The following is a 112,828-nucleotide window of genomic DNA, read 5'->3' on the forward strand; positions in this document are numbered from 1 at the left end:
ATTCAGAAAGACTGGCCCTTCTGAATAGGATCTCCGCTCCTCCCCCTGAGAGGGGCGGGAGCCCAAGTCCAGGTTGTGGACCTGGGTCTTTACTTTCCCCCTTTCCCACTGAAAGGCCAGCAGTTAGGCTGTGGTGTGGTCCAGTGTGGTCTGCCTCGCCCACAGCGAGTTTCCAGGAAAGATGGGGGTGGAGAGAGAGAGGGTGAGAGGGAGGGAGAGAGAGTAATGGGGGTCAATGGTTGGGAATTACCTCATGCCCCTACCCACCAGTCCAAGGAACAGCCACTAGCTTTCTGCCTCCAACCTGCAGGTGTTTGGAGCCAATGGGGGTATCTTCTCCCCCCCCAAAAGAACCCTACACCTGACCAATCAGGAATAACTATTAAGTCCACGAACAACAAGCCCTCCCGGAAGGCTTCTTGGAACATTTTCAGACCCTCCAACCGGAATCCGTCCCTTTCAGAAAAGCAGTATGCTTTCTAAGCGCGACGTGTCTACGCGGTTGCCTCCGGAACCCGGCTGCAGCCACACAGAGAGGAGGTCATCCGGGACCCCGCGGATGGGTTGGGGGATGTGTATCAGAAAACGAGAATCAAGTCTTCAAACCCTGATCCACGGGGCAGAACCTCAGAGTGCCTCCATTCTCTCCTTGACCCCCACCTCTTATTTCCAGCCCAAAGCGAAACCAGAACCCAACTCCAGGGGCAGTCCTTTCCCGAAGGAATGGAGTCGCAGCGGCGTGAGCAGAAGGGGCGGGGGAGGGAAGGCAGTGTACCTGGTCCATTCAGGTCCGTTCCTTTCTTCCTACATGTTAAGAAAAAACCAGGGGTGCGGCAGGGAGGGAGAACAAGAAAAAGAAAAACAGGGATGGCGGGGAATTCCCACCTTCTCCTCCGTCCTCCGTCGTCCCTACGCAATGATTTTCGATTCTTTGGTGCTTGGGCATAGTAGGGGAGAATTCTAATAATTAGTTACAGCAATAAATAAGGCAAAATGGAGTGTAAAAACAAACCTGACACTGCTTCCGAGGGTGTAACGGGATTTAGTTTGCCCTCCCCACCAGGGTTTTGTTTAATTTGTTTTGCCTGAATCGTCCAGTTTATGATTATACATCGAAGTCTTGGATTATTTGCGGAGGCCTCTTTCTTTTTGCCCCGGGTTGGTGGAAATATAGGAATAATTCTTTCTTGCGGTTTCAATCCAATGCGGGAGATTGTCTTTCTCCTCTTTTAATCCAAATTGGGGTGGGGGAGGGCGGATCCTCTCACTCCCTGTTTGTTAGTTCAGGGTTAATTTTCGCTTTAAGGCTGAGCCTCGGTGTCAGTCCCTATCTCCATATTCTCTCCACCCCAAACCCAGCAACTTAAAAAACAGAGGGGAGGGAGGACGCCGCTTTGTTCTTCCTCCAAAGGAGCCAAAAGGAAAGGGACAAGCCGCCTCGCTCCTGGATGATCATTTTAATTAAAATAGGGTGTTAATGATAATGCTGATGATAATGACGACCCCAGCATTAGCAACAACAACTGGCAAAACAAAATCCTTTCTTCCCAAGCTTTGGCAGCACGGACCCGGACCTGGCAGGCGTCACGACGCAACGGGCACCCGTACCCACGCACGAAGGGCGCTCACCCGGGAAGGGGGTCGAAAAATGCCCCCCCGACCATTCTGAGGGTCCCCACCCGAGGCGCAAACCCTGAAGGATGCGCCCATTGTCCTTTTAGGGCCTCTTCCCCAGACCCCGGCGGCCGCACCCGCGAAACTGACCAGAAATGGGCGAAGCCGGTGTGCGACACGAGCAGAAACCCAAGGCTACCGGCTCGAAGGCGCCGGCCTCGGCTAGCGCAGCTCAGCTTCGAGCCTGGAAGAGCCTGCTGCTCTCCAAGGAGACCCCAAACACCAAGGTACAAACTGGCCTCTGGACAGAACAGCGGCCAACCAGGCTCCGTCCGCCCATCCACGCCACCACTGGCTCCCGAGTACATCATAATTTGGAATAAAATGTGAAATCCCGATCCCCGCCCCCACGCCGCCGTCCCACCAGCTTCTGGATCTCCCCCTCGCCCTCGCTTCCCTCCCCCACTCCAGCGATTGCAAAAGCACCTCTAAAGGACACAGGCACACAACCCAATGTGGCCAGGACCACACACGACTCAACCCAATAGAAGGAAAACAAAGTAAGCACAACCCAGCACTGATCCACAAACCGGTATGGTCAGGCCTACACACCGTCCAACCCGACACAACGAAATCGGTCAAACAATCGCTCATGGACACACAACCCAACCACACACGCCCGACACAGCAACGAAACCATCCAAATACAATGGCAAAGGCTACATAGCCCAACTTAGAGCAGAACACGCAAAACCCCACGCCTGTAGAAAAGGCTGATAAGAATAATCATATGCAACGAAGAAAACGCAAAGAACTCATTGAAGGGTCCCAGTCTACACACCCAAACAGCGCAGACACCATCACACTCTGATACACAACCTATTGCCAAGAAGACCTCACTCCAAAACAGTCAACATTGCCACAGCTCGCATCCACGCATTCTCACAATCCCACCGCATGCACACAACCACGAAGAAGAAATGAAAACCAACCACCGTCTCGCGCATTTCTGTATATTGCGTAAGGAAAAAGGGGAAGGAAGGAAGAGAGTCTTCGAGGCGGGAGGGGCGGCGGCGGCAAGGGCGGGGGCGTCGTGGAAAATGCGCCCCATCGAAAGAAACCGAGTGGAAAAGAGCGAAGACCTCTTCTGCGGGCGAGGGGCGGGGGGCGAGGGGGACGGAGGGAGGAAACTGAGGCAGAATTTCCTGGGAGGCCGCAGGTTGCCTTTTGCGTAGAAAAGGCCAGAATGCTCACATTTTGCCGGTTCGGGGGGGACGCGTGTGGCCATTTTGAGGCCTGGTCCTTAGCAGCCGAGGCCCGGCCCCCTCGCCCGCCCCCTCCCCGCCCGGCGCTGCGCGACACCCGGGCTCCTCTACCGACACGGTCTAATCCCGCTCACGTTCGAGGCCTCGTTAGCATGGGCCGAGGCGCGCCGGGGCCGTGTGCGCCGCAGAGATAAGGCACTGCCGCGGGTCCGCCCGCCCCCGATAAGCGCCTCGGCCATTATGGGCCAAATGATTCATTTTAATTTGGCAATTTCACCGGAGGGAGTAGGGACGGGTTGCGCGGCGCTGGAACCGGCTCCGGAATCCGCTACCGAGAGAGGGGCGCGCTGTCTAGGACCAGGCGGGTCCAGCCCCTATTTGTGATTCTGAGGCCTCTCGGGAGCTTTAGCTTCCCACGATCTCATTCCCTTGGCCTTCCAGACACTTTTCCTCAGCGACTTTCACTCCAGCATTCTGTCCCTGCCTCTGAACCATCCCCTCCTAAACCTCTCCCCAGTATTCATTCATTCTTTCTCCAGGGTCCAAAAATAAAAACACCCGTTGCCGTCGCTTCCATTTGACTCATAGAGACCCTAAAGGACAGAGTAAAACTACCCCATAGGATTTCCAAGGAGAGGCTGATGGATTTGAACTGCCGAACTTTTTGTTAGCAGCCTGAACTCTTAACCACTGCGCCACTGGGCTTTCTCCAGTGTCCTAGACACCCGGATTTCAATGGAAAGTTCCCCTTATCCTAGAAGGCTCCCCAGCTTCTCCCTGACTACTGCCCTTCAGCCTTGGTCCTGTTCTTGTCTAAAATGGAGCCTGCTTGGCCCTAATATCCTGGACTGAGCTCAAACCTAAAGGGCTCTCTGGGAGGGTGGGGAGGGGGTCAGAAAGTTTAAAGCCTGGGAACACCTCTCCCCATAATATTTGTAACAAACATTGCTACTGAAGCACTGTTCTAAGGACCCTACAAACATTAACTCAACTAAGTTTCATAAACAGTCCTATGAGGTTGTTGCTATTATTATCCTCAATTTACAGATGAAAAAACTGATGCACAGAGAGTAAAAGTAACTTTCTCAATGTTTCATAGCTAGTTAGTGGTGGTGCCTTGTTTAGAAGCAAGCCTGGTACCAGAGTCCTTTCTGGAATGCCACTGATGAGGAGCAGCAGCCAGACCCTAGACTTGGGTTCAACTCATTGAAGGAACCAAGATCTGAACTGTGGGCTAGGAATCTGAGTTCAGTGAGGGGTGGGTGCCTGGGGCTCAGCCTATGGAGGGTATCTGGATTCATTTTTTCATGGTGGAATGGAAAAGAGCACAAAAATCAAACCTTACAAGTCACTTAGCTCTGAACCTCAATTTCCTCATTCGAAAAATGGGGAGATAATGCCTACTTCCACAGAGTTGTAAGGATTAAATAAAATGGCCCTTAAAATGTGGTGGTGGGAGGTGGTAATCTATGGAACTTCACCCAAGGACTGAGACAACATCCTAGGCACTCGTACGGGAGTTCCAGTTATCATTTTTGAGAAGGAAGTTAGGCACAGAAAGAAGTGGCTTGGCCAAAGTCCTCCAGTGATGCAGAGGAAAAGCCAGGTACTGAACCCAGGTGTCCAACTCCCAGCCCCAAACTCTACCCACCATGCCAGGCTGCTTTACCCTTCCAGCATCTCTAGTTTTGAACCTATTTGGAGTCTGAGAACCGGGGAAAGCCCCTAGTCTGGGTACAGACTGAGTCCTAGTCAAGGATTGAGCTCATAGTCTGCCCCTAGCCTGAGCCCTCACCCCTCTAGTCATCAGTCTCTGAGAAGGCATGGTTGGGTCTACAATCTGTCCCCTCTGATTCTCATATGCTCTCTGACAGAAGTCAGGATGCCGTATGTATAACTTTCACAGAACTCCACAGGAGAAGGGCAGCCTGTGTCCTAGGAAAAACAGTCTAATTCCTGGACTTGCCAGGAGGCCTCAGCTGGCCCAATCACACCAGCTACTCAGCAGGGACACAGAGGAGGGGCCTCTATGGTCTATTCATCCCCATTTCCCACTCTCTCCTCCAAGGCTCCAGTCCTGGCTGCCTGAATACTCCCAAGTCAAATTGCACTTTGCTTCCATTGTGTCTTAGCTTCTACTGGTCCTCCTACCTTACTTCCCTCCTCCTCTCACATGCAAAGCCCATCCATCCTTCGAGACCCAACCTTTCTGCCACTTTCTCACTGAAACCTTGCATCTCCCCAGTTGGATTTGTTGTTTCACTGCTGTGGTCCCCATTGCCTTTGCTTGGCTGCATCACTCAGTAGGAAGAGTGGGAATCACATAATTCTCCATTTGAAGTCCGGCTCTGCCACCCTTGGGCTGTAGAACCATTGAGCAAGTCATTTCTCATCTCCGAGCCCCTGTAAAATGGGATCAACTGTTCGCGTATCAGAAAACCTGACTGGGGAATACTTCCCTGAGAACATGATGTCTGGACTGAGATCTAAGAGTGGGACTTGGGGTGGGAGGTGCGGGTGTAGATAAAGCAAAAAGAGCCTTCTAGGTGGGCTAAGGGACCAGCTGACCCGCAGGTTGAAGCAGAAGGGCTGTAGGTTCATGAGAGCAACAAAGGAGTCCGGTATGTCTGGAGGAAACCTGGGAGCCATTTTAAGGGTTTTTTGAACCATTTCGTTTGGTTGGTTTGAAGGTGCAGCATCCTATACAGAATCAGATTTGCATTTTCAAAGAGCTCTTTGGCCGCAGTGTGGAGAAGGGATGTGTGTGGGTGGGGAGGATGCAGGGAGGCCAGTGTGGAAGTCAATGTAGTGGTCCAGGGGAGGGGTATTGGAGCTTGAACTGGGGTGCTGCCAGAAGAGACGGTGCAGAGGACAGGTGTTTGGCATGAACACTGGGTTTGTAAGGATTTGGTTTGGGGGTGAGGGAGAGGGCAGACCCCTGGGTCTCCAGCTAGATGTAGGTGTTAGCCCTGGAGATGGGGGGTCTGCAGGTCAATAGCATAGGAAGGGATTATCCATTTGGTTTTGAACTTCTTGAGTTTAGATGTCTTTGAGACATCTACAGACCTTTGGATTACTTTTCCAGGCATTAAATGACCTGCCTGGCCCCTCCAAGCAGGGATCTACCAAGTAAAATATCGCCTAGGGTAATTAGTGTTAAATTGCTGAGTGATCTCTCACAGCAGGCGATGGAAACTGTGATGGGCAATAAAAAAACCAAACCCTGGCCCTCCAGATGATTCAGACTCATAGCGACTAAAGAAACTGCTAATTAGCACCCTGCCTCAAGCAGCTCCCAGTTCATGCACGCGACGCCCAGGGCAAGGCGCCCTATCTGCCCCCACCCCCACTCCTAGTGAGGCCTCTGCTTCCGAGGGCTGCCGTGAAGGAATCCTGGCAGGTTGGCAGGTGGAAAGGCCTTTGTCAGCCCTACCATCTGTCTGCGGGAGGCGGAGAAAGTGGCCTTCACCACCCCCACCTCCAACACATACGCACCCGTGAAGCTCCAGATCCTAACACCGCCTGGCAGCGGCCCCTGACTTCGTCCCCCAAACCCTCCCCTGGTGCGGGGGGCTCTGACGTCTACACTCTCCCCCCTCCCTCATTTCCGACAGTCGGCAGAAAAAACGGAAACTGCGCACCAAGCGGGGCGCCGCCCGAAATAGCATCTGGTGCCTGTCGGTCAGCGCGTTGTCCGAATATCCCTGAGCGAGTGACGTGGTCCGGGGCCCCGCCAGGAAATGCCACCCCTCCTCCACCCGCCCCCAACTGGGCCTTAGTCGGGCAGGAAACCCGGAGCGCCTGGGGCGGGAGTGGCAAGGGGGGAGGGGAGGCTGGGACCCAGACTGGTAAGTCTGGAGTCTGGTCCTGGAGCGGCCAGAACCAGGAAGGCCAAGAGAACAGCCCAGCTAGGCTTTGGGCCTGAGGCCGTGGTCGCCATTCTCCAGCCTGCCCAGCGCCCTCTCCTGCTCCAGCAAGACTGGGTTCTCCTAAACTTCCAATCCAAGGCTTTTGACATGTTTCAAGTATTTTTGCCTACCCTGCCTCTAGGTATTAGACCATCTCAGGACTGCTGGTGGCATAGTGGTTAAGTGCTACAGCTGCTAACCAAGAGATGGGCAGTTCGAATCCGCCAGGCCCTCCTTGGAAACTCTATGGGGCAGTTCCAGTCTGTCCTTCCTATAGGGTCACTATGAGTCGGAATCGACTCGACAGCAGTGGGTTTTTGGGTTTTTTCTGATCTTTTGCCCTGAACTTGTCCTCTGGGGGGATGTGATGTGTGTTCACTCTGATGGGCAGCAAGGTTTATCCTCAATAAATGTATAGGGCAGTTACTAGGTCCCTGGAGGGCACAAACGGTTTGCACTGGACTAATAACCTGAAGGTTGATGGGTGGATCCCACCCAGCAACACCTTGGATGAAAGACCTGGAGATCTGCAGACCTGGTGATTGGCTTCCATAAAGTTGGTTGGTGTTGTTAGGGGCCATCCAGTCAGTTCTGACTCATTGTGACCGTATGTACAACAAAATGAAACACTGCCTGGTCCTGCAGCCATCCTCACAATCGTTATTATGCTTGACCCCATTGTTGCAGCCACTGTATCAATCCATTTCATTGAGGGTCTTCCTCTTTTCCAATGACCCTCTACTAAGCATGATGTCCTTCTCCAGGGACTGGTCCCTCCTGATAACATGTCCAAAGTATGTGAGATGAAGTCTCTCGTGGTCCATGCTTCCAGAGATTACAGCTAAGAAAACCCTGTGGAGTAGTTCTACCTTATAACATATGGTGTTAGCATGAATCTGAATTGACTCCATGGCAACAGGTATGTGCCAGGTACTGTCCTAAGTACTTTATAAATATAGATTCAGTTAATCCTTACAACAGCCCAATAAGGCAGGGACTATTATTATCTGCGTTTTGTAGGTACCCAACTGAGGCACAGACAGGTTGAGCAACTTGTGAAGAAGACCCAGTTGCTAAGTGGAGGAGCCAGGATTCCCACCTGGGGCAGTCTGGCTTCAGACTAGGATATTTCCAAGGCAATAGAACAAGTAGGAAGAGTCAGGCAGCCGTGAGTTTTGATCCCTGCTCCCTCATTTGCCAGTTGTATGATTCTGGTAAGTAACTTTACCTCTGAGTTTCCCTTTTCTCTTCCGTAGACCAAAAAACCAACCCGTTGCTGTGGAGTCAGTTCTGACTCATGGTGACCCCATGTGTTACAGAGTAGAACTGTTCCATAGGGTTTTCTTGGCTGTACTTTTAATAGAAGCAGATTGCCAGGCCCTTTCTTCCGTGGTGCCACTGGGTGGGTTCAAACCACCAATCTTTAGTAGTCAAGCACAAACCATTCGAGCCACCCCAAGGGGGATAATAGCAGTCCATACATCACAGAGCTCTTAGAAAGATTATTTTTAATGGTAAGGTCTCTGATTTGGGGAGCTGTCGTTGTTTCCCCATACTGCCCCATATAATCATTGTCTGCATTTCTGTCCCCCTCTCTTGCCCCGGAAAAACCCCTGCCCTATAAGTAAGCAGACCTGAGCCCAGAATTCCAAGCTTGAAAAGCAGAGAGAGTGATCCCCATTCCTCCAGCTGCAGCACTGCCATCTGAATCCTCAGGGACTTCACTCTCATTCAGTGGATCTCCAAGTGTGGTCCCTGAACCACCAGCATCACCTGGGAACTTGTTAGAAAAGCAAATTCTCAGATCTTATCCCAGGCCTACTAAATCAGAAACTCTAAGGATAAGGCCCAGCAATCTGTGTTTTAATAACTACCAGGTGATTTAAAATGCACACAAATATTTGAGAACCAAATTTTGCTCTCATTCAATACCCCCATCTGCAGCAAAGGCCAATGTGAAATAATGGAACTTATTAAGAAAGCACTGGGCCTTCTAACGTTTCAAAGTCAGTTCCCTTTCCGTAAGCCATGTTTCTTAGAGAAGCATCAAAAACCAGTTGCCGTCAAGTCGATTCTGACTCATGGCAGCCCCATATGTGTCAGATTTTTCAGAAGTAGATTGCCAGGCCTTTTTTCCCAGGTGCCTCTGGGTGGACTGAAAACTCCAGCCTTTTGGTTAACAGCTGATCATGTTAACTGCTTGCATCATACAGGGACTCCCTATAGAAGCATACGGAAGACTAAAGCTGCTTCCCAAACTTAGGGAATGGATAGTGCCTAACCTCATCTGTCCTCAAGAGCAGAGAACCCCAGACAGCTCCAGCATCAATGATTTTGCTCCCAGCACTGTTAAAAAAGGCGAGAACATGTGCTCAGCCACCAGCCCTCTGGCTAACAAAGAGCTACTGATGGTCACTCATACAGGGTCCTGGCCGTGTGTACAGGTAAATACATGTGGGTGGGACTCCTTGACCCCTGAAGGAGACTCTAGGTACTGAGCACCTGGTGTTTGTGCCTACATCACTCCATGCTTTGGCATCTGTTGTCATTTGATCCTCCACAGTACCCCTGCTGGGATGCTATTAGAGACATGGAATCAGGCTCAGCTCACCGAAAGTCACCCAGCTGGTATGACCCAAGCCTGCTTGGTACCACTTCTGCTGGTGTAATGATATATTTGTTATATTGGGAGAACTACTTCAAAATTTCAAGAACTTTAAATAGTATTGTGATATGTTCTGGCTAAAATTCTTTTCTAACCCTACAGAAGATAAACAAATAGCCCCAAATCTAATAAAAAGATGCTCCAATTTGCATCAGGGAGATACACATTAAAACCACAACAAGATACCTCAACGCACCCAACAAAATGGCCAAAATTAAAAAGACTGAAAATACCAGGTGTTTGTGAGGTTGTGGGACAACTGGAATTCAAGTACATTGTTGAAAGGAATGTAAAAATGATTTGACCACTTTGCAGAACTGTTCAGCAGCTTCCTATAAGCATATGCTTTATAAACAGCTACCTAAGAGAAAAATACATATCCACAAAAAGACTTGAACACAAATATTCAAAGCCACTTTATTCATAAGGATAAACTGTGGTACATCCGTGTCACAGGATACTACTCAGAAGTGAAAAAGAAACAAACTAAAGATACATGCACCAATATGGAATAATCTCAAAAACACAATGTTCTGTGAAAAAAGCCAGACACCAAAGATTATACACTGCATGATTCCATTTACATGAAACTCTAGAAAAACCAGCCAACTCAAACCAGTTGCCATTGAGTCGATTCCAACTCATGGTGACCTGCTGTGTGTCAGAGTAGAACTGTGTGCTTCATAGGGTTTTCAGTGGGTGACTTTCCAGAAGTAGATCGCCAAGACTTACTTCTGAGGTACCTCCAGGTGGATTGGAGCCTCCAACCTTTCAGTTAACGGCTGAAGCTGCATTCACTAGCCGTTTGCACCAGCCAGGGACTCTAGAAAAAGCAAAGCTAATCTGTAATGGCGGAAATCAAATGAGAGGCAGTGGTAGTGGGGAGACGACTGCAAAGAAGCACAAGAGAACTTTCTGGGTAACGGGAAGAGTTTATATCTTGACTGTGGTAGTGGTTACATGAGTTTTGCATTTTTAAAACTCAATAAATGGTAAACTTAAAATGGGCACATTTTGTAATATGTGAGTAGAGTTGATTACCCTGTCCAGGAAGCTTTCTCTGACCATGCTTTCCCCAACCTGCATTGGTATCTCCTCCTGTCACCCGTAACTGTCCCGATTAGCACACCCCAAAGTCCTAGATTACAGTCTAGCTCGTACTGCTCAAGGCCAGGCATGCAGGATATCCATCAATAAAGACCAGGGGACAGGAAAGCAACTGCATTGATAGTGTTTGGAAGAGTGACAGAGACATCTGCGAGAAAGTAGGGTCACTTCCTCCTCTGACCCTCAGTTTCCCCATTTGTAATAGGGATGGGGCGGGGGGAGCCACAGGATCTCTCTCTTCCTTTTATCTCTTATCATCTTCTTCACTCTGCCTCTCATCTCTATCTCAGCCTCTCTCTTTCTCTCTCTCCCTCTGAGCCTGCTCCTCTTTCCTGCCTCTGGCCCTGCCTCTTTGTCTCTGTCTTTAATCTGTCTTTCATCTTTGCCTCCTTCCTCATTTTTGGTCTCTGCTCAGTCAAAAGCTCAGTCAATTCCGCTGTCTCTCAGTTCCCCACAGGCATCTTGACTTTTTTTTTTGGCATATTTCTAACAAGTTGAACCTGTAGAAAGTCACAAGCTAGTCTGTCTGCTGTTTGGGGGGGTGGGAAGTGGGTCAATGAAAAGGAGGCTGGAAAGGGAAGGGGAGAGTTTCCGAAGGTCACGGTTAAAGGAGATACACAGGCTTAACGAAACGGAGACAGGGAAACTATCTCAGTAGACTCTGTCAGACGGTCCCGAGTCACTGTGGCAGGAGACCCTCTCGTCCACAAGCCCCAGGTCCTGTGTGCCCAGCCCTGAGTAAGAATTCAGTAGCTGATGGCCTTAAACAAGTTACATCATTTCTCTGTGCCTCAGTTTCCTCATCTGCAAGAATAGTGGTAAAAATAATACATGACTCCCAGGATTGTTGGAAAAATTACGAGACATATGTAAATAGTTTAGCACAGTGCCTCCCCATTGCCTTCGAGTTGATTTCAACTCATGGAGACCCTGTAAAACAGAGTAGAGCTGCCCCACGGGGTTTCCAAGGAGCAGATGGCGGATTCAAGCTGCCGACCTTTTGGTTAGCATCCGAATGCTTAACCACTGCACCAGCAGGGCTCCAGGACAGTGCCTAGTGTCATTTAATAAACAACAAAAAAATTTTTTTTTTTTGTAATTATGAACCTCTACTCCACTCCAGGCCCTGCATTCAGGCCTGGGGATACTAAGATGGAAGATACATCCCATTGTTGCAGCCACTGTGTCAATCCATCTCATTGAGGGTCTTCCTCTTTTTTGGCTGACCATCTATGTAACCAAGCATGATGTCATTCTCCAGGGACTGGTGTCTCCTGATAACGTATCCAAAGTACATGAGACGTAGTCTCGCCATCCCTGCTTCTAAGGAACATGCTAGCTGTACTTCTTCCAAGGCAGATTTGTTCATTCTGCTGGCTGTCCGTGATATATTCTTCACCAACACCAAAATTCAAAGGCATAGGTTAGGAAAACTGGGTTCTTTCCTAACTCTATTACTAAAGCTGTGTGTGTGACCTGACTTATTCACTAAAACAGGTGTTTGTTGAGCAGTCAGGGTGAGCCCGGTACTGGCGTCTGGAGGTATGAGAGGACTAAGAACTGGTCTGGGCTGGGGTTACCTCAGGGAAGCGAGTTTCATGTCTACTGAGAACCTAGTTGGGAAAACCGAATGGAATCACACATCTGAGCTCAGGTCTTTGGCAGCACGCTGTGTGGCTCTTTGCTTCTCCTGAGTTATTCCAAACATTCTCTTGTTTCCCAGGGGGGAGGAGGGTCAACATCAAGTAAATCTCCTCGAGGCAGACAGAGGGAGCCAAGAATTTTGGTTGCCCTGAGACTCCCAGCAGAGCTCTGGTGGTGTAGTGGTTAAGAACTCAGCTGCTAACCAAATGGTCAGCAATTCGAATCTGCCAGCTGCTCCTTGGAAACCCTGTGTGGCAGTTCTGCTCTGTCCTATAGGGTCACTATGAGTCAGAATTGACTTGACAGCAATGGGGATGTTCAGTAGAGCAGGTTTAAGTGGGTTATCAGGCAGGACTTTGGTAAAAAAAAAAAAAGTGTTAGGTGAATATAATTCTGTACCTAGGTGTTGTTGTGTGCATAAATGCATTTCTGCTATGACAGAGTCTAACGGTGCCTTCTCATTCTTAGTTACGCTCCCCAGAGTCTAGCATAAGGCCCCAGACAAAGCAGGGGGATCATCCATTCCACAGACCTTTTTCCATATCACTCTTCTCTGGGCAAGAGAATCAGACAAGGTCTGTTTGGGTTCTTCAAGTATCCTTTAAGTATCCCTTAAGTATCCCTCCAATATGGCACCAGCCATACTATCTTGGTGTCTGTGTACCCCCCTGAGGCCCTGGAAGACAGGCATCATGTCTGAAGCCCTGGCGGTACAGTGGTTAACTGTTTGGCTGCTAACCAAAAGGTCAGCAGTTTAAATTCACCAGCTGCTCCTTGGCAACCCTATGGGGCAGTTCTACTCTGTCCTATAGGGTTGCTATGAGTCGGAATCCACTTGACGACAATGGGTATATAACAGAAATAGGTAGGAGCACCACAAATGTAAGTTGGACAAATAAGACCGACAGAGACAGAAAGAACCCAGAGAAAGAAATTGAGGTAGAGAGAAACCACCCAGCAGGAATCTGGGCCATGAACTTAGAGGAAGCGGAACTGGCTAGCTCTCCTGGTCCTAGAAGCCAGCCACAGAGAAACGTGAAAGTGCATCCCGTCTGACCCCTGTGAGGAGAGATAAATGATTCCAGATTACACAGGCTATGAGTCGCAGCCCCTTCCTGAGGGGGCCCAGGAAATGCAGACCTTGGTGGGGGGTGGGGTGCTGAATTTCCCCTATCTCCACAGACACTGTCTGTGCTGGGTGGGGAGGGAGGGCAAGCAGGAGGCTTGGAGAGTCACAGCACAGGTAATTTGGGGGGTTTGGAGCAAGTCATTTATCAAGTGACTCAGCTGTGGTTCATGTACCCCTGCCTCTTCTAACCAGCATCTAAGATCTGGTATCATCTCATCAAGGTACGAACATGGACTTTAGGGAACTGAAGCCCATGATGACCTCAGCTCTCTGCTCCTGAGGGAGAAATAGGAGGAGAAAAAGGAGAAGGAGAAGCGAAGATTGCCTCCAAAGTCAGACAAGCCTAAGTTCAAATCCTGATTTAACTACTTACTTCACCTGTGTGACCTTAGCATATCACTTTCTCTCTGAGTCTCCATTTTCTCACAGGAATAATCCCAAATTTTTTTTTAACCTACAGGTTAAGACCATGCAGTCTGGAACCAGACTGCCAAGGTTTGAATTCTGGCTCCTTGTATTGGCTATGTGACCTTGGGCAAGTTACTTAACCTCTCTGTTCCTGTAAAATGGGAGATAATATTAGTATCTACCTCACAGAGTTGTTTTGAAGAATAAGTGAGTTAACAGATATAAAGTCTTAGACCAAAGTGCGGAACATAGCAGATGTGCTCAGTAAATATTCGCTGTTGTTCTTCACCGAGTTGTTGTGATGATTAGATGAGAAAGTATATGCAATAAATGGTGCTTTCACCTGTGAGCCTAATGGTCCATGATGCAGCAAGCAGACAGTGCTGGCTCGATAACAGGCAGTTTCCAGTCTTCAAAAAGACCTCTGGGAATAATCGCATCCTTCCCTCAGTCTTCCCCTCATTCCACTGTCCTGAACCAGGACTTTGCCATTCCTTGGGGGTCTTTTCTTCTGCTTTGGTCCCAATTCTCTGTGACTGTGTGTACTTCTATGAGAGTCTGCTTGTGAAGCCATGTGTTTGCTGCTCTTTACCTCGCAGGGTTACTGTGAGGTCTAAGTGAGATATCAAGCAGGACTTTGATAAGTGTTAGGTAAATAGATCCATACCTAGACATCCGTGAGTGCATAAATGAATTTCTACCATGGCAGCGTCTAACAGTGCCTACTCACTCATCGTTCTGCTCCCCAGAGTTTAGCATAAGGCCTCAGACAAAACATGGATATCATCCATCCCACAGACCTTTTCCATATCACTCTTCTCTGGACAAAGGCATCAAGGTCCCTGCTATTGCAGAGCTCCCAGCCATGGGCACATATTACTGACACACAAGCTGGCTGTAAAAAAAATCCTATAAAAGAGGACAAGAAGAGGACCAGAGAAAGGGCTGTGGAAGCTCAAAGGAGGGAGACATCACTTCCATGTGAGGATTCTGGGAAGGTTTCCTGTGGGACTGTGGGATCAGAAGGGGATACAGAGGGTTAGCTTTCAAGCTGGGTTTTGAAGGGTATACAGGGCTTCCAAGGACAAGGAGGGTTGGGAGGCAAAGGGAACAATGTGAGCAAAGGCAAGAGAGAAGGCTAGAAAATTTGTGTGTGAGTACACAGTTTCCCAAGGGCTTGGACTGCCTTTTCCTTTCTTTGTGGTAAGTCCAGGGTAATAGAGAGGGCCTGGATTTGATTGCTTGATACCTAACTTACTGATTCAAATGACGCATGATAGTATGGTCTGGCAGGCTGCAGTCTTGAGTCTCAATTCCAGGTCTGTGTTTATTAAGCTGCGTAAACTTGGGAAAGTCCCTTCCCTTCTTTGGATCCCAGTGTCTTCACTTGTAACATGAAGACTAAGTGATTTCTGAGGGCCCTGCAGCTCTGACATCCTTGGATTCCTGACGTCATCTTTTCCATTGTGTTTTTAATTAGGCCCTATAGCTCTCCTGGCCTCAGACCTCCTGTGAAGAGGCAGGACACAGGGCTCTCTCCAAATCCATCCTTTTCCTGGTGTTTAGACTCCAACCAGGAAGTGGGAAAACAGGATTTCCTCTGAGGATGTTCTCTGTGACCCAGACAGTCTCAGTTTGGGGAGGGGAGAGGAAGAGATATGGAGCATCACTCAGGCTTCTAAATCCTAAAGCGTCTTTTTGTGGGTTTTGTTTTTCACCCGTGCTAGACATTGAGCTCCTTAGAAACGGAATATGCAATTCAAGGCTGGAGAAAGACACGTTGGCACCCCTTCGAACAAATGTTATTACTCAACATTTTAGTGGGGAAAACTCAATTCCCCTTTTCTTTTTTAAATTATGAATTATTTTAAACATTATAAAAAGTAGGGAAATCTTTTCTCCACCTATGCTTGTGGAAATTTTTCAAAATTCTTCAAGGCCCAACTCCAGTGCTATCTCCTCCAGGAAGCCTTTCCCTCCTCTGGACTTGAAACCACTGCTTACACCCTCTTTCTGCATCATTACCTCATAAAATCACAGTATGTCAGAGATGCAAGGGGCTAACCCCCTCACCTCAAAAATTGGAAAATTGAAGCCTAGTGATATGAGGTGACTTGTCCAATGTCACAGAGTTTAGAGCATAGCGGCAATAAGAACCCAGTTCTTGCTGACTCCTAATTAGGTATTCTACTTGTGTGTTTTCTCTTTCCTATCTTTTGTTCTCTGTCCCAACTCCCCTCCTCCAATGCTATACCTATTCATATTTCCATGCTTTCAAATATGCTGTTTCCTCTATCAGAAATGCCTCGTCTCCCCTTTTCTTCCCTATTGATTTATGAAAAATGTCATCATCCCTCTGGAATGTTCTGAGAATAACCCTCCTCCCAGTTTCTTTTATAGTCTCACAGTATGTTATATAGTTTTATTATAAGTGCTTATTCTGAATGTATCGCCAATGTCTGTATGTCTCGCTCTCTCTCATTAGATTGAGTTTCTACAGGCTGGGTCTGTCTTGTACATCACCTCTTGCTCAGTATCTATCTCAGTACCTAGCAGAATCAACACTACAGTATATACCTGCTGAATGACCACGAGTAAAAGGTCCTGGCACCGGAAGAAAGAGTGGGAGGAGTGGGTGCTACTGGGCTAGATGCTATGGAGGTACCCTGGACTGGTAACCTGGTCATTAACTATAATGTATGACCTTGACCCAGTTATACCCTATTTGTGTCCATCTCATCATCTGTAAAAAGGGGTTAATTATACCTGTCATACCTACTTTAGTAGGGTTTTTGTTGTGAGGATTATGAGAGAAAATATGTGAGACAGTGCTTTGAAGAGTGTGATTGTCTGTAAACCTAAGACATTATTGTTCAATTTATTTAGCAGGCAGAAAGGCCTCTGGGTTCATCTAGGAGGCTAGGAAATCTTCTACCGTCATGAGTGATACCTAGAAAAACAAGGGCAGAGAGCGAACTTTTGTTTCTACAGGTTCCTGAAGCCCTGACACTGCAGAATCAGTACTAGCTTATCATGATATAAAATCATTGACGTGAACCCTTTAACATGAACGTAGCTGGGTAGGCGTACTTCATGACTTATTTCGGTAAAATAAATAGTAGCTTCTGGTCTTGGCTAAAGGGCAAGAGCACTCCTATCTGGACTGAAGAGAAGGTGGGGGCAGTTCGAAGGACACATGATGTAGTATTCGAAGACAACTTTGGCTTCCAACTTACAACATATTGGAGTTACGACGAACTGAACTTATGATTGTCCTTGTTTTTGGTTTTTATAGATCTTGTTAGTAATATGTACTACATACAATGTTGCAGCATGTAATTCGCTAGTGTTATCCTCAAATGTTCACTCACAGATGTTCGATTTTTAAAATACTGTCATATAGGTTTAGTTTCCTAAACTAAGTCAGAGGCTTCAGTTGCTTGAAAACATGGACCCAAACACCGATGGCTTTGCTAAAGTCAATAGGCAGATTCAGGAAGCAGTGAGATGTTACAGCAAAATGTATGAAGAAAAAAGAAAAGGACCGTACAGATAACTCTCACTAATTTTCTGACTGGAAATGCCATTCCCATTCCCATAGTCCAGATGATCCAGAACCTTCCATAAGTGAAGTTATTACTGCAACTGACAAAGTATTGTCCACCTCTTCTTCATCATTGAGGTAAATTTTTATGGTTTGTGTATTTTTTATGTATGTATTTATTAAAATATATCAGTAAGTTTATATATAATGTTTCCAGCCCCCAAAGACAAATAAAGATCAGATTTATAGACACTGATAATAAAAGTAAATAATAATGAAAACTAAAAAAAAAATGAGGTATTCAAATTACATCAGAAGTGAATTACAACAGAGTCATCTGACCAGAACCCCCTCGTAAGTCAGGGACTACCTGTATTTGAAATCATTCATTCAGCTCAAAGTCTATTTCTTGCAGGAAGCTTTTCCCAAATTCCTCAGGCCTCAGAGAAACTGTATTTCTCAGTGGTTTAATAAGAGCTTGAGCTCTGGAGTTATAGTTGAGTTTTAATCTTACTTGTGTAAGTTACTTCCCTAAGGCTGCTCCCTCATCTAAGAGGATAACAATCACCAAATGGTGAGCCAGGAGGCCCAGGTGAAATGCATATGAAGAGCTTAGCACAATGCCCTGTGAGTACATAGTAAATCCAAGATGGAAGTTACCACTATTACACTGTTCTGCCTCTTTGCAGCCTGGATCACTAATTTTGTCTTTTCATCATATACTGTCTCTTGTTGTTGTATGACTATTTCTACTATTTCCAGCTAGCAAAAGGCAAGGCTCATGTCTAACATGTCTACATCCTGCTTCTGTGGGGCTTAGCATAGGGAAGCAGGGTAAGGCAGAGGACAAGTGAGATTGGAGTAATCATTGATTTCAATTAACCAGCAACGGGTTTAAAAGTTGAGTGATGGGAAGTTTGATAAAGGCGGTTAATGGGCGAAGGGGGGGATGTTGTCAACCGGCCAGGACCCAGCTTAAGGGGGTTTGTTTCCCAGAAACTGGTAATAGAAGCACCATCTCCCTGTTCTATTTGAAGTAGCACCCATATATCTTACAAACAGTATGCTGTGGAACCGGATGAAAGAAAAAAGTTTAAGCGAAATGTCAGCTGGGACGCCAATATCTCCAAAATCTTTTAATCCAAATTTCCAGGACTACTGTTTTTTCTGAAGATGTCTAAAAGCTATCATACCCACTAATTTGCCAATTAACTTCCTAGAGTAAAACAGTCTTCTTATGCAACTTTCTAGAGTAGGCTTCAGTGGTGGGCTCTTCTTTCTGGATATTTAGTAGAAAGAGACATGTTTTTTTTTAATTAACCTGCAGTCTAAATTCAGTCCCTAAAACTTTTTAAACCTCTTACCAAACCAAAACTGAACCAAACCCAGTGCCATCGAGTCGATTCTGACTCATAGTGACCCTATAGGACAGAGTAGAACTGCCCGAGTTTCCAAGGAGCGCCTGGCCGATTCAAACTGCCGACCCTTTGGTTAGAAGCTGTAGCACTTAACCACTAAGCCACCAGGGTTTCCAACCTCTTACCAGGAGCCTTAAAATAGAAGTGTTAACAGACGTGATACAATTAGCTTTTTCCTAAAAAGCCTCAGGTTCAGTTTGTATTGTTCAGAGAGAGAGCTTCTTGTTTGGTGTGAAAATTGCAGGGTTCCCAATGGTAAAGACATAATTGATGAAGCTGTCAGTTAATTCACTAACATTCTTTTTTTTTTTTTTTTTAATAATGTGCAATACAAATTGTACCTACATTCGCTTCTAGGGTGAAACACTGAGGGTTAAATAGCACACTAGAAGTGGCTTTGACAATTCTGTTACTTAAAATTTTACTCCCTTGAAATGAGAATTCTGTACTTTCTGCACCATTTTTCTGTAATCCTAAAACTGTTCTAAAAAAGTCTATTTAAAAAGAAGGGGAAAAAAATTCATCTCTGCTTAAAGCCTGTAAGTAGATGTTTAAGCTATTTATTAAAATAACTGAAACCCCCAAATGATGACCATAGAAATACAGGGAAAGACAAAGAACCATCACCACTGCCATTTACATGTCTTAATTTTAATCTGAAAACAACATAGGGGAGGATGCAACAATTGGACCCTGGCTCCAGTGGTGGCAATAGTAGAAAGCCACTTCAGCTTGCTACCTATAAATGCTGCTTTTATCAGATTATTGCTTCAAAAAGCCATAGCTTGGTAGGAAAAGTATTTAGAGAGTGTCATGGATTGAATTGTGTCCCCTAAAATGTGTGTCAACTTGGCTAGTCCATGATTCCCATATTGGGAATTTTGTCATCTGATGTGATTTTCCTCTGTTAATGAGGCAGGACTCAATCTACAAGGTTAGGTTGTGGCTTCAGCCAATCCCTTTTAAGATATAAAGGAGAGATCTCATACCACCAAGAAAGCAGTGCAGGGAGCAGAACGTGGGTCCCTGTGCCTGAGAAGCTCCTAGATAAGGGGAAGATTGATGACAAGGACCCTTCCCCAGAGTCATCAGAGAAAGCCTTCCCATGGGGCTGGCCCCCTAAATTCAGACTTCTAGCCTCCCAGACTGTGAGAGAATAAATTCCTGTTTGTTAAAGCCATCCACTGGTGGTATTTCTTTTATAGCAGCACTGGATGACTAAGACGGAAAACCAAAGTCCATTTTCCAGTTTACTTATCAAACTTTGATATAAAGCAATGACATTCTAATTTAATTTTAGCAGAAAACCTTTATCTCTCAAGTGAATGGAGATTTTTCACTTACGTTCGGAAATAACAATTTAAAACTTAATTTTTAAAAAGTGGGGATAAAAGAACTATTGCTACATGTAACAACTTCGATGAGACTCAAGGGCATTATGCTGAGTGAAAAGACAATTAAAAAATTTACATATGGGGAGGCGGGGCCAAGATGGTGGAGTAGTCAAATGCTTCCGGTGAAACCTCTTACAACAAAGACCCGAAAAACAAGTGAAACAATTATGACAAGCTAGGAGCCCTGAACATCAAAGGCCAGGTTAAAAAACAGACTGAGTGGCAGGGAGAGGGAGGGAAGGTTCAAAAGCAGAGATGGGTTGCCAGAATTGAATTGCTGGGAACCTGCAGACCGCAGTTTCCTCAGGGAGAAACAGCCAGCCACACAGCCTACTCACACCTTCCAAACCAGAGAAGAAAGGCGCTCTCAGCAAAAGCTAAGTACTTGCGTGTATTTCACCACGCCCCCAGCCCCCAAGCCAGCTTTAGTGGCTGTCCATTTCCCTGGGCCTGAGAGGTCCTGCTGCATGTCCTGAGCCATTCTCCCAGCCTTGGAGAAGGAATAAATTCACAATTGGGGAAAAGATAACCTGCCAGCTCCACTAACCTGGGGAGCTCAGGACAGATGCAGCTCCTGTCCAGGCACAAACGGTCCATGGACTTTGAATACCCTTTCCTCCTGCATGGACCTGTGTGTGCCTGTTTCAGGAGAAACAGGCCCTTGTTGGCAGACTGCAACTGTTTCAGCTGTGCAGTGGAGAGTTGGGGGTTTGATGTTTGACACCACTTTGCGTATTAAACAGAGTGCTCACCTGCCCACATCAGGGGCCTAAGGGCTAGTGGCTCCACTCAGGTCACCCAGCCACCCATGACAGGGGTCCAAAAATAACTGGTACCTCCCAGTCCATATAACTAAAAGCTCTGAGTGCCCATGGTTTGTCTGCAGAACCCACCCACCTGGGCACCCTGGGGAATAGGGACATGCTTTCCTCACAGACACTTGGTGGATGGTTGTCAGCCCCCTGACTTGTTCAGAGCCTCACCCACTGCTGCAACCAGATACCAGTACCTGTACCAATCAACCCTGTCCCTCTAAGACTGTAGGACAGAGCCTGTACCATGCATTTGATGACCAACTACCTGGACACTAAGCTGAATTCAAACTAGAAAAGTAAATGGACTCCTAGGCTTATACACCTGATAACAACTCTAGCCATCTGGTGACAGGACGTTAGAGCTTCAAAGGTAAAAATAATCAAGCTATCTCACTCAAGCAACCTATTTGGACATATCAAAACTAAACAAAGCAAGAAGCTAGGATACACTAAGCAAACATAAAATAAACTAATACCTTACAGATGGCTCAGAGAAAACAGTCAATAGAAAATCATATAAAGAAGCAGACCCTGATTGCTTCAACAAGCACTCAAAAAAAAAAAAAAGAATCAAGAGATCTTCTGGAAGAAGGCACCCTCCTGGAATTACCAGATGCAGAATACTAAGGATTAATATACAGAACTCTTCAAAAATATCAGGAAGGAGATCAGGCAATGAGCAGAACACACAGATAAAGGAACACATAGATAAAACAGCTGAAGAAATTAAAAAGGTGATTCAAGAATACAGTGAAAAATTTAATGAGCTGCCAGAATCCACAGAGGGACAGCAATCAGAAATTCAGAAGATTAACAATAAAATTGCAGAATTAGACAACTTAACAGAAAGTCAGAGGAGCAGGGCTGAACAAGTAGAAGGCAGAATTGGTGAGACTGAAGATAAAGCACTTGACACCAATATATTTGAAGAAAAATCAGATAAAAGAATTTTAAAAAGTGAAGAAACCCTAAGAATCATGTGGGACTCTATCAAGAGAAATAACCTAGGAGTGATTGAAGCACCAGAACAGGGAGGGATAACAGAAAATAGAGAGAATTGTTGAAAATTTGTTGGCATAAAACTTCCCTGATACCGTGAAAGATGAGACGATATCTATCCAAGATGCTCATCGAACTCCACATAAGGTAGATCTTAAAAGTCACCAAGACATATTATAATCAAACTTGCCAAAACCAAAGCTAAAGAGAGAATTTTAAGAGCAGCTAGGGATAAACGAAAAGTCACCTACAAAGGAGACTCAATAAGAATAAGCTCAGATTACTAGGCAGGAACCACGCAGGCATGAAGGCAGTGGGATGACTTATATAAAGCACTGAAGGAAAAAAATTGCCAGCCAAGAATCATATATCCAGCAAAACTGTCTCTTAAATATGAAGGCAAAATTAGGATGTTTCCAGATAAGCAGAAGTTTATGGAATTCATAAAAACCAAACCCAAAATACAAGAAATACAAAAGGGAGTTCTCTGGTTAGAAAGTCAATACTATCAGATATCAACCCAAGACTAGAACAAAGGACAGTGCAATCAGATGTCAACCCAGATAAAAAAAAAATCTCAAAACAGGCAAACAGCGAAGTTATTATGTAAAAGAAGACAACATTAAAACAATAAAGAGGGACTAAGAAATGTAGTCATAAATCTTTCATATGGAGAGGAAGACAAAGTGATATAAAGAAATAAAAGTTAGGTTTAAACTTAGAAAAATAGGGGTAAATATTAAGGTAACCATAAAGGAGACTAACAATCCTACTCCAACCAAAAAACCAAACCCAGTGCCATGGAGTTGATTCTGACTCATACCAACCCTATAGGACAGAGTAGAACTGCCTGATAGAGTTTCCAAGGAGTGCCTGGCGGATTCGAACTGCTGACCTTTTGGTTCGCGGCCATAGCACTTAACCACTACAGCACCAGGGATTCCACAATCCTACTCATCAAAATAAAATACAAGAAAAAAATAGAGACTCAGCAGAAATAAAATCAACAACAATGAAAAAGAGGAAATGACAATATATAAACTACTCAGCACAAAGGATTAAGTGGGAAAAAGAAACTGTCAACAACACAAAAAAAGACATCAAAATGACACCACTAAACTCATACCTATCCATAATTACGCTGAACGTAAATAGACTAAAGACACCAATAAAGAGACAGGAAGTGGTGGAATGAATAAAAAACATGACCCATCTATATGCTGCCTACAAGAGACACACCTTAGACTTAGAGACAAAAACAAACTAAAACTCAAAGGATGGAAAAAAAATATATCAAGCAAACATCAATAAAAAAAGAGCAGGGGTGCCAATATTAATTTCTGACAAAATAGGCTTTAAAGTTAAATCCACCACAAAGGATAAGGAAGGACACTATATAATGATTAAAAGGACAATATATCAGGAGTATATAAGCATATTAAATATTTATGCACCCAATGACAGGGCTGCAAGATACATAAAACGAACTCAGCATTGAAAAGTGAGATAGACACTGTCACAATTATAGTAGGAGACTTCAACACACCACGTTTGGTGAAGGACAGGACATTCAGAAAGAAGCTCAATAAAGACACAGAAGATCTAAATACCACAATCAACCAACCTGACCTCATAGACATATACAGAACACTCCACCTAACAGCAGACAAATATATTTTCTTTCCAACACACATGGAACATTCTGTAGGAACGACCACATATTAGGTCATAAAGCAAGCCTTAGAAGAATCCAAAACACTGAAATATTACAAAGCATCTTCTCTGACTAAAGCCATAAAAGTAGAAATCAATAACAGAAAAAGCAGGGAAAAAAAATCAAACACTTGGAAACTGAACAATACCCTGCTCAAAAACGACTGGGCTATAAAAGACAACAAGGGTAGAATAAAGAAATTCATAGAATACAATGAGAATGAAAACACTTCCTATCAGAACCTTTGGGACACAGCAAAAGCAGTGCTCAGAGGTCAATTTATAGCAATAAATGCAGAGATACAAAAAGAAGAAAGGGCCAAAATCAAAGAATTTTCCCTACAACTTAGAACAAATAGAAAGGGAGCAACAAAAGAAACCCTCAGGCACCACAAGAAAGCAAATAATAAGAATTAAAGCAGAATTAAATGAAATAGAGAATAGAAAAACAATTGAAAGAATTAACAAGACCAAAAGCTGGTTCCTTAAAAAAAAAAAAATCAACAAAATTGATAAACCATTGGCCTAATTGACAAAAAAAAAAAAAAAAAACAATGGGAGAGGAAGCAAGTAACCTGAATAAGAAATGAGATGGTCGATACAACAGACCCAACTAAAATTAAAAGAATCATATCAGATTACTACAAAAAATCGTACTCTAACAAATTTGAAAACCTAGAAGAAATGATGAATTTCTAGAAACACACTACCTACCAAACTAACAGAAACAGAGGTAGAACAACTAAATAAACCCATAACAAGAGATTGAAAAGGTAATCAAAAAACTCCCAATAAAAAATAAAAGCCTTGGCCTAGATGGCTTCACAGCTGAGTTGTACCAAACTTTCAGAGAAGAGTTAACACCACTACTACTAAAGGTATTTCAGAGCATAGAGAAAGACAGAATACTCCCAAACTCATTCTATGAAGCCACCATATCCTTAATACCAAAACCAGGTAAAGACAACACAAAAAGAGAAAATTACAGACCTATATCCCTCATGAACTTAGATGCAAAAATCCTCAACAAAATTCTAGCCAATAGAATTCAACAACATATCAAAAAAATAATTCACCATGACCAAGTGGGATTCATACCAGGTATGCAGGGGTGGTTCAACATTAGAAAAACAATTCATGTAATCCACCACATAAATAAAACAAAAGACAAGAATCACATGATTTTATCAATTGATGCAGAAAAGGCATTTGACAAAGTTCAACACCCGTTCATGACAAAAACTCTCAGCAAAATAGGAATAGAAGGAAAATTCCTCAACATAATAAAGGACAGTTATACAAAGCCAATAGCCAACATCCTCCTAAATGGAGAGAGCATGAAAACATTCCCCTTGAGATCCAGAACCAGTCAAGGATGCTCTTTATCACTGCTCTTATTCAACATTGTGCTGGAAGCCCTAGTCAGAGCAATTCGGCTAGATAAAGAAATAAAGGGCATCCAGATTGGTAAGGAAGAAGTAAAAGTATCTCTATTTGCAGATGACGTGATCTTATACACAGAAAGCCCTAAGAAATCCTCCAGAAAACTGCTGAAACTAATAGAAGAGTTCAGCAGAGTATTGGGATACAAGATAAACATACCAAAATCAGTTGGATTCCTCTACACCAACAAAAAGAACATCAAAGAGGAAATCACCAAATCAATGCCATTTACAGTAGCCCCAAGAAGATAATATAACTTAGGAATCTTACCAGAGATGTAAAACACCTAATACAAAGAAAACTACAGTACACTTCTGCAAGAAACCAAAAGAGACCTACATTAAGTGGAAAGACATACCTTGCTTGTGGATAGGAAGACTTGACATTGTAAAAATGTCTATTCTACCAAAAGTGATCTATAGATTTAATGCAATTCCGATCCAAATTCCAATGACATTTTCTAATGAGATGGAGAAACAAATCACCAACTTCATATGGAAGGGAAAGAGGCCCTGGATAAGGAAAGCATTACTGAAAAAGAAGAACAAAGGGGGAGGACGCATTCGACCTGATTTTAGAACCTATTATACCGCCACAGTAGTCAAAAGAGTCTGCTGCTGGTACAACAGATACATAGACCAATGGACAAGAATTGAGAATTCAGACATAAATCCATGCACATATGAGCAGTTAATACTTGACAAAGGCCCCAAATCAGTTAAATGGGGAAAAGATAGTCTTTTTAACAAATGGTGCTAGCATAACTGGATATCCATCTGCAAAAAAAATAAAACAAGACCCATACCTCACTCCATGCACAAAAAAGAGCTCAAAATGGATCAAAGACCAAAATATAAAATCTAAAATGATAAAGATCATGGAAGAAAAAATTGGGACAATGTTAGGAGCCCTAATACATAGCATAAACAGTATACAAAACACTGTAAAGAATGTAGACGAAAAACTAGATAACTGGGAGCTCCTAAAAATCAAACACCTATGCTCATCCAAAGCCTTCACCAAGAGAGTAAAAAGATTACCTACAGACTGGGAAAAAGCTTTTGGCTATGACATTTCCAATCAGCGTCTGATCACTAAAATCTACATGATACTGCAAAAACTGAACCACAAAAAGACAAATAACCCAATTAAAAAACAGGCAAAGGATATGAACAGGCACTTCACTAAAGAAGACATTCAGGTAGCTAACAGATACACGAGGAAATGCTCAGGATCACTAGCCATTAGAGAAATGCAAATCAAAACTACAGTGAGATTCCATCTCACTCCAAGCCTGGCATTAATCCAAAAAACACAAAATAATAAATGTTGGAGGAATTGTGGAGAGACTGGAACGCTTATACACTGCTGGTGGAAATGTAAAATGGTACAACCTCTTTGGAAATCGATTTGGTGCTTTCTTAAAAAGCTAGAAATAGGACCACCATATGATCTAGAAATCCCACTCCTTGGAACATATCCTAGAGAAATAAGAGCCTTTACACAAACTTATGTGCACACCCATGTTCAGTGCAGCATTGTTTACAACAGCAAAAAGATGGAAGCCACCAAGGTGGCCATCAACGGATGAATGGATAAATTACAGTATATTCACACAATGAATACTACACATCAATAAAAAATGATGAATCCGTGAAACATTTCATAACATGGAGGAATCTGGAAGGCATTACGCCGAGTGAAATTAGTTGCAAAAGGACAAATATTGCATGAGACCACTATTATAAGAACTGGAGAAATAGTTTAAACTGAGAAGAAAATATTCTTTGATGGTTCCAAGAGTGGGGAGGGGTTTTCACTAATTAAATAGTAGGTAAGAACTATTTTAGGTGAAGGGAAAGGCAACACACAATACAAGAGAGGTCAGCAGAACTGGGCTAAACCAAAACTAGTTCCTGAGTAAACTCAATGCTTCAAGGGCCAGAGTAGCAGGGGCAGGGGTTTGGGGACCATGGTTACAGGGGACATCTAAGTCAATTGACATAATAAAATCTATTAAGAAAGCATTCTGCATCCCATTTTGGAGAGTGGCATCTGGGGTCTTAAATGCTAGTAAGTGGCCATCTAAGATGCATCAATTGGTCTCAACCCACCTGGAGCAAAGGAGAATGAAGAACGCCAAACACACAAGGTAATTATGAGCCCAAGAGACAGGAAGGGCCACATAAACCAGAGACCACATCAGCCCGAGACCAGAACAAGATGTTGCCTGGCTAGAACTGATGACTGTCCTGACAGGAAACACAACAACAGAGAACCCCTGAGGGAGCAGGAGAGCAGTGGGATGCAGACCTCAAATTCTCATAAAAAGACCAGACTTAATGGTCTGACTGAGACTAGGACCCCAGGGGTCATGCTCCCCAGACCTTCTGTTAGCTCAAGACAAGAACCTTTCACAAATCCAACTCTTCAGACAGGGATTGGACTGGTCTATGGGATAGAAAATGATACTGGTAAGGAGTGAGCTTCTTGGATCAAGCAGACACATGAGACTATGTGGGCAGCTCCTGTCTGGAAAGGAGAGAGGGCAGAGGGGGTGAGAAGCTGGCCTAATGGACACGAAAGCTGAGTGGAGGGAAGGAGTATGCTGTCTCATTAGAGGAGGGGCAACTAGGAGTATATAGCAAAGTGTATTTACGTTTTTGTATGAGAGACTGACTTGGTTTGTAAACTTTCACTTAAAGCACACACACACAAAAAAATTACACAATTCCATATAAAAACAAAACCAAACCTGTTGCCATTGATTCTGACTCATAGCAACCCTATAGGACAGAGTAGAACTGCCTCATAGGGTTTCCAAGGAGCAGCTGGTGGATTTGAACCGCCAACCTATTGGTTAGCAGCCAAGTTCTTAATGACTCTGCCACTGGGGCTCCAAGTATTATATACTATATCAATATAGGATGTGACATTCTCAAAATAACAAAGAACAGATTGTCAGGGTTTAGGGTTGAAGGAAAGGTATGATTTTAAAGGGACAGCACTAGGTTTTTTTTGTGGTGATCGAACAGTTCTGTATCCTGATTGTGGTAGTTAGTTCTATCCATCTACAATAAGTGATAAAATTTCACAGAACTATGTACCAAAAAGTAAATGAATGAGTGCATGTAAAAAGTGGTAAAATCCCAAAGATCTGTAACTTAGCTTCTAGTATTGTAGCAATGTCAATTTCTTGATTTTGAGAATTTATCTGCCTATGTAAGATGTCGTCAGTATGTGGGGTAAGGGGTACACCTGAACTCTCTGTACTTTATAACTTCCTGTGAGTCTAAAACAGTTTTTTTTTACAAAAGTGGGAAAGGACATGCTATAGCAGAGGATAAAGGAAAACAGTCTTGACATTTTTATTAAGTTCTATTAAAAAATACCCAAACATCTGAAATACTCACAAAGCTTGTAAACCACATTCATACCCAAGAATTTTATGGTGGTAACTACTGCTGTGTGTCGAGGATGTTACATTAACATTCGCCCACAAGACGGCAGAAGTTTTACTTCCAGAGTTTAACAAACATGTATCTTAATTCAGAGGAAATACGCTCCTTATATAAAAGATCTTACTAAAAAAAAAAACAAAAAAACTTTCCACTTAAACTCAGTAAGGGTTGATTTTGCTAATTTAGTCAGGGTCATGATAACTTTATGTTCTTTTAGGCGATACTGGGTATACACAGAGGTGCAACATGCTGGGAAACAAACTTACTTTTTAAAATGTACAGTATAAAATGGCTATTTAGAGTCTGACGTGGACAGTGTCTGTTTACCAAAATTGTTTTAATAACTGATCTCAGGGTTTTTTTTTTTTTTTTTAAGATTTCAGTGACTGAACAGCTCTATTGAACAAGGAGAACTCAGCCCTGCCACTAGTCAGGTATCTCATAGACAATCAGGTCACTTGTTCAGCTCTTTGCAGTCAGCTGCTATGAAGGAACAGACTGACCTCCGGAATGATTAAAATTTCCAAAAGTCTCTGGCTTCCCTGAGTTATTTGAGGTGACGCCCTGCCCCTCCTGCCCCCACAGCAGGAGGGCACTGAGTTAAGGTTTAAAATAATTTTGGCAACTGCCTGAGACGTTTTACATCTAAGAATGTGCCTACTGAATTCATACTATTCATCTGCTTTAAAGTTTCAGAAGGTTGCAAACTTTCAGAAAAAATTGGAATGTCCTTTTTATTTTCTTTCTCAGGATGTTGGGTAAACTCTGCTTTACCAGTTCGAAGGTTCACCGCAGCACTTGGTTTAAGGTTCTTTAATAAGAAAGCTGAGTTCTTGTGCAACTGCTGTGTTGCCTTTGGTTGAACAACTTCATTTGTAATATTTCTCAATACTGGCAGATCTGGGTGAGTGCCCACAAATTCAGAGTTACAACAATTGATTATTTCACAGGCATTCCTAGGAGGCTCTTTCAGACAAACAGGTTGTTCAGGTAAGGACGTAAGGTTTTGAGTCAGTAAATTTTCACTCTTGCTATCTGTGTCGTTCGGAGGCTCCTCTTCATCTTCACTATTGTCGCTGCTTTGTATGAGTCCGTATCTCTTCATGTATTTTTTGGTTGCAAATGACATGTTGTTTGGTGAAATTAAACTCAGCCCCACTGTGCTTTTGTCTGTATTAATATGTAAAAGGCTAAAGGATGAGTCGCATTTATTTTGGGTTGATCGAGTGAGAGACAGTTGTGACAGCTGATTTTCATTTAAATATTTCAGAGCTATGGCATTTGCCTCCATGCTCAGATCCACACCGCTGGGGCTTAAACCACTCATGCCAACATTAGCAAATGACATGTAGTTTAATCCAGAGATCACAGCTTCAGGACTGATGCAGGCCAGCACACTGAAAAACACAAAGCAGAAAACCATCATTTATTTACCTCATTTTGAGTACTAAACAGTATTAATCTAATTGTGTTCCATTCTATGGAATAATAAAAGGTTTTCAGTTTTAAGCTTCATGATGCCTTTTATCTGAGTGCTCGAATGATGATCCAGATACATCTTCAAGAGATAAATATAACCTAGACGGTAATCGCTGATTCACAGATTCAATGTGGAACACAAGTTAATTTTCCTAAATTTATACACTAGTCATAGTTTTAAGACCAAACACAAAGTCCCAAATGTAAGAGATATTCTATATTGTTGAGTCATTTAACGTACAACTACTAGCCCAAAACAGCACATGAAATCAGCTAACATTCAATGTAAACTAAAACATAAAAGCAGAAAACACATTTGATGATTTAGGAGTACAAACTTTGGTGAGTAGCTCAGAAAATTAAATTGTTCATAGTGGAAGAATTTTGATTTGCAGTGAATAAAAAACATCAAGCGGTCTCTGGATATGGCTACTATGTATACAGACTAACTTTGCTTTCATTAGATATAATCTTCAACTCACTTTGGCTAGTATTAACTCAACTGGCTTGCCTTTTTCCTTTATATTTATGTATATGATAATAAAACAAACAGAAATCCAAACCAGTTACTATTGATTCCAACTCATGGCAACCCCATGTGTTTCTGAGTATAACTGCACTCCAAAGGGTTTTCAATGGATGCGGTCTTTCTTCTTAGGGACCTCTTGATGGATGTGAACCACCAAACTTTCAGTTAGTAGACACACACTTAACCATTTGTGCCACCCGGGGACTCCAGGCGCAATAGCTGTTTAATTCTTATTGAGGCCTTCCTATGTGCCAGGCACTCTAAGTGCTTTACATGCATCATCTTACGTAATTCTCATCATAACCCTTCTTCAATCAATCTTCCGTATCTAATATTTCAGCCTTATTCTCTGCTCCAACACTGCACGCTGCCCTTCCCCTACTTTTGTTTTCTCCTTAGCGCTTTAGCACTTATCACTATCTAACTTACTCTGTATGTAATTCACAATGACTTATTGTCTGGCTCCCTCGTGAACGTACAAAGGCCAGGATTGTCTGCTCTGCTCACTCCCCGCTGCACTATTCTTGGTGCCTGGAACAGTGCCTGACACATAGTAGGCACTCAATAAATATTTACTGAATGGATAAAAGAAGGAGATACTTCTGTTATCTTCATTTTACAGATAAAGTTTTTGAGAAAACTGGGGAATAGAGATTTTAACTAACTTCTCCAAAGTTGAACAGCTAGGCAAGCTAAGACTCAAACTCACGTTGCCTAGAGCTCTATAAATCATTGCTTCACAATACTGTATTCAGAAACTTCTATTTTGTGATCAGTTTTTCTGTTCCTTAAGAAATTAGCATCCTTTGTGCACTACCTGTTGTGGTAAACATTGTATATTCTAGTCAAAACAGAATATGCGATGCCTTTCCGTATCATCCCTTGAAAAAATTCAGCTGTTTCATAATGCCCATTCACTGCCCGCATTCCTACTCCACAAAACCCAAACAATTACCAGATATTTCCATTCTCATAAGTAATTTTAAAGACAGGATTCCCAACCATTAATGCTCCCTGAAACCAGTGATATCACTAAACGATGAGCAGTGCGCTTAATAACGCTGATCTTTATAACTATCTTGGAATTCTCCCTTAACCTTTTGGATACTCAATGCTTTGAAGACTATTTTAATAAGATGGAAGAGATACTACCAGTTTATCTAGACACTATTCTTTTATGATCTATTCATAGTGATACCTTCTAAATACGTAGTCTTTTTCTACTTATCATTTGCTTATTTCCTCAAATCATAAATCATATGCACATCAAAGCAGAACACTTGTCCATACTGAAATAATTACAAGTATAACTATAAATAATATTAATATAAAAAATTAAAAGCAAATAAAAACTTTTAATTCAAAATGTTAAATGTTTTTAAAAAGTAGGTTTGATTTTAATTATATCTTCTTTTATTGAATGGTTAAAGGATCTATATGCAGTTAATATTTGTTTATAAGATTCTTCACATTCCACTGTCCAACACAGCTATTTTCAACTTGAGGGGGTGTGACCATTATTTTGAAGGTGAAACAAATCAATAATACTGAGAGCCAAAGCATAGGAACACCAGGGCAATTAAGATGAAAAGCAAAAGGATGCCATTCCACTAATCAAATCCTAAAACCCTCGAGCACAAATACACTATGTTAGAATCTCATTAGATATGCAGTCACCATAGGAGAACAGGATGACGCAACATGAATAAGAGTGTCACATGCCAACAATTGAGCTCAAAAATTATTCTAACTTAAAGATGAAAACTAACCTTGACCCACTGTCCCCTTTGAGCCCAGGTTAGTGATCTCCTACATAGCATTTTTCAACTAATAAGTAGAGAACCAGAAAGCAAGGCAAAAAAACAACTAGAGAGATTGTTTAACATATGCCTTGAATTCAAATGTCACTCCAGTTGGGAGCCTGCCTCTAGAGGCTGCTTCCAGACCTCAAATCCACAATTTCTATCTCCCCTACCATTTCTGGGTATTTCTGGGACCCTCTTTCCCTGCCTTCCTGTCGCTAGAATCCAAAGCCCATTGCCTTTGAGTAGATTCTGACTCATAATGACTCTATAGAACAGGGTAGAACTGCCCCATAGGGTTTCCAAGGAGCGCCTGGTGGATTCGAACTGCTGACTTTTTTGGTTAGCAGCCGTAGCACTTAACCACTATGCTACCAGGGTTTCCATTGCTAGAATAGACTCTCTTAATTTCTGCAGTGTCTGGAACAGGAAAGTAGAACGGAAGTTCTTCTCCCCTGCCTCAGCCATTCTTCTGGTGGGAGGGTTGTATTATTTTTGTAATTTGAAAACAACAACAACATATAATTAACAGAAAACACACTAGCTTTTATAATTTCCAGATTTTACCCAGGGCTTCGAACTGGCTCAAACCGGTTCAGTCATAGCCAACGAAGTGAAACTGGTACATATCCAAATTTTCTAAATTTGGGTGGTCCGGAACCATAACCAGAACGAAAAAAATTACGCATCGAAGCCCTGGAACGGGAGACTCAGAAGCATGGTGAACCGTCTCAGGAGCCTGATGTGTGAGACTAGATTATTGCCAGGACTAAGGAGAGCCACACACGTTCAAAGCAGTGCAGTCGGGGCTGCCACCTTTGAGTTGGGGGCCGCTGGTTCCAGCTCTGCGCAGATTTCAACATGCAAGGGATATGACTGCTCTGCAAAGCACACGCTGCCCTTGTTTTCTAAGAAGCAGATTAAGTTTCTAGCAGAGCTTCAACCTGTAATTCTTCCCGTTCCCAGTTATGGTCCCAGGTCACCCAAATTTTAAAAACTCAGGTCTGTTCCGGTGTCACCTCCTCAGCCATGACTAACTGGGAAGAACTGGTTTGAAGCCCTGATTCTATCCTTTTTTAAACAAGTATGTGCTGAGGTCATCTTTGATGAAGAAAGATCTGAAGCCAGTTGAAACTGGTAATAAGTTCATGTAACTATAGTCTTCAAAATACATTCCCAGAAAAAGGGATGTTCTTAGATGGCAAAACTATATAATTGTACATCTAGCAGCTGACATAAACCCTTTACTTCCACAAGAGGACTTTTTAGATATTGCCAGTAAAAATTCATTTCTCTTTCCTCAAAACTCCCAAAGCATTTTGTTGGCATCTCTACCCAGGAGACATTCCCCAATATCTCTCGAATTACTTACGCATGTATCCCTCTCTCCTTCCAAAATGAAGAATCTAAAGGATACTGATGATTTCTTATTCATCAGGCATATAGCAGGCCCTGAATAAGTGATGAACCAAGTGAACTGAAGGCAAACGTATCTTTTCTTATGAGATTGCTGTAATACATCTAGAATTTATTCATCTTTTAAAATGTTACCTGGCATGATCCACTTTATGTGCGTGTTTCTTCACTTTAGTGGGAGAATCCATTTTTACTCCGAGGCTTCTTAGTTGCTTAAGAGTTGCATTAAGAACACAATCTTTGTCTACCAACCCTGAATCCTGTTTTTTTTTCTTTGTATGGTAAACATTTTGAGTCCTGGTGCATTCATGGCTGATAATTACTGCCTTGGTAGATGGCTTTTCGGTTTCTTTAGAAGAGCTATTTAAAAGGTGGTTAACTTGACCCTAATGAAAATAAAAAGGACACGTGAAGAATCATTATTAACAATCTTAGAAAATAAAAATATAAACAGTTTAACAGAAGAAAGGCTAGGGAAAAGATAATATCAACTTACCGAACTGCACAAAGAATCAAGCATATTTGAAAGTATTACAAGGTTTTTGTAAAAGAAGCCCACACTAATGAATGTTTTCATCAGACTTCAGAGGAAATTCAACGTGTTTGTTTGGAATGCATTCATTTAAAAACAAACAGATTTAAAAAGCATTTGAGTAATACTCTATGTATTTTCAAGGATTTATGTTAAATTCTTTCTAAACAAAAATTTTGAAGCATGCTTTCATTGTAAAAATTGATAATGTTTCAGAGTTATGAATTAGACCTTCATAGTACTTTCAGAATTGGGCTCCTTTCTTTTCTCACCTTCTAAAACCAAGAGTGACCTGTGATACTAGCTCTGCCTTTCTAACATTAAAGCAAATTTCATTCCCTGAGCAATGATAATAATGATCTCTTTGCAGGCATGGATTATGTCCTATTTCTATTATGTCTCACACAGCTGCTTGTACCAGTCTAGGACCCAGCAGGTAAATAAATACGAACACACAGATCCCTATGAAGTATGTTTAATTAGCCTTCACTTACAAACGGAGAAATCAAATGTTCCAACGTCTACAAATTCGATAGGAGTGAAAGCCAGGATCATCCAACCTTTAAATCTCAGTTTACATTCTAACTTTTCCAAGAAGACTATTTCCCTCAACCAGAATGATCCCATTCTATTCTGTGTTCCCTTTGCTTTTAAAAGCACCTCTTGGCCTGCCTTATAATTGTTTATTACTGGTGTCCATGTGTTGTTATCTCTCATAGGTTCTTGAAGACAGAGACTGCCATATTCATTTCTGTATAACCTACTTTACTTAGTCTACTTTCTTAGATTAAGCTAAATATTCAATAAACATCTGCTTACCTGAATTCGAATAACTACATATTACCATAAATATCCCATTATTTTTCAATTTTCAAACTTATTACAAAATCATCCCACTATTTTTCACTTTTCAAACTTACTACAAAATCTTGCTTGTTTTTTTCTGATACCAAATTTAGTTTGAATTTGACATAATGTCACCCCTTACATTTTAAAAATAAAGTTTTTATTTTCTGGCTAAGTACGCAATAACTGGCACACTTACTATAAAAATTTACAATAAAAAATTATTAAATTTAGTTTATCATAATTTATGAATAGTTAAAATAAATAAATTATATATTGTTAATTAGGCAAAAGTCTTTTTATCTCAAGATCCTAATCCATGTAAATCTAGGAAAGTGCCCTACACTAAATAAACATCTTAAGAAGATGAAATGCTCTACATTTTTTTTTTTTTTACCAACAAATCCTGGTAAATTTTCTGGTTGTCTGATGCTTGATGAGGCAAGGGTTGCATTACTTGCTCAATTTTGGGTTCCCCTGATGTCAGAGAGTTGTTACTAGCACCCTCTGTTGGTCCGGTCTGTAAGCACATGCTTACACTCTCTGCCAAGAGGGAACTCGGAAAGAACACAGGCACATCTGGTTCTTTTCTCTCAACCGGAGAAGAGCTGTTTGAAAAAAGACATATAATGCAAATGTTAGTTATCAAGGTACCTTTAACATATATTTGAAGTGCAGTAACAATAGAAAAAGGGGGATAAGACTCAAGCAGCATTCTGGGTTGTATTTTCAGCTCTTAATGATGCTATATAAGCATCCCATCTTGATAAGCTGCATATAAACTAGACAGTGATACTATTTTAAGTTATGTTATTTATATTTAGACAGCTTTATTTAAAGGCTGGAAAACATATCTCCTAACCTATTTCCCTCTGAACTTGAGACAATAAAAATTTTTACTCAAAATTTTAAAATATTGTTCACTTCAAATTTTAAGACATGGTCAAGATTCCAGTCAAATAAAAGTTCATAAACTGCCATTTGTAATTACGAATACTTGGTGATATTTATTTTCTTCTTTATGCTTTTATGTATTTTCCAAATTTAGAGAATAAATAATATTTTTAAAATAACTACAGAAAGCAGTATTAAAAATATTTTTCTTGCTAGAATAGCTATCTGTGGCTATTGCAGAAAAGAGAAAATGATAAATATTAGTGAAATGTTTATCATGGGCTAGGCACTGCTGTAGCTACACCATCTCACATAAGCCTTACCAGAAAAAACTAGGAGATAAGATATTATATATTATCCCCGTTTAAGAGATGAGGAAAGAGGCACAGAGAGGTGAGAAAACTGTTCAAAGTTATACCAAATAGGAAGAAAATAAATGTTAAAGTTAATTTAACACTCAAAGATAACCACTGTTAACATTTTAGAGTATTTCCATCTATATTTTTTTTCTGTAGATATATGTATATTTTATCTGCAAAGCTATACTCACTACTTGTAGTTTTGGAAGCTGCTTTTTAAAACCTAATATATCAAGGGCATCTTCACATTTCATTAAATATTCTTAAAAACAAATATTAATGGTTATATAATACTTCATTTTATGGGTATAATATGATTTTTCTGACAATACCTCTTGTTTAAAATTTAGGTTATTTCTTATTTTTTCCATTGTTTAATTTTAACTTGATATGCAATGCCAAGCAGAGTGCTGGTATATGATAAGCTCAAAATATTAGCTGAAATGAATCTTTATAAAACAGTAGTCAAGACAGAATTCTCAGAAAAGATTAAGAAATTTTACTATATAAGAAGTAAAATTTTTTACATGACCAAAAAAATCATAAACCAAGTCAAAAGAGAACTGACAAACTGGGAGAAAATATTCACAACATACACCGCAGACAAAGAGTTAACACCTCTTATAAAGAACTTAAAAATTAAGGCTCAAAGAACTTAAACCTACAGAAAAATGGTAAAAGATATAAACAGATAATTCACAAAAATATAAAAATGGCCCTTGACATAAAAGTGTTCAAACTTATTCATAATTTTTAAAAGGAAAATTAAAACACTGAGATCATTTATCACCTATCAGACAGGTAAAAAAATAACAAAAATTATGATAATGTATTCTGTTGGAAACAAGTAATCGCATACATTGCTGGTGAGACTGTAAATCGATACAACCCTTCCAGAAGGAAATTTGGCAATACCTAACATAAAAAAATTACACAGCACTTAACTTTGGGCTCAGCAATCCCACTTCTAAAATAATTAAAAAATACATATGCACAAGGTAGTTCACCGTAGCACCGCTGCTAATGGCAGAATACTGGAAACAACCTGTTGTTGTTGTTGTTAGGTGCCGTCGAGTCGGTTCCGACTCATAGCGACCCTGTGCACAACAGAACGAAACACTGCCCAGTCCTGAGCCATCCTTATAATCGTCGTTATGCTTAAGCTCATTGTTGCAGCCACTGTGTCAATCCACCTCATTGAGGGTCTTCCTCTTTTCCGCTGACCCGGTACTCTGCCAAGCATGATGTCCTTCTGCAGGGACTGATCCCTCCTGACAACATGTCCAAAGTACGTAAGACGCAGTCTCGCTATCCTTGCCTCTAAGGAATATTCTGGCCCCACTTCTTCCAAGAGGGATTTGTTTGTTCTTTTGGCAGTCCATGGTATGTTCAGTATTCTTCGCCAGCACCACAATTCAAAGGGGTCAACTCTTCTTCCGTCTTCCTTATTCATTGTCCACCTTTCACATGCATATGACGCAGTTGAAATACCATGGCTTGGGTCAGGCGCACCTTAGTCTTCAGGGTGACATCTTTGCTCTTCAACACTTTGAAGAGGTCCTTTGCAGCAGGTTTACCCAATGCAATGCATCTTTTGATTTCTTGACTGCCGCTTCCATGGCTGTTGATTGTGCATCCAAGAAAAATGAAATCCTTGACAACTTTAATCTTTTCTCTGTTTATCATGATGTTGCTCACTGATCCAGCTGTGAGGATTTTTGTTTTCTTTATGTTGAGGTGCAATCCATACTGAAGCCTGTGGTCTTTGATCTTCATTAGTAAGTGCTTCAAGTCCTCTTCACTTTCAGCAAGCAAGGTGGGTCATCTGCATAAATGCAGGTTGTTAATGAGTCTTCCTCCAATCCTGATGCCCTGTTCTTCTTCATATAGTCCAGCTTCTTATACTATTTGTTCAGCATACAGATTAAATAGTTATGGTGAAAGAATACAACCCTGACACACACCTTTCCTGACTTTAAATCAATCAGTATCTCCTTGTTCTGTCCAAACAACTGCCTCTTGATCTATGTAAAGGCTCCTCATGAGCACAATTAAGTGTTCTGGAACTCCCATTCTTCGCAATGTTATCCATAGTTTGTTATGATCCACACAGTCGAATGCCTTTGCATAGTCAATAAAACACAGAGAAACATCCTTCTGGTATTCTCTGCTTGCAGCCAGGATCCATCTGACATCAGCAATGACATCCCTGGTTCCACATCCTCTTCTGAAACCAGCCTGAATTTCTGGCAGTTCCCTGTCGATATACTGTCGCAGCCGTTTTTGAATGATCTTCAGCAAAATTTTGCTTGCGTGTGATATTAATGATATTGTTCTATAATTTCCACATTTGGTTGGATCACCTCTCTTGGGAATAGGCATAAATATGGATCTCTTCCAGTCATTTGGCCAGGAAGCTGTCTTCCATATTTCTTGGCATAGACGAGTGAGCACCTCCAGTGCTGCATCTGTTTGTTGAAACATCTCAATTGATATTCCATCAATTCCTGGAGCCTTGTTTTTCGCCAATGCCTTCAGAGCAGCTTGGACTTCTTCCTTCAGTTCCTGATCATATGCCACCTCTTGAAATCGTTGAATATCGACTAATTCTTTTTGGTATAATGACTCTGTGTATTCCTTCCATCTTCTTTTGATGTTTCCTGCATCATTTAATATTTTCCCCATGGAATCCTTCACTATTGCAACTCAAGGCTAGAATTTTTTCTTCAGTTCTTTCAGCTTGAGAAATGCTGAGCGTGTTCTCCCCTTTTGGTTTTCCATCTCCAGCTCTTTGCACATGTCATTATAATACTTTGTCTTCTCGAGAGACCCTTTGAAATCTTCTGTTCAGTTCTTTTACTTCATCAGTTCTTCCTTTTGCTTTAGCTGCTCGATGCTCAAGAGCAAGTTTCAGAGTCTCCTCTGACATCCATCTTGGTCTTTTCTTTCTTTCCTGTCTTTTCAGTGACCTCTTGCTTTCTTCATGGGTGATGTCCTTGATGTCATTCCACAACTCATCTGGTCTTCGGTCACTAGTGTTCAATGCGTCAAATCTATTCTTGAGATGGTCTCTAAATTACTGGTGATTGGAATGCAGAAAGTTGGAAACAAAGAAGGATCAGTAGTTGGAGGATATGGCCTTGGTGAGAGAAACAATGCCGGAGATCGAATGATAGAATTTTGCAAGACCAACGACTCCTTCACTGCAAATACCTTCTTTCACCAATATAATTGGCAACTATACACATGGACCTCGCCAGAGGGAACACACAGAAATCAAATTGACTACATCTGTGGGAAGAGACGATGGAAAAGCTCAATATCATCAGTCAGATCAAGGCCAGGGGCTGACTGTGGAACAGACCATCAATTGCTCATATGCAAGTTCAAGCTGAAACTGAAGAAAATCACAGCAAGTCCACGAGAGCCAAAATATGATCTTGAGTATATCCCACCTGAATTTAGAGACCATCTCAAGATTTAGGAAACAGACTAAATGCTCATAAACAGGAGAGTGGTTGAGTAAACTATGGTACAGTTTCACAATGGAGTACTATGCAGCTTAAAGAAAATAAAGACTATCTTCAGGAGCTGGTTTGGAGTGGCTTCCAAGATATACTACGAAATGAAAAGAGCCAATTTAGAAGTGTATCTATAGTATGCTACCCTGCACGTAAGAAAGAAAGGAGTATAAGAAAATACAGGAAGGGTAAGTCAGAACTAAAGAGACTGGTTATCTAAAGAGGGTGGGTGGGAAAGGGGTGGATAGAACGGGCAATAGAGAATGGGGCAGCAGGGATGAGAAGGGAGGGATACATCTCTGAATGTATGTCTTTTTATGAATTCAAGTATTTTAATATATATACAGATACATGCATATAGAAATAAATTCAGATGTGTGCATATGTATGGTTTAGTGTGTGCGCATGCACACACACACATATTTCCTCGCTGCTTGCTGAGAAGGTCTAGAAACACAGATACACTTAGGGCATACCAGTGCCCAGACTGTGATTTCTAAATATCAATTCTCAATAAAGGGGAGCAGCGCACCTAATTTCTATTGTTGATTCCAGGGCTGGAGCTGGGAAAATACAAGATGAGCCTGGAATATCCGGTGGTGGCAGAAAATTATTATCAGAATGTGCTCAAAAAAGCATGCAGCATGTCCAAAAGGAACAGACAAAAAACCCAAACCCACTACCATCGAGTTGATTCCGACTTGTAGTGACCCTGTAGGACAGAGTAGAACCGTCCCACAGGGTTCCAAGGCTGCATTTAAGGAAGCAGACGGCCACATCTCGGGGCGGCTGGTGGTTTCAAACCACTGACATTTCAGTTAGCAGCCAAGCACTTAACCACTGCACCACCAGGGCTCCTTAAAGGAAACAGAAGCCAATCTGAAAGAGTTCCCAATGGCCAAAACGAAAACAATTTGAGCAACAAATTGGTACGGAATTATAAATCATAGGATAAAATACATATCCAGGAGTCCATATTGATATAAATTTAAAGATGAATGAATTAAAAAAATAATCAGAGAGAAGGAAGAATCCCAATTTATAAATGTGAAAGGAATAAGGAAAATATAAAATTACCATTAGGCAAATACCTATTAATATAAGTGCTGCAGGCAAGATCCATAGCCTTAGGAGCTTTAGGAGATGATATTTATAGAGTGTCCAAGCATCTCTCTCAAGGAATTTATTAGCTACTAAGGGAAAATCCGTCTCGCGTCTGTCAGTTTGTGTACTCTGGGGGCTTGCGTGTTGCTCTGATGCTGGCAGTTGTGCCACCGGTATTTGAAATACCTCAGGGTCACCCGTGGTGGACAAGTTTCAGCTGAGCTTCCAGACTAAGACAGGCTAGAAAATTACTTATACTGAACAGAATTTTAAATAATCCAAACATGTGCAAAGCACTTTGTTTTTTAGGAAGGTCCATGACAGTGAGTTCGCTTTATTCTGTCTCTAGCTAAATGATAACACTACTTAGGTACTATGGTGTAAGTAATTTCTTTTTTGCCTTGTCACTTATAAATACAATGTGCCAGGCACTATTTTAAGTACTTTACATATATGAACTCATTAAATCCTCACAACAATCCTATGAGGGAGGTACTTTTATCATCCCCATTTTATAGATGAGAAAACCGAGTCACCAAGAGGTTATGAGACCTGCCTGTGGTCACACTGCTATGACTCAAATTCAGACAGTCTAGAACTCTAGTCCATGCTTTTAATCACTCTGCTATATTGCATCTTCAAGGATTTAAAAATATCTGTCTTGGTGTCTAACTTAGCAAGCAAAAATAAAAACTGAAAAATACAGAACCAATATGTTAAAGGTCTCCAATCTCAAAAAATTAAAGATTAAAAAAGAAAAACAACTTTAAAAGATGATTCTACAATTGCAAGTATTAGGAGATATGTCCAAAGCATGGCTTCTAAAGAAAAATAAGGATCATTTAAAAATTCTCTATAAATACCACTTACCACTACTGTCCACTGGGAAAAAGCAATCAATAACCAATTAAACCGCAAGGCAAATAAATTCATCCGTCACAGACTGCTTTAACATCAGAAAGACTGATACAGGCTGCAAAACATCCAGGAACTGGGAACCCATGGAGCAAGGTGCCATCCATGAATACTTAACAAAGGGAACCACATCACCAATCAGATCAGATGTTTGGGAAGGAACAAGAGATACACCAGAAGTACCATGGGTGATGCTGCAGTATTATTTAATTCGAGTCAATACATTACGCTGAACGAAGGTTAGATGTGCATCTAGCCATGTACTGGAATCAACAGAGTTGATTAATTGCTCTGAAAAAGCAATTAACTACATTCTATCAATTAACTCAAACATGCTTTCTGAGGTTAAAAATTACTACAGATCTGAGATCTTTAAAGTTCTGACTGAAAAACTACTTAAGGGTAGAAAATTTATAATTCAAGAAAGTAATCCGCAGTTTACAGAATTAAGGAGGATAAATAAGTATAAACATGGATCATCCCTCTTTGTCCTCATTTTCCATAATTATTTCAAATAAAATATGGACCTTGGTGTTTGCCCCAAACTGCCCCGCATACCAGTGAACATTTATGAAGTATTTAACATGGGAAACCAGACACCAAAGTCAAGTTCTAAAAATGCAGAAATATCATCCCTATCCTCTAAGAAACTCAATCTAGTGCAAGAGACATGTACACAAAAGATCTTTTCAGTACACTGTAGTATACGCTATGGGTACTTAGTTGAATTACAGGATTAATGTCACACTATATCGAAACAAGAGGATGTTTCTTAGAGGGGCATGTTTATTGCTCTAATCTGTACTGTAATCAGAGTAATTTTAAATGTAAAATATTATTACAGGGCTTATAACACAAATAGTAATCCACTGCCTACCCAATGCCACCCTACCACCAAGCTCACTTATTTTAACTGTTTCATGTATTACCTGTGGTGTTTTATACCTACATTATTCCTCTACCTTCAAAATTTATTCTACATCTGAACCCTTCCACCACTTCACCACAAGTCCAAGACACTTTCATCTCACTTACTTGTTAATCTACTAACCAGTTTCCCTACTTCCACTCTCAGCTTCCTTCAGTTCCTTCTTAAAAAACACTGTTGTTGTGTTGTTGTTGGGTGCATGTGAGAGAGTAGGCTGTTATCTTTATGGGAGGAGATCACCAGTCTTTCTCCCAGGGAGCCACTGGGTAGGTTCAAACTGCCAACCTTCCAGTTAGCATTCAAGCGCTTAATCATTGTGCCACAGGGTTCCTTAGAAAAAATTAGAATACTCTTTAAACAGTGAAAATCAGATCATAACAGCCCATTGTCTAAAATCCTCTACTGGCTTTAATGAACATCAAACAAAAAAAAAACCAAACCTGTTGCTGTCAAGTTGATTCTGACCCATGGCAACACCATAGGACAGAGTAGAACTGCCCCACAGGTTTCTAAGGCTGTAGTCTTTATGGAAGCAGACTGCCACATCTTTCTCCTGGGGAGTGGCTGGTGGTTTTGAACTACTGGCCTTTCAGTTAGCAGCTGAGTGCTTAACCACTGCCACTACAGCTCCTCTTAATGAACACAGTATAAAGTAAAAACTCTTTTCCATGTCCTACAAAGCCCTATATAATTTGTCTCCTGCTTATATCTCTGACCTCCTTTCCCTATGCTCTCCTGCTCAGTTCATTATGTCCAAGCTACACTGGCTTTTTCGCTTGTTCCTGGAACTGTTAAGCTCACACATACCTTGTGGCCTTTACACTTGCCATTACCACCACCTTGAACACTCCTGCCCCAGATCTTCTCATAGCTGACTCTTTCTCCATCACACAGGTCACTGCTAAAATATCACCACCTTAAAGCAGGCTTCCTTCACCATCCTACTTAATATACACATGTATCTGCTTCCTGTGGTACCATCCCAGTTACACTGTACTCGATTATTATGGTCTATTTTCTTAGAGCAGTTATCATTATAAGAAAAAAATATATATATACATAGCTTATATGGTTACTGTTTGTCTCTTCAACCCATGTAAGTTAGCAGCTTTGTCTAACTTACTACATGATCTCTAGCACCCAGTTCTATAGCAACACATACCAGAAGCTCAAAGAATATTTGTTTCTAAATATGCTGATGATCTGAATTATTTGGGAATCTTATTTTTTTTTTTTAAGGGGAAATTTTTTAATGAAAATTTTCAAACACAAGAGTAAATAGTTTAATAAATCACCATATATCCAATCAGTTCCAACACTGCCAACCGACAGCCAATCTTGTTTCAACTATAAAAAAAAAACAAAAACAAACAAAAAAAACTAGTCGCTAGTTATGTCATCTCATCTCTCATTTGAAGCAAATCCCAGATAACTATCATTTCATATATAAATATTCAAGTAGTATCTCTCAAAAATAAAGATCTTTTATATATAATTGCAGTATGAGGTATCTTTAAAAATTTCAAAATTCGGGGTCCCAGACCTCTCTGGGACTTAATGTGTCAGAATCTCCAGGGTGAGGCACATATTTCTGAAGTATGCTCAGATGTTTCTGATTCAGCCAGACTATTACACATCCAATGACTGACATTTAGGGCTGATTCTAAAAGGCTCAGAACTCTCAGTTACAGAGAAATCACATCGGGCAAAGATGCCAATGAAAATACCATTTAAAAGACATAGTTTCTGAGTTAAAAGACCAGAAGGGTTTTTAGAATTTAAAAAGAAAAAAGGACTAGGTGAAATATTGAATCAGAGTCCTTACTTGGATACAGAAAGTCGCTGATTAAATTCTCCTTCCACAGCAATGTTGCTCTCTTCAAAACTGGGAATATCAACTGCTTTTAATGAAGACGCACTACCTGGAAGACTTGTGACTTCATTACTAATATCAACAGAAAAATTCATGTCCTCACTGGAAATTTTGGTATCACTTTGCTTCAGCTGAGATTCGGGCTCTTGATCATCACCTGCTGCATTCCAGAACAAGCTTGCACCTGCCGGTTAAATGATTTAACAGATTCTGAAATAAACATTCCACTATTAAAAATAATTCTCTGACAAACCTTTAAGTTAAGACTAGCTACATTGTTTTAATGCAGTTACCTAGAACTGTTTACTGATTTTATTTCCTCAGAAGTGCCACCAAGAGGTAGGTGAAGGGTGGAAAGATAGAAAGCTGAGGGAGTGAAGGGAAAGTGGTCTTTCTGGGCTTTTGCCCAACCACCCCAGCCTCTTCAAGAGGAGGGGCTTTCAAATGACCTGTTTTACATATTAAAGTTCTGAATACAATTTGGGGTGGGAGACAGGGTGTTGAAAACTGCTGTTCTGGATACTAGAAGAAAATATATAAGGACAAATCCCCTGGCTCTCTGATTTGATCCCTAAATATAATATTTATGGGACTATTAAGATGCATCAGACTTGTGTAATATCAGCAAGTATTTAAAGTACCTGGTGCTTTTGGTAATAATAAAGAGTTAAGAACACTGAATATCTGAACTCTCTGACATTATATCATTTATCAAATGTTTTCCAAACTTTATGGACCACTCTCATAACATCTGGAGAGCTATGTATATATATTATTATTTGCTTACTATTTTTCTTTACATCAGTTCACTTAATTTTTACTTAGCCTTATCCTCAAAGCAATAATACCTGTAAAAGCATAGACTCGATGCGTTAGCGCTAGTAATATTTTTCCAGTACAAAGAATAATGTATCTATAAAATATTCATCTGTGTACTGCCCCAAATCACCTTTCTACCATGAGTGATATGAATGCCACAATTCAGGAAAACATTGTTTTGTATATAGTGGTTTAAGGAAATGGTTAAAACCAAAAAGTGAAGCCAAGTATTTGACGGTCCACTTAGGTGATTTTATGAAAATAAACAATAAATGAATAAAGCATTTTTTAAATGTGCATGCATTAAACATTTTTTAAAACTTAAGCAAAAACAGGGACAATTTTGAAAGCCCTTCCTAAATACTGCTACACTTCCTGGACACATATCAATACACACCTCTAGAAAATTAAGTACCTTGTAGAATAAATGTGCTTCTAAAAGCAACTTAGTTCAAAAGACTATTAATAATCCATTTTTCTGCATATGTATAACTCTGAATATGAATCTTTGAAGTCTAAAAATGTTTGAAAACTTGTTTCCAATAATTTTCCAAAAATCCGTTCAAACACATGAATGACTTCATTCAATTATTATTTATTCGGCACCTATTACGTATTATTATTATTTTTTTTTTATTACGTATGTATCAGGCATTATGCTAGCACTGAGATACACTGGTGAATAAGTCAGTGTCCCAGATCTCCAAAAGCTTAGTCTAGTGGCAGTCACAGATAATAAACAATCACAATATAGTAAAAACAGAATTTTACAAGGACATAAGGAGGAAACTGACCCTCCTGGGTATATTTACTTAGCTTACAATACCTCATCTCCCTTACTAGCATCCCTCCATGACCCACCCACCCAGACCACACAACTTTTTCTGGGGAATCGCCACCCCCTGCAATCCAGCAGCTATGTCCCTATTATGTGATTCTAAACTACGCTCCACCAAAAAAAAAAAACACCCAAACCTGTTGCCGTCGATTCTGACTCATACTGACCCTATAGGACAGAGTAGAACTGCCCCACAGGGTTTCCAAGGAGCGCCTAGTAGATTCGAACTGCTGACCTTTTGGTTAGCAGCCATAGCTCTCAACTACCACACCACCAGGGTTGATTCTAGGCCCCCCTTTATCACTGAACCAGGAATTAAAGCCTAATTCAAACTAGGCTATTCAGGTTCTCTGGAATTTGAAACTGAGGCTGAGGGACAGTAAGCTAGTTTGTACATATGGCTAGAGCTGTGATATATAAACTTTAGTGTTCTGGGTCATGGGAAGCAGCGAAAGCAGGACTGCCGACAGCATTGAGTAAGAGTCATGCAGAATAGCAGGAGAGTCCTTGTGCTGTTCCAGTTTCCAGTTCTAGTCTTTTCTGATGTCCAGCTCCATGTTTGGCCTTGACTTTGGTGAAATATCCCCATATACTTCTAGTAAATTCCTCTTCCTTAAGTTAGTTCAGCCTAAGAATCTTAATCGTATTGAGTAGTACCTGAATTTGATGTACAAACGTACACGTGGCTGTTGCTACCCTCACTCCTTATTCCCCTCTACCCAGACGATTTAGATAATGTATGAGTTCAGAAAAAGAATATAGAAATCTGCCTTTCTTTTCTATTCTTCCTCTTAAATTTTTATTCTTCAGCCCCAAATCTTCACGTTATCTCCATTAAGTCTATGTCTTCAATTCCACTCCACTCCTATACTTCTGACATTTGAGTTATCTCCATTCACATTTCCAAAAGGAACTCTCAGTCTCAACAAGAATTCAGACTGAACTTATCTTCTCTCTTTTGCTTCTCTAACTTGCCTCCTTCTGTTTAACGCTACTACTACATCACCTGTCATTCAGGTTCAAAATCCTGGAGTAACTTTTTACCATCTTTAATAAACTTCACTGTACATAATTTTGCATTGCCAAAAATCAAGAAACCAATATTGGTACATTACTACCAACTAAACTCCAGACTTTATTCAGATTTCACCAGTTTTTCTACTTATGTCCTTTTTCTGCTCCAGGATCTAATCCAGGATACCACATGGCACATGGCATTTAGCTGGAGTTAACTTTTAAATCCTCCCTCCTTCTCAACTAGCAAATCCAATTAGTTATTAAATCTTACCGACATCTTACATGACTCTTCCTCTTCATTCTTGTTATTCCCAACCTATTTTCTAGGCATGGGAGCCCTGGTGGTGCAGGTTAAGCACCTGGCTGCTAACCAAAAGGTTGGTGGTTCAAACCCACCAACTGCTCCATGGGAGAAAGATGTGGCAGTCCGCTTCCATAAAGATTTATGCACTTGGAAACTCTATAAGGTAGTTCTACTCTGTCCTATAAAGGATCACTATAATTCAGAATTGACTCTGTGGCAATGGGTTTGTTTTTGATTTTGGTATGTTCTAGGTAACTTGCTCAATGCTAGGGATATAAAGGTGTTCTTGAAGATCTCATAGTCTGGTGGTAATCAAACATATAAACAAACGCATGTCATTTACATCATTAATTGAATGCTTAAAAAAGGGCCTTTAATGTTGTTTATCAGATGAAGTAGATATTCCTTTGTGAAAAACGTAATAAAGGCTCCCATAACGAAGTAAGTAGGAGTTTATGTTATAATGCCAGACTGTCTGAATTCCAATCCAGAATCCGAGACTTACTAGCTGTGTAACCTTGAGCAAACAACTTGACCTGTCTCAGTTTCCTCATTTATAAAAGTATAGTATAGCAATTGAACCTACCTCTAAAGATTGCTCCACGGATTAAATAAATTGGTCATACACTAAGTACTTAGAATAGTGCCAGGCACATGGTGAATGCTCAGTAAATGTTAGCTGTCTTTACTATCATCATTTTCCCTTTTGTATGCTTCATGTTCCCAGTCAAACTGGACAACTCACAGAGCCTTGTGTTTCCCCACTGAGCTCATACCCTTTTCGCTACCCAATCTGTTTCCCCATTCTTCAACTCCACCTACTGAAATCCTACATAACTTCGAGGACCTGATACACATAAAACCTTCCCTGATCCGTCAAACTACAGATGAGCTCATTTATTAGAGTTGGGTACAGCCTGGGGATAGTATAAAAACAACCAATGTATCACGTTATGTGGTTTCCTGTCTTTAGGTATAGTATTATTTCATAAAGAACAAAATTACACAAAGACTTAAACAAGTTACACTCTAATCACCTTGGTTTTGGGTCTGTTTTTGTACTGTACACCAATTTCAATGTAAAATTTTAAAGTAGATATGAAAAAACATTCTAAAAACAATTCCTTATAAATTAAAAAAGAAATGAAATTACCTGTGCTCACAGCAATGCTTACACTTTTTCTCATATGCAAGCCAGGAGAAGACTGTGCTTCCTCCACGGAAACCAACTCCATTTGCCTTGCGCTGTTTTCAGCAGTGGTTGTCTTAGGGGAACAGGGCTGCAGAGACTGTGCTTCCAATAAACGCTGAATCTGTATTAAAAACATATTTTAAGCTGACAGTAAAGTAATCAACAAAACTGGCAGCAGAGTTTAATTATTAATTGTTTCCCAATTATAAATAACTGACTTTTAACTATATAGTCTCACATTCCAATGCAGCACATCTTATCATCAGTCATTAAGAAGCACTTTGTGCTAAGTATAAATTTAAAAGTAAAAACAAAAAAAAACCACCCAGTGCCATTGATGGTTTTTTTAAATTTAAAAATAAAAACAAAGGTATTTTAAATTGCCACTCACATAGAAAACCTGAACAGTTAACACTTTAAAATCAACATCTTATTCCTATTTCAGTTACAAATCAAAAGCATGACTGGAGATACACTCCGACTCCATGTACTAACTATGGAACATTTCACACAGCACTCATAACGGTTGATCAGAACTGCCCGTGTTCAGCCGTGCTGAAACCGGCAATAATATGCATGCCAAAAGCTAACTTACTGAATGCTTCCTGTTCGTGAGACACTACGCTAAGAACTTTTATATGTGATTTCCGTAACTCTGGGAAGAAGGTACTATTATTAAACGCATTTTACAGATAAGAAAACTTGATTAACTGCCTAGGTCATGTAACAAATAAGCAGCAAAACTGAGGTTCAAACACAGAAAGCTTCTCCCCCTCTTTTAAATTGAGATATAATTCACATACAGTAAGTCACCCTGTTAAAATCTACAATTCAGTGGTTTTTTAGCATATTCACAAAGCTGTGTAACCATCACCACTAATTCCAGAATATTTTCATCACTCCCCCATAAACACCCATACCCATTAGCAATTTCCCATTCTCCTTCCTCCTGACCCCAGGCACCCACTAATCTACTTTCTGTCTCTATTCTGGACACTTCATATAAACAGAACCATTTATATGTACCCTTGTCCTGGCTTCTTTCACTTAGCACCATGGGTCCACCTGTGTTACAGCATTATCAATACCTCATTCCTTTCTATGGCTGTGATATTCCATTTTTATTCGTCAGTTGATAGACAGCTGGGTTCTTTCTACTTTTTCACTATGTTGAATAATGCTGCTACGAGCATTCCTATACATGTTTTTGTGTGGCTATGTTTTCAATTCATTGGGGTATATACCTAGGTGTGAAAAAACATCCCTTTTTAAACACTGTAATTTTCTATCTCCCTGTAAATGATACTGTGTTCAGTTCATCTCATTTAGTAGATTAACTTTATTAAAATATGGGAACATAAGTATTACCAACAAATTACTTACATCAGTATATAACCTGCATTAATACAAAATAGCTGTGTATTTATGGTGGTTAGGAGCACAGATTTTGGGGTCAGGCAGACATAGTGTAAATCTTACTCTGCTATCTAAAAGTAAGATTGTTTTAAGGATTAAAAGAGATAAATACAATACTTGCAGTTTATTAAGTGGTTACTACATAAGCCAGGCCCTACACTAAGCACTTCAGTAACTCTCTTACTCTTCAGCTATACATATAATGAAGTCCCTGGGTGGCACAAATGGTTTGTGCTAACTGAAAGATTGGCGGTTCGAATCCACCCAGCAGCACTTCGGAAGAAAGGCCTGGCGATCTATGTCCATCAAATTATAGCCACTGAAACCCTGTGATGTGCAGTTCTATTTGGACACACACGGGGTCACCATGAGTTGGAATCTACTTGATGGCAATGGGTTTGGTTTTTCTGGATACATATAATAACTATCATCACTCCTATTTTACAGATGAGAAAACTGAGGTTTAAAGAAATCACACAGAAAAGCACTCAGTAAAAGGCTTAGCATACACATAAAGTGCCTAATACTAGTCACTATGTTAAAAAAAGTATGTTCATCTACTACCTTTATTTCTAGTTTTTAACACCACAGTCCTATGATGCATTTTCATATCTGACACACTTAATATCCTCTTCTCATTACAGTTCTTTTTCAGAATTTTCTAAGCTCTTCTGGCAAAAAGGCTTCAGTGTTATTCTTTCATGTTCCACTCCTAAAGTTCTGTCTTCTCCATTAAAAAAGGGGAAGGGACTAAACTGGAATGTTAAAAATATACTATAAAGCTATCATGATTAAATTGAATGGTGCTGGAATAGGCAGGTAGATCAATGGAGCAGAATATAGCCCAGAAATAGATGCAAACACATGATACCTTCATTATACAATTAAAAATAAATTTATAAGTTATTAACAAAAAATACATTTTTACACAAATAACACATGCTTTATACGTTTTTGCAAACCCCTCTAGCCCCCCTGGATGCTATTTTCATAGTGCGCTATACCAATATTTTTTTTGCATGTTGCTGACTTCAATTTCATTTTTTTTTTCCTATCCAATGGATTTAATGTTACCAGGATAAAACTGATCTCATGGAAGCTTCATTTAATATAGCTATTTTCCTAAACCAACTGCAATCAATGGTGAACTGAACGGGGTCATGATGGAAATAGGATACCATGTTGAAACCAAAGAGTATGAATGTACAAACAGCTATAAATTAGTTAAGTAAGAAATATCCTAGGCCTGTAACTGTAATAACAAGAATGTTGTTTATATTACTTTCATAAATCTTAAACTGAAACACAATTTTTGATAATCAACACCTTTGAAATCAATAAATATGTCACCAGAAGAAACTGTTTTCATCTTAAAATCGGCCATTTTAGTTTATCAACATCATTACCACTCAACTCCCAGAACCCTTCAAAGTCCGATCCCTTGTGACTAACATCATTGGAATATCTCAGAGCTGTCTGTAGATGCTCTTCAGTGACCTCTGAACTGAGGTCATCATCATCACTGCCTTCAGCATCATCTTTGTCATCAGTATTCCGCTGGTACACAATCCCAGCCTTTCTCAAGCAGATGCAGACGGCTTCTGGGGTTATTTTCTGAATCTATTGTGGATGGTTTCTCGGGTTACTAACCCTCGAAGCAGAAGCCACCCTCTTGCAGACTTCTGTTAACGCCGCTGGCTTCAGTAGCCCTGATGGTGTGAACTCACGAATCCCAGAATGCATCTATCCACCCATACGACTCTCTTCTCACGAAGTCTTTAACTGATGGCTGACTGTTATACTTAGCTGCTGCAGTTTGCAGGCAAGTACACCCGCTATGACTGCTATATGGGCACCACTTAATATAATTTTGAACTTTTTTTCTTTGTGAGCAGCCACGGTGTCGAAAATTAATAAAGACTTCTCCGAAAAGAACTCCCCCTGCCTGGCCCTATAACATTTATCTGCCCATACTTTCTTAACATCACAGTCCATCCATCCCTTATTACAATGAACAACCACACTGGTTGGCAGTTTTTTGCAGGGCATGGTAACTCTCAAAAATCACAATTTGCTTTAATTTCACCCCCCTCGCACTGCAACCAAGGACTACAGTGAAGGAAGCCCTCTAGTGCCCAGTGGTTGTAATGGCTACAGTTTTCATACCTGAAGCAGCTACAGTCCTGGTGGTTAGAATGTCAAAAGACATGGGAAGCTTGTCCATGTTAATTAAGTCCATTGGAAAGATACCGAGTTCAGAGATTTCTTTGGTGACAAAAACTTCCCAGAAGTTGACTATCTTTTGCTCCCAAACATCCAGAATTTGCTGGTCTACAGTGGTTCTCATTCTCACGGAAAGACCATTCCTTTTCATGAATTTAGAAATTCAGGTGAAACTTGCCTTGAAACCTGAGATTCCTTTTTCATTTACCTGAAGCTTTGCTTTGATCTGAATTGGGACAGTAAAGAGAGTTTGATTTTCTTCCCTTGAAAAAATAATCTACTCTTTGAAGTCCTTCTCTAACTCAGGTTATTTCGCTTTGTGACCATGATGTACTTGTTTCCATGGATTCGTTTTGTCCAGCTCCTTTTTCTCCCTTCTCCACTCGCAAACGGATGACTCTCCAACCTCAAACTCTCTCATTGCCACTCTGTTGCTTGTTTCTTCCACCCTTGCAATGACTTCCAGTCTGAAGTCAGTGGTATAGGACTTTTAATTCCTGCCATGATCTTAAAAGGTTCTAAGATTTAGATTTATAAACTGAAAAATGTACATAATATAATCAATAATTGGCTGGTTCTAGTAACAAGATCACAAAATTCAAATGTGAGGTGTACAAGAAGCAAGGGTCTTTTTATATGCTTTTAAGCATATGATTTTTTTTTTTTTTAAGGTGACTTATGATCACTGGTCGAAGACATTGGTGCTAATAAGACATAATAAGACTCTGAAATAGGTGAACCCTATGCGGCAGTTCTACTCTGTCCTATACGGTCCCTAGGAGTCAAAACCAACTCGAAGGCACTTAACAACAACATAGCTTAATGGTTTCACTTAAGAGGATTTGATAAGGTTTTTGCATTCAACTGCTTAGCCAAGAACCAGAATGTATCAGTTTTGCTTTGTTTATTCCTCCAATTAAAAGTCAGAGTAGGAAGGCAACTGTGATAATTATGTCAATGCAGGCTGAATCGAGATTCCTACTGATACGTACTTGATGCCATTTATGCCAAAGCAGGCTGCGCTTTGTTTACGCTTCCAACTGATAGCATATGATTTATGAGCAGGTAAATGACACACAGACATTTCAAATAGAAAATACAAATGGCTGATAAATAATAAACTGATCGATTTTACTCATAATAATATAATGCAAGTTAAAACAAGATACCAGTTTCCATTTTTTACATGTTGCTGTACAAAAAAAAATTAGTATAGCACTTAGGAAAATACCTTGTGGGAAGAGGGCACAGTTGGCAAGCAAACATAGAAGGCGCACATTACTTGCATAAAAATATTGTAGGACTGACGATAATTTAAGGTTGATACGCCCGTTGTTACAAGCCCTGGCAGGGCACTGGTTAAGCGCTTGGCTGCTAACCCAAAGGTTGGTGGTTCATACCCACCAGCTGCTCCTTGGGAGAAAAGACCTGGCAATCTGCTCCCACAGGTTATAGTCTAAGAAATTCTGTGAGTCAGAATCAACTCAATGGCATAAAACAACAACATGCCCAATGTCAGAAAAGATGTACAAGAATGGTTTTGTAGTATTAAATTTGAATAACCTTTCTGGTGGCCATTTTCACTCATTCAAGTAACAAAATATGTATTAAGCAACTATTACATGTCAAGTACTATTCTAGGTGCTAAGAATACAGTAAAGAATGTAAGCTCCCTCCCTACAACTTACTTTCTATTGCAGGTAGACAACAAACAAACACACATGTAATTAAGGCTTAAATGATGAGGGCTAGCTATTAGGAGTACAGGAAGAAGTTTCAGGCAAAGTGAACTGCAAGCATAAAATCGTAAAGTGGAAACACCTGGCATATTTGAAGAAGAAAAAGCACACCACTGTATAGCTGCAGTGAACATGGAAGACAGTAGTTAAGAGATGATTTGGGACAGGGAGGCAGATGCCAGATCACAAAGGGCTTTGAGGACTAAAGTAAGCAATCTTGTTTTATTCTAATTGCAATAGAAAGCCACTGCAGGGTTTTAAGCAGAAATGCTACTATCTGTCTTGAGCTTTATAAAGACAGTTGTGCTTCTAACTGTAGGAAACATGAGGGGACAGTACTGGAAGCAGCGTGAGTGGGTAAGAGAAGACGATGAATTGAAATAGGGTGGTAGAAGAAGAGATGGTGAAGAATGGCTGGGTTCAGGATTCATCCAGAAAGTACGGCCTGGGTTTTTGGCCAGAGTGACTATATAAGATGTGATGCCACTAATGGAAATAATAATAATGAAAACAATACTTACTGAGCACTACCTATATACCAGGAGCCCTGGTGGTACAGTGGTTAAGCGTTCAGCTGCTAATCAAAAGGTCAGCAGTTCAAATCCACCAGCTGCTCCTGGGAAACTCTACGGGGCAGTTCTAATGTCCTATAGGGTCTTTTATCTCACAGAGTGGCTGGTGGCTTAACCACTGTATTACGAGGGCTCTTTGTAGATGTCAATAAGTGTCTTTATCTCTATATATCCCCATTTTGTAAATTAAATTCAGAAAATTAAAATCAGAGAGGTAAGGTATTTTACCCAAGATCACAAAACTTATTATATTACCTAGAAACTGGAACAGAACCCAAGGAATAGGATACCAGAGCTCACTCCTTTAACCACTATAGCAAAATGAGACTTGGAATATTAGAAGAGGAACACATTTCAGTATTTTTCAACATTTAAAATGTATGTACCCTTGGACTTCACCATTTTATTTCTAGGAGTCTATGTTACAGAGATACTTGCAAAAATGCAGGTAGATGCAAGTGTGAGGGCATTCACTGCTGTATTGTTTGCAATAGGAGAAACTTCTAACAGTTGTAATAATCAATAGAAAACCAATTAGAAAAATTGCTGCACATCATTATAATGGAATACCACGCAGAATAGGAGCCCTGGTGGCGCAGTGGTTAAGAGTTCAGCTGCTAACCAAAAGGCTGGCAGTTGGAATCCACCAGCTGCTCCCTGGAAACCCTGTGGGGCAGTTATAATTTCTCCTATATGATCACTACGAGTCAAATAGACTTGATGGCAAATGGTTTTATGTAGAGTAAGGTAAATTCTATATGTACCTATATAGAAAGATGTCTTAAAAATTTTTTTTACAAAAGTAAAAGTAATAGAACAGTATGAATGTTATGATTCCACTTGTACTTTTATTTTTAAAGGTGTTATGTATATGGCAGGGTGGTGATGATCACGAGCATATTTGTTATGTGCACAGAGAACAGACCGAAAACTGCTGACGGTGTTTATCTCTGGAGAGGGAAGAGACTGTTCCTTTTACTTTATATTCAGTGGTAGTAAAAAATTTTTACCTAAAAAAAAGTACACATGTGAGAAAAATACTCTGTATATTTATCATACAAGCATTTTGTACAACATAGTTACTTTGAGCAATTTAGCTAGTCAATGGTCTATAATATTAGATTTTAAGTATTCAAATCCCAAGTAACTAAGATTTCTAAATAGCTTAAAGGATCTTTTTAACCTTTATTAGTTTTTTTTGGAATAAGATGGGGAATAATAGAAAGAATTATTTTCATTGTGAAAAAATTCAGGTACATTAAAATGTTTCCTAAATGTTTATAATGATTTGCTAAGATTCAACTTATATTTTACAATTTCAAAGAATTTAGCTAGATTTAAAACACAGCTAAGCTAAATTTGTCTCAGGTATTCATATCTAAAGTGTTCTTAAGCAGAATTTTAAAAATGTCATTGCCTTTTTTTATTTGCAAAGTGCAAAGAATGTAATTCTAATTTTATGGAAGACTTTTTAAAATCACAAATATGTATATATGCACATCACATGTATACCTGCATAGTTAGAGGATCATGGGAAAAAACTGAAAGAATATATTCCAGTTTTTTACACTGGTATTGGGGGAAAGGGAAAAGCAGTTGATTTGAGTAGGTAAGCAGAGTAAGGAAAGAAAGAAAAAGATACAATACTTAAAGGCTGAAATTCTGTGCAAGGACTAAGTGAGAGAAAAAAAAAAATCCTAAAAACACTGCAGTAAAGGCCCTGAAGAATGAAAACATGCCAGAAGAAAACGAGTGGAACAAGTCCAGTATAGATATAAAGGAGAGATTCTAGAACTACACCCTTAAGTTACACTGACTAAGATTTACAATAACACAGAGTTTACAAACCAGAGTTGTATCAAAATATACCATATAACCTTTATACTTAGTTATATATAAAGGTTTAATAAATTATATAGACTTTTCATTAGGGGTGAAAAATAAAAGAAAATTGCAGTTATGATAGCACAAGAGAGAGAGAAAGAAGACTTGTTTTTGCAGCACTGAATAAATTATTTTGTCTAATTCTCATTTTACTCATCTGTAAAACAAGGAAACTAGACCTACGTTACTAGGCCCCTTCCAGTTCTGACTTTCCACCATTCCATTCTATAAAATGTAATTACTGAAGAGAGTTGCCAGTTATTTTTAAGAAACCATGTTACACCAAGAATTTAGCAACATAACTAAGAAAGCTCCAAGCAAACCTGTGCCTGAAGTAGTCTCAGCTGTCTGTCTTGTTCCGTGAGGAATCTATAAGCATCTGGAGATAGTCCCATCATTCCATTATCTGATCCAGTGTTGGGAGTGTGCATGCACACCGCACAAGGTTGTGGGTTACATGAGTCCACATGTGAAGATAGTCTTGCCACAGGTGATGGCTCTACACTGCTGTGGGGAGAACCACCACCCATGCTTCCTTGGGGCCTCACAGCTATAGGGCTACTTGAAGAATAGAATGCATTATGGTACACAGCGGGACATCCATTTGGATGAAATAATGAATGCTTTTGAAGGGCTTCACATTGGAGGTCCTGAACGGATCCTGCTGTATTCACTCCTTGCCAAGAATGTATTGGGCTATATTGAAAATGACATTGATGCTGACAACAACTGCAAATATTTGTGGAACAGTAAGATGGTGGTGGGGGAGTAGGTATCTGAAGTTCCATCGGTCGTCCTGAATTATGGGATGAAAAAACAAAATTGTGTGGGTGAGACTGTGGGGCAAAAGAATACTGCCTGGAATTAAATGTGGAGGATCTTACAGGATACTCTTCTCTTTGTGCACTTTCAGCAGAAACTGTTTGAAGCTTTTCAGATGATTCAGGAGACAGCCCATCAAGAGAAGATGATATAACACTGTTCCTGATATGGGTGTTCCCTTTCTTACAACTAGCTGGCTGTCTAACTCTGCAGTGTCTCAAAGGAGCAGTGCCTTGGTTTAATTGATTTGGTAGCCCTCTTACGGAAGGCTCTTTAACTTCAGCATCTGGGCTGTGTTTCTTATCATAAAGTTGGGGTCGCATTGGCTCCAAGTGTTCAGAATGGTTAATCAACGAAGGAGGATTTTCATTATTCAACATTTCCAGTGTATTAGGGAGAGGGTTTGATTCTACGAAATTGGCATCCAACACAAGTGAAAGTTCAGGAACGGATGGCTGGATCTTAGACACCTAGAAATGGGAAAGAAATTAAAGAGGAAAAAAAAAATTTTTTTTAGGAGAGAGATATATGTCTCACTTTCCTCAGACCGACATTTCCCAAGTTATATCCAACTATTTATTAAAAAGGTGTTCATTCTTATCTTTATTTAGATAGCGAACAAAATATTTTCTGGGCATTTCTATGTTCCAGCCACTAGGATTACAATTCTGAGCAAGTGAGCAAATTACACAAGATCCTTGGCCTCAAAGAACATAACTAAGCATTTCTCAAACTTATTTAATGATGGAACTCCTTTTATGGGAACACTGATTAACACTACTCAGATCACAAAATACAGCGAACTCTGCTTTATACAACAGAATTTTTTACCCTGTCTCTGCAAAGACACAATCACAGGCAGAGTGCTTCAACTGATCTAGTAGCAGAAAATATTTCTGCACTCTAAATAACACAGGATCTTCACAAAAAATTTTAAGTGAAGTTACTTGCTGTCATTCCTTCTACTGGCATCAACTAAAGAGTTGGAAGAAAGTAGAAAAGAAAAAATAGGATACTTGCTGTGGTAAATTTGGTTGCAATTGGTATTACTTTCTTTATATCCTTCCCATTCTTTTTCTCCTAAAATAATCAATTACCAGTACTGTGACTAAAATAAACAACTCTAAAATAACCTATTGGTTGGTAGCAATCAAAAAATTTTGGCAAAGGTTATCATCAATTAACTTCCCAAAGCAAGCAGAATGTTTTCTCACGATACGGTAATAAAAACTAATGTCATGCTCTGAAAACAGTATAGAATGCTGAATCAGTATAGTACAGAGGTTAAAAGCACCAGATTCTGAAAACAAATCTCTTGAATTAGAATCCTAGCTCTACTACTTACAAGCTGTGTGATCCTGGGCAGGTAACTTAACCAATCTGTGCCTCACTTTTCTCTGAAATACTAATTATATGTATTTCTTAGGCTTGTAAGGAATATATATATATACACGTATGTGCATAAAACACATGTATGTACATATATATTCATATTCAAGTTTTTGTTGTTGTTAGGTGCCACTGAGTTGGTTCCAATTCACAGTGACTTTACGTACAACAGAACGAAACACCGCTTAGTCCTGTGCCACTCTCATAATCATTATTATGCTTGAGCGCATTGTTAGAGCCACTGTGTCAATCCATCTCACTGAGGGTCTTCCTCTTTTTCACTGACCCTCTAATTTACCAAGCATGATGCCCTTCTCTAGGGACTGGTCCCTCCTGACAACATGTCCAAAATATGTGAGAAAAAGTCTCTCCATCCTTGCATTTAAGGAGGACTTTTTTTCTGGCTATACTTCTTCCAATCCATAGTATATTCAATATTCCCTGCCAACGCCGTAATTCAAATGCATTCATTCTTCTCTGGTCTTCTTTATTCATTGTGCAGCTTTTGCAATGGATATGAGGTGCCTGAAAACATCATGGCTTAGGTCAGGCCCACCTTAGTCCTTAAAGTGACATCGTTGCTTTTTAACACTTTAAAGAGGTCTTTTGTACAGATTTGCCCAATGTAATATGTTGTTTGATTTTTTAATCGCTGCTTCCCTGGATGTTGATTGTGGGTCCAAGTAAAATGAAATCCTTGACAACTTCAATCTTCTCTCTGTTTATCATGATGTCATTTATTGGGCCAGTTGTGAAGATTTCTGTATTCTTTATGTTGAGGTACAATTCATAATGAAGGCTGTAGCTTTTGATCTTCATTAGTGAGTGCTTCAAGTCCTCTTCACTTTCAGCAAGCAAGGTTGAGTCATCTGCATATCCCAGGTTGTTAATGAGTCTTCCCCCAGTCCTGATACTGTGTTCTTCTACATATAGTCCAGATTCTTGGATTATCTGCTCTGCACACACATTGAATAAGTATGATGAAATGATACAACCCTGACGCACACCTTTCCTAACTTTAAACCACGCAGTATCCCCTTGTTCTGTTCAAAGGCTGCCTCTTGATCTATGTACAGGTTCCTCATGAGCACAATTAAGTGTTCTGGAATTCCCATTCTTCACAATGTTATCTGCAATTTGTTATGATCCACATAGCAAATGCCTTTGCATAGTCAATAAAACACAGGTAAACATCTTTCTGGTATTTTCTGCTTTCAGCCAAGATCCATCTGATATAAGCAATGGTACCCCCCATTCCACGCCCACTTCTGAATCTGGCTCGAATTTCTAGCAGTTCCCTGTTGATGCACTGCTGCAACCACTTCTGAATGATCTCCAGCAAAATTTTACTTGTGTGTGATATTAATGATATTGTTCAATAATTTCCACATTCTGTTGGATCACCTTTCTTTGGAATAGACACAAATATGGATCCCTTCCAGCTGATGAGTCAGGTTGCTGTCTTCCAAATTTCTTGGCATAGATGAGTGAGCACTTCCAGCACCGCATTAGTTTTTTGAAAGATCTTGTTTGGTATTCAGTCAATTCCTGGAGCCTTGTTTTTCACCAATGCCTTCAGTACAGCCTGGACTTCTTCTTTTAGGACCATCAGTTCTTGATCATATGCTACCTCCTGAAATGGCTGAATGTCAACCAATTCTTTTTCGTACAGTGACTCCGTATTCCTTTCATCTTCTTTTGATGCTTCCTGCTTCGTGTAATATTTTCCCTGTAGAATCCTTCAGTAGTGCACCTTGAGGCTTGAATTTCTTCTTCAATTCTTTCAGCTTGAAAAATGCTAAGCATTTTGATTTTCTAACTCCAGGTCTTTACACATGTCGTTTTAATACTTTGTCTTCTCAAGTCACCCTTTGAAATCTTCTGTTGAGCTCTTTTACTTACTTCATCATTTCTTCTGTTTGTTTTAGCTACTCTACATTCCAGTGTAAGTTTCAAAGTCTCTTCTCACATCCATTTTGGTCTTCTCTTTCTTTCCTGTCTTTTTAATGACCTCTTGCTTTCTTCTTCTATGATATCCTTGATGTCAATCCACAACTCATCTGGTCTTCAGTCATTAGTGCTCAATGCATCAAACCTATTCTTGAGGTTGTCTCTATATTCAGGTGGGATATACTCAAGATCATATTTCGGCTCTTGTGGACTTGTTCTAATTTTCTTCAGCTTCAACTTGAACTTGCAAATGAATAATTGATGGTCTGCTCTGCAGCTGGCCCCTGGCCTTGTTCTGATTAATGATATCCATACATAGAGATATACCCATATATACAGAAATACAGATAGAGATATATAGCCGAATGTATCTTAAAACAAGGAGTCCTAGTGGTGTAGTGGTTAACCACTCAGATGCTAACCAAAAGGGCGGTGGTTTGACCAACAAGCTACTCCAGAGAGAAAGATGTGGTAGTCTGCTTCTGTAAAGATTGCAACCTTGGAAACCCTAAGGGGCAGCTCTACTTCGCCCCATAGGGTTGCTATGAGTTGGAATTGACTTGATGGCATACAACAACATCTTAGAACAATAGTTGAGTAAGTTTTAGGTAGTAGTATTTAGTGCTTTAACATAAAGAAGCTTTTTGGCTCCTAACCTCAAAGATAAGTTCATTGTAAGATCAGTGATACCTTCTGACTCACTGGATGAGGACTAGGAACTGGTCTTGGAGAAAAATCTTCATCTTCAACACCAGAGTCATGATCATTTACTGGCATTTTCCCTGGAGGTAACTTCTGAGAAGACCTAAAGAAGGGGAGGCAAGAAAAACCTTCAGCAACCCAGTATTTCTGGTTTTTTAATTGAATAAAGTCCTTTAATAAGCCACAGTAGTGTCTGGATCATTTAATTTAGTATCTGACACTACAAATTATTGTTCAGGTCAATGTTAGCTGACCAAGAGAGCTGGCCAGTCAGACTCATGCTTAACAAATCTTTTTACCTGATCATGATGAGTTTAACCTAGTATTCTTCATATCACAATAAATCAATAGTTACTGAGCATCTTCTGGCTAACCACTTTGAGGAATTAGAAATATAAAAGACAACACTCAATGTCAAAGAATTTATAATCTGATGTTAGAGACATAAATATTGTATTAAGGAAAATGAAATAAAGAATTATATACTTATATCTGTATTGGGAACATACACTGAGACATTAAGGTACCTTTTCTCATTTAGTCAGTTGTAGTCATTGCATAATGGGTAGCATGTCCCAGCAGAACACAGGAAAATTTTGAGTGTCAGTACTGAGTACTGAAAGTTGAAGTTAGAGTTTGAGACTAAAGATTTGGAAGACTATGTTTGTCAGTTGTTTTTTGCACCCTAAACTAAATAAATTCTCGGTAGGACAGGTTAGGAAAGGGGAAAGATAAGTCAGAAGGAAGCTAAGAGAGCTTAGACATAAGTAGAATCCCTGAAAAGGTCCTGCATCCTGTTTCCTGCAGGTTGAATTCTCTCTAGCAGAGAAAGCAACAGAAAGCCCCACATAGATCTGTTCCAAACCCTGGAGTTCTAGAGAAGCAGAAAAGACTCACAGAATTCCTTCTGTGCCAATGTGCTGCAGTGAAGAAATCACAATGTATGGTGTGTTTAAGCAGATGGGTCTGTATTCGTCCCACAAAGCTTCCCTCCCTCCCTACACCCAAGAATGACATGGTGTCAGTGCATATGGACATGACTTGGAGAGCCAGTGACCTAAACAGGGTAAAGGAAAGGCAGTCACAGCAGGAACATGGACAGAATTTTTGTCAAAGAACAGATGCAAATGAAACACCTCATCAGATGGCAACATGATGGATGATAATCACATCACACCACAACACCAGTACTGGCACCCCAACAATCTTCAAGTTACATATAACCCCAAAGGAAAAGGAATCTTGAAATGACTGAAATTTGGTTTCTACAATCTAGCAGGATGAACAGGGACTCAAAATAGAAATTTAGCTCATTTACTTTAAAAAAAATGCTACATTTCTTGTACACTTGAGTTTATACCATGGGATTAATATATGCTACGTGGGGGATACCTCATTGTATTGTGCTTCGCTTTATTGCGCTTCGCAGATATTTCGTTTTTTACAGATTGAAGGTTCGTGGCAACCTTGCATTAAGCAAGTCTATTAGTGCCATTTTTCTAACAGCATTTGCTCACTTTGTGTCTCTGTGTCACATTTTGGATATACTCATAATATTTCAAACTTTTTCATTATTATTATATCTGTTAGTGATCTATAATCAGTGATCTTTGATGTTATTATTGTAATTGTTTTGGGGCGCCACAAACCCCAACCACATAAGATGGTAAACTTAATCGACAAATGTTGTGTGTGTCCTGACTGCTCCATCAACAGGCTGTTCCCCATCTCTCTCCCCCTCCTCAGGCCTATTCCATGAGGCATGATAATATTAATATTAGGCCAATTAATAACCCTTCAATGGCCTGTAAGTGTTCAAGCGAAAGGAAGAGTCACATGTCTCTCACTTTAAATGGAAAGCCGGAAATGATTAAGCTTAGTGGGGAAGGCATGTAGAAAGGCAAGGAAGGCCGAAAGCTAGGCCTCCTGTGCCGAACAGTTGGACAAGTTGTGAATGCAAATGAAAAGTTCTTGGAGGAAATTAAAAGTGCTACTCCAGTGAACACATGACTGATAAGAAAGCCAAACAGCGTTATTGCTGATATGGAGAAAGCTTTAGTGATCCGGACAAAAGATCAAACCAGCCACAACATTCCCTTAAGCCAAAGCCCAATACAGTATAAGATCCCAACTCTCTTCAATTCTGTGAAGGCTGAGAGAGGTGAGGAAGCTACAGAAGAAAACTCTGAAGCTAGCAAAGGTTGGTTCATGAGGCCCCTAGTGTTGTCCCTGTTTTTTCTTCCATGGTCTTTTATTGTTTCAGGTTTTATATTTATGTCTTTGATCCATTTGGGGTTAGTTTTTGTGTATGATGTGAGGCATGGGTCCAGTTTCATCTTTTTACAGGCGGCCATCCAGTTTTGCCATTAGTTAAAAAGATTTTTTCCTCATTTAATGGAGTTTGGTCCTTTGTCAAAGATGAGCTGACCATAACCAAAAGCAAGCCCGTTACTGCTGGCTTGATGTCGACTCATAATGACCCTACAGGAAAAAGAGTAGAAACGCCCCATAGGGTTTCCAAGGAGTGACTGTTGAATTCAAACTGCCAACCTTCCAGTTAGCAGCTGAGCTTTTAACCAGTGTGCCACCAGAGCTCCCAGCTGACCATAGGTGGACAGATGTACATCTGGGTTCTCGATCCTGTTCCACTGGTCTATGTGTCTGTCGTCGTACCAGTACCAGGCTGTTTTGACTTGTGGCTATATAATAAGTTCTGAGAAGCCTCCTACTTTGTTCTTTTTCTTCAGTAATGCTTTGTTTATCTGGGGGCTCTTTCCTTTCCATGTAAGGTTGGTGATTAGTTTTTCCATCTCATTAAAGAATGCTTTTGGTATTTGGTTTTCGTTTTTTTTAAATTGTACTTTACCTGAAGGTTTACAGACCAAAATACTTCTCATTTAACAATTAACACACATATTATTTTGTGACATTGGCTGTCAACTCCACATGTCAAAACTCTCCCCTTCTCGACCTTGGGTTCCCCATTACCAGATTTCCTGCCTTCTCCTATCTTCTTGTCCTTGCCCCTGGGCTGGTGTGCCCACTTAGTCTTGTTTTGTTTTATCGGCCTGTCTAATCTTTGGCTAAAGGGTGAACCCCGGGAATGATTTCAGTACAGAGTTAAAGGGTCTCCAAGGGCCATACTTTCAGGGTTTCTCCAGTCTCTGTTAGACCAGTAAGTCTGGTCTTTTTTTTTTTAATTAGAATTTTGTTCTACATTTTTCTCCAGCTCTGTCTGGGACTCTCTATTGTGATCTCTGTCAGAGCAGTCAGTAGTGGTAGCCAGTGGTAGTCTAGTTGTGCTAGACTCAGTTTGGTGGAAGCTATGGCAGTTGTAGTTCATTAGTCCTTTGGACTAATTTTTCCCTCGTGTCTTTGGTTTTCTTCATTCTCCTTTGCTCTAGATGCGGTGGGGCCTGTGGAGTATCTTAGATGGCCACTCACAAGGTTTTAAGATCCCAGACGCTACTCACCAAAGTAAAATGCAGAACATTTTCTTTATAAATTATGTCATGCCAATTGAGCTAGATGTCCCCAGAAGCCATGGTCCAAACCCTCAGCCTAGTAATTTGGTCCCTCAGGGTGTTGTTGGTATTTGGATCAGGATTCATGTTATCTGTAGTTTGTTGTGGATAAAATTGATATTTGTTGAGCCCCCCATCCATGAACATGGTATGTTCTTCCATTTATGTAGGTCTCTTTTGGTTTCTTGCAGTGGTGTTTTGTAGTTTTCTTTGTATAGGTCTTTTATGTCCCTGGTTAGATTTATTCCTAAGTATTTTATCTTTTTAGAGGCTATTATAAATGGTAAAGGAGCCCTGGTGGTGCAGGGTTAAGCACTCGGATGCTAACTGAAAGGTTAGCGGTTCAAACTCACCAGCTGCTCCACGAGAGAAAAATGTAGCAGTCTGCTTTCATAAAGACTTATAGCCTTGGAAACCCTAAGGGGCAATTCTACTCTGTCCTAAAGCGTTGCTGAGTCAGAATCAACACAATGCCAATAAGTTTGGGATTTTTTAAGTTATAATTGGTACTGTTTTCTTGATTTCCTTTTCAAAGTTCTCTTTGTTGTTGTATAGGAATCCTATTGACTTTTGTATGTTGATCTTGTATCCTGCTACTCTGCTGAATCTATTAGTTCCAGTAGTTTTCTTGTGGAATCTTTGGGGTTCTCCATGTATAAGATCATATCATCTGCAAATAGGGACAGTTTTACTTCTTCCTTTTCAATTTCGATACCCTTTATTTTTTTCTTGTCATATTGCTCTAGCTAGGACTTCCAGCACAATGTTAAATAGAAGTGGTGATAAAGGGCACCCTTGTTCCCATTGTCTTGTTACCATTCTCAGGGGAAATGCCTTCAGTCTCTCTCCATTGAGAAAGATGTTGGTTGTTGGTTTTGTATAACCAAAAAACCAAACCCAGTGCTGTCAAGTCAATTCTGACTCATAGCGACCCTACAGGACAGAGTAGAACTGCCCCATACAGTTTCCAAGGAGCCTGGTGGATTTGAACTGCCGCCCCTTTGGATAGCAGCTGTAGCACTTAACCACTATGCCACCAGGATTTCCTAGTTTTGTATAAAAAAAAAATTTTTCTTTTTTTAGTTTTGTATAGATGTCCTTTATTATGCTGAAGAATTTCTCTGCTATTCCTATTTTATTGAGGGTTTTTTTTCTTTTAATCAGGAATGGGTGTTGGAATTTGTCAAATGCCTTTTCTACATCAACTGAGATGATCATGTGATTCTTTTTGTTTGTTCTGTTTATGTGGTGGATTACATTGATTGCTATTCTAATGTTGAACTATTCTTGCATACGTAGTATGAATTCCACTTGGTCATGGTGTACTATTTTTTTGATATGATGCTGAATTCTACTGGCTAGAATTTTGTTGAGAATTTTTATATCTATATTCATGAGAGATATTGGCAGAGGTTTCTTTCTTTAGAGTAGTTTACCTGAGGCCCAGGTACAGAACTATTGTTGTTGTTTTTAGGTGCCGTCGAGTCGGTTGACTCATAGCGATCCTATGCACAACAGAATGAAACACTGCCCTGTCCTGAGCCATCCTTACAATCGTTGTTATGCTTGGGCACACTGTTGCAGCCACTGTGTCAATCCACCTCGTTGAGGGTCTTCCTCTTTTCCGCTGACCCTGTACTCGGCCAAGCATGATGTCCTTATCCAGGGACTGATCCCTCCCGACAACATGTCCAAAGTATGTAAGACACAGTCTCGCCATCCTTGCCTCTAAGGAGCATTCTGGCTGTACTGCTTCTAAGGCAGATTTGTTCGTTCTTTTGGCAGTCCACAGTATATTCAATGTTCCTCACCAACACCACAATTCAAAGGCGTCAATTCTTCTTTGGTCTTCTGTATTCATTGTACAGCTTTCACATGCATGTGATGCAATTGAAAATACCGGGGCTTGGGTCAAGCACACCTTAGTCTTCAGGGTGACATCTTTGCTCTTCAACACTTTGAAGAGGTCCTTTGCAGCAGGTTTACCCAATGCAATGTGTCTTTTGATTTCTTGACTGCTGCTTCCATGGCTGTTGATTGTGGATCCAAGTAAAATGAAATCCTTGACAACTTTAATCTTTTCTCTGTTTATCATGATGTTGCTCATTGGTCCAGTTGTGAGGATTTTTGTTTTCTTTATGTTGAGGTGCAATCCATACCGAAGGCTGTGTTCTTTGATCTTCATTAGCAAGTGCTTCAAGTCCTCTTCACTTTCAGCAAGCAAGGTGGGTCATCTGCATAATGCAGGTTGTTAACGAGTCTTCCTCTAATCCTGATGCCCCGTTCTTCATATAGGCCAGCTTCTCATATTATTTGTTCAGCATACAGATTAAATAGTTATGGTGAAAGAATACAACCCTGACGCACACCTTTCCTGACTTTAAATCAATCAGTATCCCCTTGTTCTGTCCAAACAACTGCCTCTTGATCTATGTAAAGGTTCCTCATGAGCACAATTAAGTGTTCGGGAATTCCCATTCTTCTCAGTGTTATCCATAGTTTGTTATGATCCACACAGTCGAATGCCTTTGCATAGTCAATAAAACACAGAGAAACATCCTTCTGGTATTCTCTGCTTGCAGCCAGGATCCATCTGACATCAGCAATGATATCCCTGGTTCCACATCCTCTTCTGAAACCAGCCTGAATTTCTGGCAGTTCCCTGTCGATATGCTGTCGCAGCCGTTTTTGAATGATCTTCAGCAAAATTTTGCTTGCGTGTGGTATTAATGATATTGTTCTATAATTTCCACATTTGGTTGGATCACCTTTCTTGGGAATGGGCATAAATATGGATCTCTTCCAGTCATTTGGCCAGGAAGCTCTCTTCCATATTTCTTGACATAGGCGAGTGAGCACCTCCAGCGCTGCATCTGTTTGTTGAAACATCTCAATTGATATTCCATCAATTCCTGAAGCCTTGTTTTTCACCAATGCCTTCAGAGCTGCTTGGACTTCTTCCTTCAGTACCATCAGTTCCTGATTATATGCCACCTCTTGAAATGGTTGAACATTGACTAATTCTTTTTGGTATAATGACTCTGTGTATTCCTTCCATCTTCTTTTGATGTTTCCTGCATCATTTAATATTTTCCCCATAGAATCCTTCACTATTGCAACTCGAAGCTTGAATTTTTTCTTCAGTTCTTTCAGCTTGAGAAACGCTGAGCATGTTATTACCTTTTGGTTTTCCATGTCGAGCTCTTTGCACATGTCATTATAATACGTTGTCTTCTCGAGAGGCCCTTTGAAATCTTCTGTTCAGTTGTTTCACTTCATCAATTCTTCCTTTTGCTTTAGCTGCTCGACGTTCGACAGAAAGTTTCAGAGTCTCCTCTGACATCCATCTTGGTCTTTTCTTTCTTTCCTGTCTTTTCAGTGACCTCTTGCTTTCTTCATGTATGATGCCCTTGATGTCATTCCACAACTTGTCTGGTCTTCGGTCACTAGTGTTCAATGTGTCAAATCTATTCTTCAGGTGGTCTCTAAATTCAGGTGGGATATATTCAAGGTCATATTTTGGCTCTCATGGACTTGCTCTGATTTTCTTCAGTTTCAGCTTGAACTTGGATATGAGCAATTGATGATCTGTTCCACAGTCGGCCCCTGGCCTTGTTCTGACTGATGATATTGAGCTTTTCCATCGCCTCTTTCCACAGATGTAATCAATTTGACTTCTGTGTGTTCCATCTGGCGAGGTCCATGTGCATAGTCACCGTTTATGTTGGTGAAAGAAGGTATTTGAAATGAAAAGTCATTGGTCTTGCAAAATTCTATCATTCGATCTCCGGCATTGTTTCTATCACCAAGGCTGTATTTTCCAACTACCGATCCTTCTTCTTTGTTTCCAACTTTTGCATTCCAATCACCAGTAATTATTAATGCATCTTGATTGCATGTTTGATTAATTTCAGGCTGCAGCAGCTGATAAAAATCTTCTATTTCTTCATCTTTGGCCCTAGCGGTTGGTGCATAAATTTGAAGAAACAGTCGTATTAACTGGTCTTCCTTGTAGGCGTATGGATATTATTCTATCACTGAGAGAGGTGTACTTCTGGATAGACCTTGAAATGTTCTTTTTGATGATGAATCCAACACCATTCCTCTTCGAGTTGTCATTCCCAGCATAGTAGACTATATGATTATCCGATTCAAAACGGCCAATACCAGTCCATTTCAGCTCACTAATGCCTAGGATATCGATGTTTATGCGTTCCATTTCATTTTTGCCCATTTCCAATTTTCCTAGATTTATATTTCGTACATTCCAAGTTCCAATTATTAATGAATGTTCGCAGCTGTTTCTTCTCATTTTGTGTCACACCACATCAGCAAACGAGGGTCCCGAAAGCTTTACTCCATCCCCGTCATTAAGGTCGAGTCTACTTTGAGGAGGTAGCTCTTCCGTAGTCATCCTTTGAGTGCCTTCCAACCTGGGGGGCTCATCTTCCAGCATTATATCAGACAATGTTCTGCTGCCATTCATAAGGTTTTCACTGGCTAATGCTTTTCAGAAGTAGACTGCCGGGTCCTTCTTCCTAGTCTGTCTTAGTCTGGAAGCTCAGCTGAAACCTGTCCTCCATGGGTGACCCTGCTGGTATCTGAATACCGGTAGCATAGCTTCCAGCATCACAGCAACACACAAGCCCCCACAGTAGGACAAACTGACAGACACGTGGGGGTTATAGAACTACAAGGAAGGGAATAGCAAATAGAAGACAAACTAAAGAGAGGATGCTTCTTTCTAAACAAGGTAATATCTTCACATACTTTTATTGCTTTCTCTATATAATAAATCAACTCAAATGAGAACCATACTAGAGTTGTGACTTCATTAAAATTATCATTGAAATTCCTTGAATATGAAGGAATACATTTTAAGCAAAGACATCTCTGGTATATAACATTTACAAATAGTTTTATCAGAAATAATTGGGAGTTATTTTAATTACTCACCAAAAAATAATGAATGTAATGAAAAAGTACACATGAAAATAGAGATTTTTTACCTCTTAACTGAAAGAGTCTTGGAAACCTTGTTGAAAAACTCTGCTTCTGCATTTTGACTTTCAGTAGTCATTTCAAAATAGATTGGATTTTTGTCAGAAGATTCAACATTCTGAAATGAAGTAGTTCATACTTTGAAATCTGACTTAAAAACACTAGAGAATTCTATTTAGATGAAGAGTAGTTCTTGAACATGGGGGAAGAGGAGAGGACAGAGGATTTCTGGTTTCTGTAACTGTACTCCTTTTTTTAAAATCTGTCCAACTCTGCTACATAAATGAAAATGAAAATTTAATCACCTAAATGAAGTAATTAATGCAATGATCAATGATTAAGTTACAATAGTTATAAATGGAATATACCATTTAAAGAATAAGTGATATATATCCTTAAAACAATTAAATTATTAGATTTTATTTAAGTTGATTACATTTGTAACTAAAATACTAACAATTTGATTCATGAACAGATTAAATGAACTCAAGGAAGGCACAGAACAGATTTGATGGAAACACACGGTTATTTAGAAGCATAAAATATTTTTGTAATAAAAAACAGAATGTATTTTTATTATTCGCCTGAGACCTAGGACAATCAATAACTTCACTGAAAAGTGGTCTCTGAATGTTTTTACATAATGGCACCTAGAGTCTCAAAAATGTACTTTTGCTATTATATCCCATACCATTGCTGTCCAGTAGATTCCAGCTCATAATAACCCTACAGGAGAGGGAAGAACTGCTTCATAGGGTTTCCAAGGAGAGGATGGTGGATTCGAACTGTTGACCTTTTTAGCAGCCGAACACTTAACCAGTGCACCACCAGGGCTCTATAATATCACCTAGATGCGTTTCTATGTATTTGATTAGATACAATATACCCACATCGTACCCATTCCCTTTGAGTTGATTCTGACTTATAGTGACCCTATAGGACAGAGTAGAACTGCCCCATATGGTTTCCAAGGAGAGGCTGGTAGATTTGAACTGCTGACCTTTTGGTTAGCAGTCAAGCTCTTAACCATTGTGCCACCAGGGCTCCAGATATGATATATCAACACTCTATTCTGATTCCTAGGATTATTTTATATAAACATTGACCTTTAAGTATGAAAAAATATTTGCTACCTATGTTTTAAAAATAACAGGGCAAAGAAAACAGTAAGATATCATAAAATTAACTGTCAACATCATAAAATGATACAATATATAAATTATTGATTCATTCTTCAAAGGTTGTAGAAAAACACAGGCAAGTTATTCTGTGGATAACTTCTCACCCTCTAATTTGGTTCTGGAAATATGGTCTAAGATTTACTGAACAAAATTAACAATAAATAAATAAAGTTAGTATTCATTAAGACTGACTATAAATAAAGTCTAACTGTTTGAATTAGTATATTAAAGGGTAAAAACCATTGCGTTTAATCTGCGAAAGTATAACCCAAAATGCTTATTAATGTACTAGGTAATCAAATGACTTACTTTGAAAAGATGTAATGTTTCCTTGCTGGTTAATAACTGAAATTGAAGGTCGGTAATTCCACCACCACAAGGGAGGCATTCATAAAACTCAGGCTCCTTATGTGTCACAGAATAGAGAACTATGATGAAACTTCCAGATTCTGAAAACACCCTGAAGAAAAATTTCCATTTAATTAAAATTTACTGAAGATAATAAGAGTATACTCAAAGAATTTCATGTGAGTCTCCTAATCTAGTTAATGGATTGACTAAACAGTCCAATTTTTTAAAGGAAATTGAGAACCGAATTTATGCTACCTTTTAATGTCATTCATTTTTAAAATATATTTTTACTATAGAATGCATAACCAAAACCAAACCCGTTGCTGTCGAGCGGCTGGTGGATTCAAACTGTTGACCTTTTGGTTAGCAGCCAAGCTGTTAACCACTACCCCACCGCTGCCCCACAGACTGCATACTCCTTGTAAAATCTTCAGACAAAACAGGAATGTATAAAACAGAAAAAAAAACCACCCCAGCCTACACTCCAACTTAGTATACATACTTCCAGAGATTTTCCCTAGGCATATAAAAACATTTTATATAATTTAACAAAAACAGGGTCATACTATATACAATTTTGCACTTTCAATTTTTCATTTGACAATATATCTTGCCTCTCCATGTCACTATTCTATACTATGCCTCCTTATTCTTTTAAGCAACTATCCAATATTTTATAGATGTGTCATAATTGATTCACCTAAACTTCTAAAAATGATGAAACTACATAATATTGTACTATTATAAACACTAATAAAATGAACATTAATTTTATTATTCATTAAATAATTCAATAGATACTTACAAAGTCATCAAAGTCCTTAGAATATTACTTTAAAATATTTTCAGTAATTGTCTCTATACTGTAAAAGGCTGAATGAAAAATAACCCAGGGATATGTTATAGCACCAACAAAACCAAGCAGTGGAGGTTGGGAAGAAAAATGTCAGAACTCTAAGAAAGTACAAAGTTGTCCAGCAGTTTCTTTTCTCAATTCCTTTCTCTGGGGTCAGATAAGACCACTGCTCAGAACGCTGTAAAACACCAACCTGAGCTGTGCTAAGCAGTGCTAACTCCTCTCTCATTCAATCCTCCCTTGAAAGGACTGGCAGTACTACTAATTAAGAGTTCTGGCATCAGAGAAATTGCCTAATGCTTCAGACTGAACCCAGGGTAACAAAGAATTCTTCAAAATTAATCATACTGAACATTTACTGTCCATAAGAAGTTAAAGCAAGATCAGTAATTGAAAATAAAACTTAACTGTACTAAAATACTACACAATCATACTAGATCAAAAATGAACATTTGCTTTACTGAAAATAAAACTAATTTTCTTGCAAAGTGGAAATAAAATGTAAAAAGCAGAACTATAAAAGCATTTGAAGAAAGCAAGAGATTTTTATTTCAATAAATGTTCCTGGAATGGGAAAATTCATTCTAAGCAAGATATAGAATAAAAAAAGGAACCAAAAAGGAAAAAAAAAGTCTGTTTGGGAAAAATATCATTAATCAAAGCTATCTGAAATGACAATCTAGGGGAAAAAATCTGCAACACATATGAAAACCAAAGTTTATCATATATAAAAAAAATACACACACAGAAAGGAAGCACATTTACAAAGCAGTAAAAAAAAAAAAAAAAAATCCACAAAGAGAAAAACAGGAAAAAAAAAAAAAAAAACAAATAGGCAGTTCCCAAAAGATGAGTTATAAAACATGGGAAAAGGCATTTTTTACTTATCTTGGTTATCTAGTGCTGCTATAACAGAAATGCCACCAGTGGGTGGCTTTAACAAACTGAAGTTCATTCTCTCACACTTCTGGAAGGCTACGGTTGTTGTATGCTCTGGAGTGGATTCCGACTCATAGCAACCCTACAGGACATTGTAGAACTGCCCCGTGGGTTTCCAAGGAGCAGCTAGTGGATTCAAACTGCCAGCCTTTTGGTTAGCAGCCTGAACTCGTCAACACTTTGCCATCAGGGCTCCTATTTTGGAGGCTAGAAGTCCAAATTCATGGTGCCAGCTCTAGGCAAAAGCTTTCTGTCTCTGGCGGTTCTGGAGGAAGGTCCTTGTCATCAACCTTCCTGTGTTCTAAGAGCTTCTCAGAGCAGGAACCTCAGGTCCAAAGGACGCGCTCGTCTCCTGGTTTTACATTCTTGGTGGTAGGAGGTACTGTGTTTCTCTGCTTGCTTCTCTCTTTTATATCTCAAGAAATTGACTTAAGACACAACCAGTTCTTGTAGATTGGGTCTTGCCTCATTAACATAACTGCTTTTAACTTTGTGTCATTAACATCACAGAGGCAGAGGCAGGATTTACAACACATAGGAAAATCATATCAGGTGACAAAATGGTGGGACATCACACAATACTGGGAAACATGGCCTACCCATTTGACACACTATTTGGGGGGACACAATTCAATTCATACCAATCAGATTTGCAGAGATCAAAAGTTTAATAATGGCCATCCCATTACCTCTCTGAGTTCATCTCCTACTACTTCTCCCCTTTCCTCACTCCTCTCCAGCTACACTGTTGTTTTTGCTGTTCCCTAAAGATGCCAGGTTAGCTTCCACACAGGGCCTTTGCACTTAATGTATCCTCTGACTCGAACACTGCCCTAGCCAGACACATGGCTTACTCCCTCATCTCAAGTCTTTGCCTCTCTGACCATCATATTTAAAATTACAGCTCTTCATCTGCAGCTACCATCCAGACACATGACTTCAACCTGCCCTGCTTAATTTTTCTCTATAGCAGCCATCACTTTCTAAAATACTATTTTACTTATTTGCTCTATTTACTGTCTGTCTCTATAGGGTCTTTATCTTGCATACTGCTTACCCCCAGTATTGTGAACAGTGCTTGGTACATAGTAAGTGTGCAATTAATATTTGCTGAATGAATAAACACAATGTCAGTGAGAGGATAGAGAAAACAGGTAATCTCATATACTGTGGGAAGAATTATAAATTTGTACAGTCTTTTTGCAAGGAGCCCTGATGGTGCAGTGGTTAAGCACTGGCTGCGGGAGGACATGGCAGTCTGTTTTCGTAACATCACAGTCTCGAAAACCCTATGGGACAGTTCTACTCTGCCCTATAGGGTCACTAGGGGTTGGAATCAACTCAACAGCAATAGGATAGGATACAGTCTTTTTGGAGGGCAACTTGACAGTATCTACCAAAAAGGTAAATTACACAACTTTTGACCCTGAACGAACAGTTTTAGGAATCTAATACAAATATACTAGCAGAAATACACAAAGTTATATGTACACAATGTTCAATCCAGTACTATAAGAGCAAAAGTACCTGTATAAAAAATATAGCATATATTGTATACTATACAGTTGTAAAAAATGTGTAATAAATCTGTACAATGATCTCCAAAAATATATTGCTATAGAGAAAAAAAAGCAACATATAGAAAAGGAAGAATGGTATGCTCCCATTTGTGACCATATTTTTTTACAGGCTGAGGGAGGGTGATACTTGTCTATGCACTGAATATTCCAGGAAGGAAACACAAGATAGTATTTAAAAGTTATTGCCCCTAGGAATAGGGTCTGGGGAGTATAGTGGAAGAGAGGCTTATTTTTATTGTTTTATTTTTTTATCTTTACGTATGTCTGATTTACTACCATGCACTTGCATTGCCTTTCAATAAAAAGCATTTTTTTAAAAAGTCTATTATAGCTACCTAAGATGGGCAGAAAGGTACCTTGAAATTCTCAATTAATAGTTGAAGACAATAAGGGGCAAACAGTGGTAACCCAACAACTTACAAAGTATCAGTTAAATGTGAAGTTGAGGTTAGTAATAGTTTAACTACTAGTTCCAATGCTTATGCTTTAGTTTCAGGATGAAAACTAAACATCTCTTTTCAAACGTCTCTTAGTGTACTAGTAGCAGCGTTGTATAACCTGATAAAGCACTTGCAGGGTAACAAATTTAAACTCAATTGCAGTTATGTCACTGAAAATTAGTCTCCTTATTTATAAAATAGAATGCTAAATATTGTGGATTAAATTGAGTGCCCTTCCCCCGCCCCAACTATGTGCTGGAATCCAAACCTCTATACCTGTGCTGTAATCCTGTTTAGAAATAGGGTTTCCTTTGTTATGTTAATTAGGCCATTCCAGAGTAGGATGGACTCTAAATCTAATCACTTCTGAGGTTTAAAAAGAGCAGATGAGACACAGAGGCACTAACACATGTGGAAACACAGATGTCATTTGAGGATCAATCACCATGGAACCAAGGATGGTCCTGGCTACAGACAAGGAAGGAGTCAACATAGCTCTGATTTGGACTTTCAGCCTCCAGAATGGTGAAAAAATATATCTGTTCTTTAAAGCAGCCCACAGGCGGTATTTATATTACGTCAGCATTAGGTAACTACGACACTGGCATAGATGATCATCGTTTTTTCCACCTCTAAAAAGCGTATCTTCTGTGTTATAATTCTGTGGTTAGACAAGTGAATTTCTTCATATTTGCAGGTATGGTGCAACCTCATCTTTACTGTCTGGTTTTATTCCCATTTAATAAAAGATTCATTTTTCTTAATGAGTTTGTTCTCCTGGCTCATAAGTATTACAGAAAGTTAAGACACTGCACTAATTTTAAATGAAACCAGTAAAACATAAATGGATGAAAAGAGCAAAATAAAATATATGGAATAAAATATCACTTGCCTTTCTTGAATAGAAGAACTGAACACATATCGTAGGCAACAAGCCCATACCTGAGGACTATAGATATGAATAATCCCAGACAGCCAACTAAAAGAAAAATAAAAATTCAAAACTATAACCATTCACAAATTAATACTTAATATGCTTTAGATTATGTTCTTCTCAAAGTAATATGGCAGATCCTTGGCATTCACCAGCAAAACATTAAAAGGTTTCATAAACAAGAAATCTATAAATATGAGATCATGATGATTATTAGAAGGAGAAAATAAATACTATTTATCTTCTTTCTGTTCTCCTTCACTTGAAATGTGTGAGAGAAAAATAGGAAACAAATATAAAAGCAGGAGGCTAGAATAAATTTACCTGGACTAAAGAGAATGGGCTGAGTTAGGGGTAATGAATTTTTCTGCATAAAACTATTTTATACAGTTCAGAGAATTAAATGCTGCAATTCATGTGCTGTTGTTGTTAGGTACCGTCAAAGTGACTCTGACTCATAGCGGCCTCGTGTGACAGAGTAGAACTGCTTCACAGGGCTTTCTTGGCTATAATCTTTAAGGAAACAGATTGCCAGGTCTTTCTCCCATGGATCCACTTAGTGGGGTCGAACCGCCAACCTTTTGGTCAGCAGCTAATAGCTTAACCAATTGCGCTACCTAACTTATATAAGTAGCCTGAAGCACAGACTCTTAATGAATATTCACCCAGGCATCAATAACCCATAGCCAATATGGGGACCAAAACAAATGGACTGTAAGTGGACTTCATGGTCTACAGAACATTTGTGCATTCTCATCTTTTAACTCTGCACATACCATTTGCTCACATAGACACCCTTTCCCATCAACCCTCCTTTCTACCATCCAAACCCTTAAAGGTCCAGCTCAAGTCTGCATGACTAATATTCCTCTCTCATAAATGCTAATAGTGCTCAGGTCTATACTGCTCCTTTAAGTTAATAACATACTTCGCTGAGTCAGAATCGACTTGACAATCTGCTTGCTTTGACTACAAACTCCTTGAGAAAAAGTTTTAAAACCTAACATAATATCAAACATCACAGTGCATTTTGTAAGCACTCAATAAATACTGAAAGAATATAAATTTCTAAGTAATTTGTCTAAATGTCATTAGCCATTACTTATAAAGAAAAAGCCACGAACACTAAATGGAATTTCTGCAAAACAGCCTAGCAGTGAATTTTATTCTGAGCCCTAGAGTTTATCAAGGTGCCTCAAGGGCAGGGGGTAGAAAGAAGGTTGAAGGAACAGGGCTCTAAGGCTTCAACGTCAACCAGAAGGCTTCAATTTTTATCTCTTAAATATTGTAGTTCTTTTAAAATTGAGCAAAATCTTGTTTTTTAGATTATTCTACTATTAAAATAAGAACATTAAAGAACTGGCCTTAAGGTGATCTAAATATTAATTATATATTTATAGTATAATTCATTTATATGCTTGTTATACATATTTTAATACATATTTAACTGAAAAGATTTCCATAAATAATGCAAAACTTACATTCCCACTAATGGTAAGGAATAAACCTTGGGATCGGATTCCAGCAAAAGCAACAATTTGCGTGTTTCATCCATGGTAAGATATCTAAATAGAAGACATTCTTGTAAAAAATAATTGAAAGTATCACATTATGTACTTCTTACCTAAAAGAGATTGTCTAAGCGCTGAAGAAGCAAATTTTAGGTAAGAGAGAGGGCTCAAATGGACACTGTCGCACTCAGACACACACACGTGCGTGAACAGAGAAAATACTTCAAAGTTAGAAAGACTCTGGTGAGAGAAGGAGATTAAAGTGGTTTACTATCCTGAAACATCTATCTATCTATCTACTAAAATGGTCATTGAGAATTAAACAACTTAAAAAAAAAAGTTTTCCTCTGAAAGTACTAACATAACTAACTTTAATGCAAAGTATTAAAATCAAAGCAGACATTTTCTGAACCAAATAGGTTTCCCTGGGAGAAATGAACTCCCCTTTACTAGAAGTGTTCAAACAGCCAGGTGACTTGAGAAGGCTGCAACAGATGTGACTTCTCACTGAAGGAAGCTGACTTACTTCAGGTAATCTTCAACTTTTCAAAGAGTATGTCCCTTCAATCACTAACTATCAAAGAAATTTGGAACCATCATGATAGAACCCAAAAGCTCACTCTTCCCTAAAATGTATTATATCACATTTATACTTTGTTACTGTATTTATTATTGGCAGTAAATTTCAAATATATGAAGAAAAATTGCAGTAGAATTGTTGAGAGCCAATTTTATTGCTATGGCTTTAAAACACAAAAATAAAAACAACACATTAGTGATATAACATCTTGACAGTACCACTGAGGATATATTTCACTGCTATAATAACCCTAAAACACAACGATAATGAATTTATCAGGCCATGTAATAAGATTAAGCCTGAGCTGGCAGGAGGTTTATGTATTAACAATGACACACCTGCTTTGAAAGCCCTCCCTGTGCTTTGCCCACCTGATAAATACCTACTCTTTAAAAGAGTCAGCTCAGGCTCTCCATGATTTACCCAGGCAGCTTGGATATACCTTCATGAGTTTCCTGCACTGTAGATAAGCTCCATGACAGCACATCATGTTCACACGTTAGTATAGTTAACAGACAGTTAAGTATGTTTGTTTGTTTTTAAATTTATTTATTTCTAGTGCCTAACACAATACCAAGCCCACAATGGAGCATAATAAGTGTTAGAGTGAGTAAGTGACTGTGGTCAGGGGCAAGAGCAAATGTCACAAACTCAAAAGACAAATCTAGGTAGGAAGGGGCAAGGCACATAGAAGACCGGATAGAATACTGAATGGTCTGGGTTACTGCCAGTATGCCAAGGATAGATAATTAACAGAAAGGTAGATTCATGCTTCACTTACAGGTAGGCACTGGTACCAAGAAAAAATTACTTTCTGCTTAATTACACCAAAAATTTTCATGTCCCAGTTGGGAAGTACTTTACTATTCCAAGAGAAATAAATGTCCCATTTAATTCTAACATATTTTGGCCACAAACTATATCCATTATTTTGGAATATACCAACATTTTTTCCTTTGCAGCACTCCAAACAGAAAGGCTCTGGTCAGCATCTGAGACTCAAAATGGGACCTTCCTTGCTATTCCAGGAACCCTCTGAAGAAAACAAAGTCCTTTCTTTTTCTCACCCTCTCTTAAAGAGGCATTTTTAGAGGATAAGATTTGGAGTTGAATGTAGTGTAACAAGCATCTTTGCTCTAGAGACCTAACAGGAACTAGGGTGGAGTCGATGGTAAAGGAAGCCAGAAGTGAACTGCTTAGGGCTGCCTCTGGTCAGATTTTAGGGCAGAAGAGTGCCTATATCCTCTAAACTAGTTCAGTAGACAATAGGCAAAGAAAGCAGATGAGGTTTCAGGGAAGCAGCCCATCTGAGGATTAGAAAGCATGCATTTTGGCTCGTGTTTCCTAAAAAACCTAAGAGTATTAACAGGAAGCAGGAGAGGACACTGCTTTAGCTACGTGAGGAAACTCCACCCTCAAGTAGCTAACAATTGGGTAAGCAAGAGTTCTGCAAATTTTTATTTAATTATCTCCTTTCTCTATCTACCATGCTCATTATTCACAAAACTCCATAATATAAATAAATTCTCCAGCCTCTCTTAGGTTCATAGTTAGTTAGGTTATAGTAATGCAAACAGAAAAGGGATCAAATCTAGGCAACATATAAAGGGTAAAAAGATATGGATAATTTCTCCTTATGTTTTCAAGTCATGAAATATAAGCAATTTTAATATAATTTTCCCACCAATTTTTTTGGGGGTAGTAGGTACATGTCTTAGAAAGAAATTCCATATTCAGCAAAAATTAACTTCGCTTTTTACTTTCCTTATTTACCATGCTACCACAGATCTCCAGCATGTAAAGTGACTGTACAATTATTTCATGTTATATAAAAAAAAAAAAAAATGTTATATAGGTATCCTGAAAATATACTATGGCAACCAACATTTAAAGCTTTGGATTAATATATGTTCCACTTACCCATGTTTATAGGTCCCTTGAACTTGAGAAATACTCAGATTACTGCTCAGGTTTCTTGCCAAGGCTGTTGGAATTATGGGGATGGGCTTCACAGGTATGCATTTAAAGGTATTTGCTAGAGTCACTGCTGCCCAGTCAAAGCCAAAATCCACGTTGTCCAGACTCTCCCTGGAAGTTATATGAGCTCTTAGGGAAAGCAGCTTACCACAGTCCAAGGAATCTTTGCTACATACATGGTACTGCAGTGCCTGAGGAATTGATAATGTACAATTATTTTAAAACTCTGAAGCGTGCCCATATCTTCTACAGTTTTTTGTCTTATACAGTATGTATGTATATGTCCACCACCCAGCTTTAAGTTTATCACACTGTAGAGGGTCCAGTGTGCCATGACACTGGAAGCTATGTCACTGGTATTTCAAATACCAACAGGATCACCCCTGGTGAACAGGCTTCAGCAGCACTTCCACACTAAGACAGACTAGTAAGAAAACTGGATATCTACTTCTGAAAATTAGCCAATGAAAACGCTACGGATCGCAACAGAGTATTGTCCTGTATAGTCCTGGAAGATGAGCTCCCTAGGTTGGAAGGCATTCAAAATACTTAGCGGCCACCAACAATGGACTCAAGCATACCAGCGATCGTGAAGATGGTGCACTACCAGGCAATGATTCATTCTTTTGTACATGAGTTTGTCATGAGTCAGTGCCAACTCAATGGCAACTAACAATAATGTGTACCTTGAACTCACAAAAATTAAATGAATTCTGATTTGTAACATTTCAATCCCCTTATTTCTTCCCTGTAACCAAAAAGGTTATATATATAATTATTTCAAAGCAAATAAAATTTACTGCCTCAAGCATTATCACACATTTTCAGCCGGGATGTCTAGCAGCACTTCAAATTCTTATGGAAGAATGTTACACATAATAAATATTTGTTATCTGGGAGGAAATGCACATAAAGCAACAGGTTCACTATCAGAGAATCTAAAGTCCATTCTTCTCTGATCGCTTCTCTGTACCCCTACTGTCAAGTTAGTTCCTTCTCTGTGATTGCTTGTTCTACCTGGCTACTGCAGTGGCCTAAGGGGTCTGACTTCAGTCTGCCTGCCCTATCAGATAAACCATTCATGCTTTGATAGTATTTCTTCTTTTCAGAAACTTCCAATGACACTATACATCCATGCAAGGTCGTCCATAATCTGGCCAAACTTTTACTCCAGTCTCAACACCCACAAATCCAGCAAAGCACTATACACTTATTGTCACCCTGAGCACATCTTTCCTCCTTCCTATCTTGCTTATACTGTTTCCTCTTCTGGAATGCTACCTATATCACCTACCTAGCATGTCTACCCTCAGAAACAATTAATTGAATTTTAGGTCCATAATAATTAAATCATATTACTATGAATACTTCTCAGCTATGGTCAGCAGTTCGAATCCACCAGGAGCTCCTTGGAAACCCTATGGGGCAGTTCTACTCTGTCCTATAGGGTCACTATGAGTCAGAATCGACTTGAAAACAACAGGCTTTATACATAGTTTGATTGACATGTTTCATTAAGAATAATGACGTTATTGAGTAGATCTCACCTTAAAAGCTGAACTGAAGTCATCTGCTTTGTGAACTACCATTTCTCTTGAACAAAGTCCTTCAGTATCAACTTTACATGGAATCAAAAAGTCCCCAGGAAGAGAAGCTGTTGGGGTTCTTTCTAAATGTTCAGGTACTTCTCGACCAGGATCAAAGCGATCTATAGTCAACGTCACACCTTCTTCATCTAAAGAATAAGTAGATATTATATTGCACGCTAATCGAAAATGTGAGATCAATCAAGCAAAGCGACATTGTAGCAAAGCACTTTGGCCACACTAATAGTACACCCAACTCTTATTTTAAAAAATCACTTGCATATATATTCTTCTACCTGACTAGACTGCAAATTCTGTGACGGGGAGTGTCAAGTTTTACTCGACTTCATTTCCTTGGTATACAGGAAAAAAAAAAAAAAAAAAACCAGCAAAGTATATTATAATTGTTTGCTGAAAAAATTCTATTATAATCATACAAACCATTTTTTTATGTATACTACCTTCATCCACAGTGAGAGAACCAAGTAAAAGGCATTGCAAGTTTTTTTTATTCTGCTTAGCATGACGATAGGCAAGTCGGATGGTCTTTTCAGCCACCACAAGCTTTAGGTTTCTAAAAGAGAACAAAAGTCACTGATGAGTATGTTGGATCTGATATGTTAAGGGAGCTCTGGTTGGCACAGTGTTTAAGTATTTGGCTGCTAACCCAAAAGACAGCAGTTCAAATGGAGCAGCTGCTCTGTGGGAGAAAGATGTGGCAGTCTGCTTCTGTAAAGACTTACAGCCTTGGAAATCCTATGGGTCAGTTCCACTCTGTCCTATAGGGTCACTAAGAGTCGAAATTGACTTGATAGCAAGGGTTTGGGTTGGGTTTAGATATCCTAAAAAACCTTCCTGCCATGAAACACGGCCTAAAATATATACATTTTTAAAATATATCTTAAAAAATCTACAGAAAGGTTACCATCGAGAAATCCCACGGATGGAGAGGGAGAAGTGTCGAGAAATCGGAGTGGCATTAAGCAGGCATTTAAGCTATAGTTTTTCTCTAGACACTTGCTTAACTTTATGAACAAGAGCAGGGATTCGCAAATTACGAAACGAGCCTCCCGTTTTTGTAAATAAAGTTTTGTTAGAACACAGCCATATCCATATATTTACATATTGTCTACGGCATTATTGAATGCAGAAGGTAAAATATGATTAAAATATATAAAGAAATAAATGAAGGAATCTAAAATATGAGCAAGAAACAAGATACTATCGAAGAAGACCGGGGGAAAACAGTTTGGCAATTCCTCAAAAACTACAAAATTACCATAGAACCCAGCACTCTCACTCCTAAGTATATATCCAAGAGACTTGAAAGCAGGGGTTCAAACAGATACCTGTACACCAATATTCACTGTAGCACTTTTCACAATAGCCAAAAGGTAGAAACAACCAAAATGTTCATCAATAGATGAACTGATAAACAAAATCAAATAATGGAATACTACTCTGCCATAGAGAGAGATGAAATTCCCATACATGCAACAACATGGATGAATCTTGAAAACATGCTGATGTTACTGCTGAACAACATAGCTAGAAGGGGGGTATGCAAGTGTTTATTATACTATTGTCTACATTTTTCCGTGTGTTTGAAATATTTCACAATTTAAAAAGCATAAAAAAAAATTATGCTGAGTAAAATAAGTCAACCACAAAAGGACAAATGCTGTATAATTACAAGTGCATAAAAAAGGCAAATGTATACCGACTAAAGTTTATTAGTGGTTACCAGAGGAGGGCGGGATGGGAAAATGGGGGGGGGGGGGGTTAGCTTAAGTGGTGCTGAGTTTCTGTTAATGGAATAATTTAGAAACAAATACTGGTGATGGTTGTATATCATGATGAATATAACCAATGTCACTGAATTGTACATGTAAAAAATGGGCAAATGCTTTGTTATATATATTTTCACCACGATAATACTTAAAAAAAAGGGAGGGGGAAGTCGAAGGGTCAGAGTAAGAAAAAGGAGATATGATGACAGAAGCAGAGGCTCAGAGAGAGGTGTGAAGATGCTACACTGCTGGTTTTGAAGATGGAGGAAGGGGCCACAAGCTAAGGAACGCAGGCAGCTAAGCTCTTAAAGCTGGAAAAGACAATAAAAGAGACTCCCCTAGAGCTTCCAGAAGGAATGTAGCTCTCTCAGCACCTTGATATTAGCCCCAGGAGACCCATTTCAAACTTCTGATGTTCAGGTATATAAGATAATAAATGTACATTAAAAAAAAAAAAAGACCAGGCAAATTTGAAAAAGAACCATATAGAACTTACTGGAGTTCTGAACACCAGAAGGATACTTGGCTGAACACAACATTGCCCGATTCCTGTCAGATTTTAGATTGAGGTCCAAAAGACTCAGCTCATCATTTGGCCTCCTAAACAGAACTGGGCTCACCTTTGGATTCTTGTCCCCCATCCCAAGAGGGTATGAGAGATTTGGAGTCAAGATAAAAGGGATCTGTTTATTATTATATAAACTGTAAATATGTACACACACATCCCCCACACATTTGTCATTCTGTCGTACTCTGGGGGCTTGTGTGTTGCTGTGATGTTGGAAGCTATGCCACCAGTATTCAAACACCAGCAGGGTCACCCATGGCAGACAGGTTTCAGCTGAGCTTCCAGACTAAGAGACATTAGGAAGAAGGACCTGACAGTCTGCTTCTGAAAACAATCATTCAGTGAAAACCTTATGAACAGTGGTGGAACACTGTCTGCTACAGTGCTGGAAGATGAACCCCTCAGGTTGGAAAGCACTCAAAATACAACTGGGGAAGAGCTTCCTCCTCATATCAGAGTTAACCTTAATGACATAGATGGAGTCAAACTTTTGGGACCTTCATTTGCTGATGTGGCACCATTCAGAAGGAGAAGAAACAGATGCAAACATCCATTAACAATCAGAACCTGAAATGTACAAAGTATGAACTGAGGAAAATGGGAAATCGTCAAAGATGAAACAGAACGCATAAAGATTGATATCCTTGGCATTAGTGAGCTGAAACGGACTAATCATTGGTCATTTTGAATCGGACAATCATTAAGGTCTACTATGTCAGAAATGACAAACTGAAGAGGAATGGTATTGCATTCATTGTCAAAAAGAACATTTCAAGATCTATCCTGAAGTACAACACTGTTGTCAGTGATAGGATAATATCCACACCTCTACAAGGAAGACCAGTTAATATGACTATTATTCTAACTTACGCAACAACCACTAAGGCCAAAGATTAAAAAATTGAAGATTTTTACCAACTTCTGTGGTCTAAAATTGATCGAACATGCGATCAGGATGAACTGTTAATTACTGGTGATTGGAATTTGGAAACCGGTAACAAGGAAAGATCGGTAGTTGGAAAATACGACCTTGGTGACAGAAACGCTGCCAGAGATCACATGATAGAATTTTACAAAACTAACAACTCCTTCGTTGCAAATACCTTTTTTCACCAAAGTAAATGGCAGATGGAAACACAGGTATCAAACAGAGTACGTCTGTGGAAAGAGACAATGGAAAAGCTCAATATCATGAGTCAGAACAAGGCCAGGAGCCAACTGCAGATCAGACCATCAATTACTCATATGCCAGTTCAAGTTGAAAGTGAAGAAAATTAGAACAAGTCAACGAGAGCCAAAGTACAACCTTGAGTATATCCCACCTGAATTTAGAGACCATCTGAAGAACAGATTTGATGTGCTGAACACTCATGACCAAAGACCAGACAAGTCTGGGAATGACATCAAGGACTCCACACATGAAGAAAGCAAGAGGTCATTAAAAAGACAAGAGAGAAAGAAAAGACCTAAATGGATGTCAGAAGAGACTCTGAAACTTGCTCTTGAACATCAAGCATCTAAAGCAAAAGTAAGAAATGATGAAGCAAAAGAGCTGAACAGAAGATTTCAAAGGGTGGCTGGAGAAGACAAAGTAAAGTATTATGATGACATGTGCAAAGACCTGGAGATAGAAAACCAAAAGGAAAGAACACGCTCAGCATTTCTCAAGCTGAGAGAATGGGAGAAAAAATTAAAGACTCAAGTTCCAATACTGAAGAATTCTATGGGGAAAATACTAAACGACGCAAGAAGCATCAAAAGAAGATGGAAGGAATATACAGAGTCACTATACCTAGAAGAATTGATCAATGTCCAACCATTTCAGGAGGTAACATACGATCAGGAACTGATGGTACTGATGGAAGAAGTCCAAGCCGCATGGAAAGCACTGGTGAAAAACAAGGCCCCAGGAATTGACAGGATAGCAATCGAGATGTTTCAACAGATGCTGCACTGGAAGTGCCCACTTATCTATACCAAGAAATTTGGAAGACAGCTACCCAACCAACCAACTAGAAGAGATCTGCATTTATGCCTATTCCCAAGAAAGGTGATCCAACCGAATGTGGACATTACTAAACAATATCATTAATATCCTAAGCAAGCAAAATTTTGAAGATCATTCAAAAGCAGCTGCAGCAGTATATCCACAGAGAACTGCCAGAAATTCAAGCTGGATTTAGAAGAGGATGTAGAACCAGGGATACCATTGCTGATGTCAGATGGATCCTGGCTGAAAGCAGAGGATACCAGAAAGATGTTTACTTATGTTTTATTGACTATGGAAAGGCATTCGACTGTGTGGATCATAACAAACCATGGATAACATTGCAAAGAATGGGAATTCCGAAACAATTGTGCTCAGGAGGAATCCGTACATGGATCAAGAGGCAGTCGTTTGAACAGAACAAGAGGCTACTGTGTGGTTTAAAATCAGGAAGGGTGTGCATCAGGGTTGTATCATTTCACTATACCTATTCAATCTGTATGCTGAGCAAATAATCTGAGAAAAAGACCATGTGAAGAAGAACGGGGCATCAGGATTGGAGGAAGACTCATTAACAACCTGCGTTATACAGATGACACAACCTCATTTGTTGAAAGTGAAGAGGACTTGAAGCACTTCCTGATGAAGATCAAAGACCACAGGCTTCAGTATGGATTGCACGTCAACATAAAGAAAACAAAAATCCTCACAACTGGACCAATAAGCAACGTCATGACGAACGAAGAAAAGACTAAGGTTGACAAGGATTTCATTTTACTTGGATCCACAATCAATACCCTTCGAAGCTGCAGTCAAAAAATCAAAAGACACATTGCATTGGGCAAATCTATCGCAAAAGACCTCTTTCAAGTGCTGAAAAGCAAAGATGTCACCTTGAGGACTACAGTGCCCATAGTGTTTTCAACTGCCTCATATGCATGCGAAAACTGGACAACGAATAAGGAAGACCCAAGGAGAATTGACACCTCTGAATTGTGGTGACGGTGAAGAATACTGAATATCCCATAAAAAAAATAGAGTGCCAAAAAAACAAACAAATCTGTCTTGGAAGAAGTACAACCAGAATGCTCCTTAGAAGCAAGGATGGAGAGACTACATCTCACATACTTTGGGCATGTTATCAGAAGGGATCAGTCCCTGGAGAAGGACATCATGCTTGGTAGAGGGTCAGCGAAAAGAAGAAGACCCTCAACGAGATGGATTTACACTGTGGCTGCAACAATAGGCTCAAGCACAGCAACAATTGTGAGGATGGCAGAGGACCGGGCAGTGTTTCCTTCTGCTGTGCATAGGGTCACTATGAGTCGGAACTGACTCAACGGCATCTAACAACACACACACACACACACATACACACACATATATATATATACACATACATATATATAAAATAAATGATTTTATATAGAGTATACTTTTTTTTTATACTTTACATTTAAAAAAACTAAACAGGTTAGACAGCAATTAAACACAGTAGAAATTCAGTGAAAGAACAAAAGAAATTACTTAAGATTTAGCACAGAAAGACAGCAATAGAAAATATGAAAGACAGGTTAAATAACATGAAGAATCAACAGGTCTAACACACATCTAATTGAACTTCCATAAGAATCTCCCTGTTTTTGTCAACGACATCACTCTTCTCGACCTAATGATCTAAACACAAGTACTTTCTAACCTGTATCTTTCCATCAGTTCGTCTATTTCAGTCAATTATCAAATCCTCTAAACTGTTTCTTCAAAATGCCTTGTTTCATTCTTCCCTCTTCATCTCAATACTGTTACACTGCTCTAAATCCTTGTAATACCAAAACCAAACCTATTGCTGTAGAGTCAATTGCAACTCACAGCGACCCTATAGAACAGAGTAGAACTGCCCCATAGGGTTTCCAAGGAGCAGCTGGTGGATTCGAACTACTGACCCTTTGGTTAGCAGCTGAGCTCTTAACCATTGCACCACCGGCTCCAAATCCTTGTAATACGTAACCCAGACCCAGTGCCGTCGAGTCGATTCCGACTCATAGCGATATCACTTATCAAATGCTTTCTAAGTTCTGGGCACTATGCCAACTGCTTCACAGAGCCTGTCTCATTTAATACTTACAAGAGTGTTATGAAACAGGTATTCTGATCCCCATTTTATAAAAAAGAAAACTGAATCTTAGCCACTTTACCTAGGTAACATAAATAATACGAGGTAGAATCAAGATTTAACCCTCTAGGTAGTCTGACCCCAGTGATAGCACCTTAAGCCGTTATGACATAAAACCTTGTTGCTTTGCTTATGGAAAACCATCTCACAGCTAGGTGGACTCTAGGCTCTTCCCACTATAATCCACTCTCCTTAGAATTGCTTTTAACAAGTAACTTTCTTATATACAAAGTCTCAATGGAGCTCTACTTACTGCTGCTTTAAGTCTAAACTTCTATGTCTTTCTTTCAAGGTCCTGGCCCTAGCCACAATATTTTATATTCTTTCTAATATGGCGTATCCAGTCAAAATCAATTCAATCTTCTCATTGTTCTACAAAGACATCATGCTATCTTTGAAAAATCCAGTTTTTATCATATTTCTTTGTTTCTGAATTCCTACAATATTCAGACTTTAGATTTGTGGAATATTTTAAATGTGAATTAATATTATTTCTCAAAAGAATTAGCAACAGATTTAAGAGGAAGCAGAAGTACGATTTTGTCTGAGAGGCTCTTCTAAATAGAAAAGTAAAGAAAAATGAATAATTGATCATAGTATGTAATTTTATCTGTTACACATTCATTTTATTCCTGCTTATACTGGTTTGATGTGAAAAGAGAAACATACCTGTAGTAATTAAGATGTAAGTAGCTGAAATCTCCAATTGGTGTTTGGTTCCAAAGTGCACATTTTGATGGAGGAAAGTAGAAAGGTACCATCCTTGAGGGAAGCCTTTAAAAAAAAAAATTAAAAATCAAAGCACAAGGAAAATCAAACTTCACAGAAATTTTCTAAGAACCAATGAACAATCTTTAAATGATGGGACTTTATCAGGTTATATTTATAATTTTAGAAGAGTTGAAAAATATTTATAAAGTAAAAGAAAAAAAGAGAAGAATACTCATAATTCTACTACCAGGAGAAAAAGCACTCAAAATTTGGCTATACCCTTTTCTGCCTTTTTCTATATACACACAAGCTTTTATAAAAAAAATTTTTTTTCTTGTATCAATCACATAAAATCCATGAAAAATGAGTATAAACCATGAATTTACATTTAAATTTAAAATTTGTCTTTCTATCCTAATTCCTTGACTGGCTAGATGATACCTAATAAAATTATGAAAAGCACAAAAACTTCCTGGATTTTTAATTATTTCCAAACTTGGTATCTTAGGTTCTATCACACAAGTTTAATTATCAAAGCATCAAAAGGACATTAAAACAATTCCTCAACAAAGATTCTACGGGCAGTGTAAAACAAGATTTCAGTGTTAAATCTTACAGGGTATCATTATTAAGTTTTATTTTACATAAAAGAATAACATGAAAAAAATCACACAAAAAAGTCAATGGAAAAGGAACGGGGAGAAAAACAGCCTAATGTCACATGTAATTAAAGCAAGAAAGCTCTGGCAGTGAGCTGCCCACAACAATACATTTGCAGTGATAGCCCCCGCCCACTCCCCATCTGTCAGTTTTGTCATTCTGTGGTAGCTTGTGTTTTGCTGTGATGCTGGATGCTACCCCACTGGTATTTCAGTATCAGCAGGGTCACCCATTGCAGACAAGTTTTAGCGGAGTCTCCAGACTAAGACTAGGAAGAAAGGCCTAGCAATCTTTTAAAAATTAGCCAATGAAAACCTTAATGGATCACAACTGAACACTGTCTGACTTGCTTGCTTTGGAGACATCATCAGGAAGGACCAATCACTAGAGGAAGACATTGTGTTCAGTGAAGTAGAGGGCCACTGAAGGTGAGAGAAACCTTCAGTGAGATGGACTGACACAGTAACACCAACTATGGACTCCAACATGTCAGCAATCATAAAGATGATGAAGGACAGAGTAAAATTTCATTCTGTTGTACACAGGGTTGCCAAGAGTCAGAGCTGACTCAACAGCAGCTATCTATCTAAGCCATTAAATAGTTGAACTGAAAGATCATCGTATACTGCACTAAGAATACCTTATTCTAATACTGGGGAAGTCAGCACAACTTGACCAAGGCAAAGTCATAGAAGGCTCACAGACATATCCAAACTCACTGAGGAACCCAGTTACTGGGCTGAGGGTTGGGGACCATGCTCTCGAGGGACATCTAGCTTAACTGGCATAACATAGTTTATAAAGAAGACATTCTATATCCGACTGCGGTGAGTAGTGTCTGGGTTCTTAAAAGCCTTTGTTGTTGTTGTTAGGTGCCATTGAGTCGGTTCCGTCTCATAGTAACTCTATGTACAAGAAAACGAAACACTGCCCGGTCCTGCGCCATCCTCACAATCGTTATGCTTGAGCCCATTGTTGCAGCCACTGTGTCAATCCATCTTGTTAAGGGTCTTCCTCTTTTTCGCTGACCCTCTACTTTACCAAGCATGATGACCTTCTCCAGGGACTGATCCCTCCTGATAACACGTCCAAAGTATGTAAGAAGTAGTTCTGCCATCCTTGCTTCTAAGGAGCATTCTGGTTGTACTTCTTCCAAGACAGAAGAAGTTATTTTGCCAGTCCATGGTACATTCAATACTCTTCACCAACACCATAATTTAAAGGCATCAATTCTTCTCCAGTCTTCCTTAGTCATAGTCCAGCTTTCACATGCGTATGTGGCGATTAAAACACTACCTTAGTCTTCAAGGCGATGTTTTTGCTTTTCAACACTTCTGCAGCAGAATTGCCCAATGCAATCTGTCCTTTGATTTCTTGACTGCTGTTTCCATGGGTATGGATTATGCATCCAAGTAAAATGAAATCCTTGACGACTTCAATCTTTTCTGTTTATCATGTTGCTTATTGGTCCAGTTGTGGGAATTTTTTTTTCTTTATGTCGAGGTGTAATCCGTACTGAAGGCTGTGGTCTTTGATCTTCATAAGTGCTTGAAGTCCTCTTCACTTTCAGAAAATAAGGTTGTTTCATCTGCATAATGCAGGTTGTTAATGAGTCTTCCTCCAATACTGATGCCCCATTCTTCTTCATATAAGCCAGCTTCTCAGATTATTTGCTTAGCCTGTAGATTGAATAGATATGGTGAAATGATACAACCCTGACGCACACCTTTCCTGACTTTAAACCACACAGTATTCCCTTTTTCTCTTCAAATGATTGACTCTTGATGTATGTACAGGCTCCTCATGAGCACAATGAAGTGTTCTGGAATTCCCATTCTTCACAATGTTATCCATAATTTGTTATGATCCACACAGTTGAATGCCTCTGCATAGTCAACAGAACACAGGTAAGTATCTCTCTGGTATTCTCTGCTTTCAGCCAGGATCCATCTGACATCACCGATGATATCCCTGGTTCCACATCCTCTTCTAAATCCGGCCTGAACTTCTGGTAGCTCCATGTCAATATACTGCTACAGCCGCTTCTGAAAGATTCTCAGCAAAATTTTACTTGCGTGTGATATTAATGATATTGCTTGATAATTTCTGCATTCGGTTGGATTACTTTTCTTGGGGACAGGCATAAATATGGATCTCTTCCAGTTTGTTGGCTAGGTAGCAGTCTTCCAAACTTCTTGGCATAGGCGAGCGAGCACTGCCAGCACTGCATCCATTTGCTGAAACATCTCAATTAGTATTCCGTCAATTCCTGGAGCCTTGTTTTTTGCCAGTGCCTTCCATGCAGCTTGAACTTCTTCCTTCAGTACCATCTGTTCTTAATCATATGCTACCTCCTGAAATGGCTGTTGTTGTTGTTGTTAGGTGCCGTCGAGTCAGTTCTCACTCATAGTGACCCTATGCACAACAGAACGAAACACTGCCCGGTCCTGCACCATCCTTACAATCGTTGTTATGCTTGAGCACATTGTTGCAGCCACTGTGTCAATCCACCTCACTGAGGGTCTTCCTTTTTTCTGCTGACCCTGTACTCTGCCAAGCAAGATGTCCTTCTCCAGGGACTGATCCCTCCCGACAACATGTCCAAAGTATGTAAGACACAGTCTCGCCACCCTGTACTGTCAATCAATTCTTCTAGGTATAGTGACTCTGTGTATTCCTTCTATCTTATTTTGACACTTCCTGTGTTGTTTAATATTTTTCCTGTAGAATTTTTCACTATTGCACTTGAGGCTTGAATTTTTTCTTCCATTCTCTCGGCTAGAGAAATACTGAGCATGTTCTTCCCGTTTGGTTTTCTATCTCCAGGTCTTCTCACATGTCATTGTAATACTTTGTCTTCTGGAGCTACCCTTTGAAATCTTCTGTTCAGCTCTTTTACTTCATCATTTCTTCCTTTTGCTTTAGCTGCTCGACGTTCAAGAGCAAGTTTCAGAGTCTCTTCTGATGTCCATTTAGGTGTTTCCTTTCTTTTTATGACCTCTTACTTTCTTCATGTATGTCCTTGATGTCATTCTACAACTTGTCTGGTCTTCAGTTATTAGTGTTCAGCGAATGAAATCTATTCCTGAGATGGTCTCTAAATTCAGGTGGGATATACTCAAGGTTGCACTTTGGCTCTCATTGACTTGTTCTAATTTTCTTCAGTTTCAACTTGAACTTGCATGAGTAACTGATGGTCTGTTCCGCAACCAAACCCTGGCCTTGTTCTGACTGATGACACTGAGGTTTTCCATCATCTCTTTTCACAAATGTAGTCGATTTGATTCCTGTGTTTCCATCTCATGAGGTCCATGTGTATAGTTGTCGCTTACATTGGTGAAAAAAGGTATTTGCAGTGAAGAAGTCGTTGGTCTTGCAAAATTCTACCATGCAATCTCCAGCATCATTTCTATCACGAAGGCCATATTTTCCAACTACCGATCCTTCTTGTTTCCAACTTTTGTATTCCAATCACAAGTAATTATCAATGCATCCACACTGCATGTTTGATCAACTTCAGACTGAGGAAACTGGTAAAAATCTTCAATTTTTTCATTTTTGGCCTTAGTGGTTGGTGTGTAAATTAGAATAATAGTACTAACTGGTCTTCTTGTAGGCATATGGATATTATCCTATCACTGTCAACAGTGTTGTACTTCAGGATAGATCTTGAAATGTTCTTTTTGACAATATATGCAACACTATTCCTTTTCAAGTTGTCATTCCTGGCATAGTAGACCACATGGTTGTCCAATTCAAAATGGTCAATACCAATCCATTTCAGCTCACTAACACCTAGGCTATCAATGTTTATGAGTTCCATTTCATTTTTGACAATTTCTAATTTTCCTAGATTCATACTGCGCACATTTCACGTTCCAATTATTAATGGATGTTTGCAGCTGTTTCTTCTCATTTTGAATGGTGCCACATCAGCAAATGAAGGTCCCCAAAGCTTGACTCCATCCACATCATTAAAGTCAACAACTCTACTTTGAGGAGGCAGCTCTTCCCCAGTCATATCTAAGTGCCTTCCAACCTGAGGGGTTCATCTTCCAGCATTATATCAGACAATGTTCTACTGCTATTCATAAGGTTTTCACTGGCTAATTCTTTTCAGAAGTAGACCCCTGGGTCCTTCTTCTTAGTCTGTCTTTGTCTGGAAGCTCAGCTGAAATCTGTCCACCATGAGTGACCCTGCTGGTATTTGAATAGCAGTGGCACAGCTTCCAGTATCACAGCAACACACAAGACCCCACAGTACAACAAACTGACAAACTGTCGGGGTATAAGCCTGCCAGTGGCCACTTACATCTACTGGTCCTAGCCCAGCTGCAGCAAAGGAGAATGAAGAAAACCAAAGACACAAGGAAAAGATTAGTCCAAAGGACTAATGGACACCAACTACCACAACCTCCACCAAACTGAGCCCAGAATAACAAGATGGTGCCTGGCTACCAACACTGACTGCTCTAACAGGGATCATAATACAGGGTCCTGGGCAGAACGGGAGAAGAATATAGAACAAAATTCAAATTCACAAGAAACCCCAAGAGAATGGCCCCCAGACACCCTTCTAACTCATTACTGAAGTCATTTTGAAGGCTCACCCTTCAGCCAAAGATTAGACAGATCTATAGGGCAAACAATAACACACCCGAGGAACATGTTTCGTAGTTCAATCACGTATATAAGACTAAATGGGCACAGCAGCCCAAAAGCAAAGATGAGAAGGCAGGAAGGGACAGGAAAACTAGATAAATGGAAACAGGGAATCAAAGGCGGGGAAAGAGAATGTGTTGATACATAATAGAGTTGGCAACCAATGTCACAAAACAATTTGCGTATTAATTGTTCAATGAGAAACTAACTTGCTCAATAAACTTTCACCTAAAGCATCAAAAAAAAAAAAAAATACCTTTTTCTAGATCTTACTTTCATGTATCATCTGATGAAACATCGCATCTAAAATATAAGCCCCAGTTTACTGATCATATACTATGTTCTTGGTTCAAATACTGGCTTCCCACACTCCTAGCTGTGTACTTTCAAACTCTTGCCTAACTTGAGCTCGTAATATCTATATGAAGGATTTCTAATCCCCTTTTTAAAAGGTGAAGACACAGTCTGAGATTTAAAAACAGGTTTAAGGTCACAAAGCTAGTAAATAATATATCCTTCCTGTCTGTCTAATATATTTAAAATTTACCTATCCATGAGAAGCAGTATGACTTAGTAGTTAAGAGCAAAGAGCCTAAATGGAAATCAACTGCTTGAGTCTGATAAAAAAACTGGCTTCAAATTTGCTAGCTGTGACCTTGATCAAGTTACTTAACTTCTCTGGAATGTTAGTACCTCCTTGAAGTGTTACAGTGAATATTAAATGAGGCAATATATATAAGGGGCTTAGAATAATTCCTGGCTCATGATAAGTGCTCAATGTTAGTTATTTCTTTTTCACTTTCAGTAGTTCACAGTGCCTTTAAAGCTCAACCTGCACTACTTCAGATTTACTTCCCAGGCTGTATAGAGTAGAAGTCGTCAGGTTTAAATCCTGGTTATCCCACTTACCAACCATATATACTTGGAATGGTTAATCTATGCCACAGTTACCTCACTTAAAAAAAAAGTGGATAATATCAGTACCTACACCTCATAGGTCTGTCGTGGGGATTAAATAAAAATAATGCATGTAAAGTGTTTAGCATGGCACTAGACACATAAAATGTCAATAAAAGTTATTATTAGCCTATTATTATTTTTGGCCTTTTTCCTAATCTGGGGTACAAAGCCTTTGGAATCATAGGAGACACAAATCCCCTGAAATCGGCTATAAAATTTTGCATGTATATGTGTGTTTTTCCCTGTTAATGGGATTCAAAGGGATCTGTAACCTAAAAAAATTCCAAACTGTGCCTTAGAACCCAGAAATTATTGAAAACCAAGAGGTCACTAAATGAGTAAAAGAAACTAGAGTTGGATAGATAAGAAATAATTAGTTTAAAGTGCATCAGTATATTACTAAAAAAACCCAAAACCCAAACCTACTGCCATCTGGTCAATTTTGACTCATAGTGACCCCACAGGGTTTCCCAGGCAGTAAATTTTTACAGAAGCAGATTTCTCTTGTGAAGCCACTGGTGGTTTCAAACTGTCCACCTTTCAATTAGCAGTCCATCTCTTTACCCACTGCACCACCAGGGCTCCCCTATGAGTATATTATCGTACCTAAAATGTAAGGAATGAATTTGATACTACAGTCAACCTGATAATGAAATAAAAACGAAAGAATGTATCTAACTTGTTACGTAACTGGACCTGTAAAAGAACTTAAAAGAAGTTGACACATTCTCAGTGAATATTTACAGTTGGCCGTTGGTTTAATCTAAGAGGTGATAGTGGGGTAGAACCAAGTAAAAACCCTGTTGCCATTGAGTCAATTCAGACTCATAGAGACCCTATAGGACAGAGTATAACTGCTCCATAAGGCTTCCAAGGAGCAGCTGGTAGATATGAGCTGCCCACCTTTTGGATAGCAGCCAAATGCTTAACCACTACACTACTAGGGCCTGCAGTGGGGTAGAACAGAACGGCCAAAGTTAAAGCAAAAAGGAATATGATAGCCTCCTTGGGTTTTGTTTCCTATTGTCTTTATCAAGAACATCTGGCACAAAGAAAATCAATACAGAGAATAAAGGCACCCTAAGGATTCACTTCTAATTTGGGAAAAAAAAAAAAAAAAAAATCCACGTATCAGCACGAATTGCTCTTCCCTAGGGGGAAAAGAACAATAAATGATCCAAGGAGCCAAATAAAACAAGCCCATTTGCTTGGTGCCCATATTAATGACAGACTGAGAAAATTAGGAGACAGGTGGCAAGCTCCTCGGTCCTATTTCATATGAGTGGGAAAAGGCTTGGGAACTTGTGAGTAACCCAATGTGAATTTTTCCTCATCAAGAAACTAATATTTCTAAGCTGGTATTAGGGAACCCAGGCTTGGAAAGGGACAGTGTTGACATGTCGTGGGGTTGATAACCCAATGTCATAGGACAATGTGTATACTAACTGTGTGATGAGAAACTAGTTTGTTCTGTAAACCTTCATCTAAAGTACAATAAAAAAAAAAAGAAATGAAAACAAAAACTTGATAGAATTAAAAAAAAAAAAAAAGAAAGAAATTAGTATTTGTTAAAATAGGGAAGGAACCCAATCACTTTCCCACTTGTCTAGGATATAGGGTTTTTATCCTCAAGAGTTCCCACAATAAAAAAGATCCTCTGTATAACTAAAATAAGGGAAGAAGGAATTAGGACTAATACTTACTCAGTGTCTACTACGTACTAGGGTCTTTTAGGAATTTTATTTAACTCTTCATAATAATCTTCTGTTAGAGATTAAAAAAAAAAAAATTGCCATTGAGTTGATTGTGACTCATGGCAACCACATGTGTCGGAGTAGAAATGTGCTCCACAGGGTCTCCAGCGGCCAATAGTTCAGAAGTACATCACCAGGTCTTTCTTCTGAGGTGCCTCTGCATGAGTTTGAACCTCCAACCTTCTGGTTAGCAGCCAAGTGTGTTAACCAACTTCACCACCCAGGGAGAAATTACCACCTTAATTTTATAGATGAGGAATCTGAGGCTTAGAGATGGTAATTAACTTAACCAAGGTCACCCAGCTAATTAGCAGAGCTAGGATATGGAACCAGGTTTTCCTGATTCTAATGCTTACGTTCCTTCTTCTATTTCAATCCTACTTTCCCAAGTTATGTGAGCAGCTATGAAAAAAATATTTTGTAACAATATTTCTATACCTGCTATTCATCTGGGGTCCTGCAAGAGGATATACAGGCTCCATAATTTGGTGAATGATTCATCCAATTTCAAATGCTTAGTAACCTAAAAAATAAAAGAGAATATTATGAATGGGTAACAAAAACAAAGATTTAACCACTTATTAACAAAAGTATAGGCAAAAATATCTAGGATACTTATTTGAATTATGTTATAGATTAATAAGATAAAATGCTTATGGATTCTGTAAGTCATTTTCGTAGTTTACAGCCATTCTCCCTATAAATTAATTCTGCCCCAAGATCAACTTAATGAGCAGTAAGGCAGGCCATATTTTAACCACATTTCTCTTCCTCATGTTCACCCGTACACAGAGGATGCATGTTACATGACTTTGCCAACGTCATGCACCTTTTGATGAGATTTATAACTGGAATTGGAGGTCTTCAGATCTCCCAAGCCCACTATGCTTGTCATCACATCTAGGTAGGGAACTGTTGTAGTATTTTTACGCATTATGTGTTGCTACTTTGTAGTTAAGAGGATCCTTATAGGCTAAGGAAAGGATCTAGAACATGACCTTCTTTGCATGTGGCAAACCTTACAAAAAATCACAAGAGATCTTTATTTATGTTGATACGCAAACAATGATTTATTTTAAAAACTGTATTGTACCTAGCTATTCCCCTTTACTCCTGAGAGAACTCGTATGAAAGATTTAAAGAAATCAGTTAGCATTCCTTTTATTAATCAAATGCAGTAATACCAAATTGTCAAATTAATATAAGAGATTTTTTAACAAAAGCCTCAAACTGTTCGGGAAATCACAAAGCAGCAGACAGGAACAATTATAGCTAGGTATTTATCGGACCTATAATGCAGTTACCAAGGAATCTTCAGTCTTGTAGAGATGAAAGACAAACTATTGCATTCCCACAAACTGATATTTATCAGTGTTAAATCAGTGGTCTTTTTTTTTTCTCCATATGTCCTCTCTGAGTAAACTCATCTACTCCCATTGTTTCCACATCTATCTATGTAAGCACCTTCAGCTCTCACCTCTCTTCTGAGTTTCAAATCCATATTTCTAATTGCTCACTAGATATAACCATCTAAATATTATCAAAACATAGACTTAATAAATCCTTTCTTTCTTTATACTTTTCCTATATTAAGCCTTATATTTCTTTAGGCCCTGCTTGCTATTTCTATTCGAGAAAAAAAGGAATCGTCTGAAGCAAGATAAGGGAAAAAAGGGTTATTAATGCCAGTATAGGAGTCATTTAGCAGACAGTTTTTACATAAAGTCAGAGGCTGGAAATATTCACAAGAACAAAATCCTACTGAAAGTACCCTGTAAGGTAGCCTAAAAAGTCCCTTTTGGAGACATCTGGACTTCAAAGGTTAGGTTTAATGTAGCTTCTACGGATTGTAGCCTTTAATTTCCAAAGCCCTTTTATGCCATACGGTTATTATGGATAACAGTATACATATTTAAAAAAAACATATTAATAACTGTAATTTTACAAGGTAATAAAATGTCATTTTTCTTCATTAAACAAAATAGTCTTAAACTCCATATTTGTATCTTCTTTCTTTTTGTATTAGGGTAAAAAAAAAAATAGGATAATACTGATTCATTTTTCACCTCAAAGCAATACATGTATAGCATTTTACTTTGACAATATCACACAAGCAATTAAAGCTAAGGAAACTAAAACCAAACACTACCTATACCTAGCAAAACATATTCTCAGATAATGGCATTATTGTCTAGCAAATGGAAACCATGAAGTCGTCCTTACCTCTCCTTTCTCCTGCCATATAAATTCTGTCTTTCCGTGCCCACTGCCTTAGTTTCTAACCTCATCAATTCTCACCAGGTTTACCTGAAAGTCCTCCCAGTGCTGCTAGGATATTTCTATACTAATTTGATCTAGTAATTCCACCTAGTTAAAAAGTTCTGATGGCTTTTCTTCATATACAGAATAAAGAAACTTCACAATCTGGCCCCATCCTATTATTCCAACCTTATATCTCCTTATCCACTCATCCTACATCCTAAACTGAAATACTTGCAGTCAACCTCCCTTCCCTCACACTACCCACCCACTCCATTTTAGTGTCTGCACAGGTTGTTCTCTTTACTTGAAATGCACTGGTAAACCATCGTCTTTCACAATCCAACTCGAGTGTCACGTCCTCTGAAACCTTCTCCTAAACTCTATGGCGGAGTTTCTATCTCTGTGTTTCCCTATTACTTTCACTAGATAACGAACGTCGAAAACTGAATGACGCCCTACTATGTGGCAGATTCTAGGCAGCCACTGAGAGAAATGCAAGGACGAACAATACAGGATCTCAGTCCTCAAGAAATTTCCTCAATAAAAACAACTTTAAGTGGCACGTAATCGACTGTAAACCTTTCATACACCTTATTTCGGATGATTCCCAAGGAATCTGTGGTCCACTTAGCTCCCCCTGTTAGTTCCCCTTCTGGTCCTCGGCCTCAGGCTGACCCCACCACCAAACCAAAAACCCGTTGCCGTTGAGTCGATTCCAACTCATAGGGTTTCCAAAGAGCACCTGGTGGATTCGAATTTCCGACCTTTTGGTTAGCACACTAACTCTTAACCACTACACCACCAGGGTTACTAGGAACCCACCACAGGGCCCTGAATGTTAGTTACCCACCGTCCTTCCCCAGGCCCTACGGAGAGACTCCCGGGAAAGAACGTCGTCCATTCTTGCTGCCACCCCTCAGGGAGAAACAGGAGGACGAAATCCCACTCACCGCAATCCCCGCCGAGGCCGAGGTCTGTTCGTTAGGCCGGAACAGACGGCAGCGCCAAGGAGCGCCTCCACCGCTCCCGCCGCTCCTCTGGGACGTTGGGGTCGCGGGAACAGAAGCGGCAAACACAACCTCGCTAAACGCGTAGCTCGCGCCACGCGTGCTGAGTGGCCAGAAATCCGACCCATCAGGAGCGGAGGCGGTGGCGACACGCACTGTCGCCGCAACGAGCCGGCCGACCAGCCAATCAACGCCCCGCACTGTCTCGAGCTGGGCCAATCCTAAGTCTCTAAGGAGAACAGAGAGAGCCACTGACGCTCCAGGATCGGGTCCGGATAATTTAAATGCTGCATTTTGGCCAACGGTTTTGAGTTCCGGAGTGGGGTGGGTCTTGCGCACCCGCAATGAAAACGCCAGCTGGAGAGCTGACAAGAGGGTAGGGGAGGAACCCGGAAGTGCTCGTAGCCGGGGTCATCGGTCTAGGATTGGCGGTTTGAGACGACTGGAAGCGGGCGGCTTAGAAACGGTTCCGAAACTGTGCCTGACTGGACAAGGAAAAGCGGCTTTCGTCCACTGTCTTTTCTTAGAAGCATCCGCTCCTCTCAGTAACATAAAAGTAAGGAAAAAAAAAAAAGATATCCTGTTAAGTGGAAAAGAATATAAACCATTATGCTTATCTCCGCCGACTAACGTTGGTATTGGGCTTTCTCCGCCGTAATCTTATTTTATTCTACCAGAGTAGACACGCGTTGTTATCCCTATTGAACAATGGGAAAAAATCACACAGACTCCACTTTTATTAGTCTCCTGCGCAATATGAAAGGTTTTAAAAAGTCTGAGCTGCGTTTGTAGGCTGTTCTGTTCCGAATAAGTATCCATCCTTTTGAGAGTGCAAATACTATCCTTAGAAGTGTATCAAACCAGTCAATAAATATATATGCTCCATGGAATGTCATACTCTGTCCTGGAAAAATTCTTGTAATCTAGGGCACATATCTTGAAAATTATGGCTAGTGTGAGAGCTTGAATAGGAAAACTTAATAGGAAGTGGTGTGGAGGAGCGTCCGAAGTGTCGCCAGCTAATCCCCTAGGGTCCCACCTGGCCCAAATTCACTCTGAAGTAGTATTTGTTGTTTTTAGTTACTGTTCCGCTCAACCGCTAACTTAAAGGTTGGTGGTTTGGAAACCGCCTAGTGGCTCTGCCCAAGAAAAGACCTGGCAACAGCCAAGAAAACCCTATGGAGTAGTTCTACTCTGTAACACATGGGGTTGCCACTAAGTATAGCTAATTCTAATAATAATAATAATAAAGAGCAACAGCTATCAAGTGCCAGCTGTGTGCCAAGCACTGTGCCGTGTATTTTACATGAGCCGTGGATGTTGACATTCTTTTTCTTGGGATCGAGAGGCTTGGAGAGGACAAAGAACTTTCCTTAGGTCATATGTGCTATCTGTAAACTCAAAAGCATAAAGTTTTGTTCACCGTCTATCCCCAGAAGAGTGCCTTGCACATGGTAGGCACTCAGTAAATATTTGTTAAATGAGAAGAGGCCACACAGCTAAATAGAGGAGCCAAGATTCAATCCAAGTGAGAGAATTAAGAAAATACCTAAGGAATGTCTGACAAATATGGCATTTATATTTAAGAAAGTATGTGAGAAATTTTTGCTGAGTGAGTAAGTGAAAAAAGAATAAATCAATATTTTTTCTGTAGAAGTATTTGTGGGGTAGTTGATATGAAACACCTCTTCTCCAAAAGTGTCTCTGCATTTGTAAAGGGCTAAGGGAACTAACATTTACTGAGTGCTTGGTACTTCCCATATACCATGCTAAGTGCTTTACACATGTTCTCTCTTTAAGTCCCTTACAGCAGTTGAATAAGATGAAATTAGTGGTCGCTATGAGTCAGAATTGACTTGACAGCAATGGGTTTTAATTTTTGGTTTTATATTACAGGTGGGGAGCCCTGGTGGTGCAGTGTTTTAGCTCTCAGGTGCTAACGAAAGTTCCCCGGTTCAAACCCACCAGCCCCTCCATGGGAGAAAGATGTGGCAGTCGGCTTCCTTAAAGTTACACACTTGGAAACCCCATGGGGCAGTTCTATTTTGTCCTATAGGATTGCTATGAGTCAGATTCAACTCAACAGCATTTTTGTTTTTTCAATTGGCATATTATAGATGAAGTAACTGAGAATCAGAGAGATTAAATAGTTTATCTAAGGTTGTGCAACTAGTTCAAACTTAGATCTGTGTGATCACTGAACCTAGGTTTGTCTCTCTATATCCCAATCACTGTCTTGTTTTTACTATAAAAAAAAGAAACATTAAGACTAGAATAGGGAGTAGTGAGCTGGTAGAAGGAAGAAATAAACAAAAACCTTGTGGCATTAACTTTTAATTGAACAGTGTTGTGGATTGAACTGTGTCCCCCAAAAAATCTGTCAACTTGGCTGGGTCATGATTCCCATGTATGATTGTAGATTGCTACCATTTTATCTTCTGATGTGATTTCTCTATGTGTTGTAAATTCTATCACTATGATGTAATAAGATGGATTAGTGGCAGTTATATTGATGAGATCTACAAGATCAGTGTCTTAAGCCAATCTCTTTTGAGATATAAAAAAGAGAAGCGACCACAAAGACATGGGGACCTCATACCACCAAAAAAGCAGCACCAGGAGCAGAGCGTGTCCTTTGGACCTGAGGTTCCTGTGCTGAGATGTCCCCAGACCAAGGGATGACTGATGCATCACAAGGACCTTCAGAGCCAACACAAAGAGAAAGCCTTCCCCTGGAGCCGGCTTCCGAATTCTGACTTTAAGCCTACTGGACAGTGAGAGAATAAACTTCTCTTTGTTAAAGCCATCCACTTGTGGTATTTCTGTCATAGCAGCACTAGATGACTAAGACAAACAGTATCTGTAACACATATGCCTTTTTATGTGTTTGTGCAATTGAATTGGGTTGAAATAACATTAACAGATGTGAATAGGGTGGGGAAAATTTTGCAGAACAGAGACATTTTTGGAATATTATGGATTTGGGCAAAAAAATCAAAACTGAAATCTGTAAGATTCATTAAAACATTCTCCACAAATACTTATTGAGTGCTTATTAAGTGCCACACACTGAAAGTGAATGAAACAAGTCTCTGCTCTTGTGGAGTTTATAGGGGGTACTTTTGTGGAGACAAATAAGTGAAATATATAGTAAGTCAGATGGTGGTTAAGTACTGTGGAGATAAATAAGGCAGAGGAGGATATGAATGGGAGTGGATGGAGAAAGGTGGCTCACCATCTTAAGCAGGGAAGTCAGGGAAGGCCTTACTGAAGTGACATTTGAGCAAGTACCTGAAGGAAATGAAGGAGTGAGCCATGGGAATATCTGGGTAAAAGTTTTCAGAGTTAGGAGTACAAGAGGTTTATTGAGGGATTTGGTGGAGGGAATATTTGTGAAAGATAAAAGGGGAAGGAAACAGAACTGTGTAGGGAGAGCCTCAGACAGTGATGCATGTCTGACAAACTGTTGGCCAACCCAGGGGAGCTCTGGAACAAAGACTGCCTATTAGAGGAGTTCTATATTAGGCGGAAATGGGTAGGTCCTAGAACTCTTGCTGTGCTCAGTCATTGCTTGGAGATTCCCAGAAAGAGCAGGCACCAAAGCTAAGACAGATCTTGAAGGCCGCAGGGAGAGGCTGTCAGTTAACTGTACTGTTTACAGCTGAATAGCAAGTTCTTTCTGGAGGGAAATCCAAGAGGTACACCTCCATGATTGCCAAGGGTACATTAAGTGCAAAGGTCCTGGGGTAGGAGCTTCTGGCATCTTCAAGGAAGAACAAGGAGGCTAGTACATCTTGAGCAGAGTGAGTGAGGGGAAGAGTATTTGAGGTAGGGGATAGAAGGCTGGGAGACCATGCAGGGCCTTTTAGTTAGATAGGAAACCATTGAAAGATTCTAAATAGAGGGCTGACATGATCTGACTTTTAGGCTTTAAAAGGACCACTATGGTTGCTCTGTTGAGAATAAACTGTAGGGGCCAAGGGCAGAAGCAAGGAGACCAGTTAGAAGGCTGCTTCAGTAACCTGGGGGAGAGATCAATGGTGGCTTGGACCAAAACGATAGCCACGGAGGTGGCAAAAGATGTTGGATTCTGGGTATATTTTGAAGTAGAATCAATAAGATTTGATGACAGAGTATAGAATGTGGAAGAAAGGGACCTTTTGTGGGTTCCTCAGGATTTATGATTTTCTTTAAAACTAAGATATCTGAAAGAGAAATGTAAAGCGATATGAGTTAGACAAAAAGGAAAGAGCGAGCGTAACACACAACTCTCCCCACTCAGGTGTGGGCTACACAGAGTGACTTCCTTCTGAAGGGCACAGTATGGAAAATGGGGGGAAAACAATAACATTATAGTGGTGAAACACTGCCTCAGCCAGTTGATTGAGACCGACAGCAATGCTGTACTCATGAATGCTGTTGATGGTATATACACTTGATATGATATGCTGAAAATGTTACTTTACCTCTGAAGTCTTCCTCCCAATAACCCATAGCCCCAGTGTTACCATGAGAAAATCATCAGAAAAGTTCCAGTATTGAGGCATCCTACAAAATACCTGACCAGTGCTCCTCAAAATTGTTGAAATCATCAAAAAGAAAGTCTGAGAAATTGCCACAGCCCAGAAGAGCCTAAAGAGATGACAACTAAATACAACGTGGTATCCTAGATGGATTCTGGAACAGGAAAAGAACATTAGGTAAAAACTAAGGAAATCTAAATAAAATATGGACTCTAGTTAATGATTTGTTGTTGTTGTTAGGTGCCGTCCAGTCGGTTCCAACTCATAGCGAACCTACGCACAACAAAACGAAACACTGCCCTGTCCTGAGCCATCCTTAGAATTGCTGTTATGCTTGAGCTCATTGTTGCAGCCACTGTGTCAATGCACCTTGTTGAGGGTCTTCCTCTTTTCCGACGACCCTGTACTCTGCCTAGCATGTTGTCCTTCTCCAGGGACTGAACCCTCCTGACAACATGTCCAAATGATGTAAGATACAGTCTCGCCATCATTGCCTCTAAGGAGCATTCTGGCCACACTTCTTCCAAGACAGATTTCTTCGTTCTTTTGGCAGTCCATGGTATATTCAACATTCTTTGCCAACACCACAATTCAGTGGTGTAAACTCTTCTTCGGTCTTCCTTATTCATTGTCCAGCTTTCACTTGCATATGATACGATTGGAAATACCATGGCTTGGGTCAGGCGCACTTTAGTCTTCAGGGTGATGTCTTTGCTCTTCAATACTTTGAAGAGGTCCTTTGCAGCAGATTTATCCAATGGAATGCATCTTTTGATTTCTTGACTGCTGCTTCCATGGCTGTTGATTGTGGATCCAAGTAAAAAGAAATCCTTGACAACTTCAATCTTTTCTATCATGATGTTGCTCATTGGTCCGGTCGTGAGGATTTTTGTTTTCTTTATGTTGAGGTGTAATCCATACTGAAGGCTGTGGTCTTTGATCCTCATTAGTAAGTGCTTCAAGTACTCTTCACTTTCAGCAAGCAAGGTTGTGTCATCTGCATAATGCAGGTTGTTAATGACTCTTCCTCCAATCCTAATGCACCGTTCTTCTAACATAGTCCAGCTTCTCAGATTATTTGTTCAGCATACAGATTAAATAGGTATGGTGAAAGAATACAGCCCTGACGCACACCTTTCCTGACTTTAACCAATCAGTATCCCCTTGTTCTGTCCAAACAACTGCCTCTTGATCTATGTAAGGGTTCCTAATAAGCACAATTAAGTGTTCTGGAATTCCCATTCTTCTCAGTGTTATCCATAGTTTGTTATGATCCACACAGTCGAATGTCTTTGCATAGTCAATAAAACACAGAGAAACATCCTTCTGGTATTCTCTGCTTTCAGCCAAGATCCATCTGACATCAGCAGTGATATCCCTGGTTCCACATCCTCTTCTGAAACCGGCCTGAATTTCTGGCAGTTCCCTGTCGATAACACTGTCGCAGCCGTTTTTGAATGATCTTCAGCAAAATTTTGCTTGCATGTGATATTAATGATATTGTTCTATAATTTCCACATTCAGTTGGATCACCTTTCTTGGAAATATGCATAAATACAGATCTCTTCCAGTCAGCTGGCCAGGAAACTCTCTTCCATATTTCTTGGCATAGACGAGTGAGCACCTCCAGCACTGCATCTGTTTGTTGAAACATCCCAATTGATATTCCATCAATTCCTGGAGCCTTGTTTTTCGCCAATGCCTTCAGAGTAGCTTGGACTTCTTCCTTCAGTACCATCGGTTCCTGATCATATGCCACCTCTTGAAATGGTTGAATATCGACCAATTCTTTTTGGTGTAATGGCTCTGTGTATATTCCTTCCATCTTTTGTTGCTTCCTGTGTTGTTTACTATTTTCCCCATGGAATCCTTCACTATTGCAACTTGAAGCTTAAATTTCTTTCTTCAGTTCTTTCAGCTTGAGAAATGCCAAGTGTGTTCTTCCCTTTTGGTTTTCCATTTCCAGCTCTTTGCACATGTCATTATAATACTTTACTTTGTCTTCTCGAGATGCCCTTTGAAATCTTCTGTTCGGTTCTTATACTTCATCAATTCTTCCTTTTGCTTTAGCTGCTCGATGCACAAGAGCAAGTTTCAGAGTCTCCTCTGACATCCATCTAGGTTTTTTTCTTTCTCTCCTGTCTTTTCAGTGACCTCTTGCTTTCTTCACGGATGATGTCCTTGATATCATTCCACAACTCGTTTGGTCTTCGGTCACTAGTGTTCAATGCGTCAAATCTATTCTTGAGATGGTCTCTAAATTCAGATGGGATATACTCAAGGTCATATTTTGGCTCTCATGGACTTGCTCTGATTTTCTTCAGTTTCAGCTTGAACTTGCATATAAGCAATTGATGGTCTTTTCCACAGTTGGCCCCTGGCCTTGTTCTGACTGATGATATTGAGCTTTTCCATCGCCTCTTTTTTCCACAGATATAATCAATTTGATTTCTGTGTGTTCCATCTGGCAAGGTCCATGTGTATAGTTGCCGTTTATGTTGGTGAAAGAAGGTATTTGCAATGAAGAAGTCGTTAGTCTTGCAAAATTCTATCATTTGATCTCCGGCATTGTTTTTGTCACCAAGGCCATATTTTCCAACTACTGGTCCTTCTTTGTTTCCAACTTTTGTATTCCAATCGCCAGTAATTACCAATGCATCTTGATTGCATGTTTGATCAATTTCAGACTGCAACAGCTAATAAAAATCTTTTATTTCTTCCCCTTTGGCCCTAGTGGTTGGTGCGTAAATTTGAATAACGGTTGTATTAACTGGTCTTCCTTGTAGGCGTACGGATATTATCCTATCATTGACAGCGCTGTACTTCAGGATAGATCTTGAAATGTTCTTTTTGACGATGAATGTAACGCCATTCCTCTTCGAGTTGTCATTCCCAGCATAGTAGGCTATATGATTGTCCGATTCAAAATGGCCAATACCAGTCCATTTCAGCTCACTAATGCCTAGGATATCGATGTTTATGCGTTCCATTTCATTTTTGACGATTTCTAATTTTCCTAGATTCGTACTTGGTACATTCCAGGTTCCAATTATTAATGGATGTTTGCAGCTGTTTCTTCTCATTTTGAGTTGTGCCACATCAGCAAATGAAGGTCCTGAAAGCTTTACTCCATCCACGTCATTAAGGTCGACTCTACTTCGAGGAGGCAGCTAGTCCCGTCATCTTTTGAGTGCCTTCCAACCTGAGGGGCTCATCTTCCAGCACTATATCAGACAATGTTCCACTGCTATTCATAAGGTTTTCACTGGCTAATGCCTTTCAGAAGTAGACTGCCGGGTCCTTCTTCCTAGTCTGTCTTAGTCTGGAAGCTCAGCTGAAACCTGTCCTCCATGGGTAACCCTGCTATCTGAACACCGGTGGCATAGCTTCCAGCATCACAGCAACACACAAGCCCCCACAGTATGACAAACTGACAGACACATGGGGGCTAGTTAATGATAATGTATCAATATTGGTTCATTAATTGTAACCAATGTATCAAACTAATATAAGATGCTAATAATAGAACTCTACTATCTCAATTTTTCTGTAGGTCTAAAACTATTCCAGAAAATCCTATTAAAAAGAAAAAAAAAAAGGAAGGAATGAGAGAGAGTTGAAATGTAAATAATAATTCAAATACCAATACGGCTTCAATCAAACATTTTATTACCACTGGCCTAGTTATTTTTTCATAGGATATATATTTAATGTTATGCATAGAGTCAATACTTTTTAAACTGAATCAAGAAAAAGGTAATTATTGAGGTTATCATTTCAAGATTAGAATGACTCAGCTTTATATTTAGGACAGGTTGGGGTGCCTAAGAGCTTCTCTAGAGATTTTAAAATATTCTTTTGGAATTATAGGGTAATACAACAAGCACTGGCTTTGGGAATCTGGCCCCAATTTAATCTGAGATTGATTTTTCTTATTTCTATATTATACATTATCATAAAAAAGATAATATGCATAATGTGTATGAAAGTTAATTAAAAGGGCTGTGCACATATTATGCTCACTCTTTGATTTCTGTTTATACATATTTACGTGTTATTTCAGAACACTGTGACATTGCTGTGGCTGTTGGCCCCACAGAAGAAAGCTACCGGTCTTATTTTTAGGATTTCCAAGGGTTTTAATTTGCTTCAGACAGAAGTGTTTCCAGTGTGTCATACTTAAAAAAAAAGTATGACTGAATTGCATAATGTTATAACAAGAAAAGGAAATTTTAAATGGAAGAATTCTTCCAAAATTCTACATCCTAACACATCAATTGTTTTCATTTTCTCTCTTCTGTTTCAGTCCCTATTCACATGATACGATCTTTTTGATTAGACCAGGTAGATATTCACTGTTATAAAACTTGACTGTGCCTACTAATGGGCTGGCTGTGGGGATTACAGAGCTATTGTCACCAGGAACAGAGAAGTTGGGATCATTTACCTACTTTCCTCCTCCTGGTTCTGCCACTTTACTAAGTTTCTCCAAGTACCCAACTTTCCCTCTCTCGATTTACACTTCTGAGCTAAGCTGAACTACTGCTTTTTAAAAAACAACTATGGTTTCCTTTTCGGAAGAAGTACAGCCAGAATACTCCTTAGAAGCAAGGATGGCGAGGCTTTGTCTCACACACTTTGGACATGTTATCAGGATGAACCAGTACCTAGAGAAGGACATCATGCTCGGTAAAGTAGAGGGTCAGTGAAAAAGAGGAAGACCCTCAATGAGGTGGACTGACACAGTGGCTGCAACCATGGGCTCAAGTGTAACAACGATTTTGAGGATGGTGCAGGACCAGGCAGTGTTTCATTCTGTTGTTCATAGTGTTGCTAATGGTCAGAGCTGACTCAAAATCACCTAACAACAACATTTTCCTTTTTAAGAAAGCATATTTTTAAGAGGGATTAGTAGTCTGTCAATTCATGAAAAATTTCTTTCAGACTTTTTATTTATTTATTTTTAACGTGGATTATAAAAAAAAATAATTTTTTTTTTTTATGTAGAATAGAAACTAAATTAAACAAAAATCACATAATGGTAAATTTTCTGAAAATATCTGCTAAACTGAGTTATCACGCCATCATCCTGATTTTGCAGACAAGGAAATGTAGGTAGAGCCAAGCTCCATAAACTGGTGAAGTTAATGAGCAAAGATGCCGTAAAAATTTCAGTTACTGGTCAATAAGAATCTCCCTTCACTGGGAGATTCACTGCCTACCATTCTGCAGTATGGACTGAACTGAGCTCAGTGGACACAGTCACTCCTGTGAGGTGGGCATATTGTCTGCAGCCAGATTTGGCACATCAGCTTGTTAAAAACTGTATTTTTCTAAACCAATTGTCTCAGATTCTTTGATAAAATATCCTTTGATGACACATTAGTACAATAACCATGTAAATCTGAATGATAGGAACCTTCATTTTAGAAACTCCGCTAAGTATCAAGTTAGGCAATGGCCTAGGCATCCCTCCAGGAAATAAATCACAATATAATAGACGGGCATCACAGCTTGAATGTAATGTATGCAGCCAGCCATCCACCAACCTATGCCATCCACATGCCATGTCTTTGCTTCATCACCCAGGCTGATCTTAAAGCCAGTTCCTAGGTATACTCAAGAAAGGTGTCTCTGAAATTACAGGAAAGTAACTGCCAACGACCATTATAGAGAAAACCTGAGTGGCAGCAACAAAGTTATGTAGCCTAAATCTTCTAAGAAACTTGAAATACTCTTAAGAGAGTGAACCATGTTATAACAATAACACATTGTCATGACTTTCCTTTAAAGACAAAGTAATCAGACAATAGTTAGTCCCGTCCTTCAAGGAGCTCAAAGTCTAGTGTGGAGATAAATAAATGACCATAATACAACATACTTAGTGCTACAACAGGATGGGGGGAGGGGGTGCTGTAGAAGCACAAAAGAGGGGCACCTAACCCAGTCTTGGGAATTCAGAGAGGGCTTCCAGGAGGAGGTAAAATCTGAGCTGAATCCTGAAAAAATGAATAGAAGATAGATAGCAAACAGGAGTTGTCAAGAATGGAAAACGGGAATATGGGAACAGATGATCTATCTCTAAAGGCCAATTAAGGTGAATAGGGCAGATGAATAGTGACAAGGCCCAATTTCTCAAGTCCCTAGAGGGTGCACTAGGAACATAGCTACACCCTGAAAATAGTAGTTATGCATGCAATATATGCCAAAAGTCCTAAGGCGCTTGATGATAAACACATGTGGGTAGGGGTGGGTTTTTGAGGCAAGTTCTTGTTATACATCTCTCTGAGATCTGTCTGCTCTCTGGAATATAACTTACTTGTAAGGGATTCTGCGAGTATGGAATATTTTATCTCATAGGTAGTCATTTGTGACATAGAAAGGTCACAAATTTCAAAACGATAGGCACTGAGTTTGAATTTGATTTTGCAATTTTCTGCCTTTGTGGCTTGGAACAAAATACTTCCACTTTCTGGCTCTTTTTCTCCATCTATAAAATGATAGTACTAATTCATAGTATTAGAGATCCACATTTATGCCTATTCCCAAGAAAGGTGATCCAACCAAAAGTAGAAATTATCAAACAAAATCATTAATATCACACACAAGTAAAATTTTGCTGAAGATCAAAGATGGCTGCAGCAGTATATCGACAGGGAACTGCCAGAAATTCAAGTCAGATTCAGAAGAGGACATGGAATGAGGGACATCACTGCTGATGTAAGATGATTCTGGCTGAAAGCAGAAAATACCAGAAAGATGTTTACCTGTGTTTTATTGACTAGGCAAAAGCATTCAACTGTATGGATCATAACAAATTATGGATAACATTGGGAAGAATGGGAATTCCAGAACACTTAATTGTGCTCACGAGGAGCCTGTACAGAGATCAAGAGGCAGTCCTCGAAGAGAACAAGGGGATATCGGTGGTTTAAAGTCAGGAAAGGTGTGTGTCAGGGTTAAATTCTTTCACCACACCTATTCAGTCCATATGCTGAGCAAATAATCTGAGAAACCAGACTATATGTAGAAGAATGGGGCATCAAGGTTGGAGTAAGACTCATTAACACCCTGCGTTATGCAGATGACACAACCTTGCTTTCTGAAAGTGAAGAGGATTGAAGCACTTACTGATGAAGATCAAAGACCACAGGCTTCAGTATGGATTACACCTCAACATAAAGAAAACAAAAATCCTCACAACTGGACCAATGAGCAACATCATGATAAATGGAGAAAAGATTGAAGTTGTCAAGGATTTCTTTTTACTTGGATCCACAATCAACATCAGTGGAAGCAGCAGTCAAGAAATCAAATGACGCATTGCATTGGGCAAATCTTCTAATTGTTAGTGAGTCTTTCTTCAGTCTTGATGCCCTGTTCTTCATATAGTCCACCTTCTCAGATTATTTGCTCGGCATACAAATTGGGTAAGTATGCTGAAAGGATACCACGCTGACACACACCTTTCCTCTGCAAGGAAGATGAGCACTAATATAGGGTTAAGACAAAATGGATTCTTTGGGAAAAATCAGGATTAGGCTGCTAAGAGGTAGAACTTTCACTGTGGCCAAGCAGAGAGCTTAAATGTTCAAGCATCAGTGTAGCATGGTGTCTCTTATGACTTCTGGCCTCCTTGGGTTGGTCGGCTCTATGTGATTGTCTGGTATAAGATAAACCAGAAGTTGCTTGGAGATCCTGACTACCTTAGCTTGTTTT

At 39.8% G+C, this 112,828-nt stretch overlaps 2 protein-coding genes across 8 annotated transcripts in view; both read right to left on the bottom strand.

Annotated features, from left to right (window-relative positions):
• Positions 1 to 2,938, bottom strand: part of TAL1 (TAL bHLH transcription factor 1, erythroid differentiation factor) — a 16,853-nt gene extending 13,915 nt beyond the window's left edge. For 3 of the 5 annotated variants that reach the window (XM_049879220.1, XM_049879218.1, XM_049879217.1), the window contains exon 1: positions 1 to 2,008. This exon is cut by the window's left edge and continues 9 nt beyond it. Coding sequence is in view for 1 of the 5 variants with exons in the window: in XM_049879216.1 (XP_049735173.1) it covers positions 2,869 to 2,870 (2 nt within the window). In the remaining 4 variants the exon portion in view is untranslated. Of the gene's footprint in view, positions 2,009 to 2,868 lie in introns of those variants that run through there. The other 2 variants (XM_049879222.1, XM_049879216.1) reach the window with 2 other exon arrangements.
• Positions 2,939 to 28,430: 25,492 nt separating this feature from the next.
• On the bottom strand, positions 28,431 to 101,001 carry STIL (STIL centriolar assembly protein). Of its 3 annotated transcripts, none has more exons than XM_049879226.1 (17): positions 100,530 to 101,001; positions 97,756 to 97,840; positions 89,240 to 89,344; positions 82,514 to 82,626; positions 82,014 to 82,201; positions 80,410 to 80,657; positions 77,880 to 77,963; positions 76,357 to 76,443; positions 71,608 to 71,758; positions 70,126 to 70,235; positions 61,581 to 61,695; positions 57,614 to 58,021; positions 48,857 to 49,016; positions 44,678 to 44,909; positions 35,529 to 35,739; positions 33,889 to 34,139; positions 28,431 to 29,924 (listed from the first exon to the last, which is right to left on the bottom strand). In XM_049879226.1, the coding sequence occupies exons 2-17, from the start codon at positions 97,797 to 97,799 to the stop codon at positions 29,135 to 29,137; spliced, it is 3,297 nt and encodes a 1,098-aa protein (XP_049735183.1). In that variant the 5' UTR covers positions 97,800 to 97,840; positions 100,530 to 101,001; the 3' UTR covers positions 28,431 to 29,134. The 3 variants fall into 3 exon arrangements, with proteins under 3 accessions (XP_049735183.1, XP_049735182.1, XP_049735181.1); XM_049879225.1 differs by having other exon boundaries at positions 35,589 to 35,739; positions 57,053 to 58,021; XM_049879224.1 differs by having other exon boundaries at positions 57,053 to 58,021.
• Positions 101,002 to 112,828: the final 11,827 nt, after the last annotated feature.

This window comes from Elephas maximus, chromosome 3, assembly GCF_024166365.1.
Source record: "Elephas maximus indicus isolate mEleMax1 chromosome 3, mEleMax1 primary haplotype, whole genome shotgun sequence".
NCBI classification, from domain to species: Eukaryota; Metazoa; Chordata; class Mammalia; order Proboscidea; family Elephantidae; genus Elephas; species Elephas maximus.

Excerpts from the sequence above, each read along its gene's own strand:
- STIL (XM_049879224.1), bottom strand. The coding sequence starts at position 97,799 with ATGGAGCCTGTATATCCTCTTGCAGGACCCCAGATGAATAGCAG. Across the intron at positions 49,017-57,052 it reads TGAGACTACTTCAGGCACAG|ATTCAGCGTTTATTGGAAGC; the intron begins GTTTGCTTGGAG and ends TTTTTAATACAG. Across the intron at positions 29,925-33,888 it reads CATAAAGTGGATCATGCCAG|TGTGCTGGCCTGCATCAGTC; the intron begins GTAACATTTTAA and ends TGTGTTTTTCAG.